Consider the following 122,252-nt stretch of genomic DNA (forward strand, 5'->3'; position numbering starts at 1 on the left):
CTGTGATTTTATCTCGGCTACCCAACAATATAAGAAACTATAAAAAATAATGTTACTTGTGAAATTAGTGATAATACCGATATTAGTGTTGTCATGGTTGCTCCCGTTCCCGTCATCTCACCAGATGTCCCTGGTGATGCAGATGCATTTATATGTCCACAATTTAGCCAAATGATGATGCCAAAATTCAAAATGGACACGGTTACAAGCCCAAAGCCAATAAAACCTTCATGAAAAATACACCTCAATGCAAGAGAATTTTTGCGAGAAATGACAATCCGGTTAAGTAAAAAATAAATTTGACTGAAGCGGATGATATAATTATTGCGGTCATTTCAAAAATAATATTGAGGCAATGTGAGAAACTGGGTGATAGACTCTGGTGCTACTAGGCACATTTGTGTAAACAAAAATGATTTTGTGTCATACACCCAAGTTGAGGAAGGAGAAGAAATTATTTATCTTGGTGACTCAAGAACAACTCAAGTTCTTGGGGAAGGAAAAGTTCTTCTCAAACTCGTATCTGGTAAAGTTCTAGCATTGAGTTATGTATTGCATGTTCCTAATATCTTAACCAATTTGATTTCTGTAGGATTAATAGGAAAAGTTTGGGTGAAGGTGTCTTTCGAAGAAAATGAGGTTGTGTTGACTAAAAATAATACTTTGGTGGGCATAGGATCTTGTAACTAAGGCATGTGCTTAATATTTGTAATGATATCAGTGAAAATGTATCCACTTCTACTTATACGGTTGAGTCTATTTCTTTGTGGCATGCTAGATTAGGACATGTTAATACCGCATATATAAAGAAAATGCGGTCACTTGGTTTAATATCTGGTTTAGACTCAAATAATTTTAACAAGTGTGAAATATGTGCTGAAGCTAAAATTACTAAAATGTCATGTTTTTTAGTAAATAGAGAAATTGAGTTATTATCTTTGATTCACACTGATTTAGGTGATTTAAAGCAGACTATGACTAGAGGTGGCAAAACAAATTATGTGACTTTCATTGAAGATTTTTCTAGATTTACTAAGTTGTAATTGCTTAGAAATAAAGATGATGCGCCATTTTACATAATCTAGAAAAAATATGTATGTTTAGTGATAAATTTCATTTTACATCATTTTACTTGATGAGCTGTATTATTTCAATTTTTCTTTTATGTTATAGGCTGAAATCCAAAAATTGGTTCAATCTGATTCGTCACTTACAAATATTGAAGTCGTAGAAAAGTGCTTTGGACCTCAACATGAAAGTTGTGTAGTTGGATTTGGTGGTGGGATAACCGCTAAAGAGTTGAAAGATGGTAACTCTTCAAAGGCTGTCTTGTTAGATAAGTTGAATGCAAGTGAAAAAGAAAATGAATCACTAAAAAGACGCATGGATGAGTTAGAGAATAAATGTGAACGCATGGATGAGCTAAAGAGTAAATATGAACGGCTTGCAAGTGCAGCAGCCTTCATCACCATCATCTTCAAATGATCAATAGATTGAATCATTTAACAGGTTAGTAGATTGAATTTTTTTTTTTCTGTGTGATGAAATTATTCCATGCTATATGAAATTATTTTCATTAGTTAGAAATTTTTAGGGAAATTTCGTTAATTGTAGCTAAATCTTCTGCTAGTTATAACTAACACTTATGTTGCCTATGCCTCAGAATGATTCCAAACCAAGCAATATAACCTTAGCCGTTAAAAACTAAAGTGAGAATACATGTGTGTATGTGTGCAAGACACACGGCTTGCAGTTACCAGTTTGGTGTAAACACTAGGTGCAAGTAAATGTATGTAGGAGTCCTGTTTATTTCAGCGAGACACATAATTTGTTCGGAAATCGTAGAAGGTCTATTGCTTTTAGGTTCAAACTCTGGTGATATTACCCCTTGTAGAGTTTTCTGAGAAAGTACACACTTGCCTCTCTGGTGAAACTGGGCAAGTTGATATCTATAGGCCCTTTATGATCACCGGATCTGCCTTGATGCAGGGGTATAATTTCTCTTAACTGTACACATTCAGTGTACTTGTAGGAGCAGGCCTTTCCTCATATCTGCTAGGCTCTTGTGTTGTATTCCTTCACTTAGGTAAAGGTCTATCATACTTCTCAACCACTGATGCCTATCACAATAGACAGGAATTAACTACTTATTATCCTTTTTTTTAACACTGTAAATATTACCATTGACTAAACAAAAAGACTGAAAACCTAAAGAGCACCTAAAATCACCCTCACTTGGTAGTGACCTTAAGCCTCCAGCAGAACCAGCAAACTAATTACACAAGTATTTTATGCATAATTCCTCTTCTATTTCTTATACAAGTAAGGTAAAGTTAATCTAACAACTATTTCCTTCTTTATCTATGTTACCACTCCCTCTGTATGTACATGTGAGCCTTGAAAAAAATTCCCATTCCGAGCCATCCAAGTATGGTAAATCATTGCCCCCCAAACAGCAGCAACAACCTCCTTCTGCATTTGCTTCCAATGCTTCCTTTTTATACTGGCAAAAACTTTGATTAACAGGTCCATGCTGCAGTTGAATGCCAACCCATTGTAACAAAGCCTACCTAATAGTCTTGAACCAAACACACTCAACAAACAAGTGTTGTGAAGTCTCCAAAGTAGAAGAATTACACAAGCAACAGTTTAAATCATCCATTGGAATGTGCAAGTTTAGCAATCTTCCTTTAACAGCCGACCACACAATAAACCTATGTTTAGGTTGTGCTCCAAATCAGTTCAGCAGCATCCAACTACTTATTATCCTGATACATGTCTTCTTGTAGAAAATACAAACTCTCATATTGACCAAAACAGAGAAATATTCTGAATAATGAAAACCACAGGCTTAGTTGGATAGATTTTTTTATTTAATAAAGTCCACTAGGCATTTTGGTGCCTAGGGATAATTTTATAAAATTTTCTCCAAACGAATCCGAAAGTCTTTACAAATGTAGCCAAAAAGGCTAATGAAAAATGCTGCTCCTTTCTTTGTGTATCTTTGTAGCTGTCCTTCTCAAAATTGCCCTGAACTCACATTTTGTGCCCTTGTGAATTCCCTTGTATAGTCTAGTTGCTGCAAATCTTGGAAAACAGCTGCTTGCAACCTTTGCTTCCTCTTGTGTTGGCAAATCATCTATTCCCATATCCTTTCCTCTAGATGTTAGATCAATGGAAAGATAACCTGCTCTAGCCTGCACCACATCATTTTCTAATTGGATAGAATCAATGGAATCAGTTGTGTTTTCAAAGTCAAAACAAGTTTGCACCACATTAGTGATACATGGTTCCTTCAAGTTTCCTGGTTTTCTGCATAATTTGCATCTCCATACAGACCTTAGCCCTGCAAAAAATAAAACATTGTTAGTGAAATTTTTTATCACCACTCTCCTCCCATAGGACTTGAGTATGATAGTAAGTTCTTAATTTCATCCCATCACCAACAGCCATCTTCAGAACCAACAGGACAAGGTTCATTCTCCTCATGACCCAACTTCTCAACCAATGCCTGCTGCAAGAAGCAGGATTTCTGCATACTCTCTATAATTCCACCTTAGAACTAGCAGATCCTATCTCCACACCAGTAGACACCAGATTGTACTGCTTCCCAGCATAATCACCAGAAATTAATTGTATATCAAATGACTATAAAAAAAAACTCTTATATCGACCTAAACAGAGAAATATTCTGAGTAATTAGAACCACATACTTGGTTGGACCGAAATTTATTTGTCAATATATCAAAAGACTATCAAAACCATATAGCTAAACATATATGAATCTATATATGCTGTTAGACCATCCTACTTGAAAGAATACTTGAAAAATAAGCAGTTATAGTTTATTAGAGTAAATGAAAGCTTTATTTACCTAATCCACTTTTTAAAGTTTAGGTGGAATACATTCGTATTTGCAATAGATGTAGCATTTCATTAAGCTTAATGTTCTTTCCAGTTCTAGCTCTTGAAAACCATGTTTTTTTTTTTTTTTTTTTTTTTTTTTATCTTTTATGAAAATAATTTGTTCACAAAGTTTGCACCTTCAGCTTCACATGGTTTACATAGTAGCGAGTCTTACAGCTTTAAAAGTTGATCAACGTTGTCTTCTAAGAATTGCATTATTTAGATATTTAGGAAATAAGTTGGTGTTTCTCTGTTCATTCTCAGGTGATAGCTTTCTTGAACGTCCAGTAGTTTAGGCAAGAAGCACCGCTCCCAAAGGTTATTTACACCTAGATGACAAAATGTCCCAATGATATGAAAAGCAGTGACATCAATATGAGCTCACTATTCTTTTTGTTTATTATCAACAATGAGTTTAACTTCTATGCATTTTTACCAATGTCTAACTTTGTTGACACATGATATAATTAAATATAACAAGGATACATATTTTTGCAACATCAGTTTTGTGGCTTACTGTTGTTTGTTGACATACTTACAGGATTTCTATTGTCTTCCATTTTGTTTTGTTGCTAACAATCTTCATAGGATTTATCAAAAGTAGTTTTCTCCCATCTTCAAAATATCTCATCACAAGAAATTTGGTTTTCTGTCTTTAGATTGTTGCTTCCATGTCACTGTTGTTGCATTTGCCTATTGAAATTCACATGTATTAATTCATATTCTCTTGAAGCTAGAATTACTAACTTGTACTAGGAGATTAAATTTTTGTTCTTTCACTTTTAGAGAAATTTAGATATTCGGAGGTCGTTCTCTTAGTTTCCATATTTTACCTATATTTACCCATATTCTTACAGGTCAAATTTGAACTAAAGCCAAATTTTACCCATTTAAAATATCACTCCCCAAGCTGTTAAAACATGAGGGGGTTGGATAAATATGGGCTCATTTTTCCGGCACTGTCTAGGACACATTTCTCTGTCTTTATTTTAGGAAAATTTTGTTGAACTATCCGGAGGAAATATAAGTTATTGTTCATGGGATTTTTTAAAAATTTAATATTTTGCATCCTTTCTGGTAAATATATTGAGGTCTTATATTTCTTCTTTGGAGTTTATCCTTTGCTATTTCATACACTGAACTTGTTTTTTTTTTTTACAGCTCAAGAATTTGAAGGATGAAGAGTCTATCGTTCAAGAAAGGAGCAAGTTGAAGTACAAGGCGACTTTTATAATATTAGGGGTGGTTCACAGACAATATCTTATGTATAAATACTTCAATTTTTATCTTTTAGGAGTTGATAAAAATGGTATCATAAAACTTGGATGGTATATCTTTTTTTAATTCTTTGTATTTCCAATAGAGTTTTATATGAATATTAATTATTTAGTATATTTTTGGATGTGTCTGTGTATTATTCAGTTATATAATTTTTTTTACAAAAGTAAATAGAAATGAGGTCTTTGCAGCTCTTTTACTATTGGTTTATAAGATGGTGAAATGGCCATTAGCGAAGGGAAATTTGGCCGTTAAAAGTATTAGTGTTGAATGTAACACACAATTAACGAAAGGAATTTCGGTCGTTTAAAGTACTTGTATTGATGGATTAGTAGTTGTTGTGAAAAACATTTAACTACCGGCTGACATATTAGCGAAGGTAAAATCTGGTTGCTAAAAAGGACATATAGCGATCGGATTTTTGGCCGTCGTTAATGTTCTTTTAATGATCGGACTGAAATCCGGTCATTAACTTTTAACGTCGAGGTTTTTAACGACCGGAGACAACCGGATAAAATCCGGTCGTTATTGACTTTTAACAACCGGATTTGGACTTCTAACAACTGCATTTCACCTCACTAAAGACCTTTTTTCTTGTAGTGAACAGGTCTTTGGAGAGCACATTCTCAATACTAGTAGTGATCAAATAGCCTGAATATCATTAATCAACTTCAGAATGCTTTTGAATTGTTTCAATTCAATGTCATTACAGGCTTTATGATGGATATAAATTATTCATGTAATTTCAGTATAAAAGTATAATATTTTAAAATAAAATATGAATAATTTATATCATATTCTCGCACTTTTCTAACAAATCTTGCAGGAAAAAGAATATATAGAAAAAGAGAAGAAGCAAGAAATAAAAGTCCACGAAGGAGGGTGTTTCCATGAAAGTTTCACCAAAGACTACACAAAGTCAAAAGATACAAAGTTGTGGCAAATTGTCACCAAGATTTCATGACAAATTATCATGTCAATTTCTCACCAAGATTGCATGATAAATTGCCATATAAAATTCTCGTCAAGGATATAATATTATATTGATATTCTCTTGCAATTTCTCACCAAAGCCTTGTAGGAATTCTCCTATAAATAGGCACATGTTTGTAGAAGAAAAGGAACCCATCTTTCATCCTATTTGCATCCAATAGTGAAGAGAACTCAAGAACTAGTCTTGGTGTCTCTCTTGGCTCTTTCTTGTAGTAAATATATTTTCTTAGTCTTTATTTCTATTTAGTTTTTCTACTCCACAATGAAGTAAGTTTCCTTGGTTGGATACTAGATGAAGCTTGATGAAGCTATTATAATAAACATCTTTATTTTATTATCTTCTTATGTTGGGATTTTCTCTTTTATCATATTTATACACCAAGGTATTTGATATTAATTATATCTCTTTACAAAAATCTTTATCTTGTTATTTTATTTCTTATTCGGGAGAAGAGAACGATTTAAACAAGTTTATTAATTTAGATGATCTTTATCTTATTTTTTTAGTCCTAATTCTCGCAGAAGGATTAACTCAAATAAGTTTATTGATTTAATTGATCTTTCTCTTATTTCTTTCAGTCCTAATTCTCACGGAAGGATTGACTCAAATAAGTTTATTGATTTAAGATCTTATTTCTTTCAGTCCTAATTCTCATGGAGGGATTGACTCAAATAAGTTTATTGATTTAGCAAAAGCTAATCGAAAGAGGCTTTTGTTCACTTGGTGCACTCAACTAAGATAATTCTTGTTTGAAGTCATTAATTTTATTGGTTAACTACACTAATCGAAAGAGGTTTTATTAATTAATTATTGTTTAATGTCACTAATTAACTGTTAATAAATTAATAGTATAAGCGAGAGTGGTGCTATTAACATATTTTTGTTATGTGGGGTGATTGTATTAAAAATAAGCAATCATTCTTTAAATAGGGAAATAAATAATAAACTTTTGATTTTATTATAACAATTTTATCTTGCCAATTCAAAATATCCCAACCTCTATCTTTTATTAGAAAAATTCAACAAAAATTCTTATTTTGTTATGTTAATTTTCAAGACTTTTGAACAGCTCTTTTTTCATCAATTTGATCTTCTCAAATAGTAACAAAAATAATACGAATCTGTAGCCTAGGTGATTCCAATCTCTGCGGGACGATATCTTAAACTTTACAATAATTTGACAGAGTACGAGCAGAAAATACCTATGCACATTGGTCTTGTCAAATTTTTGGCGCAGTTGTCGGGGATTGGTTAACATCTACTTCAGATTAGTTATTTTATACTGCTTTGAGTTTTTTTTTTTTTTTTACTATATATTCAAGTATTTTATTTCTTAGTACTTGACAAGTGTTAGGGGACTAAAACTTGAAGTCATTATTTACTATTATTATATTGATATTAATAATATTATAGTATTATTATATTATTATTTTAATAATAATATTATTATATTATATTATTATTATATTTTATATTTATATTATATTATTATTGTTATTATTGTTACTATATATATTATCATTATTTAACTATCTTGTATTTTTTTTTTCTAATACATAGCAAGTGTTGGAGCAAGACTTGAAAAAAAAAAACTTAAAATATACTCATTCCATGCACCTTCAAAATGAATCTTAATCAACCACGTAGAAATATGGTTGAAAGATATTGTCAGGTGATTATCACTTGTAATCTTTGTGGTGGGAACCATCACACATTGAATTGTCAATCAGTCATTTATGAATATGAAGATGATTGTGAACTCTTTGATGAGTTCTCATATGGTGATTCCGAGAAATCAAAAGAGATTGAAAAATTACCAATTAGAATCAACCAAAGGTCAGTTACTTGTGATTATTGTGGTGAAAATCACCCAGTCATGAATGTCAAGCAGGTAACACTTTCTCATATGGTGGTTCTCGGAGACTGAAAGACCTTGAAGAATTAATTGATAAAATAAGTCAAAGGTCAGTCGCATGTGATTTTTGTGGAGGCAACCACCAAAGCTTTAATTGCCAAACAGGTAACACAATCTCGTGCGGTAATTTTGAAAAACTAAAATACATTGAGGAATTAATCAATCAAAGGTCTGTTATTTGTGAATATTGTGGTGGATGTCACCTTAATCATGAATGCCAATTAGATAATCCTATCTTTTTTGATTCATTTTATGAACAAGCTCATTATGCTTCTAGTTCTTACATGTATAACGATTTTTATGGGTATAATGGCAATTCGGAATGCAATCAATACCTAAATTCTATGTGGAATCAAAGCAACATGAGTCAACCACCTCAAGAGGAGAACAAAAGGTTTGAAGAGACTTTGTATATCCATATGAAAAAGACAGAAGAAAAACATGTGCAGGATCAAATAGCCATGATGCACTTAACAATGCAAGTAAATCACTTGGTAAGTATTGTAAACCCCTTAAATTTTGGTGGTGAACAAATAAATGACATAACATCATGCGAGAATGAATCAACTCAAGAAGATGAGCCTTGTGAAAAAAAGGTTATCACTCAAGAAGAAAGTTTAGATCTCATGGAGATTGCTGACAATGAAGATTCAGATGAATTTAATTCAACAAATGATGAGTGTATATCCAATTTTTTTATCCACATAAATTGATTAATTTTGAAGAAAATGAGAATGCAGAGGTCACAAGCATAAATGAAATATCCTTTGATCGTTTCTTCAATTTCTTCTAAACATTATAATTTTGTGGATTTTGTTATTGGAGATTTTCAGGAAAATGCATGGAATGATCTTCGTAAAAAATGCAAAATAGAGTTAAGGAAGATCATACTCAATTATTTGACTCCACAAGACAAGGACAAAAAAGAGCGCTATGTGCGAAAAAGAAAAATATTTTATGATATTCATGGTCAAATGAACTCCACGAGGAACCAAAAAAAGCGAAAAAGAAAAATCGATTCACAATTAGGAGTGGAGTACACAAGTTCTCGGAGAAAAAAAAAAGATTTAAGGGAGATTCTTTACCCCTCTTGTTTTTAAGTATGTGTCATGAGGACATGACACAATTTAAGTGTGGGGGTAGAAGAACATATTTTTATATATGTATATTTTTCTTTCTTTTAATCTTTTTTCTAGTTATATATTTGATTTTTATGATATTTTTTTCGTGAGTTTTTTTTTTTTTTTTTTGGGTGTCTTTACAATTTTTTCCCTTCAATTTTTATTTTATCTTCCCGTAGACATTGAGGGTGAAGCAATGGAACCTTAAAAGTCCAGTAAGAAGGAGTGAACATGCACTTGATTAATTGAGTTGGTTAATATCCATATCAATGTACAACTAGAATACAAAATGATGGTCTTTGCAAAAATAATGTCACTTATACAGGAGTAACTCCATAGTGATTGTCATGTCTGAATGACTGGTTAATCAACCGCATTTTGAACAATTTCATTATTGGCAGAGGTAATTTTCTAGTTTATACTTAAGCTAGGCTCTGAAAGTTAACAAAGTTAACAAATGAACTTATTGCACACAGAAAGTGTGTGGTTGCAGTTTCTTTCAAGCTTTCTTCTGCAGTTGTATATTTGAAAGCCAAAAAGATTTTTACTTTATTTTAAAATATGAATAATTTAATATATTATATAAAAATATGCCTCTTGTAAAATGCTAATCTATCAAAATAAAATTCTTATCATCCAGTGTCAAATATATATTTTTTATATTTAACTCATAACTTCCTTGTTTGTGAGTTTATTTTTGTGAAGGCAAGAACTAATATCTTCAATACTTGGCAGGACTTTCTGGGATTGAGAAGCATTACGATCAAAAGCAAGCAGAATTTACAATATTTATTCTAGAACTTGCCCCGAATGTCTTTTGAGGCGAAATCATAGACAACACTGATTTTTAAAAAATGAATTAGGCTTTCTTTGTTTACCTCAGTCTTTTCTAAATATTGGACCAAAAACTCAAAAAAAATTATCCCTAGAACCTGTTTTGAAGCCTAAATATACTTTCTTTTTATTGACACATAAACCAACTCAAATTTAAATATGCAATTCTATGCTTATGATTTGAAAGTCCTTTTTCAGAAAACAAGTTTGGAGCTCATTTTGAAAAAGATCAAGAATTAAAGAAAAAGAAAAAAAAAAGTGATGGTGATCTCATGTACAAACATTATGAGTGCATAAAAAAAAAAAAAAAAAAGTATCAACTATCAAATATGTGAAAAGTCTGTAAAAAAAAAAATTAAAAAAAAAATCTGCTCCAAAGCTGGAAAAAGGTAAGTCACCACAAATATAATCTTTATCCTACCAGCCTGCATTACAAGCCAAAAAAGTCCTAAATGATTTTGGAAGTCAATGTTTAGTCTACATTAGTGGAGGTAGACATAAAGGGCAAACCTATGGACAAAAAGATGAAGAATACTCAATGCTGATGATCATAAGGTTATCAATTTCAGAGAGTCTAAAAAAGAAAGAAGGTGCAACTTTTGTTGAATAAAAATAAAAGCAGAAACAAGGTAAAGTTTTGATAAATATAGAAAATTTATAAAGTTCGAAAGCATGATAGATTTTTTTTTGATTAAATTTTCATTTTTCAAGAGTAGCCGAATTTCAAAAAAAAAGAAAAAAAGAAGAAGGTTTCTACTTTTCTTTCAAAATTCTTTTCCTCAAGGACGAGCAAAAATTCAAGTGTAGGGGTATTTGATGGATATAAATTATTCATGTAATTTCAGTATAAAAGTATAATATTTTAAAATAAAATATGAATAATTTATATCATATTCTCGCACTTTTCTAACAAATCTTGCAGGAAAAAGAATACATGGAAAAAGAGAAGAAGCAAGAAATAAAAGTCCAGGAAGGAGGATGTATCCATGAAAACTTCACCAAAGACTACACAAAGTCAATAGATACAAAGTTGTGGCAAATTGTCACCAAGATTTCATGACAAATTATACTGAAATTGCCATGTAAAATTTCATGTCAAGAATATAATATAATATAATATCATGTCAATTTCTCACCAAGATTGGATGATAAATTGCCATGTAAAATTCTCATCAAGAATATAATATTTTATTGATATTCTCTTGCAATTTCTCACCAAATCCTTGTAGGAATTCTTCTATAAATAGGCACATGTTTGTAAAAGAAAAGGAACCCATCTTTCATACGATTGGCATCCAATAGTGAAGAGGACACAAGAACTAGTCTTGGTGTCTCTCTTGGCTCTTTCTTGAAGTAAATATATTTTTTTAGTCTTTATTTCTATATAGTTTTTTTACTCCACAATGGAGTAAGTTTCCTTGGTTGGATACTAGATGAAGCTATTATAATAAACATCTTTATTTTATTATCTTCTTATGTTGGGATTTTCTCTTTATCATCTTTATACACCAAGGTATTTGATATTAATTATATCTCTTTACAAAAATCTTTATCTTATTATTTTATTTCTTATTCGGGAGAAGAGACCGATTTAAACAAGTTTATTGATTTAGATGATCTTTATCTTATTTATTTTAGTCCTAATTCTCGCGGAGGGATTAACTCAAATAAGTTTATTGATTTAAATGATCTTTCTCTTATTTCTTTCAGTCCTAATTCTCACGGAAGGATTGACTCAAATAAGTTTATTGATTTAAGGAATCTTTGTCTTATTTCTTTCAGTCCTAATTCTCACAGAGGGATTGACTCAAATAAGTTTATTGATTTAGCAAAAGCTAATCAAAAGAGGCTTTTGTTCACTTGGTGCACTCAACTAAGATAATTCTTATTTGAAGCCATTAATTTTATTGGTTAACTACACTAATCGAAAGAGGTGTCATTAATTAATTATTATTTAATGTCACCAATTAACTGTTAATAAATTAATAGTATAAGCGAGAGTGGTGCTATTAACATATTTTTGTTTTGTGGAGTGATTGTATTAGAAATAAGCAATCATTCTTTAAATAGGGAAATAAATAATAAAATTTTGATTTTATTATAATAATTTTATCTTGCTAATTCAAAATATCCTAACCTCTATCTTTTATTAGAAAAATTCAATAAAAATTCTGATTTTGTTATCTTAATTTTCAAGACTTTTGAACAACTCTTTTTTCATCAATTTGATCTTTTCAAATAGTAACAAAAATAATACGAATCTGTAGCTTAGGTGGTTCCAATCTCTGTGGGACGATATCTTAAACTTTATTATAATTTAACAGAGTAAGAGCAGAAAATACCTATGCACATTGGTCTCGTCACTTTATAGGATCTTAAAGGGTTGCCCTAGAGAGGCTACAGTAACCCATCCAGCTTGATAAAACTCAGAATGCATATGTTTGAAATTTCAAAGAAGCATCACCAAGTGGTTCTAAGAATCAAACATGCAAACCTTGGTGCCTCCAATTACTCATCATCTGTTCATTAATATTAATAAAACCACAACTTAGCTCTTCCTAGTTAGTACATAGCTGTAATTGTTGCAACACATGAGGTCAATCAACTTAATAGTAAATGTAAGAGGGAGCGGATAAGGCATGGCTAGATAGGAAAATGGACACAAGTTGAAGCGATTACTTCGGCCAACTCAGTTCAACAAGCAGAGCACGAGCATCATTCGAAAAGCCAACATCTATAGTGTTCTTCTAGCTAACATGTATGCAAATTAAGGCCAATCGAACAAGTTTATAATTAATGGTAGGAGCTGGGGACTCTAAAAGAATTTAATCTAGCTCGATTTATCAAAAAAATGTAACAACTAGTGCAGAAACTAAAAAGTTACTCACCTTATTTCTATGTTACCAATTGTATCTTTACTCAATTCGTTGCCTTACTTGATTTCAGCAGAAAAATATTCAGTACACTTGTTCTCTCATATTTTGATAAAATCTACTATAGAACCTCTTCCCTCTTTCTCTAACTTAGGCTCCTTTTTTCACCAATCAGTTGATCTGCAAAATAAAATAATACTTGTAAGAAACAAATCAATCAAACCCTAAAAATTATTCCCAAATTAGTTAGAACCATTTTTGGATCTATTCAAAGAAATAATCACATTTAGATTAATTTGTAAGTTAACCATCAAATTACAATAACCCTTCCTTTTTAATTCTAACTCGGAATTAACTATACTTGGCACAAATAAACAAAGGTTTTTCTCAATTTAACCGGAAGAAAAAAGTAAAAAAGAGAAAAAACAACCGTACTCCATATGGAACAATGCTGCAATTGAAGCCGAGTCTCTACCAAAAGAAAATTTTCAGTCAAGCTTGCGCACCCTCAACTAATTCATGAGTAATCTGCTATCTTCCACCATATCAAGCACGATGTGCCTTCGTGTGGCGGCTATGAATACATTCGAAAGGTAAAACGGAAAGAGTTTCATTTTGCCAAGAACCATAAAGATGGGAGTGATAAAAGCAACAAGGAGCGGACACGGGTAGGAACAACTGACCTTATTTGCAAGATTCTTTCTTAAAAATGTACATTGAATCATAAATTGGACTTACCTTTTTTTCTTTTTCTTTTTCAGTTAGGCAATTCTGTTCAACAAAAACCTGGATATAATATAAAACTTTGCTCCCGATTGAAATTGAAATTTAAGACCTCGTGATTCTCAACTCACGATCACATGACACTCTTGAATACACAATTAAAAAATACTTTTCACTTCAAAAAAATAAGACCTTTTGCTATATGGATCCCCCTCAACTTTTATTGAAAATAACAATGTTAAAATCAAAACCCACAAAACGCAACATCACAGCCTTCTGTTTTACACCTCTGCCTCATAATCACAAGAAAGAAAGAAGATAAAAGAAACCCTGTCATTCTCCCAGGCAAAAACTTCATCCTAAGTTCCTAACCAATAAAATATTCTCAACTAGGACTATTATTATAATTTAACAAGAAATAACAAAGACATTTCACATCAGATTTCTCATCTCTCCCACATTTTGTTTCTTTTAACCAATAGATCCAAGTACTAGTACAGTAGTTAGAAGTATTATTACATAGATATGTATGTATGTATTTACCAAAAATGAATGAAAATAAAAGCAGCTCTTAAAACCCTCTCTCCACACTTTCCATTTTCTTCCCTCTCATTCTTCTCTCTCTCTCTCTCTATCCATTTCTTACAATTTCTCTAATTACTTCTTACAATTTCTCATAAAAATTTAAGCTTTTTCCTTTTATGAATCTTGATTTTCATACCACATAGCAAACTAATTTTTAAAATTTGGTCAAACATGAAGAGAAAACCCTAGCTCTTTTGGCAAAACCCTAATTTCCTTCAACCCTTTTCTTGTTTTTTCAAAGACTCAATTATTTTTTTCTTTCTTTTTGTTGTGGGGTTGTTAAAAATTGCGTGAAGACAAAGATAATATGGAAAATACGGTACCTAGAACTGTAGATGAAGTATTTAACGATTTCAAAGGTCGTAGAGCTGGTTTAATCAAAGCACTTACCGCAGGTTTGTAAATTTGTTTCCTTTTTTTTTAAAAAAAAAACAAAAATTCATGCACTTTTATGGGTTTTTGAGTATAAGCGCTTTGTGGGTGTTTTTGAATTTTGTTAGTTTTGCTAATTATTTATTTGTTTTTTGAAAAATTATTGCAGATGTTGAGAAGTTTTACCAGCAGTGTGATCCTGGTGAGTTTTTGTTGCTCACTTTTTGATTGGGTTGTTGTGTTCCAACAATATTTGCAAATTTGAATCTTTTTGTGTTATTGAGCTTGTGGTGTAGTTCTGAATGTAGTATATTTCCTATAAGCTATAGCTTTTATTTTCTTGGACTGTTATTCCTGTTTTTTTTTTTTTAAATGTTCATGTTCCTACTGTATTCTGGAATTTCATGTCAATGTGGTAGAGTTAAGCTACTTGATTAGGACTTAGTGATTGTTAATATTTCAAAATTTTATAATTTGCTTCTTGTCCTGTTTTTGTGTAACCCCACTTGTGGGATTATTATACTGGGTACGTTGTTTTGTTGTTTTGTAATCTCTATGTCATTGTTGCAGGGAGTGGCCTAAAGCACATGGTTATAGCTTTCTGATTGCTAGCATCATTTTGTCATTTGATGTTCTGCTTTGGCTGTTATGCATGAATGGAAAGATCATATGTATATTAAGTAGTTAATCGTGCTTCAACTGAAAAAGTAATTCTCCCGCATTTACAACAGAATTATCATGATCTCAAACTGCATTCCAGAATATGAGTTGTAAAAACGAGATCATTACTTAAAATTTTATGTCATTTAGTGAGAGTGTCAATGTCAGAAGTGTTTTTTTATCGTAATCTTGATGGCTGCGTATCAATTTTCAAGGAACAAGAGATGTAAAACTTCCTTTAAGTAGCAGCGATCGTCATTTCTCTATCGCAGTGACACAGTGTCTCCAACCATCATTAATCTTGTTTATGATGGGTAAATAGGAATGCTCCAATGTTGCATTAAAGAAGTGTCAGACTTTTTCCTGATTGTATCAACTGGTATACTTAGAAGGGTAAAAAAGCACATGATTGGAGTTTTGAAAGCGCTTTGATGTTGTCATGGCCTTTTTGGTATAGATGCATTCGGTGTAGGCATACTTAAGCTGTCTGGAGGCAGTTTAGTTAAAGTGGGTTGAAGTTTGTGTTCGTCTGTCAACTTGTGACTAATACATGCTCGTCTTCTTTTTTTCTCTTTCTTGATAAGTTTGTTCTCTTTTTATTTTTCGTTTGGGGGGAAGGTGAGAGTTACTGTTATTTCTGTTCTGTGAAGTGTGGACACAATTTCAGATATTTGGAATTCCTTATTTGCTGGCAGTACTAGAGGTGCATTTTTGTGCCAGCATTCATGAATTGTTTTTGAAGTACTTGATATATTAGTGAAACATACCCTAGCTTTATCCCGAACATTTGACTCCTTTCTTTGATGCTGTGTCTAATTTGTTTATCTTTATTCTATAGTCTCAGTAAATAACTATATCTGAAAAACTGGTTTAAATTCTTTATTTCATTCTTATATTTATGTTGTTCCCATTTGTAGAACTGCTGATTATGACCTTTGTGACGATGTATATCAATACACTAATCCTATATCAAACAGTTGTCTTGGTCTTATGACAGTATATATCTCTCCTAAATGTTTGTAGTCCAATCACATAGTTATTTAAGGACTTTGTGGATTGTTTAATCCGACCTGGAACTTGTAAGGATAATAGATTTTTCTTTTTGTGTTATTGCATAATTCCTCTTCCCCTGACTTCACAGTTTGCCCTCTCTTTTTCCTTGTTTTGAGGCTTGTTGGGTGTTTACCCTCATTGGATGTTCAATTCTTTTTTTCTTTAGATTACTTATGCAGATCATTTATGAAGTGTTTATGACAATTTCTGAATCTAACCATATGTTTACTTCCAGAAAAGGAGAATTTGTGTCTCTACGGGCTTCCCAATGAAACATGGGAAGTAAACCTCCCTGTGGAAGAGGTTCCTCCAGAACTTCCGGAGCCAGCATTAGGTATTAATTTTGCACGTGATGGAATGCAAGAGAAAGACTGGTTATCACTTGTCGCTGTTCACAGTGATTCATGGTTGCTTTCAGTTGCTTTTTACTTTGGTGCACGGTTTGGGTTCGGCAAGAGTGAGAGGTAATATAACTCTGTTACCTTTAGATTTCAGCTTTATCTCTTTTAACTGTCTTGTGAACTTGCTCCTTTCTGTTGCATTTCATTTGAATGTGTATGTTATTCCTGTTTGTTGGAAGACATTGGAACCTTGGGGCTACCGTTTGGCAAATGTGATAAGTGTTGTGCCATGTGCCTCCCTCCTATTAAATTCTGTCTGGATTTTCTACCCTCCCTTCTAAACTGTCTTTGCAGTGTCTGTTAGGTAGTGTGTGCGTGTATCTCATTTTATCTGTTCAGGGGTGGATATACTGGCATAAGTTGAGCTACTTCTTTCTATAGTAGTTCCCTCATGCTTCTTAAAGCTCACCTCCCCAAGCATTTAGTGCATCCACAACTTGTGTGCTCCATTCATCGATTTTAGGGAGATAAGCTTCTGTGATTGCTGTTCCTTCTTCTGTTTCATAGGTGAGATATAGTTCAAAAATCACAGAAAAATTTAGTCAACAATCATATTATGAAAGTCTCTCTTTTCTGGGTCCAGCTCGTCGCACCGGGCTTGCCTAGTGCGGGTTACCTCTCCTGTGTGGTTTGCGAGCTATTGCGTAGGAGCTGGGTTTACCCTATGCGCACCCGAAGGGTAGCGACTGCGGGTTCCCATGTCATCAAAAAATAAAAATAAAAATGAAGGCCTCTTTTTTCCGGAATTGTTCTTTCTAACCCAGACAGCCGGGCCTCCCCTTTTTTCTTTTAATCTTGAAGAAATTGGTATACATATTCCTTTTTGTTGCCCTCTCGCTTACTACATAGTGTTTGACCTGCTTTCTGCCTCTCATAGAGGTATGGTTAACCCAACAGTGAATCAATCAATGAACTAGGCCTGATCCAAACAAGTTGGGTTTGATTCACCGTATCCGCTTCCCTCTCTCCAAGATTCAGTAATTAGAATGCATCTAGTTAGACAATCTTATGCTTGCCATTAATCAACCACAACCCTTCTGCTTTATCGGCATAGGAAGGCTCCCATAGAAAGTTGTGGTTGATTGATGGCGTTGAGTTTAAAACATTTTCATTATTCTAAGGTTTCACAAAAGCGCCAAGAAGGTGCAAACATATTGAGTTTAAAAGTTAAAACATTAGAACTCTACAAGTCTTACCTGTAACTAGGATTACACTAAGTTAGAACTCTAGAATGAAGCCAGTCGGATTTTTTGGCAATATAGGCGTCCATCTTCAACCTAAGTTCATTTAGTCAGTGTTTCATATTCTGTGTCATGAGAAGATGTGTTATTTCTTTGTCATGGTGAGTGTACCATTGACTTGTTGCAATGATATTCTTGGTGTGATGAGATCCTAAACATCTTCCGTTTTTTAGGTTTCTATTGTAGAATATGTTTACCAACCTTATCAAAATGAATATAGAGTTGCAATGCCCTTTGTCCTTTCACATTCAGGGGAAGGTTATTAGGTGCTACTTATTTGACAAAAGCAAATTCATGCGCTTAGTGGCATTGGTTGTGGCATCACTGGATAAGATAGTGTTTGGTTGAGTGAAGCTAAGGATGCCTCACATGTCGAGAAGTTTACCATCAGCTGGTGTGTTTTTCGATGTATCATCATTAAATAATATAGTGCTCTGTTGAGTGAACAGCAGGAGGTCTGACATCTTGAAAGGATCAGCTGTTATTATTCGCTGTAGCATCATTGAATAGGTTAGTTCTTAGTGAGTAAGCGAAGGATGTTTACCATGTCGGGTCATTCAGGATGGCACAAATGCTGTATAATACTTGGGGCAACTTATGTGTAGCAGGTTTTGTCCCTCTTTTCTACGCTTGAGTCCACTTTTGTATCTGCTGCTACTGTAGGTTAGAGAATCTTCTCGACGTGAAACTATGACTGAAATTGTTACAAGCTCGATTTATACTGGGAAACTGGTTGCATGGGTTCCATAATCATGTGTACTATGACCAGAAATTTTAACTTAAATTTGGTTTATGTTTTGTCCAGTATCTGGATAGTTTGCCTAGCTAGTCCAATCTCATAAATATGGCTTCCATTCGTTAAATGGTTATCTGAGATCAATTTAGAGAGGATAATTGTTTTATTTTGGAAATCATGTATCAGGAAGAGGCTTTTCCAAATGATAAATGATCTCCCAACAGTGTTTGAGGTTGTAACTGGAGCTGCTAAACAGGCGCGCGATGCTGCTCACAACAATAGCAGCAAAAGCAAATCTAGTGGAAAGGTTCTCATATACAGGACCTTACTTATATAATTAGAGTCTTGTTTTTTCATTTTGTTTGAACACATGTTTTCTGATATCATCTTTGATGTGCAGTCTCGACATCCAGAGTCCCAGCCCAAGGCAGCAAAGGTGTCTCCACCCAAAATGGAGGATGAAAGTGGGGAGGAGGAAGAAGAAGATGATGAACAAGGGGCAACTCTCTGTGGAGCTTGTGGTGATAATTATGGCCAAGATGAATTCTGGATTTGTTGTGATATTTGTGAAAGATGGTTCCATGGCAAATGTGTGAAGATTACTCCAGCAAAAGCTGAGCATATCAAGCAGTACAAGTGTCCTAGTTGCAGTAGCAAGAGAGCTAGAGTTTAATTTGTGGCAACTTTAAAAGAAGCATCAATCAAGTGGTGATGTTGGAAGGTCTAGGACTTTTAGTTCAGTTATCAATTGTCATCTGTGTCAAAGTTAAATGTTTGCTGATGCGATGTCCATTTCATGAACATTTGCTTTCTGTTATCTTGTTGGATTGTGTTTTAGATAAAATTTGTGCCTGTGATCATATTGTGTTTGGGGATCCATTTTTATCTTCTTTTACTTTAATGGCTTATCTAAATACTACACTGCGGTAGTATGAGAAATTCAGAAACTTTTGCGATCCTTAGTTTTTGAGTACAGGAACAACGATCTGCTTAAACTTATTAAAATGTGAAAATGAAACAAATACAGTTTCTGGTGGACAAAAAAATCTAACAATTATCACCTGTTAACTCTTTGCATTCATAGTACTAAAATCAGATCAAGCAACAGCCTTCGCTGAACCATTTCTCAATGGCGAACTGTAATATTCAAGTGTATTTATATCCACACAACATAAATATTGCTGCTGGAACAAACTAACCAGCCGAATAGAGCTGTCATTAGCAGTCTCCGAACATACTGGAGAGATCTAGCAAATTGCCATAGCCTAACATGCCTGACTATTTTTCTGTAAACCTAGTCAATATTGCTGATCTGAGAACAGAACATCATATATCAGTGTGGTTTGGTATAGTAAGGCATGACTACCAATAGTCTCCACATGAACACTGCCCTTCACTGAAGCAGTGGAACCGATTATTATCCCTTACAATGATCTCCCTCCCCTCCAACTTTGAAATGATTTTGATTGCTGTGTGGCAATCCCTACATATTCTTAGGTTCTTCACCACCCTTATGACCGAATGTGGTTCAGTAACAAGAAGTGCAAAAGCCACAGCCAACTTCTCACTATGAGTCCCTACCATCTCTTCCATCTCTTCTTCTTCAACATCTTTTAAAACACAGGTCTTATCAGCCATGTATCCAGCTAGCCTCATCTTCTTTTCTGTTTCGGCGAGCACTCTATAAACATCTGCTGATCGCTCATGTGACCTGTCACCCACTATAAACCTGTGCATCTCACCCTCGTGTTCAATCCAACTCCACCCAGTCGTCTTATTTACTCCTCCAATTGTCATCAACCCTCTCACCCTGTCTACATCTTCCCATCTTCTTGCTGACGCATATATGTTTGAAAGCAAAACATAATTACCTGAATTCTCTGGTTCTATTTCAAAGAGCTTATTAGCAGCAAACTCTCCAAGGTCTATCCTTTTGTGAACTCGACTAGCATGTAAAAGGGAACCATATACTCCTGCATGTGGATGCATTGCCATACTTCCAATCAAACATTTTGCTTCGTCTAGTTTACCATTTCTACCTAACAAATCAACCATGCACGCATAGTGATCGGAGTCTGGATCTTTGATTGAATCAAATACCCTTTGACCTTCTTCTAGCAATCCACCATGACTGCATGCTGTTAGTACCCCAATATGGGTTATTCGATCTGGTTCAATATTTTCTTTCTTCATCTTCCACAACAATTCAACAGCTTCAATGGCATTGCCATAAGCTGCCAAACCTGTAATCAATGTGTTATAAGAAATCACATCTCTGGCTTCCATCGATTGGAAAACTTTCTCAGCATCTTTCATATTACCACACTTGGAATACATGAAAATCAGAGAATTATAACCTGAAATGCTCAGTTTTATTTGATGCTTTTCCAGGAAATTCACTGCCCAATTGCCAAACTCTAAAGCCCCAAGGTGGCCACAGGCCGAGATCACACTAACCACGGTGACTTCATCTGGCAACACATCTTTTACTATCATTTCTTTGAAAAGGTCAATAGCCACTTTTGATTGTCCATTTTGAGCATAACCAGCTATAATTGAGTTCCAAGAGATGACATTCTTCTCAGGCATCTTATCAAAGAGCTCTCTCGCAGAAGCCAAATCACCAACTCTTGCATATGCGGAAATCATTGCATTCCATGTAACTAAGTTCTTATATTTACCTAATTCATCAAAGATCTTCCTAGCCATATCAAGATTCCCACACTTAGCATACATGTCAAGTAGCGCAGTCTTTGCAAAACAATTCAAGCGAACACCCTTCTCATTTATCATCTCCACAAGCCCCTCGGCAAGGCTAGCATCGCCATGCGAAGAACACGAAGAAATGACAGTAACCCATGTAGTTTCATCAGGGCAAACCCCACAACTCATCATCTCATTAAACAACCTTATCACCTCTTCAGCACACCCATTTTGAGCATACCCCGACAACATTGCGTTCCAAGACACAACACTTCTCTCCGGCATTCGATCAAAATACTTTCTAGCATTCTCCAAATCTTTCCTTCTTGAATAACCAGTAACCATTGCAGTCCAAGTAACAACATTCTTCTCATTTTCAGGCATCAAATCAAACAAACCCCTCGCTTCAACTTCACTACCCCAGTTCCAATACCCTGAAATCATAGCATTCCAATCTGCAACAGCTCTCTCAGGAATTTCATCAAACAGTTCTCGTGCAATCTCTACAGGCCCAAACTTTCCATACATATCCATAATCGCATTACGAATAAACCTATCCCAATCATAACCCATTTTAACACAATAACCATGAAACAAAACACCCCATTTTCCAGCTGCTTTGATGAGAATCGGGTACACAAACGCATCAGGTGTAATATTTCTTTTCTGCATTTTGTCAAACAGGTAAAGAACCTCAGTTTGATCACCCAAATGGGAGTGGAATTTGAGGATGTTGGTGAAAACGAAGACATTGGGTTGGTGGACTGAGTCGAAAACTCGGCGTACATATGAGGGCGGCGCGTGGAGGCGCGTGCAGAGATTGATGAGCTGCGCCACCCAGTAGTTGTCGGAGTAAAGGGAGTGTTGAAAGAGCTGTGCATGAAGCTGTTTTATGTGGTTTAGTTTGGTGGCTTTCAATGCAGCCGTGTGCAAGTGTGACATTACAAGTACGTTATTTCAGTGCTAATGTTGGTCCTTTTATTGTTAACCAACCTAACTGTTTTTTACGTCACAATTTACAACTACCCTTGTTTTTGTTTTCTACTCCCTCCGTCCCAAAAGATTATCTAAGTTTGACTTGACACATTTAAAAGAAGATTGTACACATATATGCGTTTATCTGTTGCTGTTGTTATTTATAAGGTTCTTCATAAACTCCATAATCTTCGTTTATCTGCTACTGCTACTGTTGTATTTTTAGTTTTTTAAAGGCTTGTTGCGGATTGTTAAGTCTGAACATTAATGGATGTTGATTTTTTTTTTTTTGAAATCTGGGGTTTTGCTCAACAGTTACTCTAACCCCACCTTCAACCTTTTTGCGATTTTCAGTGAATTTAAATAATGTCCGGTATCTGTTGGATTTTTGTATCTTTAATTTTTTGTTTGATTTAAAGTTTGAGTTTTTACGGTTTTTTTTTTTTTTATGGTCTTGTGGGTTTTGATGGTTTTGCTTTTCTTTTATGTGGGTAGGTTTTGATTCTTGATTTAACTGATTGAAAAAGAGCATCCAACAAAAAAAAAAAAATGGAAAAGGAGCGATCTATTGTTTCTTCTTTTACTTTTGTGGGTTTTGAGTATTATTGAATTGGAAAAAGAGCATCCTAAGGTAAGTGCTATTATTGAATTGGAAAAAGAGCATCCTAAGGTAAGTGTTATTATTGAATTATTTGTCCAGAGTCTTATTTTTGTTGTTTCATTAAAGTGTTGATCATTTTTTCGTATTTTATTGGTTTGGACAGGCTGAAAATTGTGGTTTTTGGGAGTGGCAAGATAATTTTCTAGACAATGCTTTATTGGAAATAAGTGATTTGAAGGGTAAATTGAAAGTGGCTACGGTGAAGATGGACAATTTAAGAGAGTCGTTGAATGCGGTTAAGCTCGAAAGAGACAACTTGAAGAAAAAGGTGCATAACTTGGAGGCTATAAATAACTCTCAAGTGAACAAATCAAGGGAATTGGAAGAGAAGATGTTGAAGTTGAAGATGTTATTATGATTTCATTGGCCGTATTAGTTGAATTTTTTGTCGCTAATTTGGGATGAATTATGCTTGGTCTAGTAATAGAAAGTGTCTTCAAAGTAGAAAACATTTGGAACAATTCCTAACACTAAAAAGCATTTTAATTGTATTTTCAAGTTTCTTCAACATAAAATATATTTTTGAAGGATTAGAAAAATCTATTACTCCACCGTCAAAATTTAAGTGGTTTACTTTCTTTTTTGATTCATTCTAAAAAGAATGTATCTTTCTATATTTAGTAAGTTTTCAATTTTAAAATTATAAATTACAAGTTTAAGATCACAAAAGTTTAAAATCTACACACATTTTTAATTTAAGAACATAAGATTTTAAAATTTTCTTTTATTTTTTAAATTGAAATAGGGGCAATCTTTTGGGATGGTCTTTAAATTTTTCCCCTCATATTTGCGGTCTTTAAATTTTGCCCCTCATATTTGTGGTCTTTAAGTTTTGCCCTTAACTTGGATACCTGAGGTTCTGGGTTCGAACCCCCGCTCAAGCATAAAATAAAAAAAAAAATCGCAAGGCAGGGCTGGAGGGAGTGTATGCCGGATCTGGCATAAAGTCCTTAAGGAAAAACTAAAGTTATGCCGGAGGGGGCATAACTTTTCCTCAAGGCATAGTTTTAGTTATGCCTTATGGGGCAAAACTTTTCCATAAGGAACTATGCCTTATGGGCCAGATTTTTAATTAAGGCATAACCAAAAGTATGCCTCATAAGGCAGAATTTTTCCTTAAGACAAACTTTTAGTGTTGCCTTAATGAAAAGTTCCGCCTTATGGGACATACTTTTAGTTATATTTTATGAGGCACACTTTTAGTTAAGGCATAACTAAAAGTATGCCCCATAAGGTGGAACTTTTCCTTAAGGCTTAATTAAAAGTTTCACCTTATGGGACATACTTTTAGTTATATTTTATGGGGCACACTTTTAGTTAAGGCATAACTAAAAGTATGCCCCATAAGGTGGAACTTTTCCTTAAGGCTTAATTAAAAGTTTCACCTTATGGGACATACTTTTAGTTATATTTTATGAGGCACACTTTTAGTTAAGGCATAACTAAAAGTATGCCCCATAAGATGGAACTTTTCCTTAAGGCATAATTAAAAGTTTGCCTTGAAAAGTAAAAAAAATAAAATATATGTCTCAAAGCAAAGTCTGCCCCCTCCAGCATAACTTTAGTTTTTCCTTAAGGATTGTATGCTGGATCCGGCAAACACTCCCCCAGCCCTGCCTTGCGAAATTTTTCTTTTATTTTATGCTTGAGCGGGAGTTCGAACCCAGAACCTCAGGTATCCAAGCGAAGGACAAAACTTAAAGAACACAAATATGAGGGGGGCAAAATTTAAAGACCACCCCAAAAGAAGGGCAATCCGTGCAAAAAAAATGTTGAAATAGAGGGACGCTTAAATTGAATCAGAGGGACTGCATTTTGCATTGAGTGTTCTCCAAGTGAACCCAAAACTAAACCAAACCCCAACCGAGGCCCATATATATCTCCAAAACCAAACCCCAACTGCCTTAGGCCTTCAACCCAATTGCAAAACCTAATTCCCAAAGGAATATCCAATTCAGCAGCCCAATTCCATTTCTTCACCGGCGAGTTCGCCGGCAAACCCAACCACCAATGGCAGAACAGAAACACGTAATTACAGTTGGCGGAAAAGGCTCGTCACTGTCATCATCTTCCGTCTTCCAAATATCCAACGGACTCAGTCGCCTTAACATTGACTCTTCAGCACTCTCCAAAGCATCATCTTCATCCTCCAATTCTAAAACCAACAAAACAAACACGCCTACACAATCTTCCACATTGTCAATCCTTACTAATTTAACACCCGAGCAATCTAAAGCCTCTCTCTTAGTCCTCCTAAACAAGCTCTTACTCTCTTCTTCAACTCCCCCAACTATCACTCAACTCTCTGACATCATCCTTAATGATGTGACGTCATCCTCTACTATTGATGGTGTTTCCCCAGGTGATTTAACTGTAGCACTAATAGCTTTATCTTTTGGCAAAATGATTTAACTATAATTAAATAATTTTTTATTACTCCTTCCGTCCCAATTAAAGTTTTTTAGTTTAACTGGACACAAACTTTTGAACCTTTGTGATCCTAAATTAAATTAAAGATGTGTGTAATGTATTAAATTATTCTTTGAATCTTGTGATTTTAAACTTGCCATGTAGTATGTTTGAGTTATCAATTTACTAAATATAGAAAGAAATCTCTTTTTGGGACAGACCAAAAAGGAAAGTAGGAGGGAGTAGTAGATAGGAGGTTGGGGAGGTCAAGTATTAGGGTAGATGGTTATTAGGGAGTAGTAGATCACTTATTCTTCCTTACTAGTAGTCATAGTATTTCTCCTGTAGTTCCTTGTCCTTCTATTTCTGCTATTATTTACTGTCTCTTGTTCTTTCGCTTAAAATATTGTTTTGTTGTTGTTATTGCCCATTTTTCTTATTTGACCTGCTTTATTATGAGCCGAGGGTCTACCGGAAACAACCTCCCTATCTCCCAAGGTAGGGGTAAGGTCTGCGTGCACTCTAACAAGTTGTTGGGAGAATTAGATGTTTTACCAACACTAGAAATACTTTTGGCGACAATGAAAATTTATTGTTTGCAAATTTGTTTTATATTTTGAAATTTATTATAACGCCCATAAAATATAGCTAACAACATTTAAATGTTGACGGCGTTTCCTCAGGTGATTTAACTGTAGCAGCAATATCTGGAATCTCTGCTATCTTAGACCATAGAAGTTCAGCTTTGTGTGTTATTGTTGATGCTATTGCTGCTTTGTCTTGTGAGGCATTGGGAGCCGATATTTCAGCTTTTAACTTGAATGATTCTGGTGATGGTTCCTCTGATAAGGACGTTGTTTCCGTGGCTGCTGATTTGAAGATCTTGCTTAACGGTTCGAAGTTTGTTAACCGTGAAAGTGATGAACCCGCAGTATCTGATGTTCCCGTAGCTCACGGAAAATTTAGAGAGATTTCCCGGCGTTTGCATTCCAGTACACGTGTCCAATTGAACTCTGCCATTGTATCCAATTCGGGATCTAATGGTACAGCCAGGGCAATGTGTGCCACATTGTTTTCTTTGGCTGTGGTCCTCAAGGATTTGGGTTACATCAGTTATAACCGAGCAAAACACATTGTTGATTCGCGCATTACTGGAGATGATGAATTTTGTGCAATGCTGTTAAAAGAATGTCCTCGACCTGATCAGCTAAAAGCTCTATTCGTGTCTTTGGTGTCAGCTCATTCGGAGGAGGAATATGTTAAGTTTTCACATGATGTCAGCTCTTTACTGGGGATGGTAGAGCAAATAATTTCATGGGAGGCCCTGGCTGCTTTCGTATCCCTCGAAGGAAGGGACTTCGTAGGTCAGACGCCGAGTAATACGAGTGTAGGAGAGGATAGTGCAAAGGCAGCTAAGAAAGGAGGAAAGAAAAAGAAGATTCTGGGTAAAGGTACCACAGCTCTGGTGCAGATTTTGAAGGATAGGCTGTTGAGCGAAGCATCCCAGACCGTCACGGTTTTGGGGGATTTAGTTCACCATTTCTTGTCGCTACTGGACCCGAAGGACTCGGGATTTGACACTTTACTGAGAAAGGTGAAAGACATCGTGGAAAGCAATGAAAGCCGCCGATTGCCTAAACTCCCAAAGGTAGAGAACCATACTATGTTATCTTTGTCACTCATCTTTCAATTCTTTTTGAGAGAACAGAGTAGTTTTTTTTTTTTTTTTTCCTGCTGCTTCAATATGATTCCCTTGTCACCTTATTGAATTATTAGTAGCAGTTTGATTCTGATAGTTTAGCAACTGGCTGAAGACTTGGCTGTCTACTTTATTTGCTTATGTGAAAAAGATGTGTCGGAGTATGCCTGCTGAATTTGCTTTTAATACGAGGTCATATGATATGAACACCCAATCTGAATCCTTAAGATAATGGTATGGAGTGGCGCAAGACCCTTATAAACAAGTGTACACTATTAGATCAATAGTTTGTTTATGATTTTTGCAGAACACAACCAGTAATTAGCTGGAAATAGTTAAGTTCTTCTAGTGCAACCTTGGCAATTAACCACAACTGTGGAAATAATATTTTTTAAAAGTGCAAGAACATCAGAAATTGGCAGCTGTCATATAGGATATAAATGTATTTCCTTTAGTATTTTCTACTTCTGAATAAAGTTCTGATATTTATTCTTGTAATAAAGTCTCAAGGATAACTACACTTTAAACCTGATTGTAGTTCTGAAAGGTTCTGATCAATTTACGGCGAAATACGTCTTCATTTTCTTCTGTAACATCGTCTTTTTTTGTCTTTTCTTTTTTGATCTTCAGTTGTTGGGTTTTATTTTGTGAATGAATTCTAATTTCAGATGAACTGAGAAGGGCTTTGGGTTGCAAATAGGGGAGAGCTTCTGAATTAGAGCTCTGAAATACTTGCAGGTTTTCTGTGGGGTGCCTTCCAAATCTAAAGCATTCAACAGCAAATGAAAAATGGCATCATAGTACGGATTTGTTGCAGTTCTAAGTGGGTTTTTGCTTCTGAAAGTGATTTTTTATCCTCTTTTTTGAGCCAATTTTTGCTTTTCAGAAGCTACCCACTTAAGACTCTTCCGTTCACAAATTCGTCTCCAAACGCCATTACATTTTTTATTTATTTTGACTGTTGATCTTGATAAAAAAAAGTCTCAAGTTTACCGAAGACAGAAGTAATCTAATTCTTATGCTTCCTCTCAATTACTTTTTAAACACATTAATATTCAATTTAGCAAAGACAATTGTTATGCTTTCGCTTAATGTCTGCACCTGTCGAATAGTTACTGTCCATTTAGAGTTTGGTGGAGGTTCTCCAGCAACTGGATGGAAACATTGATGATGTACGCTAGGTTTTAGGTGATGCAATAACAGTAATTGGCTGACCTAGAATCAGAGGATACAGAGGTGGAGTTTGAGTTATGAAAGCCTTTTTGCGTCTGGATAAGTGTGTGAAAGTAATGAGGCCATAACAACTATAAATCCCTTTGGACCCAAGAGAGATTGTTGTGACGAAGGTTTTTGATCGGCTTTATGGCTAATATTGCTTAAAAGGCTAAATAACTTAAGGAGCTGAGGCATTCTGCGATAAACTTGATGCTCAAGTGTATCTAATTTATTGGGAGCCTTGCATGTCGAAGTTGGAGTCTTATCTCTGAATTTTGTAGGTTTTAGCCCCTTGACAGAAAGAGCAAGTAGATTTTTAATTTGCTGTCACAATGTTTTCTATTAGGTAATTAATTTGCTGTCACAATGTTTTTGATTCTTTTGTGACAGGGAACTCGTGATTTTGCAAAGGAACAGATGGCTATAAGAGAGAGAGCTTTCTCAATTATAGTTGAGGTTTTCAAAAGGCATGGTGCTTCTGCTTTGGATACTCCTGCTTTTGAAATGCGAGAGACTCTGATGGGAAAATATGGAGAAGACTCAAAATTGATATATGACCTTGCGGATCAGGTTTACTAGTTAATTCATCTTGCTATTTGTTCATTGATCTTTGTTGGTGCATCTTATCACATGGGAGCTCCACGCGCGCGCGCACACACACACGCACACATGATTGGGTACGTGCCCTCAAGGGTGTGCCCTTCATCGATGAACCTTGGGATATATGATGGTTCAAATTCCAATAGAGGCAAAGAACGTTGGGAGAATTCTTTTCATTAGCCTGTGCTGATGTGAGGTAGCAGGTACCTCGTGGATGGGTTAGTGGAGATGCCTACAAGCTGCCTGTAACCCACCGTTGTCAAAAAATAAGCAAACATATAATTATAATTGGGACAACAGTGTGGGTAGTTGGACTTTTTTCAAAAAGAAACTGTGTGAGATTTTGTTGGATGTATTTCATATTTTCACTAAGATTTCAGTAACTGCAACTTATCCTTATCCGTCATTTAACTATAGAAATTAGAATATTGGTAATTTCACTTTTGTACATGTTTTGTTTGCATTTGATTTTCCGTGTAAAAGGCTTCACCTTTTTCCATGATTATTAGAAATTTTATCTTCCTGTAGAACTACCTGTGTTCTTCCAATCCCTACCTTTCGCAGTGCAGAATTGTATGCTTTGCTGTACTTTAAATACAAAAGTGGTATTTGGGTTGGAGAGTGAGAGGTTTTTTAGAAGTTACAAGTAAAAATGAGTCTGATTGTGTTAATATTGACATACTATTATTTAAGAGGTCACTGGGTTTTTTGTTGTTGTACTTTTATTTAAGAGGTGTTCATTATTTAGTGCATACTTCATGATCTTTTTGATACTGATTTCTCCTTTCCCCGGTACTGTTTGCAGGGGGGTGAACTTTGCTCTCTTCGTTATGACCTGACAGTTCCGTTTGCCAGATACGTAGCAATGAATGGTCTGACATCCTTCAAGCGTTATCAGATAGCTAAGGTGTACAGAAGAGATAATCCGTCTAAGGGTAGATACAGAGAATTCTACCAATGTGATCTTGATATAGCTGGTCAGTTTGAGAAGATGATGCCTGATTTTGAGGTCATAAAGATTTTGACCGAGTTGTTAGATGAGCTTGATATTGGAGAGTATGAGGTAAACTTTCTAATGGTTCTCTAGCCATGTCCAAATTCAATCTATGCTTGTTGGTTGACCTTGGACTGATATTCATCATGAAAGGACACAATTTAGATTTTTAGTTCCCATCACTTGAAAATTGTCTTTTGATTGTTGCATGCACTCATCCTCCCTATGCGTCCTCTCAAATCATCAACTTATATTACCACAGTATTTTTTGGTTATTTCACTGGAACAATTTCTATTTGTTTGGCTATGCATATCTATCAGGAGTTATACCATTTCTATAGGTATATATTTCTCTTTATGTTTCCTACAATCGAGAACATTCTGGTATTTTTTCTGATGCAATCTCAAGGAACCATCTGTCCTATTAGTGGTGTATGGCATTACTAATTATGTGAAGCTTCTATTCTTTATTCAGGTAAAGCTTAATCACAGAAAGCTGCTTGATGGTATGTTAGCTATATGCGGGGTGCCACAAGAGAAGTTCAGAACAATTTGTTCAAGCATTGACAAGCTAGATAAACAATCGTTTGAGCAGATAAAAAAAGAAATGGTGAGGCATAGTCTCCAGTAGGCATAAAGTTGTACAATTTATTAAAATGGCTATTCAATATTATATCTATTATTGGGGATTTTGCTAGTATTGACACACTATTGCTAGTTTCGGTATCTTCCATTGTAGTTTCGGTATCTTTCAATTATTCTATAATTAACACAAAAATGAAATAAAAATTGTAACAAAATGTGCCGATTCATGCAGTGTTATTGACAATCTATTAAAAACACCTAATGAATCTTATCTTCTCCCTTCCATATTTCTGATTATGTCCTTTCCAATACCAAAGATCAATTTTCTCTTGATTAGAGTACTTGAAATGGCGGGGGTTGGGGTTGGGGGCCTCTAAATTCCAGAATAGTTTGAGATGTTTTTGTTGTGATGTGAACATTATAGCCAATCATTAGGGCAAGAAGATGAGAATGTTTGATGACCCATTGATCCTGTCTGGTCTGATTTTACCATATCTCACCGGTGCTTTTATGAACTCATAGCTTGGTCTAACTGGACGGGTCTACTACTAATTCCCAGTTGAACAGTTCAGCTGACTGGTTTTGCTTTTAAAACATTGAAAAAAGGATAATATAATGAAGGGAAGAAATGTTCATGTTCTTCAATGTGAAATCGTACTTTGTTTTTTATAATTCTTTTTCATTTGTTCTTGTGGGCTTCTAGCATGTTAGAATGTAAGGACTCTCTGAAGGTTACTCCCTCTTTATGGTTTTTGTTAGTATCTTGCTGCTATATTTCATTAGTTTTTTCGAGTTAATTTGATGCTCCGTTGGGTAGTTTTTCTTCTTAAATATTTGATTCTCTAATTTTTTAAACTCATTGCTGTTTCCCGCCTCTTAAGGTTGCTCCATATTTCAGTCATTTACTCCCTCGTAATTTATTCAGGGCGATTAATCAGTTTCAGGGTGAAGTTAGACATTGTATGTAAACTAAAATTAAGGGACTTAGGAATGACTTGAAAAATACTGTGTTTCTAGACCTTTTAATCAGATCTCCCGAAACTTGTGTTAAAAATCTGTCAAATTTTATCTTTGAAACAGAGCGAGTATGCAATAAGCACTCTAATGCTACTGTCATTTTGTAACAGGTGGATGAGAAAGGCTTAAGTAATGAGATGTCAGACAGAATTGGTACATTTGTCAAATGGAGGGGACCTCCTGTGGAATTATTATCTAAGCTCAAGCAGGAACGCAGTTTTTTGGAGAACAATGAATCTTCACTTGCATTGGATGAATTAGAGATTATGTTTAAAGCTCTTGAGAAGTCCAAGTGTATTGACAGAGTGGTTTTTGACTTGAGCCTTGCAAGAGGCCTTGATTACTACACAGGAGTCATATTTGAAGCTGTCTTTAAAGGAGAGACTCAGGTAGATCTCTGGGTTAGCTAAAAAGTTCTAGTTCTAGTTACCTATGCTATGCTTTATTACTTTGGCTTGTCGATGTGGTGATAATCAATTCATATTTTGTGCATTAGGCATCTAAGAAGTATATATAGATGGTTCGAGTTCTAAACATTGATTTTTTTAGGCGTATAAGAAAAGTATATATAAATTGTTCAAGCTCTCAACATTGTCAGGAGTCGAAAGTATCTCTCTCAAGTACTTTTGATGATTTTGCTTTGACTTCCATATTTCTGAAATGTAATCTACACTGGAGTAACCAGTGTATATTATTCTAGATTTTTCTGTCTCACATACTATGTTCAGTGGTGAACACTGTCAACCTAGGTAATTGACTCTTCCCAAGGCAACAGCAGGTTTGCAAGCCTCCAAGTGCAGCCTTGTTTTATTTAAATGTCTTCTGCATCATTATACCCTGATGAATGGCCTCCGTTGTGTAGTATCAAATTTGATGGTGGAGTTCTAGTAGTTTGATTATGGCATAGACCTATATAAAACTCTCTGTGCCTACTTCTATGTTCCTCCTATTATATGTTTCTGTGCATGAAATGTTCATAAAATAAAGTTTCTCTTCACTGAGCACTATCGCTGGTCTGGAAATGCCTGCAGGTTGGTTCGATTGCTGCTGGTGGACGTTATGACAATCTAATAGGGATGTTTGGCACACGGCAGGTTCCTGCTGTTGGGATTAGTCTGGGAATAGAGAGAGTATTTGCAATCATGGAACAGCAGAAAGACAAGAATCAGGTGATAAGAGCTAAATAATCATATTTGATTTGTTTCGAAATAGACTTTGGTAGTTTTCACCTTTTCTACTTGTTGCACATCAAATCAATAAGTAAATAGAAGTGTCTCATCCCACAAGTAGGGTCTGGGGAGGGTGGTGTTTACGCAGCCTTACCCCTACCTTGTGAAGGTAGAGAGGCCGTTTCCGATAGACCCTCGGCTCAAGTAAAGCATATCAAAATCAGAAAGAAGGAAATACAGTAGTGAAGAAGCCATACTGTTAAAAAAAAAAGAAAAATACAGTAGTGAAGAAGCCATACTGTTTAAAAATAAATACAGTATTGAAGAAGCCATGTAGAAATGAACAGTAGCAACAACAAATAATACGACAACCGAAGCAAAGGAAACAATAGGTAACGAAGAATAAGATAGTAGGAGGGTAAATTAATAATACTGTTAAGGAAACTAGACAACACTCGACTACCTACAAAGCTTGTACCCTAATCCTTGACCTCTCTCTAGGATCATGTCCTCGGTAAGCTGTAGGTGTGCCATGTCCTATCTAAGCACCTCTCCCCAATACTTCTTCAGCCTAGAGGAGACAGTTCACATAATTCAATGTGATAACAAAGCGGTAGAACTGATACTACTGCAAACTTACTCAAGACTTGATAAATGTCCCTATTTCATGGTGCACATAATGCAGTTAATAAACAAGTGTACTCACACAAGAAACTGAAAATGAATGAAAATGGGGTAGGTCGAGAACAATAGAGAGACATTGTGTTCTGTTTTTCTTGTTTTTTTATTTTATATTTGTCCACTCAATGGCACGTGCAGTCTGCATGTCTGAAGATGTCCTAAATTTTTTGCATTGTACTAGATCCGTTCCGTTGCTACCTATTATCTTATAAGCTCCTCTCTCTCTGAAGTGTTAATTTGTGCACAATCTGTGTCGTTGATGGTATCATTATTTCTCCTTTAACAATTTCCAGGATATCCGTGCCACTGAAACTCAAGTTCTCGTTAGCATTCTTGGTGATGATAGTGCTTTAGCTGCTGAGCTGGTTGGTGAATTGTGGAATGCTAAAGTGAAAGCGGAATTCATGATACATAAAAAAGTGATGAAACACATTGACCGGGCCAGAGATTCGGGGATCCCTTGGATGGTAATTGTTGGTGAGCGCGAACTTAGCGAAGGAGTTGTTAAATTGAAGGACGTTAATGCAGCTATTGACTATGAGGTCCCCAAAGGTAAGCTTGTGGACGATCTATGCAAACGATTAGGCATGTAATTTCTTGAGTTCTTAGTATTGTTAGATTGAAACAAGCTTACATTTTTTTTTTTTTGGGGGGGGGGGGGGGGGGGGGGGGTTGGGGTTAGGGGGGGCATTGACCGTACTTGTCCCCATTAATCCACAAGACATTACGTTTTTCAGAACCCATTACGTGTGAAATAAACTAAAGCGAGACAATGTAAGTTCATTTTACAGTGAGAACACTCCTTCCTGTTAACACTTGGTCTAACTTTAAATAATATCAATATGTACAAAAGAACTACTGTGAATTATTTCTGTGTTGCCTGAATCTGGAGCGCGGCGATTGGGCATCTATCATCCTAGCTCGAAGCCTTGAACTTGACTCGGCAATCCCTTCTCATGAAAGAAAAATTACTGGTTCCAGTCCTCCTTGCTCAAGCTAAACAGTTAGATGTGTCATTCGTCTGGCTGAAGCAATGCTCATGTGTGCATTGTGCCACAGTAAGCATTTCTAATGTCTCTGCCTTAGCTTGAAGTTGCCATTGTGCAGTCAACCTTCCTAGGATAATGTCCCTAGCCAAGGTTAAATATGTTTCATTATACAGTCAAACCTCTCTATAACAGCATCGTTGGGTCCGAAATTTTTCAGCTGTTATAGAGAATGACTGTTATACACCTATAACAGCATTGACATTTAAATAATAGTTCGTTGTTATAGGCCAAAAAGATGCATAAAATCCAACTTTCATTTTTAATTGTCAAATTCTAAGCTTAATCACACTTTGTACCACGAAGGGAAATTGTTTAATAATGAAAACATATTTCATATGATATTTTTTGTCATAAATAGTGTATTAAATGATCAAATATTTGGTCAAAATCTATACACTTATTACTGGTAATCGTAGGTATTCTATTATTATAAAGATTAATTATTATATTACCAAAAAAAGAAAATATCTGTTATATGGGGGGTAATTTTACAAAGAGCATACTGTTATAAAATTAGTTGTTGCTGTTATAGGTGAAATGTTATTATAGAGAAGTAAAATATAACATAAAAAATCGATTCCGAAAAAACTTGGCTGTTGCTAACACCCAAATAGATAGCTTCCATTTCTGCTTCAATGTTGCTGTTGAAATATGCGTTAACAGAGGAACTCATCAACATTTGCCTTTGAGTCCCTCAAAATTCTAAGGCTTAATACCCAGATGGACCCTTAAACTTGACATGTTTTGTAAGATAGGCATATAAACTTATAAGGGGACCAGATAGACACTTAAACTTACTCAAAGTATATTTTTCAAGTTTTTCAGTTGTTTTGAAAACAAAAACTATATTTTTCAAACACTCACAATTTTCATGGCCAAACAAGCCCTAAATATATCACAAAATATTTTTTTTAAAATGCAAAAATAAGGCAAACGCATATACATGAGACTATAAATGTGCACTTAAACCAATAAATACTTGCTAATCGCAATTTTGCAGCTTTCAATTAACTCGGTTTTTTTTTTACACTTGAATAATTAAAAAACAATAACTTTAACCAATAAAAATCCTTAAAAAAAGAAATTTCTTTTTTTTAAGGATTTTCTTCTCGGCTTTACAGTTTTCTTAATTTGAAATTTCTTTTACACTTGAAATACTGAACTTAGAAATTTCTTAATTTGAAATTTCTTTTTTTAAGGATTTTTATTGGTTAAAGTTATTGTTTTTTAATTATTCAAGTGTAAAAAAAATCCTAGTTAATTGAAAGCTGCAAAATTGCAATTAGCGAGTATTTATTGGTTTAAGTGCACATTTATAGTCTCATGTATATGTGTTTGCTTATTTTTGCATTTTAAAAAAAATATTTTGTGATATATTTAGGGCTTGTTTGGCCATGAAAATTGTGAGTGTTTGAAAAATATAGTTTTTGTTTTCAAAATAACTGAAAAACTTGAAAAATACACTTTGAGTAAGTTTAAGTGTCTATCTGGTCACCTTATAAGTTTATATGCCTATCTTACAAAACATGTCAAGTTTAAGGGTCCATATAAGTTTATATGCCTATACTTGATTTACTACCGACCATCAAAATTCAACTTAAAGTCTGCCAGTAGGAAGATTTTCCATTTGACTTGAGTAACAATGATTGGATCAGTGTTTTAAAAAGCGGGGAGTTTTATATATGCTTAGGCGAGGCGTAAGCCCAGGCACGGGGTGTAGCCCAATGGATATTTATTTTTTAATATTTTATAGAATAATATAATTACAATAAATACTTTTAAATAGGTAAAATTGCAGAAAAAGAATATAAAAATGAATTGTAAATAAATGAAATATATGTGTGTGTGCGCGCGCGCGCTTGATCCTCACAAAAAAAATAATCAAAGCAATCCATTATACGCCACTTACAACTTATAATTATATATAACATAATTTTACAGGTATAAACAATACAATGAAATAAAAGCTATTATAAAATGCAAATCAACTTTAACATCTTTAACTTTCAAACAATGAAAAAATCACAATTTCTTAAAACAGTATTACTATCATACTATTCATTTGATCTCTCTTTAAGCAAATAATCAATAAGCCTTATCAGTATTATAATTAAAACGTAACTCCTTCATTAATAAAAATAAAATTACTTTCAAATGGCAAAATAATAAAATATGATAATTTTGATACATAGGACAAAAGACCAATAACAAAGTGAAAATTTTCAATTCGGCTATGTATTTTTAAAAGAAATATAAAGTGCTATTCACCCCATGATGTTCTCAAATGTATGCAATACTACGACTTGTTATTTGAGTTACAACCAATCTTCTTATTTCTATAGATGATTTTTTTTTTTTAAGTACCATTCATTTGTTTAAGATCTCTCACGTTCAAAAGATGAAAGTTGCCGAGATGAGAATGTTGAGATGGATGTGTGGGCACACTAGGAGCGACAGGATTAGAAATGAGGCTATTCGGGATAAGGTGGGAGTGGCCTCGGTGGAAGACAAGATGCGGGAAATGCGACTGAGATGGTTTGGGCATGTGAAGAGGAGAGACATAGATGCCCCAGTGCGGAGGTGTGAGAGGTTAGCCATGGATGGTTTCAGAAGAGGTAGGGGTAGGCCAAAGAAATATTGGGGAGAGGTGATTAGACAGGACATGACGCAGTTACAGCTTACCGAGGACATGTCCTTAGATAGGAAGGTGTGGAGGACCCACATTAGGGTAGAAGGCTAGTATATAAGTCTCGTTATCTTTCCTTATTAGTAGGCGCATTAGCGCATTATAATTTCTTGTGCTTTGATTTATGTTATTATTTGCTACTTTCTGTACTTTGATTACTCTATTTTATCTGTGCCGCTTTCGTGATTTGCATTTCCATATCGCTTTGAATTCCTTGATTATCCTGTTTTACTGTGTCGCTTGCATTATTTCATTGCAATATCGTTTTAAATCTTTTAACCTTATCTGACCCCCTTTTTATGCTTCTATTGAGCCGAGGGTCTCTCGGAAACAGCCATCCTACCTTGGTAGGAGTAAGGTCTGCGTACATTATACCCTCCCCAGACCCCAAGATGTGGGATTTCACTGGGCTGTTGTTGTTGTTGTTGTTGTACCATTCATTTGTTAAAGAATTATAAGGGCCAACGATTTTAATTAAGGTATTTAACATATAATTTGTGTAAGAACTGTTAGGCGAGCCCCGAACGTTGGATGTACAGTCGGGCGCTTAGGGCATAAGCCTCACAGGAACTAAGTCCTGCACATGAGCCCCGGGATGAGTCCTGAAGCTGCCTTTTAAAACACTGGATATAGGATAGCTCAAGTTCTCGGCCATCTCCACCACAGCTTCCCATCCTTTGGCAATATCAGATGTTGGAAACTCCAGTTTCATTAATTGTCTTACCGAATGAGTTATCTGATTAGACAATCATTAAGTTGACGCTTTCTGGTGAGTACTTTGCACATTGCATTACACCTGGTTTTCCATAATTCCCTGCACAGTTGGTAGGATCTTCAAAAGTAGACCGTGCTTTTTGTTCTTTGGTTTCTCATTTCAACGTCTCCCATAAGAAAAAAGAAACTTGACTGAGGTACTCTTGTGCCAAATCAACATAGAGATCAGTGAAGGTCTCGATTGTCTCAACACTTTCCGAGCTGCTGAACAAGAATACATACAATTACATGGGATTATATGATGAAATTATCTCCATTAGAAATGAATAACTATTTAGCAGATATTCTGTATTTTTATCTTGTGTTTAAAGGCAGGCACTTAGAGCCAAAATAGCATGTAATAAACAGTATTTTTATTACCATTCAAATACTCCTTCCACTTTGAAGAAATTGCACGGTTTGTCCTTTAAATGGACTGGCCTTTAATTTTTGTCCTTCAAATGGGCTGGTCATTAATTTGTCCTTTAACAATCGAACTTATGCTTAACGACATAAGTTCTTTAAGGACAAAGCGCATAACTTGTGGAAACAATATATCTGATCCTATAAATATTGGATGTATATAACTTGTTCGATGTATGTTACTAATGAACTCGAGTAACAATGTGTAGTAACCTTACTATACCTCCGTTGAATGTATTTCTGCAAATTTTGAAAACAGTATATCTGATCCTATAAATATTGGAGGCAAATTGACAGCAAAGGCGCAAATTAAAATTATAGATCTTAAATGTGGACGATTGTTATCATTACGAAACTCAAGGATACACGAGTTAGTAGCCAACAACCTTTCTCGAGGCCTTGGACGGACAACCACAGCATCCGCCCCCCCCCCCCCTCTCCCCCTCCCCCCCCCCCCCCCCACCCAAACCCCCCACATACACCTAACACACACAAACACTAGATTCTTTTATTAAAATAAAAAACAAGTAAGAAAATACAAAAATAAATTTGCACATAATACAAGCAAAACTTAACTTAATTATGACCTCTTGATCATGGGACCGCTACTTATAAAAGCTTCAGTGTCTTGTTTTATATTTGTGCGGCTCGATTGAGACTCGTTCAACAAACAAACATGTCATGATCCTATGAACATTTCTTCAACTATCTCAATCGAACTTTATATCATTACCCAGAATACAAATGAAATGATGCTCCTTAGATAAATTCAAAACAAAAACCTAATCTAAAAAGGTTGTATTGTCTATGTTGGTACTTACTTCTGGGATCATATGTATAGTAGTAGCACGCTACTTTCATTTCATGATGTCCCAAACAAGCCTCACGTTCATTGAATATGTTTCAGTCCCTTAGGAGCGGCACATAATCAAGTCCTTTTCTTTTGTTTCACAGTCTCCTCATCATCAAATCATCATGGCGGCCCCTTTTAGCAAATATTAGAACACGTATATGCACGGTACACCACTTATCTATAACCCTGTTACAACCATGTACTTTAATTTATTAATCAATATTTCACTCTCAATGTATATAACCTGCTTGACTTGCTTTCTGACTGCGCATGGATGTATACATGAATTTAACACATTCTTGATAAACAAGTAAACAATATCGCGTGTACAAATTTTCACCACATCCTTCTTTAATGTGTAGAAATATATACAAATCGAGTGCATGCACCGAAATAAAGGGGAGACATAGTTGTATTCTCTTTTAAAAAGATGACTATCAAAATCTTAGAATAGTATTTTGTGACGTTGAAATACCTAACATATTGAAAAGTATGTGATCTGATTTGATAGACTGACCGCAAAAAGGGAAGAGTTTATGAACAATAATACAATTTCTTGTATGTAGCGTGTGGCTATGTCTTCAAATTTTTTGTCCTCTCGACGAGATTAAATTTTAAACTCACTCTTAAAGCAGTCTATTACTATCAGATAATGTTGGAAATAAAGCTACTAGTAATGCAAAGGATAAAGAAATTCTCTTTGCTCTTTATTCCCGTGGGTTCTTTTTCCTCTATTCATTCTTGTCTTATGTGAAATACACTTTTTTCCACGTTGGTGGTGGAAAGAACTTTCTTCCTCTTCATATTGAATTATGTATTATTGGGCTAGTAAAGAACTAGAAAAAGGGAGTGACATCACGCACATGAGAATTGGGCTTGCAAGGCAAAATGAGTCGATTATCCAGATATATCCTTACCTTAATATGTCCAGATTCGTTCCATGAAATTGATTGTGCAGATTCGTAACCTATGGAATGAAATGAGTCATTGTTCAAATTTGTAACCTATAGAATTAAGCGAGCCATTATTTGGTCATTACGGTCATCTTCTGGGTGCAAGTGTTTAGGAGTGTTGTGGAACCTTGGGGAGTGACCAGACTAAACGATTTGCACAATAGCCGGTCTCAAATCACTTTCAAGACAATGACTTGTCATGATGCAGCGTTGATTTGATAAGTTGTTTTCTTGTTTTACTTGTTGTTGATCAATATTGTTTAATTTTTACTAACAGATAAATCATTAAATGCTTGAATAGAGTAAAAAGGATTCAAATTCAATATGTACTAATCACAAATGTAACTATATGTCAAATTTAGGTTTTGTAACTTTAAGGAATGCACATTAATAAGTCTAGAGAGTTCGAGGTATTGATTTTGTTAAATTCACCTCATTAATTCAAATAAGGTTTTCCTTTCTTAGCTTATTGGATCATGCTAGAGATATCTTTATTTTTTACATAAAGGAGATCTAAAATGAAAACACATAAAACATCTTTGCAAAGTCATTTTCTTCTATTCAAATTGTAAAGAGTTATGTTCACTCATCTTCTCGTTCCAAACCATCAATATTTGTTTCTTGACTTATACACAGGGGCGGAGCCAGCACTTCGGGTGTGGGTTCGGCCGAACTCAGTAGCTTTTGTCCGAACCATATATTTGTATTAAAATTTTTGCAAATATGTACAAATTATTAATTAAGAACCCAGTAACTTTAAAGTATTAGAATCCTGAACCCACAAGCTTCGAATCCTGGCTTCGCCTTTGCTTATACAATGGTGCAATACCAAGAGATTTACACTTAACTATGAACTCTAGATGGGATTCTTGAAATATCACTAAATTAAGTGAGATCGATCGATCGAAGAGCTTATCCATATGCTAAGAACATGTTGGTGAAATGATTAACGAATAGGACATCAAAACAGTGCATGTGGCAAGTGTTTGCAGGTAATTAACGTCTTCTTAAAGAAAGCGATAGTAATTATCTCTTGTACATGTCTTAGAGCCTGTTTGGATGAGCTTATGCCTATCAGCTTATAAACTAAAAAAATAAGTTGGGGTAGTCTAACTTATTTTTTTTGGCTTATAAGTTGTTTTAAGCACAAAATGACTTTAAGCTAGCCAGCCAAACACTCAAAAAAGCTGAAAACAGCTTATAAGCAACTTATAAGCCAATTCAAACGGGCTCTTAAGACAGATCTTTGTAACCAACATTTGACTAATGGATCCATCATGTGCTTAATTAGCAAAACCATATTGTCATTACTTTTCCAATCTGATCCCGTCAAATCAACAAATTTAATTTTCAGATAAATGAGGACATTTAGAAAAGGGACGTGGTTAGAAGAGAGTGTCTAATTAAATGAGGACCAAAAAACATGTTCCTTTCATAAGGCGGGTCGGTGGCGAATTTAGAATTTAGAATCAGTGATTTTTTTATTTTTTTTACATATGTATCAAATTTCATGCACAAATATATGTACATACAAAAGAAAAGGGCGATAAACATAATATCGAACCCGTTATGTCTAATCTAGATCCGCTAGTGGGAGGGGTTGTTTAATTGTGGGTACAAGCACATGCTTTTGCAATAGAAAAATAAAAAATTATTAGTAAGGGTTCGATGCTAAGCCACGAGCATATGTGCTACTTTAACATTTTAATATTATTTGCATATATTTGACCAAGCAGTATAGTTTGAAGATTTGGATCTTGACAAATGGAAGAAAAAAAAAACTGTAGTGATGGATGAGGACTTGGTGTTTAATTTGATCATGTCTTTCAAAATCAATAAAGAGGCCCCTCACAAAATAAATACAAACACGCCTAGCCCACTTTTAATTGTTAGTTTTGTGAAAGGTTTTATCTCATTTCTGTTCCTTTAATCGTTAAAAAGATAGAAATATTACATGTCCTGGAAGTTGAGTTTGTTCATATGTTGCAATTTATTGAAGAAACAAAACACAGAAGTATAGTTATTTAACATTTTCTAGAGTTGGAATTGTATGGACAAATTGTACAAAATGCATTGTTTAGTTTACCTAGGTGAATTGTACATTTCTATACTACCATCACAACAACTTTTGGTCTCTCATTGTTTTAAAATCTCTAACCATAAAATTACTTAGAGATATTTCTTTTGGGCGGACGAAAAAAGAAAAATTTTGTTAGTCTTTTGCTTGAATTATATATATATATATATATATAGGTCTTTCTATCTATTAAACCTCTTCTATCTGGGGTAATTCCAAGGATCAATGATCAACTTTTACTTTATTGCATTAAAATTACTAAGTTATTTTTTAAATGAAAAAGTCACAATTAGTATTTTGAGCTAAGTATCAGAAAATGTTGATAAACAAATGATTTGTAACAAAAAAGCCAGTTAACTTCAATAATTGTAAAAATTTCCCTTTTTTCTTCTTCTCCCCTAGTGACTTTTTGTATATATATATACTTAAACAAAGTTGAGTAATTTTTTTATTATAAAAAATAATATAATGACTTACGTGATACTTTGGTAAATTGGGTAACTTTTTCGTTTTAAAATAATCGCTTAATGACTTTGGTAAGTTAAAACATAAATATATATGATCATCCATGAAACTTGTCCACTTTTTTCTCTTTATATCTTGCATGTTCTTTCGTTGTTTAGTTGATATTTCATTTTAGAGTATTGCTAAGTTTTCTTCAAAATTTTATAAAGTTTACTTATATCCACCAACTTTGTATGAAATGTTTGAATTTGACCTAAAATCCATAATGCCTTGTCATTTAAATTTGTAACTACATGTTCCTCAATGATTTCTTTCCATTAGAAAAGTGCACACTTTTATAATAAATGCTATCATGAATTTACTGCCTTATTTGGTTTACAACTCATAGTAATTGAATCCACCTTTCTTTCTTTTTATTTATATCTCCACACGGTTTTCTTCTTATCATTTTGGTTCATCATCAACTCCACCAATCATGCACTGTGAATTTATTTACTTCTACTAACTTAATTCTGCCAATGATGTGGAAAAAGCCAAATTCCTAGCCGTGATTCTTGATTGATTACAGCAATCACAAAATATGCAAATTAAATGAATATACATTTATGATTCAAAACAAAAAAAATTAAATTAAATGATAGTTTGCTTCCTTTACAATAAAAAGGAAACTAAATCAGGAAATAAGTGAAAGTATATTCACGAGAAATGCGGTGTATTCATTATTTTTGGAGTGGGTAATAAATAACTTGTCTCGTTCGTTGCCTTTAATTCTTGTTATTTGAATGGATAACGTTTGAAAATGGGTGTCAAAATAGTACACCTAATAATGATAATAATTTATTTTCTTTATTTATACGCTTCTATTTTGTGGTCCAAGAATTAATTTAGTACGTGCGTATATAATTGAATAATTCGTTTTCTATGTATGGACTTTCCATATTTTAATTATAATAGCTACTATTCCTATTTGGCTGAAAAAGCAAGGTGATTTAATTTGGGTTAAAACCAGAAGATACATCCATTGCCAAAAGAAAAAAGAAAAAAAATAAGAGAAATGTCGAAATACACGATCTATCACATCAAATAATAAGATATATTTTTATTCATGAAATAAAAAGAAGAAAAAAAATGAAAATATATTGAAGTCTGGATCTATTTTTATTTGGACCTACATTTACGCTCCTCTTTCAGTAGTCTGAATACTGAACAAGCATTTGACTCTATTACACATATCATTCAAATGGACCAATTCATCAATAATTCCACTACCTTACAAACATCAAATGGGAGGGAAAATATAAGGAGACAGAAGAAAAAAGAATCACACAAAAAAAAAAAATAGAGTAATATCCTTCCGCTTCATTTAGTGTCTTTATGTTTGATTAAACACGAAATTTCATTTTCTAAATTTTAATTTGTTTGAATACGTAGGTTCAAAAATGTAAGGAAAACTTTTGAACTTTTAGTGTTAAAATAAAGATGGTCTGTAACATATTAAAAATATTCTTTAAATTTTGTTGATTCCACGTGCCATTTCATTCTATAAGGAGAGTCTTTAAAGATAAAATATGAATATTGGAGTTAGAAATTTACTAAATATATTAAAAGAAAACATTCTTTTTAAGACGGAAAGAAAAGTACACTTCAATTTGGGATTAGTTTTACTTGGAGTCCTCTAGTTTTCTCATGAACAGAGAGCAATTTTCCCTGTATTTTAAAATTTATAAAACATCTATCTATGTAATGTCGAAGTCATGTTCACCCTAATCAAGTTAAACTTAGTCATGTGCGCTCTAATCAAGTTAAACTTGATTTTGCACATAAGTTAGAAGAAAAAGAATTATCCTTATTTCAATTATCCTTTTATTCATTTCTAAAACTGCAATATGTTCTTATGTTCTTAATTACAATCGTATTTCTTTCCATAAGAGATATATCCAAAATATTTTATACAATTTGAATTAGATGCTATTTATACAATTTTCAAAATTTTTAAACTTAATGAACTATCCAACGTTTGAATCCATTTGATAGTTTACTTATCAAACTAAATCTATTGATAATTATCTTTATATTCTTATTCCACTGTGGTTAATACAATACGAGAGTTACACTACCATTAATATCCATGTCAATCAAATATTATCGTAATAAATTGGGATGGAAGAAATAAATTAAAAGAGACAAACATCTTCTAAGATATTTACTGTTTTTGTCATCTAAATTAAAAGAAACAAATTAATAATTATGACAACCAAGAATAACAAGGGTTTCAAACTCTTTTAGCAATAAAACTCCATAATTGGGATGTTTAATAACTAATCACCATTTTAAGGATATAAATGCATTTATTAAAAATCAAGACCACAAATTAAAGTTAACTTTAGGTACTTTACTAGCATTAGAAAAACACAGTACACTAACAACAATAAGACACTAAAACAAGAGTCAAGACCACTAATTTAGACAGTAACAAAAAGGACAATAGCAAAAAGCAGACAGACAAAGACCAAGATAGGAAAATAAATCCCAGACAAGAAACCCACAAAAAACAATGAGAATCTTTTACTAATACAAATTGATTCTTCAAAAAATCTCCAAATTACATTAGGCGGTTTTGGAGGGAATTTTTTTGTTTCACTTTGTTTTCTTGATTTCTACGATTTTTTTTACTACTTCTTGTTTCTGCTACTTCTGCCATTACCATAACCTTAATAACCGGTTTAACCTTAACCCTAGTGTCCATACCACAATAACTCACTTGTTTGTACATTTTTTCTTCATTTTAGCTTCATTTTTACCATACCTATCTCCTCTTTCAAAGTCCAAATTCATTGCTGTCACCCCCCTTATAAAGAAAAAAAGGAAGCTAATTTTGTCAGATCTAACCATACTTTTTTCTTAGTATGGTCCCTTTCTCTCCACATTTCTGAATGTTATGTGGTGTTATAAATGAACCCTTTTTATAGAACTTTATATTTTCTTGAAAACTACTCACTTTGAAAGAGAAAAAAAATACTATGTCATTGGAAATGCGCAACCGTGGTGGTGGTGGCAATGGTGGGGTTGTTGGTAATGGCTTTGATCCAAGCAATCTTCATTTAAAGAAAGAATTGACACAAATCAAGAAAGCTGCTAAAGTGTTAAGAGATCCAGGGACTAGTTCTTCTTGGCGTTCACCACTTAACTCTGCTAGATCTGTAGCTGCATTAGAAGCAAGAAAGCACCATTATTATCATCATCACAAGGGTAGTAGTAGTACTCTCACTAACCATCAAATCAATGGAAACTCCCTTGATGCTAAAGGAACTATCTTTGAGCAAGTTGACAGAAATGGTGCTACTAAAGAAAGGGGAGAGAAAAAAGTGTTTCTTTATAATTGGAGGTCACAAAAGTCTGAGAGTGAAAGGAGTAGAAAACTAGGTGATGAGGAAGACAATATTGGAAATGGAAATGATAATGGGGGGTCTTCTTCAACTCCAGAGGAGAGTGTGGAAGATAGTTTGAGCGATGCGAGGCACGGTGGCAATGATTCCAAGAGTGATACTCATGTAAGTGATAGGTACGCTTCGATGATTTTAAAGTGTAAAGATACTAACTTTATGCCATCTATTAGACGAAACATGAAGAAAAAATCAAGTAGAAGTAATTATTCTAATTCTAATGCCATTTTAAAGCAGCAAATTGTTCCTAGTAGGATATCTAGAAGAGCGTCGGAGGGTTTAGGTATAGCGAGGGATGATTCCACGAGTTTGGTTGATCAATCTGATGATACTGAGGATTATTGTAATTCTGAGGATATAAGGATGATTTCTGCAGCTTCACCATTACTTGCTAAGCTTAGGAATAGGAATCGGGGTTATTGGTCATCTAAGTTGAGAAATAGTGGGAGGGAGGATTCGTCTTATACGTATAGCACCCCTGCATTGTCTACAAGTTCTTTCAACAGATATGCTATTAGAAATCCAAGTACCATTGGGTCATGGGATGCCACAACGGCTTCTCCCAATGATGGGGATGATGAGGTGGATGATCAGCTTGATTTGCCTGGTCGACAGGGATGTGGGATTCCTTGTTGGTCCAGGAGGTCAACACCAAAATATAGGGGCGGGGGTGGAAGTTGTTATTCACCATCCTTTTCTGATACTTTGAGGAGGAAAGGAAGTAGCATTCTTTGTGGAAGTCAAACTAATCAAAGAAGACGCCGTGGATCATCTTTAGGGTACACGAAGAGGAGACATAGTTCGAGGAATGCTGCTCAAGGCCTTATTCCATTGTTGACCAATGGTGATGGACAAGGATTATCCTCAATAGGAACTGGACGAAGTGATGATGATGAGCTGTCCACAAACTTTGGGGAACTTGATCTGGAGGCATTGAGTAGGTTGGACGGAAAAAGGTGGTCTACAAGCTGCAGAAGTCAAGATGGACTAGAGCTGGTGGCACTGAATGGAGAAGATGGAGAGGAGGGCTCCCCAGAAAATATCAGAAGCCTAAGCCAGAAGTACAGGCCAATGTTTTTCAAGGAATTAATTGGGCAGAGTATTGTTGTTCAGTCCCTAGTGAATGCAATCTCCAGGGGACGAATTGCCCCCGTTTATCTTTTCCAGGGCCCACGAGGAACTGGAAAGACATCAACAGCAAGAATTTTTGCTGCTGCTTTAAATTGCCTTGCCACTGAAGAAACTAAACCCTGTGGGGTCTGCAGAGAATGTGCAGATTTCATGTCCGGGAAATGTAAGAATCTTAGAGAAGTTGACGGGACGAACAAAAAAGGAATCGATAAAGTTAAGTATCTGCTAAAGAATCTGGCAGCAAGTCAGCAATCATCTTCAGGATTCAAGGTTTTTGTTGTTGATGAATGTCACTTGCTCCCTTCGAAGACATGGCTAGCATTTTTGAAATTCCTTGAAGAACCACCAGCACGAGTTGTCTTCATATTTATAACTACTGATCTTGACAATGTGCCACGTGCTGTATTGTCCCGGTGTCAGAAGTACCTCTTCAATAAAATTAGGGATGGTGATATTGTGCTCAGATTAAAGAAGATTTCTTCCGATGAGGATTTGGATGTGGAATCAGAAGCATTAGATTTGATTGCTTTGAATGCAGATGGATCACTTCGAGATGCAGAAACTATGTTAGATCAGTTGAGTTTGTTGGGAAAACGAATCACTACTTCTTTGGTAAATGATCTGGTGAGTTTGATGTGCATGTTTACATCTTTCCATACTAATTTCTTCCTTTTCTTTTTCCATTCATGGCATGAAACCAAGCATTCTTTGCCTGATTTTTTTTCCTTCCCTAGGTTGGTGTGGTTTCAGATGAGAAGCTACTGGAACTGTTGGAGCTAGCCATGTCATCAGATACTGCAGAAACAGTAAAAAGAGCCAGGGAATTGTTGGATTCAGGTGTTGATCCAATAGTTTTGATGTCCCAATTGGCTACTCTCATCATGGATATAATTGCTGGAACTCATCCAATTGTTGATGCCAAGCAAACTGATACATCTGGCGGTAAAAGCTGTAAGTAGCAGATGTTCACCCTTATTAGAACCATTGTCCTTTCTGTTGATCTTTTGTTCATAAGCTTTGACTTATATTCTGCAAAAGACACTACATTTATGCTTCTGATTGTAATTTCAGTATCTCAAAATCTATCAACTTTTGCCTGAACTTAGCCGACCGTGTGAGAGCTTTCATTGGCTTCTCTAATTAACAGGGTAGTGCAAACAGGGTAACTTTTAATTTTTTTTTTGCGGAAGCAGAGTGGCCGCTTTGTCCATTTTCCTAATTTACTTTTTCCATGTTTGTTTAATTTATTCAGTATCTTCTTGACTATGCTACCCCCTCCATTTCAGTCACGGAACAATTTGAAAGGGCAGAGATTACTTCGATTTACGATGTAGTATTAGCAGAAAAAAAAACTGAAGCAATTGCTCAAATTAGCCTATGAAGTTGGTTGAGAGGAAAAGAAAGATTACATCATAGACTGTCTAATTTAGAACTTGTCAGACGTGTAGAATATTGTTATCTTACAATCTTGTAGAGCAGACAATCATTTTCTGTGACCCTCTTTGAGTTCCCTTCCATTTTCCACCCACTACATTTTCATTTTAATCTTACTTTATTTTGTAGTACTTTGCTTTCTTTTAAGAACACGTTATCATTCATGAAATTCTGTGTTGGAAGTTTTAAAAGGTAGTGGTGAGTAGTGACCGGCACAAAAATAGAAGGGGAAAACAGAATAATTTGAGAAATTGGATCTACCATATAATTTTTTTACATTAATGGATGGTCACCTATAAAAACTAAAAATAAAAAGGATAAAGAAAACAAAAGAATGCCAATCAGGTCAAATTGGTCCATCTATTAAAGAAACATAATTTTTAATACTCTGTACATTTCAATGTGTACTTTATATTTTCTGGATGTTTCAATGTTTCTCAAACTTTAACAAGAGCAAAAGTAATAGTCAGTTTTTACAAGTTCCAAGATTTGAGTTCTTTAAGCCATTCAAATTTGATTTGTGGTTTTTTTCTTATCACATAACTTAGTTCAGCTCTGTAAGTAGTCTAATACAGTTTATATCTGCACTTTGTACCTTAAACTATATTGGCTATGTGTCATGTACATTTCTACATGTTTATGACTTATATTCATGAAGTGATTAACTCATTCTGCCTCAATGAATTGATAAAATGAAGTAAAACTCAAAATTTTCTCCTGGTTGTATCACTTCCAATAGTTCTGTGTCTAATGTCTATATCTTTGTTATGTTGTTTCCAATTTTTGATCTGATACTGTAGACTTTAAAATGGAAAATTTTTAGAAGCTTTTTTTTTTTTTAATCAAATTTTCGCTTGTGACTTCTTTTTCAAATACTTTCTAAAATTGCTTGGATTCACCTGTCAGTGACCGAGACAGAACTGGATAGATTGAAGCATGCACTAAAGCTTCTTTCTGAAGCAGAGAAACAACTTAGGGTTTCAAGTGAACGTTCGACTTGGTTTACAGCAACCCTGCTGCAGTTGGGTTCTGCTACTTCACTAGATCGAACTCATTCAGGAAGCAGTCACAGACAGAGTTCTAAGACAACAGAGGAAGACCCTTCTAGTACATCTAGAGAAGCTATATCCCTTAGGCATAGAACTGATACTCACCATGCACCACGTAAGTCAGGTTCTCCCTCATCTTTTGCAAAAGCCAACCGCCGAAACTCAGCTAGTAGAGAATTGACAGTCTCATCAATGAATGGGGAGGCATTGGGTGGTCCAAATAATGACATTAAGGACAGCAAGGCAGCATCTAGGTGCCCCAGCACAAACGTGTTGGACGATATCTGGATCAGATGCATTGACAAATGCCACTCCAACACTTTGAAGCAACTGCTTCATACTTGTGGAACACTTTTGTCGATCTCTGAAGTTGAAGGTAAATTTCTCTTGTTTATACTCACTAGTATGGACTGAATGTTAGGTCTTTTAGTTCTCTTTTGGTCTTCAGCTCTCCCAGTTGTTAACAGTTGAATTAATAAGGAAAACATAACACTTTGAGCTGCATTATGTTAACTTGAAGCTGAGCGACACTATTCAGAATTTAGTTACAGGTAGAGGGGACTTGGGATTAGAAGGGCAGTGGTCACTTTATTTTACTTGTTTTCTGCTTGCTGCAAAAAATGTCATGTAGCATGTTAATCCAACTGTTAAAGTATAAAGCTACTGAAGGCAAAAAAGAACTTTTGAACTCATGTTAGTAGTGTTTGAGATTTACAGCTGGTAAATCTAGTCAAAATTGAATTTTTTGATGTCGAACTAATTGAAATTGGATTACAAAGACCAAGATATCTTTGTCTCTAATAGGTAGCTTATCACTAATCTGCTAGGTCAAAATAGAGTGCCTCTAATTTCAAGGAATAAGAGAAAGAACATTGCTAGCTTTTTCTATTTCTGTGACTATTAAAAATGAGTAAATCTACTTGTGGTACTCATTTCATCAAATTACATAATAATGTGCAGAACTGCTCCATGTGACTTATCAGCTGTTTTGACCTACTGTCTGCAGGTGGTTTTGTTGCTCATATTGCTTTTCGTGATAGCAAGGTTAAATTGAGAGCAGAGAGGTTTCTTAGCAGTATCACAAATTCATTTGAAAATATTTTACGGAGCAATGTAGATGTTAGACTTGTTCTGCTACCGGATGGGGAGACGTCTAATGACTGTGAAAAGCCAATTACACTGATCAATTCTGGAGGTCTGAAACAGATGGGTTTGCCAAACATGGTGAAAAGGGAAACTGCAGTTTCCTCCAATCAGGATCCGCTGCAGGCATCAAGAGGAAGTTTTAATGATTGTGAAAGCAAGTTGGTTGAAACTTTTGAGTCAGTAAGTGGAAATGCTGGAACGAGTAGTTCTAAAGAGAGGATCTCAGAAATTCCAGTACAGAGAATAGAATCCATCATACGTGAGCAGAGGTTAGAAACAGCATGGCTACAAGCAATGGAGAAAGGCACTCCTGGATCAATGAGTCGCTTGAAACCTGAGAGGAACCAAGTCCTGCCACAAGATGGTCTTTATCATAATAACCAACTAGAACCGATTAATTCGAGGGAACTGTCCTCCCAGCATTGGCATGATGATCTAAATGAGGAAATTAGAAGTCTGAAGATGATTGATGGAAAGGCAGTTCAGAAGGATCAGACCAGTAAAAAGGGTGACAGTTATCCCATTTCACCGAGTTTGTTGCATAATGGCATTTATGCCAGTAATTTCAGCAAAGAGAGCATGTAAGTTATTGTGCTTATCTCTTCATAATTTATCTCAGTATACACTTAACACATGTCAATACTTGCATAATGCAGTAAATTTCTCCTGATGCAACTATATTTTTTTGTGGCCTGCTTTAGATATAGATGAGCTCTTGCTAAATGTTGATTCTACTTTTTTTTTTAGTTGTTTGTTCAATCAATAAGTTTAAATTGTGGAGATAAATCTTTAAGGATTTGGCAACACAATCTTATGTTCGGCTGTTCTAATTTGTCAAGAGGTTGTAACAATCTGGGACAAAGTGTAATGTTTGCTGGAGACTCATTATTTGTCCCTAATTTCGAAAACCAGGAAAGATAGACACTGCTTAGTGGTTAAGCATCTTGTTCTTATTTATGAGTATCTAACAACTGTTAGTTATTGGTTTTATTTCAATTGCTTGATCCTGGTTATACACGATAATATCTCAATGCTATACCCACCCCATCTTCCCCTTCAAATGAATAACGATGTCATGTGTTGTATACTATCAATGCATCCATTATATTCCTTCCAGTTCCTTCCCTGCTTATAAGTTATATTGACAGTTTTCTCTTCTATAGAGATGTTAACATAAGACGGTCTCTCTATGTGGACCTTCTGTCGGCACTTCTTTGTTGCATCTTTAACTCTTTGTTTGGCTTGTATACAGGGGATATGAATCAGGATCTGGAGCTGGAGGTTGTTTTTGTTGGAACAACACCAGACCCCAAAGAAGGGGCAAGGTATGTTTTCCGAATAATCTATAACTAAGTTTTTTCTATGATCAGACAACTAAAACATATGCGATATTAAATATAAACAGGTTAAACAAGGGACCCCTGTGCGACCACCTAAAGGAGGGCGGTTCTTATGGTTCGGGGAGTGTGCTAAAACAAGGAGAACGGAAAGTAGATTGAGAAGATAGCAATGAAGCTCCAGATTTGAGAATGCTCATTTTCTTTTAGTTGGTCTTTCTGTATTTATTCCATCTGCTCGGGCCATTCTATTCTTTCATGGATTTCAAGCTCACTAAAGGATTATGTAAAGTTATTGATCTCCCTCTAGTCCAGCCAGTTCTGTGAAATTAATAAAAAAGTCGAATCGGGAACATTTCTCTCTCCCCCTCTTGCCATTAAGTACATTTTTATTACGTCAGGAGTCTGGAAGTATGCACTATAGGTCTCAAATTCAAATTCTAGCGAAGCCAAACACACTCCATCTAAACCAGCCTTGTTGCAATAATAATCCAAGATGTTTATACCAAATTATTTGTTCTTATAGGGTAAACTAAAGCCCCAGGAGTGAAATATAGCTGTAGTTTTAGCATTTCTGCTGGTAACAAATAGAAAACCATTCTTTTCCATTCACCATTTTCTACTTTAAAAATATTTCTCCAAGCTTGCAACTTTATAACAAGCAAATTTTGCATCATATCCACATTTTTGTCAAGTTCTCATTCATTAGCTGGAGACCTGGGGAAAAAATTCTTTGCTACAAAGTTTACAAGACTCAAAATTTTCTGAGAACTCTGTGAAAGGCATACTTCAGCAATTCTTTTTTTTTTTTTTTTTGGGTACTTCACCTGTTCAGATTACAAATTTCCGGGGAAAGTATAATGGTTGAAAAAAGAAAGCCTAGGAAAATTAAAAACTCTAAGATTCTTCAATGTGCAATATTCTCTCTGCGAGTAGCATATCATCAGGCGTTGTGACCTGCAAACCACAACACATCGGCATATATTTCACATCCACAAGAAGCTCAAAGTGCAGTAGGAGAGGATACTATGAGCCAACAAGACAATAAGTTTTTTTGGCTACCTTTATATTAGTGTAAGAGCCTTCAGTAATATATACAGGATGTTTAAGGTGCTCCACTATTGATACATCATCTGTTACTTCAAGTCCTCCCCTAAAAGACCACATGAAACACAAAATAAGCAATCAAAATAAGAAGGGCTAATATTTGTTTATATCCTCCATTTTTCTTTTTCCTTTTATTTCCTTTTTAGTTTGCCCCATTTAATTCATCTTTCTTCCATTTAATGGAGATAAAGACGCGCAGATGGATGAGCTGCCACTTTTTTCTTTTTCAAGTTTCCTAATCTTTTACTTTCTCTTTGGAAGTTTTAGTGAAGCACGAGCTCATTGAATATTTTTTTTTTTTTGATTAAGCACCGGGTGTCCGGGTCTCTTAGAGCCCCGACTAATCCCGGGGGTGCACAGGCCCTCGGCAAGGAGTTTCCCGCAAGTGCACCACGGTTAATTCAGGTTTTACCCAGTCCGATGGCCCTCAAAAATTGTTTGCACCCAGTGGGTTTCGAACTTGAGACCTTGAAAGGGAGCACCCCAAGGCTCAAGTCAAGTCATTGAATATTGAATGTCAAAAAATGCTAAAAACTTGAATTTAAGATTACCTATTGACAAGCTCGAAACCCTTCTTAAGCAACTCAGGCTTGATTACCTGTGCCAGACAAATTTGTTTAACGGTCTCTGCAAGTGCAGAAGAAACTCAAAAAAGAGAAAGGCTTACTACCTGAGGTGTCTGCATTTCCCAAAGTGTTTTCCTGTCAAGAGTTTTCACAACAAAAGACTCACTGTTTGCCTGCACCAGAATTGGCAAGAAAATTATTAGATCTATCAACCAGGTAAAATTGAGATAATATTATGAGGAAGACCCTGAGTACAATGTCAATGCACTTAAACAAGATGCTTTATCGACATTCCTGGGTCCTGGGTGTGGTCTTACATTTCATATTAGATTACTAAATAAATATGCAATTTATTTCTCTGAAAAAGTTTAGTAGAACTATAACACCTAAGTTAAGTTCTGTTAACAATAGAAATTAAGGGGAAAATAAAATTAGATGGCAACTTCAGGACAACTGGTCAATAACAAAGGTGAAAAAGACCAAATTGAGACTGAGTACCATGCTGCAACTTAAGAAGCACTTGAAGTATTTTTAGGAGATTATGCAAATTAATATAGATGAAATAAAACACAGTTAACATGTCATCCTAATAGTTCCACAGAAAAAGCCTAGAGCAATTAGTCTCTAACAGGCAACTATCAGCTTGAATGTCTGCTTACAGAAAAGCTACATAAAACTCGGAACATGCTTCAATTTGCTATCATTTCATTTTGTCATTGGAGAGGTAAGACACCTGAAGCTTCATTTTAATATAAACCAGATATAATGAGGCTACTAACAATAATTAAATGGCACCTCTTTGATTGTTGCTTTGGCAGGAACACCAAGAACTGCTGCTCCAACCAGCCAACCATCCTTCAAGACCTGCAAAGAAGATTCTTGGAAAAAAGTAAAGGAATATTTGTCCTTCAAAATCTTAGACATAGATATGACCTATATAAATGTCAAAAATCTGCAAATTATGTGATGAAGAAGAAAAAGAAGATGGATATCTGTAGAATTCATGTTATATTCGACAGGAGTACTTCCCAGAATACCAGAAAGCTCTTGCCCAAGCTGAAAGAAAATATAAAGGAGGAAGAAGGGCTTATGTAATGATCAAACCTTTTCTACATCTTCGGTTAGTACAAGAGGTCTTGCCGAGTCATGGATGCATGCAAGTTTGGAGTTTGAATCAACTTCCTGACATGCAAAGCATCATCACTTTCTAAATATCACAATAACTACTGAGAAATATCATGGCAATAACATTGGCTTACTGCATAACATAATAACATAAATCTCAACAATATGTGCTACCAGATAAGATGAAGATATTTCACAAGTTCAGCTTTAAATACGGAGTGAATGCAAAAGCTTTTTTAGACAGAGAAATTAACTGAACCAACATGACTCAAGATCCCATGTTGATATCCAAACCACCAAAGAAAGATGAAATGCAATGGAAAAGGTAACTCTTGAAGTCAAGCTTTTAGCCCCTTGTTGTTCTCCCTAGAAAGTCAAACATTTCAATAGCATTTGGAATGAGATCAACATATCACTCCTGCTCGTATTAGAAAAAAGACAAAAGAATCTACGGCCAAAAACTGAGCAGTGAGGCCTGATCACTTAAGATCCTAATTCTTTTAGCACCTCTGATGAAACCAAATGTAACAGGAACTACTAGATAACTAGCTAATAATGTTTGCTATATGAACTATTCTGTACGAAATCAACTACAGAACCCAAGTTTACAGGACACGAGTCCAATATTATGACTGAATATTCGGCTAATTACATAATGAGGAGAATGAAAGCTGAAAAAGGACCCCTGGTAAAAGATATAAAAATTAAGTTATCGAACATAACCAACTTTGTTTTTGGAAGTTGGAAGTGTGAGTCTTATACCATTTGAGATAGCATATAACACGCACCTGAAGTCCGCTGTATACAGAATCTTGTCTTTCCTTCCCAGGCAATGCAAATTTTAAGTCGACTTGGATATTCTCTTTGGCATCTATAAAATAAATGAAGAATTCTTATATAATTACCTTAGTGTCTGCACAAATTCCTAGAGATATTGTAATCTGAATAAGAAAGGTAAATGCATGTTCATTGCTTTCTTGGACATATTTCTGTTGGCTGCATACGCGCACACACACTATAAGAAATTTGAAGTCCATACCTTCAAAAATGTCTTTATAAGAAGGGTCACATACAACAATGATTTCCTTCACCTGAGGCATCCGGGAGAAAGTGTAGAAACTGCAACATCCCAATAGATGGTCATCACAAATGCAAACATGTGATTGAACTGGTTGAGTAATACAGAAAATTTCTCTCCAAATTGTGGTCTCAACACTGTTAAATTTATACAGTAAATGCATTTAGTTTCGTAGAGTCCAACGATAGCGTAAAATAAACATGGGGTACTTGATTTGGTCATCTAACAGTTCGGAAAACTTTCTGTGAATTGATAGAAAGATACCCAATAGTACCAGCATTCAAGACTTGCACTAGTCCAGTTAAGTTGGTATAAACTGGCCATCTTTCTTCTGATTTAACCATCTTGACTTGCACTAGTTAACACACAGGTTATGTCAAATATCAAACCAACTCGATTCAAGAAAAGCGGTCATGCCTATGACTACCAATTTTGTGGTGTCACTAGCTAGAACTAGCTAGACCAGGCTGTTATGTTTGTAACAAGCAATAAAAATTCATCTATTGCCAATGTGAATTCGTGCCAACTTTACTATTGTTCGCCACAGCATAAGTTACAGAAACTCTCAAGATTTAACCTATGTCTAGTACTAGAAAAATTGTTTTAGACAGGCTTATCATAATTGAATCAAGTTGACCAGTTTTGCTTGTACCTGTACAATGCAATTGGCTGGCCTAGAAGTGGAAGATACTGCTTTGGCATGCTTGCCTATCCCAACAAAATATAATAAAAACATCATCTGGCAGAAGAATGATTAACACTGTAGATATTGAAGATATGGGAATAAAAGATGCAAAAACCCGAAAAGAGAACAGTTTTAGCAACATGTTGAACTCTAAACAGAACAAACAATGAAGATAGAATTACAAATAATAGGAAACAACAATTTAAGTTATTTCAATCTTCAACTCATAAATATAAAACTGCATAATACTTACACCCATTCTTTTCCCCTTCCCTCCAGCAAGGAGAATCACAGAAACACTTTTCTGCTCCACCACTACTACATCTGACACCTGAAGATTTAAAAAATGCCAATTTTCAAGACCCAATTTTTCACTCTAAAGTACAAGAATTTATTTTAATTACATCACATGACACATAACCTTGTTTAGATTTGCTGAAGTGGCAGAACAAGTAATCTTGAAAAGACCCATTCTTGTGTCACCATGACTATAGGTTCTTCTACAAGTAGAATTAGCAAAGTAGAAAGGACTCTTTAAAAAGCTGGTTTTTGAAGTGGGAAAAAGTGAGAGTGAGGGTAAGCCATTTTTGGGTATATGAGAATTACTGGGCAAGAACATTGGAGATGAAGAAGAAATGGTCATACCCAAGTGAAGAGTAGACATATTGTTGTGTTTCACTCCCTCAGCTCAGCCAATGAAGAGGGAGTAAAATAGACTGTGATTCTTCAAATTGAATCAAGACAAAAAAGTACTGTACATATGAAGTTGGGAATTGGGATGCCTTCTTACCGAACATTCTGGTCCAAAGAGCCCGTTTGTATTGACTCATAAGTTCCTTATAAACTGTTTTAGTGTTTGACTGATCAGTTTAAAGTCATTTTATGCTTAAAATAAATTTAAAAAAATAATTGAACTCATTTGACTTAGCTTATCTAATGCAGCTTATAAGCTGAAAACAGTTTATAAGCCAACAAAAATAAGTTAAATTAATCCAATTTATTTTTTTTAGCTTATAAGCTATTTGCAACTTATAGGCATAAGCCCGTTCAAACAGGCTCAAAGACTACCCTTTATTTTCATCTCTCCACCCTCCTATAACCAAACAACAATAAAAACGTTTTTCAATTTTTACTGTAGTTGAAAAAAGTATTTGTTTGAAATTCTTTTTAGAAATTTGAGAAAAGAACTTCAAAATTTTACTATTAACACTTGGAAAACAAACTCTAAGGCCTCATTTGTTTTCATTAAGATTAAACGTGTGAATCTGAATGCACATCTGAATGATTAGAATGTTGTCTCTAGGTCTGAACACTGAATGATTAAGACTGTTTGTTTTTCAATATCTGAATGTGCATAATGTATTTATTTAAACATAATAAATATACAATTTAAATTAAAAAGTAACTAAATAGTAGAAGATAAATACAAATTTAATAAAACAAAATATTATTTGATAAAAAAAATGAAACATTTATGTTCACTAGTAATGGTGGAGATGTTTTGTAATCGTGGTGGGTAGTGAGTGGGGGTGGAGGGGTGAGCGGGTGGTAGGCGGTTGGGGTGGGGTTGTTGGGGAGTGGGGACAGGGTTAGTGGTGGGAGGTAGGGGTAGTAGGGGTGGGTGGTGTGGGGTAGGGGTTGGGGCTGGGTGGTGTGGGATGGGATTAGGGTTGTTGGTGGGGTGGGGGTGGTGGGAAGTGGGGCGGGAGGGGGGGTTGAAGTGGTGGGTGGGGTGGGTGGTGGGTGGGGTTGGAGTGGAGAGTGGGTGTGGGTAGGGTTGAGGTGGAGGGTTTGGGGTTGGGGTTGGAGCCGGTGATAAAAAAGTTTCATAAAAAAATATCTCTTAATGATATTAAGACTTGGTTCAAGATCTTAATGATTAAGACGTATTCAGACCCAATAAGTGCTTAGATCTTAATGCAAACAAATGCACTTAATGGCTTAACGTCTGAATCATTCAGATTCAGACCTCCAATAAGTGCAAACAAATGAGGCCTAAGGATCTGTTGGAAACTACGATATAATTTAATTAACGAATTTAATCATTTCAATTACTTATGTGAATGTAACATCAAGTTCATATTTTAATATACTTCTAAACTTTTTTTTTTTTAAAAAAAGAGGATAGATATAAGTTTAGAAAGTATTTTCTTTAATAAATGAAATTATAAAGGAAAATTACCTAATTATTCAGTTCCATCAAGCAATTAAATAAAATGTGAACGTTATCTGTCAGTCTAACTTTAATGTGACAAAATTGTTGTTTTGTACTCACCATAGTTTCATATGTCAACCGGGTGCATTAGAGCTCCAAATATCAATTGGTACACTAAATTAAAAGAAAAGAAAGTTCAAACAATTTGGATTTATAAAAATATGATAGTGTCCAAATAATCAATTGCTCATTTTACTACTCAAAATCCTTCATCTATTCCCACACCAAATGATGGTAATTATTGGTAACTTTTTTTAAAAAAGATATTTTTCTCGAGAGATAAGGACTTTTAATTTTTTAGAAGTTTGACCATAGAATCAACTAATAAAGGGAAAATTACAGGCAAATACTATTCGACCATATAAGTTATAAAATATGTACATAGTGTATAGTTTCTATTAAATACACATTTAATATACATACATATATAACCGAAGTGTATAGATAGTGTATACTTTGACCATGTTTGACAAACTAGATGCCTTAAGGATACATTTCCGCAAGTTAACAAAAGAAGTTCAAATTGGGCTTATAAAAATATGACGGTGTCATTTGCACGATTATCCTTCAAAGGCACTGGTATTTAATTTTTGTCCTTCGCCTAATACCATGGGATTTGGGGTTCGAATCTCGGTTTAGTAAAAAAAAAAAATCTCAAGACAGAGTTTCGTAGCAAAGTTAGGCCTTTTCGGGCCAAAGTTAAGCCTCAGGCAGAGTTTTAAACCTCTGCCTTGCGATTTTTTTTTTTTACTGAGCTGAGATTCGAATCCAGAACGTCGGGATATTAGGAGAAGGTCAAAAATTAAAAGTCACCAATTTGAGGGACACCAGCGCCTCTGAAGGCCGATCCGCACAAAAAAAAAAAGAAAGGGACAATTTGGTCTTTATATAAAAATATAACAGTGTCCATATAATGGCCCAAGCCCAAGGAAGCCAATCTTGAAGTCCTGAAAGGGAATCAATCAATTTGGGTGAAATCAGGAAGAGAGATCGAAAATGGGGAAACCATTGGGAGCTACCGGAGAGTTTTTCAGGCGAAGGGACGAGTGGAGGAAACATCCTATGTTGACCAATCAGTTCCGCCACGCTTTCCCTGGCCTTGGCATCGCTGTTGTAGCATTCACCATCTACTGTGTAGGCGAATATGCTTACAACAACATGTCTCAACCTTCTCACTCCACCACCTCTGCTTCTCATTCTCACTGAACATGGTACGACGTTGTTCTCGTTTTTTTGATATATTTTATGAAATCTCAACCAACTGTTTTGAAGTTTGTGTTTTGTGATTTTTTTTTTTTAGTTTTAGGAAATGGGTCTCATTAATATGCTACTGATCCACATATTTTGATGAATTAGGTCTTATTGATGCGAAACAGTTAAAAGTGTTTAAATACGTTCCTGTTATAATGGATTGGAGATTGTATGATCCTATGCTAAGAAATGTCTTTGGTCATGCTCAATGGATGCTTGATTTGCGTCCACTATACTGCTTTCAGACACCCTAGTTATGCAATTATGCGTATAGATTCCAGTACAATGATCGAATCTAGTGCCTTTTTCAATATGTTAGTATCAACTGTGAGTTCTCTTGGGTCTCCACTTGTTTCGTTTTAGTCTCTCTTATATTATTCTTCAAAGGGTCCAATGCATACCTTAAGATAATAAGACTAGGACGACCAATCTTAGTACGGGGTTGTTTGGTTGGTGGGATAAGGGATAACAATCTCGGATAAAATGCGGGATTATTTTATCCCCAATTGGTTATGGGTATTAATTAGTCCCGGGGACTAAAACGGTGGGATTAGCTATCCCATATAGAAGATGGAATAAGCTAATCCCATGGGATATCCTTGTCTATCTCATCCGGTAAACAAACGACCCCTAATCATACAAACTATCTCAAATCCGCAATTGTCTCATTAGGTACACCAGTTTTCACTTGGCCTTTATCTCACCCAACTGTTGGATGTTTACTTCTTGTGCAATCAGAGTTGATATGCTCAAGTGAGTTAGATGTGTTCCTGTCGTAAAGATTGAGGATGTCTTCTCTTATGCAAAGTAATGTCTTTGCCTGTGTCTTTCATTTGATTGGTGTATGTGCCAAAGGTGGTGGCCAGTGTCTGCTATTACTTCCTTCGACCTTTCTATGTTTTGGTTTCCTGCTGTTCTCTATGCACAACACTTAAAATAATTGCTTTTTCAACTATTAAGCATCAATTGTTGAGTCCTTTCTTTCCTTGTTTTGTTATATATTTTATTACCATGTCCTGAAGGAGTCTGGATACATACCTAAAGAGACAAGATAAGGAAAATGTCATTGTTGTATAAATAATACTCCCTCCGGTCCAAAATAATTGAGGTTTTAAGCTTGGGCGCATGGATTAAGGAACTCACTAACTCCTAAAAGTGAAGACTTAAGAGGGCTTTTGACTAAGATACCCATAATTATGATTTTTTTTCTTTTTATGTTGACATAATTATCATGGGGATATGGAATGTGTTAAGGGCAAATTTGGAAGTGAGAACTAAATACCTTCTTGATGGGCTAAAACCTCAATTATTTTGGACCCACTTTTTAGAGGCTAAATCCTCAATTATTTTGGACCGGAGGGAGTAGAAATTATCCAACTCCCCAATTGAAATTTTAATTCGTCGTGCCTTTGATTAAGGCTTTAAATTCTTTCTCAATATTACGGCTTAGATTAACAATCAAAATAGCGGATACAATATATTTTTAGGCGGGGGGGCTTTTGGCCTTCTCAGTTATTCATCTGTCGTTACGATTTTACATCTTGAGTAGTTATAAGACAGTGAGGTACCATTTTCAAACATGCATCATGAATGCCTGCTCCTTTTCTCCTACTCGTAGTTCTTCGGGAATAAAGTAATTGTTAGTTATGGACTACGAAGTGACTTGAGAAAATTTAACTAAAGGGACCTCTCAAGTCTTGATTTAGAAAAAGGGTGACTTTGACTAAGTCAAATATAATTAAGGGAATTGGGGTGTGATTATACTTATTATAAGTTTGAGGGTAAGATTAAAATGCAAATTCTTATAAAAATAACTAATCACCACTTTTATTTCAAATTTGAATTTCACCCCTCTTCTCTTATTCTTCCTCTTCTTCTTCCTTCTCCTCTTTCTTCTTCCTTCTCCCTCCTCTCAGCTATTTTTTTCCTTCCCTTTAACTAGATTCTTCTTAAATTTGGGATTTTTTTGAGCCTATGAAGGAGATTCTGCTGAAAATCCAACAAATTGAGAAGTTGTTGCAACAATTCTTGAATTTTATTGCATCAACTTAGATAGTTATGCAACAACTACAAAATTTGTTGCAACAACTTCAATAGTTGTTGCAACAACTCAATATTTGTTGAGTTGTTGCTATAACTATGATAGTTGTTGCAATACTATCGAAATTGTTGCAACAATTTACTAAAGTTGTTATCAACAACTTAATTTGATAACTAGCACTAGTTAAGGAAGTCACTTGGATCCTTTAATTAAGGCTGGCTTTTGAGTCTTTTATTTGAGGAAAGGTGAACCTAGTCTTTCTAATTGGGTATTTGTGACTTCTTCGAAATTAGTGTCATTGACACTAATTTTAGAAAGCTCAAGTTTTCTTATTTACACAAAGCCCCTACCTCCCCTCCTCACCCTCCTCCTCCTCCCCTTCATTCGCTGCCACCACCACCTCCCCCGCCTCGGTTTTCACCATCCACCATCTCTATTAAAATCCAACAACTTCAGTAAATTGGTGCAACAACAACAAATACTGAGTTTGTTCCAGCGAAATTCGGTACAGTGACTTTTTTGAAATTGGTGTTAATGACACAAATTCTCAAAAGCTCACTTTTTTGCGGGGGTTGATTTGACTTCAACTATTGCGGGAATAACACTATGAGGATCGCGTTTCGGTCCTAAGTTCATTCAATGATGGATTTGGAATAATCCATACCATCCGAAGCTTGTTTTCCCCTTCCTCTTTTCTTCTCCGGGGTTTGCGTGAATGCATGTAAATTAAAGTTTGGAACTGGCCGTAATTTCGCGCTTGTTGAACCCCCAAATCTAGGACTTTTACGGGGAGGAGAATTGATGGAAGTTTTTTTTACTCATTTTCTCACAAATAAAGGAACCCAAACACAACGATGTATGTTTGAAAAACTGATACTAGAAAAAAAAAACTTAGATTAACGGTACAAAATGGTGATAATGGGGTTGAAGAAGATGTAATTGATTGGAGAAGAAGATGAGATCGTGATGAAGATGACCAATTTGAGGAGAAAACCGAAGCCGCTTCGTACTGCAGAGAGAAATATTCAAAAAATGAAGAAGTTCGTGTTCCTTAACTGACCGCGATTTGGGCCAAGAGAAATCGGATTTTTCCTTTTATCTTCCTTAAATTAAGTCTAAAAATGTGGGTTATGAGTCGATCATCTGTCTGAGTTGTATGATCTTGTTCCGGTTGGCTGGTACATGACGGGTAAATGCAGGGCAAAGAGAGCTCAGTGCTCTCAAAAACCCTCTTGTCCTCCTATAACACTCCTCTCAATTGTCTACATCAAAGTGCGTTTTGCACTTCCCCTTAGTGTTTTGTCCTGCACTCTTTGTTAGGGTTAATTGGACACACAGTTTATATGTGCTTTGTGCCCTTTGTTTTTAATTTCATGTTGTGGTCGTAATTTGCTGTGCTATGTTCCAATAGGACATCTCTCTAATGGTATGACCTTTGAAAACTGAAATTCTCACATTCTCAGCTCATAACATTTTCTAATTGCACCTTGTTTACTCAGGTTATGTGGTGTGCTTCTCTAAAAATTCTTGTGTTTGATTTGCTGGGTTGCAATCTCAGTTGCAGTCATTTTTTATTTCCCTTTTCCTCCATTGGAGAATGGCAAGTGCATGCCTTTGTCAATTTTGCAATTTTTTTTATGAACTGCAGAGAGAAGGGAAGAGAAATTTACAGTATTTATTTGTCTCTAGATAGTCCCCCACTGGTTTGGCTAGGTAGTGAGCTTCTTTTGAGGCCGGAGATGTGGAGGGAGAAAAAGCCTGGCTCTTGAAGCAATATCTAAGTATTCACATGAGCGTTTAATTTTCGACAAAAAAGATTTAGCAAAGATGAAATTCCCACTCTGCTAATTGGAATAATATGTATCTCATCGTACTTGTCCAGGAGTGTTGTTCTATTTGGTAAGTTGGCAGCCGATTTTGCAAATTGAAAACTGAATTACGAGCTTCTTGTTGTGCAGGTGAAGTGATAGTTGCAAGAATGGGGATGACAATACAGTTCAGTTGTGTTTTTTCTGAGTCATCAATAAGATATGTTAACAGACATGGACTTGTTGCCTCAAATTTTTTGAGACTTGTGTTGTAACAAGATTAATGAGCAGTTTGCTTTACAATGTGTTACCCTCGCTTTTGTGGTTTTCTTTCTCGATTCCATGGGCTCCCTCCCTTCTTTCTTTGCAGTTTGTACAATTCACTTTCTCCCTTGCATTCATGTCCAGTAGGGAAAACATTAGGCAAGTAGTTTATAGTATATGGAAGTACTTAAGTCAAATTATGATTAGAAATCTAGTTGAACTGACCACATAAGCTCGCCATTTCTGCTGTTAATTAGGTTCTGCATACAACGCTTAATGCAGTAGGAGGCTGCCTACTGTTAATCAAATCCTGCTAGTAAGAGCCTGTTTGGATGGGCTTAAAAAATAAATAAGTTGGGCTACTTTAGATAAGCTAAGCCAAATGGGTCTAATTATTTTTTTAGACTTATTTTAAGCACAAAATGACTTTAAGTTAGTCAGCTAAACATTTAAAAAAGTTGAAAACAGCTTATAAGCAACTTATAAGCCAATCCAAACAGGCTCTAATTAAGCATGTATGACAACCATTAAATCTCTATCTACAATGTTTATTACACCTTTAGCGAATCCAAAAGTATCAATCTTACGATCCATGAATCTTACCTCGCACAAATACTATGTTTGGTAGCTAGTTATGAGGTTATTTATTTATGTATGAAATTAGTACGGTGTTTGGTTTGCAATTTAGAAATTCACATAATTAATGCATGTATAAGTTATAAGAGAATTTATGTATTATTTTATGCAGGATAAAAAAGTGGAATAACTAATATATGAATAATAACTAAATTCCGTATAACTAATATTTGTATAAAACAATACACAGATTTCCTAATAACTACTCCCTCCATTTTATATTAAGTGACTTTCTAGGCTTTTTATTTTGTTTCAAAATAAGTGACGTTTTAGAATTTCAAGAATATTTTGGATAGATTCTTTCAAAATTGCCCTTGAATAATATAGATTCATTAATTACTACTCAATACCCAATATTAACTTAAATTATAATTAGGGGTAAGTTGGTAAAAATACTCCTAATTTTCTAGGAGTGAGTAATTTCGTAATGGGTGTGCATAAGCTAAAAGAGTCACTTATGAAATGGAGAGTAATACACTTTACTGATGATTTCAGCTACATATTACTGTGCGGAAGAGAGTCCAAATAAGCTATATTCGTTTCAGAAATTTTGAGAACTTCAAAAAACAGTTGCTTTTTCGTCAAAAAAGGGGGAAAAAAAACAAACACATACTTGTCGAAAACATTTGCAAACTACTTGTACAAATTGTTAAAGGGAACATAGGTTTTAACTCAAATGCTACTCTCTTGCAAATTAATAAATAAATAAATAAGGAACTACAGTAAATGTTGCAATTTATAAATTCTAAGAGGTAAATATTACTACTAACTATGTTTCCTGTTGTTTAAAAGGAACCTTCCAATTGAGAAAAACTCTGATGTATGTGTGGTGACGTATGCCTTGTACAGTTGGCGTTTACTAACGAGTATTTTTAAGGGGAAAATGAAGTTGGACAGCTATTTCACCGTTTAGAAACTAGGGCTGGCCAGTGGGACGGGATGGGACGGGACGGGACGGGATTAAGGGGACGGGGATTTGGGGGGATGGTGGAGTGGGTCGGGATCGAGATTAGGGGGACGGAGGGGGACGGGATTAGGGGGATGGGAAGTGGTCCCATCCCGTCCCACATCCCACTATCGGGGGGGACGGGATTTGGGGGGACGGGATGGGACGGGAAGGGGGATTTGGGGGGATTTTTTTTCAACTTTTTCTTGGACATTTAATTTTTTTTTTCGAACACTTAAATAATTGAACAAGACAGTGAAAAAACATCCCAAAGGCTAATAGCCTTTTTCTATTATTTATCAGAAATATGTTTTTTTTTTCTAATACAATTTCAAAATTGCAACTTTGTTTTGTAGTTCAAAAGTTGCAAATCACAAAGTAGAATTGGCATTAAAAGAAATTACATATGCAACCACACTTTTTCTAATTTTCTGACAATCTCTTGAGGATCTTCAGTCGGAATTGGGATTTTTTGGTTAAAGTCCTCAACGTCACTTCCTACTCCCTCAAATAAGATTGCGTTGTAATTGTAGTCATCTTCTTCATTGATCTCTGGTTGACCGCACCTTCTACGCTCCGCTCTAATTCAATCTCTAAATAAAACTGCAATCTCCAAACTGTCTCCCGCCAATGAGTGTCTATGCTCTCCTATTTGAAATCTTCCAGCACTAAAAGCGCTTTCAGAAGCTGTAGATGACGCTTGAATATTCAACACATCTCGGGCCATCTTTGATAGAGTCGGAAATGTCTTTTGATTCTCCCTCCAGTATTTCAGCAAGTCTTCACGTCCATTTTCATCAGTAATTGATTCGAACGGCACAACACCCTGCAAAACATAAACATCAAACTCGCTAATTTGTGAAGCACTTGAACCGCTATACATTCTATTTCGAAGGCCTTGAATACTTGAAGTAGAAATAGCATGTTTTTTATAAGGTTGAACTTCAGAAGAAGAAGGTACAGAAGCAGGTTGATTATTTGCACTTTCCTCTTGGTAATACATATACATAGCTTTGCATTGTGGTTGTATGCCAGCGATAACATATTCCTTAGTTGGTAATTCTGTTTCAGGTATTTCTCGGCATTCATAAATTGTTTCAACAAGGGCACTACAACCATCTACTTTAATAGTAGGATTTAATACAGCACCAATAAAATAAATAGTGGGAATAGGAAAAAAATATTTTTAAAATTTTTCAATCATTTTTGTAACAGCTTGGATGTAAATTGGTTTTTTCTTATATTCATTAAATAACAAAGATATTAGAGCTATATAAAATAACATAGAGGAAATCGTAGGATAATAAACACCAGAAAATTCCTTAGTAGCTAGAAAAAATTTCTCTAAGAATACAATAAGTTCCCAAATTTGCTCCCAATCATCATCTACAAGCATATCAGAAGGATTTTGATTATGGGCGTTAAATACTAAAGTTAAAGGCCTTCTATACTCGTGAGCAACAACTAATTGTTCATACAAAGAATTCCACCTAGTTGCAACTTCTTCTGGAATTCTCCTAAAAGGTAATTCACAATCCACACATGTTTTTTTAAACTCTTTACGTCTTTGTATTTTATTACCTTTAAAAACAAAGTTGATAGCAAATTGTACTTTATCAAGAATACAACTAAAAAGTTTTAAGCCATCTTTTACAACTAAGTTATAAATATGACATGCACATCTAACATGAAAAATATGGGGAAAAGATGGAGTCCATCGAGTTTTTAAAGTGTCTATAACTTTAGAATTACTAGAAGCATTATCTAATGAAATAGTCATAATTTTATCATTAAATGCATAATATTCACTAACTTCATGAATATTTCTTGAAATAAAATTTCCAGTGTGCCTTTCATCAATATATCTATATGCTATAACACGTTTTTGCATAAACCAATTTTGATCAATCCAATGACATGTAACGGTTAAATAATCGTTACCATTAGTACTACGACCTATGTCAGAGGTGATAGCCACTTTACCCTCTAAATGATACAATGCATAACATAAATATTGTTGATATTCATGCGCAAATTTAAAAACATCTCTTCTAACAGTTGATCTAGGAAAACCATTAAAAGCAGGGTTATATGTTTCTCGAATATAATGAATAAAACCAGGAGAGGAAGGAAACGAAAAAGGCAAACCCTCCACAACAACTAATTTTGCTAAATTTTCCCGATCTTTGTGTTTATCATATTTCGTACCTATAATTCCCCCTGTCATTGGGTTAATTCGACCCTGTACTTGGTTATGAACACTATGTGAACTCTGTCCCGACTCAGAAGGCACACCCGAAATTTTAGCCATGTATTGGTTATACCTGTCTTTATGTTCTCTTTCCACGTGTCTCATTAAACCCCCTGTCCCACCTTGACCTTTTCCACTTTTAAACTTATAAGGTTCGCCGCAAATTTTACAAATAGCTACCTGATTAGGAATGTCCCTTTCAAAAAAATCCCATGCAGGTGATTTTAATTTTCGTTGTGTTGGGCCTCCTCATACTAGGGGGAATAAGAGAGGTTCCAGTTCCAACTTGAGACTGTGTCTGAGCCTGAGGTGGAGCTGTACTAGTGGGTGTGTCATCTAAATTATCTTCTAATTCATTTTCTAAATCATCATCAAGTTCAGTAGTTGGAAAAGCTGCAGATAAAACCTCGTGATTTAATGATTGCACATTTGCATTAACATCAATATTATAAAGATCAGTTTCATCTACGTGAGTGAAATCATCATAATTAAGAATAGGATTACTAGAACATATACCCTTACCCCTACTACCCCTACCAGTAAAACGCCCACCTCGTTCCATTATAATTATGTAAATAAAGGGTTCAACTTGAGAAAATTAAGTACGTAAACAAAATTAAAAGATGAAACGAGTGTACCAAACGCCGACGTATCGTCGAGGTGTAATTGAAGTTGAAAATTGAAACGTTACTCGATGATCCTCAATCTAGTTGCTAACTTCACTCCCAATTTTCGATATTTGAAAGCAATGAACAAATAAAAAATAATATTTAGTTTGCAATTTAGAATTATAGAGAGAGAGAGAGAGAGAGAGAGAGAGAGAGAGAGAGAGAGAGAGAGAGATTGGAGAGATGGTAGGAAATTTTGTGAAAAAAAAATGAGAAGAAGAGAAGGTATTTATAGTTGGAAATTGGGTTAAAATGTAAATATACTAACTTAGGGGTTAAAATTAAATATTAAGGGGGTAGGGGGATTTTGGGGAGTGGTTGGGGGGCCAAGGTGACGGATTATAGCCGTTGCCAACGGCTATAATTGCAAATGGCTGTTTGTGCAACGGCTATTTTGTAACAGAATTTAAAAAAAAAAAAACTTGTGTTAACTACTTTATTATTGTATGTAGTTTGCTTAGCAAAAGGCATTGTAGCCTAGTTGGTTAAAGTGCGGGTGGGGGGTTTAAGGTCATGTGTTCAAACCTTTCTCACCCATAATTAATTTTACCCTTTAAAAATGTAATGGGCCGGGGCGGGATGGGCCGGGGTCGGGGCGGGTCGAGACTGGAGCGGGCCTAGCGGGGTCTGGTCACACGGGACAAGCTCTAGGCCCATCTCGAGTTCGAGCCCGCCAAGCTCCAATCCCCATCCCCTCTTTCCCCAACGAAATGGGGTGGGCTGGGTCGGGATTCGGGATGGGCCGGGGCGGGATCGGGCTGCTGGCCAGCCTTATTAGAAACTACCGACCACATTCGCAACACGCAATTGCCTTAAAGAAACAAACATTATTCGGCAAATAGAAATAGAAAAAACAAGAAACGAAAAACAAACAGTATAATACCTCCCCATCTCACCATTTTCCCTTCACACGGCATTTGTATTGACTTCGAGTCCTCAAAAAACTCTCGAAACTTTACTCATCTGTGAATTTTTACTGCCCTCCCCAGTTTTCATTCTTGCAAGTCTAAGTCATCAAAATCTTAATTGGACCATCATCCTCTTTGACCCTTCACAAATTATCACTTTCAATAACATCTCTAAGTTGGGTCATCATTTTCTTGAACTACTTCCAATGTCAACTTCACAAACCCCACAATCCCGTTATTCTTTCCATGTTTTCTTGAGTTTTAGAGGTGAAGACACCCGAAAAAACTTCACTGATCATCTCTACACAGCTCTCATCAACGCTGGAATTCGAACTTTTCGAGATGATGATGAAATCCGTAGAGGAGAAAACATAGAATCTGAACTGCAAAAGGGTATTCGTGAATCCAAGATTTCTCTAATAGTTTTCTCTAATGATTATGCTTCATCAAGATGGTGTCTTGATGAGCTCGTTAACATTCTTGATAGAAGAAAGAAAGAGGGTCATACTGTTTTCCCTGTTTTTTACACTGTGAGTCCTGAGGATGTTGAGAATCAATCAGGGAGTTTTGCTGAGGCTTTTGTGAATCATGAAAAGACAGGAAATGCCGAGACTGGAGAGAAAAGGAAGGTATGGATGGAGAAGATGGAGAAGTGGAGAGTAGCTTTGAAAGAAGTTGCTGTATTGGAAGGGGGAATGTGCTTAGCCAAAGAAGTAGATGGGTGAGTTTCTTTAATTATCCAACGCCTTAGTATTTTCATCTTCTTTAGCATTTAAAGTTATCCAACCGCCCCCCCCACCCAACTAATTAGTCATGAGAGCTAATGTTAGTTCTAATTGTTTCTGGTGAAAGATAAAAAAAAATTACTTTATAAGAAATTGCAAAATTGGTGGGTAATAATCCTTTGATGATGTTAGTGAAGCAGCATAGATAATGGCCTAGAAGTATGTTTCTTCAGTTGAAAGTTCTGATGTATGTTTGCCATTCACTCAGTACTAGTTGTCCTATAATTTTGGGCTGTGACAATTGCAATAACATAGTGTCAGTTTGAACATAAATAAGTAAACAAGTAAATTGTAAACATTGTTTTCGGAGAATAGTTAGTGAAAAGTATGATTGTAACTTATAATATCTATACATCTGATTATCATATATGTCGATGTGCTTGCAAAGTCCAACTGACTAGCCCAATATATTGAGCTCTAAGCAAATTTGAGCAAATAAGTATAACAAAGTTGGCATAAGTCTAACTCGAAAGGTTAACCAGTTTAAAGACACAGAGTTCAAAGCTAAAGATGATAAAAAGCTACCTCAGGTTAGATTCTACTCGAGTGTGAAAACTCACGTGTGAGTGCTCCAAATGGGAAATGCTATGCATATACCCTTAACGATTGAACCTCGTGGGGGTTTCCCTACAAGATAGCGATTCCTAGCTTTCATATATATTCCTTTTCTCTGAATTTATTGCTGGTCATCCACTCCAGAGACAAACCAGGGTTGTCTCCGGGGCTTCTTTTGTTGCTATGAAGTGTCACTCATGTCATGTGGATCCCATTAGAGAAGTCTCATTACTGATCCTTTTTCACTATTTACAACCTCAAGCCACTGAAAATAGAGGATCTTTTCCCTATTAGATTTATGTTGATTTTAAAAGGAGTCCTCATAGACAACATAGTGACTTCCTCTGTCTGCCTAGTGGAACTGAAAAACTTGGTCAACTAGGGACTCTTGGATTTAAACCTTGCTCTCAAGTTATTCTGATTAAGATAGATGGGCTCAATAATTTCTTGCTTTCGACGTAATCTTCTTTCATGTCTGTGAATGCTCTTGGCTTGTATGTGCTTTTAGCTTTATCAGTCGGCAATTCTTCAAGACATTGTGTCCTCATTTATTTGTTAACTTATCAGCGTCAAAATGATCTGTTTAAAGAGTGAAGGATATATAAAGGGAGGATAAAAAAATAGCTGAATACACAAATCAGAAGGTGCAAAAATACGAAATGTTGTCATGATACACTCCATTCTCTTAGCATGGATACACTTTGTATCAGTTTCTTTTGGAAATTTATGTATGACATACTCCATTCAGTTATGATGGAGCTAGACGTGTCCTTGTTTTGATCATTTTCCTAACTGTAAATGATTCACCGTAATATCTCTTGGTTTTCTATTTATTGTACTACTACTCTCTTTATTTTGCTGTCCGTTTCCCTCTTTGTTGTTCGCAATAGTGTCAAATTTCTTCACAGCACACAAGTAAAAGTAAATATTGCTCATTCTGTCTCCTGTAGCACTAGTAAGCCACATATATTTTCATCCTTGATCCTTTTCTAGGAAATGTAAAAGTTTTATTGATTTAGCATTAAGAAAGTGCTTTAAAGGTATACTTCCACCTTCGCTCTTAGTGTGCCTAGGAAACTAACCAGGTATTTTCAGTTTACTGGTGCTTAATATGACTGATCATCCCGGTAGTGTTATGCTTGCTCTAAATGAAGTATTACTATATTAGTGAACTCTTTTTATTTGTTCTCCACTACTTGCTAGTTACAATTTATTAAATTTTCATCTTGTTTCATCTCTTACATTTGCACGTTACTCAGGCACGAGGCAAAATTCATCGAAAAGATCATCAAGGAGATACTCAAAAGATTGAATCGCACTGTACTTCGTGTACCTTCATACACAGTTGGATTAGAGTCTCGAGTGAAGGAGGTTAACTCATGGTTACAGGATGAATCCAGTGAAGTTGGCATAGGGGTGATCTGTGGACTTGGTGGCGTAGGAAAGTCTACTGTTGCTAAAGTAGCTTACAACTCTAACTATGACAGATTTGATGGCAATTGTTTTCTTGCAAATGTCAGAGATATCTCAGAGAAACATCATAATGGTCCGGCTTATTTGCAAAAACAAATTTTTGAAAGTATATTGAAAGGCAGAAAGGAAAAAATATACAATGCTGATGAAGGAATTGTCAAAATGAAAGATGCTATTGGCAACAAAAAGGTGTTTATAGTATTTGATGATGTGGATCAGCTGGATGTCTTGGATTCACTTATTGGGACAAGGGATTGGTTTTGTCGGGGGAGTAAAATTCTCATAACGACAAGGTGTGAGAAATTGTTAAAGGCCCATGAGAGGCACATGCTATTCAAGATTAAGGAACTTGGAGATGATGAGTCCCTAAAGCTCTTCAGTTGGTATGCTTTCGGACAAGACCACCCTTTAGAAGAGTTCAAGGTGCGTTCAACAGAGGCAATACGGCATTGCGGTGGGCTTCCGTTAGCCCTTTATCATTTGGGTTCCTTTCTTTCAGGGAGAGGTATGGAAATATGGAGAAGTAAATTGCAGAAATTGGAAGCAATCCCTCATAGCGAAGTTCAAAAGAATCTTGAGATAAGCTACAAGTCTCTAGATGATCATGACCAGAGGCTGTTCCTCCTTATTGCTTTGTCTTTTGTTGGGAAGGACAAGGATGATGTTATCAAAACCTTAGAGAAGTGTGATTTGCACCCAACAGTTGGAATTCAGAACCTCATTGACAGATCCTTCATCAGCATTGATGGCGAAAATAAGGTGATGATGCCTCCAGTTATTCAGGAGATGGGGAAAGAAATTATTCGTAGAGAATCACCGGATGATCTATCGAATTACTTGACAGAGAACAATGTAAGAATCTTAACTTTATATTCATGTTAGCTTGTCTTAGTAGATTCTGAAAGTGTTGTTGTTTCTCACACAATCTTTCTGGAACAGGCAACTGATGCAGATGAAGGAGACGTTCCAAGTGGACATGTGTCGGAAGATGGTCTTGTCCCAGCAGTTGGTCCTAATGGTGCAAAAAGACCATATTATCAAGATTTGCCAGAAATAGCTATTCTTCCATACCTAGGTAATTCGTTGAAAAGGCGCTTTGTAGGGCTTCTTTCGACGTTCCCCATATCTGGGGGCCTCAAAAGATTCTTCCCATGATGAGATAAGTGCCTGTGAAGAAGCCTACTCTCTTCCCAGTAAACCGACATGTTAAAACCGCTTAATCATGTGGAGCCAGAAGATATACACGAGTTTTGTGAGTCAGGTTCCAATCAGAATCATTACCTGATAATATCTGACATACTCTGTTAGTTGCAGAATTTTGTAAGTTATAGAGGTACATTCAGTCCTGTTCTTTTTTATCAGCTTGGGGTGGGCGATAATGTAAATTAAGTTTCATTAACTCATTGTACAGTCAGAAGGTCGTTTCTGCAAGCTTCATAGTTTGCTTTAGCAATAATTCACTGGAAGGAACTAAAATTGTAACCTGTAACCATTCCTTTTTTTAGTCTCCAAAAATGTTGTTTTTCCTCTTTCATATTTCTAATTAGACAGCAGGGCTCAAATATGAAATAAGTATGCTAGTTTTGACGTATGTATGTAACTAAGTTCAATTGCTGAATTACAGGTAATTCTAGTATCTAAAAGCAGTACCTTTTCATTTACTCTCAAGGGTATTTTTCGTTGCTTTTTGAGCTTCATAACCATATCCAAATTTTACATGGCAAAGTATGCTAGTTTTGACGTATGTATGTAACTAAGTTCAATTGCTGAATTACAGGTGATTCTAGTATCTAAAAGCAGTACCTTGTCATTTACTCTCAAGGGTATTTTTCGTTGCTTTTTGAGCTTCATAACCATATCCAACTTTTACATGGCTTAATTGATCATAGTGAAATATATAACGTGTTTGGTTACTGCTCTGTGTCAATCAAGTAGGAGGCATAAAAGCACGATCTTTACCTTTTAATGGGAAATAATGAGGGCTAAAACTTAAATCCTCTCTGCTATTTCTTTTCCTTCTTCTTCTTCTTCTTCTTCTTCCTTCTCTTTTGACTGCTTTCTTCTTTATCATTCATCTTCGTCTTCTTCTTCTTTTTCTTATTCTACAGACTGTTTTTGCTTTGGTCGTGTGGAGAAAGTTTGGGAAACTTTTTTTCAAGCTATTGAAGAAATTCTGCCGAAAATCCAACAATTTCAGAAGTTGTTGCAGCAATTACAGTATTTGTTGGAACAACAAGTATTTGCCCCACTCTTTGTTAGGGTTAATTGCAGACGCATTTATATGTGCTCTGTGCCCTTTTTTCTTAATTTAGTGTCGAGCTCGTAATGTGCTGTGCTTTTTCCAATAGGATGTTTCCCTAATGCTATGACCTTTTAAAACTGAAGTACTCGCATTTTCAGCTCATAACCTTTTCTAGTTGCACCTTGTTTACTCGGTTATGTGGTCTGCTTCTACAAAAATTCATCGTATGAAAGATTTGAAAGATATGATTTGCTGGTTTGCAATCTCAGTTGCATATTGTTTTAGACAGTTGCTGCAAGGTTTCCATGAATCAAATGGCACGTAAACATTGTTTCATTCAGTTGTCATAAATTTATAGAAAAGGGGCACAATGGCAAGTCATTTTTACTTCCCTTTTCCTCCATTGGAGAATGGCAAGTGCATGCCTTTGTCAATTTTACAACTTTTTTATGAACTACAGAGAGAAGGTAAGAGAGATTTGCAGTGTGTATTTGTCTCCAGATAGGCCCCCACTAGTTCGGCTAGGTAGTGAGCTTCCTCTTGAAGCAATATCTAATTATTCACATGAGCGTTTAATTTTTGACAAACAAGATTTAGCAAAGATGAAATTACCACGCTGCTAATTTGGAATATTGTGTATCTCATCGTACTTGTCCAGGAGTGTTGTTCTATTTGGTAAGTTGGCAGCTGAATTTGCAAAATGAAACTTCTTGTTGTGCAGGTGAAGTGGTAGTTGCAAGAATGGGGACGACAATATAGTTCAGTTGTGTTTTTTCTGAGTCATCAATAAGATATTTAACAAACATGGACTTGTTGCCTCAAACTTTTGGAGACTTGTGTTGTAACAAGATTAATCAGCATTTTGCTTTACATGTGTTACCCTCGCTTTTGTGGTTTTCTTTCTACTATTCTACGGGCTCTCTCCCTTCTTTCTTTGCAGTTTGCACATTTCACTTTGTCCATAGCATTCATTTCCAATAAAGAAAACATTATGCAAGTATTTTATAGCGTATGGAAGTATTTCAGTCGAATTATGGGTAGAAATCTAGTTGAACTGACCACATAAGCTCGCCAATTCTGCTGTTAATTAGGTTCTGCATCCAACGCTTTAGGAGACTGCCTACTGTTAATCAATTCCTACTTATAAAGCCTAAGGCATTGCAATCTAGTACACTTCAATGTGATTTCAGCTTCAGATTCCTGTGCAGAAGAGAGTCCAAGTAAGCTTATTCCTTTCAGAAATTTTGAGAACTTCAAAAAAGAGTTGCTTTTTCGTCAAAAAAGAAAAAAAATCAAAAACGTGCTTCTTCAAAAACTTGAAGAGCATTTGCAAACCACGTGTACTAATTGTCAAAGGGAACATAGGTGTTAAATACTGCTCTCTTGCAAATAAATAAAGAACTAGTATATCGTAAAAAGTAAAGTGATATATATTGCAAGTTACAAATTCTAAAAGGTAATATCCTTTGTTTGCTTTTGTTTAAAATGAAACTTCCAATTGAGAAAAAGAAACTCTGATGTACGTCTTCTGACGTATGTCTTTGCAGTTGGCGTTTACCGACGAATATTTATAAGGGAAAATGAAGGGGTGTACAAACGAAATGGATAAACAAAACTAAATTGATAATTCGAACCAAATTGAGAAAAAAAATCACTAGTGATTTGATTTGGCTTAGTTTGGTTATGAAAAGAAAAATCCGATCACCATTGATTTGATTTGGTTTTAATTAAAAAAAGTTAAACAGAACCAAACTAATCCGACATTACATGTAAAAAAATTCAAAAATATTTTATACATAAAAATATGTATTAATAATGTAATTCATAAATATTTCTTTTACTTTTTCATAGTTTTTTATCTTTTAGTATATTATTTCAAGCTTGGATTTAGAATTTTGAATGGTCCAATAAGTTTTATAGCCCATAGATGTTAGTAACTCAAATAAACCTCAACAAAAATCAAATTAATAATAATGCTAGCAAAAGAAATTCAATTCTAACACTAGAAATGATAATAATATTGGATATCTATTCTTTAGTTTTATATTGATTTAGACAGCAAAAATACATAACTTAAATTTATTTTTTTCTTTAATATTTAGTCATATAACTTATTTATTAGCTGTTTATTTTAGCATGACTTAGTACTTTTAGATTATGATGATCATTTTCTATATGCCTTATAAATTAGTCATCTTTATTATAGCATGACTTAGTATTTTTACATTATGATCATTTTATTTTATGTGATTTGGTTACTTTTTATGTTGAATATTTTAGTAGAATGTCATCTCTCATCTCACATTTTGTGTTATTTTTTTTAAAGAATATCTTAATTAGATAGTCTTAACTTATCAGGACTAAATAAATATTTGAAGTAAAAGTTTATGTTTTATATGAAGAGTTTACCGGGAAAATTCCGAGGTTGAAAAATTCAATTTTTGTTAGTTTAATTTGATTAATAAATTTAAAAACTCGATGTAATTGATTTGATATTTAAAAAAATGAAATCAGCCCTATCCATGTACACCTTTTGTTGGAAACTACCGACGACAATGGCAACACGCAAACCTTAACAAGCAAACATTATTTGGACCAAAAAAGAAAAAGAAAAAGAAAAAACAGACAAACAGTATAATATCTCGCCATCTCACCATTTTCCCTTCACACGGCATTTCCATTGACTTCGACTCCTTAAATCTCTCAAAACTTTACTCTTATGTGAATTTCTCACAGCCCTCTCTCGTTTTCATTCTTACAAGCACAAACAAATCATCATCAACATCTCAATAGGGTCTTCATCATATTTGACTCTTCACAAACTATCACTTTCGATAAGATCTCTTACTTGAGTTATCATTTTCTTGAACTACTTCCAATGTCAACTTCGCAAACCCCACAATCCCGTTATTCTTTCCATGTTTTCTTGAGTTTTAGAGGTGAAGACACACGTAAAAACTTTACTGATCATCTCTACACAGCTCTCATCAACGCTGGAATTCGAACTTTTCGAGATGATGATGAAATCCGTAGAGGAGAAAACATTGAATCTGAACTGCAAAAGGGTATTCGTGAATCCAGGATTTCTCTAATAGTTTTCTCTAATGATTATGCTTCATCAAGATGGTGTCTTGATGAGCTTGTTAACATTCTTGAGAGGAGGAGGAAAGAGGGTCATACTGTTTTGCCTGTTTTTTATACTGTCAGCCGTGAAGATGTTGAGAACCAGACAGGGAGTTTTGCTGGAGCTTTTGTGAATCATGAAAAGAGAGGAAATGCTGAGACTGGAGAGAACAGGAAGGTATGGATGGAGAAGATGGAGAAGTGGAGAGTAGCTTTGAAAGAAGTTGCTGAATTGGAAGGAATGTGCTTAGCCAAAGAAGTAGATGGGTAAGTTTCATAAATTATCCAAAGCCTTGGTATTTTCATCTACTTTAGCATTTAAAGTTATCCACCCCCCTCACTAATCATGAGAGCTAACTTTAGTTCTAATTGTTTCTGGTGAAAGAAAAAAAGTTTACTTTATAAGAAATTGCAAAATTGGTGGTGTAAAACTACTTTGATGATGTTAGTGAAGCAGCATAGATAATAACGTAGAAGTATGTTTTCTTCAGTTGAAAGTTCTGATGTATGTTTGCCATTCACTCAGTACTAGTTGTCCTATATTTTTGGGCTGTGACAATTGCAATAACATAGTGTCAGTTTGAACATAAATGAGTAAATTGTAAACATTGTTTTCGGAGAATAGTTAGTGAAAAGTATGATTGTAACTTATAGTATCTATACATCTGACTATCATATATGTCGATGTGCTTGCAAAGTCCAACTGACTGATATGCCCTGCAAAATCATCTATTGTAAAAGGTTATTTCAGGAAAAGATACTTTGGAAGTGCTAAATGGGCAAAATTTGATATAAGGATTGAGGAAACTTCCACCATGGACATGAAAAATTAAATCTGAGCAGCCCAATATTTTGAGCTATAAGCAAATTTGAGAAAATAAGTATAACGAAGTTGGCATAAGGCTAATTCGAAAGACTAATCAGATTAAAGACACAAAGTTCAGAGCTAAAGACGATAAAAAGCTACCTCAGGTTAGATTCTACTCAAGTGTGAAAACTCACGTGCGAGTGCTCCAAATGGTAAATGCTATGCATAAACCCTTAACGATTGAACCTCGTGGGGTTTCCCTAAAAGATAGCGATTCGTAGCTTTCATGTATATCCCTTTTCTCTGAATTTATTGCTGGTCATCCACTCCAGAGACAACCCAGGGTTGTCGCCAGGGCTTCTTTTGTTGCTATGAAGTGTCACTCATGTGGATCCCATTAGAGAAGTCTCATTACTGATCCTTTTTCAATATTTACAACCTCAAACCACTGAAAAGAGAGAATATTTTCCCTATTAGATTCATGTTGATTTTGAAAGGAGTCCTCATAGACAACATAGCGACTTCCTCTCTCTACCTAGTTGAACTGAAAAACTCGGTCAACTAGGGACTCTTGGATTTAAACCTTGCTCTCAAGTTATTCTGCTTAAGATAGATGGACGCAATAATTTCTTGCTTTCGACGTAATCTTCCTTCATGTCTGTGAATGCTCTTGACTTGTGTGTGCTTTTAGCTTTACCTGTCAGCAGTTCTTCAAGATATCGTGTCCTCATTTATTTGTTAACTTATCAGTGTCAAAATGATCTGCTTAAAGAGTGAAGGATATATAAAGAGATGATACAAAATAGCTGAATAGACAAACCAGAATGTACAAAAATACGAAATGCGTTCATGATACACTCCATCATCTAAGCATACATACACTTTGTATCAGTATCTTTTGGAAATTTATGCATGATGTACTCCATTCAGTTATGATGAGGCTACACATGTCCTTGTCTTGATCATTTTCCTAACTGGAAATGGTTCACTGTAATTTTTTTTTTTTTCGATAAGGGATTCACTGCAATATTTCTTGGTTTTTCTATTTATTGTACTACTACTCTCTTTATTTTGCTGTCCGTTTCCCTCTTTGTTGCTCCAATATTGTCAAATTTCTTCACAGCACACAAGTAAAAGTAAATATCGCTCATTCTTTCTCCTGTAGCACTAGTAAGCCACATATATTTTCATCCTTGTTCCTTTTATGGGAAATGTGAAGTTTTATTGATTTAGCATTGAGAAAGTGCTTTAAACGTATACGTCCATCTTTGTTCCTAATTGTTCCTAGGCAACCAACCAGGTTATTCAGTTTACTGATGCTTAATATGACTGATCATCCTGGCAGTGTTATGCTTGCTCTAAATGTGAAGTATAACTATATTAGTGTACTCTTTTTGTTTGTTCTCCAGTACTTGGCTAGTTGCAGTGGTTTATTAATTTTTCATCTTGTTTCATCTTTTACATTTGCACGTTATTCAGGCACGAGGCAAAATTCATCGAAAAGATCACCAAGGAGATACTCAAAAGATTGAATCGCACAGTACTTAGTGTACCTTCATACACAGTTGGATTAGAGTCCCGAGTGATGGGCATTAACTCATGGTTACAGGATGAGTCAAATGAAGTTGGCATTGGGGTGATCTATGGACTTGGTGGCGTAGGAAAGACTACTGTTGCTAAAGTAGCTTACAACTCTAACTATGACAGATTTGATGGCAGTTGCTTTCTCGCAAATGTCAGAGAAATCTCAGAGAAACATCCAAATGGTCAGGTTTATTTGCAAAAACAAATTTTTGAAAGTATTTTGAAAGGCAGAAAGGAAAAAATATACACTGCTGATGAAGGAATTGTCAAAATGAAAGATGCTATTAGCAACAAAAAGGTTTTTATTGTATTTGATGATGTGGATCAGCTGGATGTCTTGGATTCACTTATTGGGACAAGGGATTGGTTTTATCCAGGGAGTAAAATTCTCATAACAACAAGGTGCGAGAAATTGTTGAAGGCCCATGAGAGGCACATGTTATTCAAGATTAAGGAACTTGGAGACGATGAGTCCCTAAAGCTATTTAGCTGGTATGCTTTTACACAAGACCACCCTTTAGAAGAGTTCGGGGTGCTTTCAACAGAGGCAATACGGCATTGCGGTGGGCTTCCATTAGCCATTTGTGATTTGGGTCATTTTCTTTCAGATAGAGGTATGGATATATGGAGAAGTAAACTGCAGAAATTGGAAGCAATCCCTCATAGCAAAGTTCAAAAGAATCTTGAGATAAGCTACAAGTCTCTAGATGATCATGACCAGAGGTTGTTCCTCCTTATTGCTTCTTCTTTTGTTGGGAAGGACAAAGATTATGTTATCAAAATATTAGAGAACTGTGATTTGCACCCAACAGTTGGAATTCAGAACCTCATTGATGGATCCCTCATCAGCATTGATGACGAAAATAAGGTGGTGATGCCTCCACTTATTCAGGACATGGCGAAAGAAATTATTCGTCGGGAATCACCTGATGATCCCGAGAGATTGTGTAAATTGTTGAACCAATGGGGTCTATCAAATTACGTGACGGAGAACAATGTAAGATATTAACTTTTCTATTCACGTTAGCTTGTCTTAGTATATTATGAAGTGTTCTTGTTTCTCACATAATCTTTCTGGAACAGGAAACTGATGCAGATGAAGGAGACATTCCAAGTGGACATGTGTCGGAAGATGGTCTTGTCCCAGCAGTTGGTCCTAATGGTGCAAAAACACCATATTATCAAGATTTGCCAGAAATAGCTATTCTGCCATACCTTGGTAATTCGTTGAAAAGGCGTTTTGTAGGACTTCTTTCGACGTTCCCCTTATCTGGTGGCCTCAAAAGATTCTTCCCAGGATGAGAGAAGTACTTGTGAAGATGCCGCCTTCTTTTTCCAGACAAATCAACATTTTACCGCTTAATGAGTGGAGCTAGAAGATACACACGAGTGCTGTGAGAATAAGGTTTCAATCAGAATCATTATCTGATAATATCTGACCATCTTTATGCTTGGCATACCGTGTTAGTTGCACAATTTTGTAAGTTATGGAGGTACATTCAGTCCAGCTCTTTTTTATCAGCTTCGGGTGGGCGATGGTGTAAATTATGTTTCATTAACTCGTTGTACAGTCATAAGATCGTTTCTGGTAGCTGCATAGTTTGCTTTAGCAAATAGTTCACAGGAATGAACTAAAAATATAACCTTTAACCATTCCTTTTTAGTCTCCAAAAATGCCGTTTTCGTCTTTCATATTTCTAACTAGAATAATAACACAGTTATGCTAAATGAATACGTGGAACCACAAGAAGGAAAGGTTGGGAATGAGAAGAAAGGAAATGAAAGATAAATAATATAAAAAGAAGAATATATTTTAAAAATAAAAATAATTAAAAATTAAAAATATAAAGAAATTAAAATAATAGAAATAAAAATAAAAATAAATTAAAAAAGAAAATAAAGAAATTAAAAAATAACCATGTAATTACACTCAATTCTCAACTCAACGCTCTCTTGAGAATTGGAGAGTGCAATTACACCCTCTCAATTATATCCGATTCCCACCTAACCAAGTAATAATTTAGTCAAACAAACAGGTCAAACTGTGTAATTACACCCAATTCCAATTACCTGGGTGGCTTTCCAGATAGGCCCTTAATATTCTATATTCATTTGTGGCTTGAAAATTACATTACAGGCTTTAATACCGTAGAATAAGTTACTGATCAGGAGTAATAGTTTTGCTAAAATTGTTGCCATTTGGGCTTTGCTCAGGAAAAGCAAGCGGGCAGCTTCAATTAATTTTATTTAATGTGGAAAGTTGTGGGATTTAAATACAGTGAATGGATGGAAAGAATGAAACAGAAAAGCAAAAAAGATTTAAAAAAGATCAAATGGCGTTGGGCCAAAGAATTTTAAAAGACCATACGTGAAGTTCATATGAAAAGACGATGCATTCATTTTAGTACCGGTGGAAAGCTAAAAGAAGAGGAAGGCCGGCTAATATTAATTAGCAGAAGATGAAGATCCCCTTCTCATTAAGTAGTATGCACATTAATTAGTTCAAATTAATCATTTAAATTGGAGGTGATTTTATTTATATTTAATGGAGTAGCATGAATATTAAATTATAATGTATGTTCACACTTTTGTACAAAAATATTATAGGAGTAATGATTGGTTGAAGGTAAAAGTTCGTTCAATATTTTATGGCATTTTGATAATCCAACTTTTAATTTAGAGACTTTCCACTTTTATAATATACTAGTTTCTATTTTGAACTTGAATAACCATTGAAACAAAGAAAAGGATCTTCATGCTTTTTTACTTTCTTGGGTCCAATTTGAGAGTATTGAGACCTACGACAAAGAGTATCCTGCTTTGACTTCTCTTTGTTGCCATATTTTGACGGGAAAGGCTGGTTGGGTGGGCCGCTGGGTTTACAAATTAGGGTTTTTTTCTTTTCAATTAATAAATTCCACGTGGTTGCATTTAATTGGACATGTTCCCATATGGACCAGAATGGGATTGTATTGGGGTGTTATTTAATTAATTAGGTCGGGTTAAAATTGCGTAATTTAAGTAAAATTGGGTAATTTTATCAATTTGGGGAATTCGTTCAATTGAGGGACAAATGTGTGAAGTTTGTTGACGGAGGACAAAGTTAGCTAATAAAAAAAAAAAAAAATGGTATATTTGACCCTTTTCACTTTTGTCCGTTTTTTCATTTTCTGCTTGTTAATTTCGCTTCCATCAGTTTGTCCTTTTCTTTTTAATTTACTACTACTATTTTCTACTTCTTTTAAGCTTCCAAAAGTTATAATACTTTTCAAATCTTTTTACTTTTGTATAAATTCCACAGGCCACTTTAAATCAGTAGCTTTAGCCTTTGGTCCATTATCAGATTATTAGTATATGTTTTTGTCTTTAAAATACTCAATGTTTGGTGTATTCTCAACCCTTTTCCCAACAAAGGTATGCTGTTTTAATGTTAGTTTCTTCACTTAGCTTTCCTTTAATTTAGCACATATAACCAGCACTTTTAAAGCTGCTTAGCCCTTCGTTTTGCTCATAATTTTCGTTCTCTTTTGGTCTTTGTTGTTGATTGTTTGTGTTTTCAATCTTCAGATTTTGTTCTATATTATTTTGCCCGGTTATCTTTTGAAATTGTCGCATCCGCTCGATTTCTTCATTCATTTTCCTTTCTTTTAGTGTTTGTGTAGTTTGCGTTAATTAGTTTGGTTGGCTCAGTACATAACAATTCTATATATAAATATAGTTGATGTATGATAAAAATATTGTATACACTATATAATTTATTGTACTGAATTACAATTATTAGTATATCTTTCGCTACATTTATGAATTAAGACGAATACGATAACGAGAGGAAATTTCTTTTAGATGGAGTCAACAAATTAAAGGGAGTGAAGGATAAAAAATAAATGGACTAAAATATTGGTGGACGGACATAGTAGAGAAGATGAAGTTGAGAATAAAACCCAAAATTTTAGGGCATTTGGTGATTCTAATTGATAGGAATGAGATGCTTAAATTTTTGGGGATTCTATTTGAATCTCGATCGACAATTTAGCAAGATAGTTATGAAAAGTATCCTTTTTAATAGCTCAAAATACTAACCGGTACGGTTAACCATATTTAATAATCCATTGCTCTATAGTTTATCAAAGACGTTTTACGTTGATGGCACAATATATTCATATATATTGTCAATTTTAAAGTTTCCTCATTTATTTCCATCGTATGACTAATTCAATTTAAAATTTTGTTCTTTATACCTAGAACTAATACAATCAAGCCTGAAAAGAAAAAGAACGATCTCGTTGGTAAAACTTTTAAAATCTATCCCGTCAAATTTTAAGATTTCGTTATAAAGAAACGTAATGATCACAAAAAGTTTGGCTTGATCTAAAATTTGAATTTATTTTGTCTGATTTGGTGTTGTATGCTGGCACAAACACGTCTTCCCTTTCAAAATTTGTGCAATTCACCATGCACTTATTATAATGTTATTTCAACTATATTAAGAAATTTGTATTACTTAGCATGGAATACACGTCCGTTTCAAAAACTAGTTTGTTAAAAAGCTCTGCTACAATAAGAAATACATAGGGCAGACATTTTTTTGTATTGGAAATTCAATAAATATTTTATTGTAATGGAAAAAGTTCTGTGTTGATACGATGAACAGTACATAATGCTATACATTCTTACATAATAATAATTACAAATTAATGTTTAAAGTTAACGAAAAACGAAGACAATACTCGTCTAGGTGATACCAACTAGATGGATTGCACCTTAATTATTAGTTGTGTACTTGTGTTGGAGTTTTTAAGCTAAACTACAACTCTTGAAACAAAAATAAAGGCAAGAAGAGAAGTAATATTTGCTGCTGGAAAGATCTCTTTTCATTGAACTGAAATGGTGTTTAAATACAGAAAAATTCAACAACTTGAGCCTAGATTTAAGCAACTACTTTTTACATGATTCCATGATCAACAAACTCCTAAAAATCCCAACAAACTCTTAAAAATCAGCAACTAAGTTAATACTACTGAAAATGGCTAAAAAACAGGAAAGAATCCAGCAACTTCTTTTGAACTTTTACTGCAGTAACAGAGACAGCTAATCAACAAGTTGTCATTGCTCATATTTACCTCTTGCTGTTTGTAAAGAGTCTTTTTAATCTATAAATGTCAAAATAAGGATAAGTATGGAATTTAGCAAAACTCCAATATTAGTGAACGCTTAATTTGTCTTAAGAGACAAATCTGTTTTATGTTGGAACAAAATTTAGCTCAAATAGAGATACATGTTGGTTCTTTAATTCTTAATCCCTGAAAGAAGAAAATAAACAAATACGATATATTTTTCCAATTTAAGTATTCTAGAATATGGTTAATATCATTGAAAAGTAAATGTTATTCTACTTTCATATTGCTAATTTAACCCTTTGTTTTTCATAAGGTTGACATTGAAAGTTTGCACATAGGAGCTAGGAACTCTCACTCTAGAACCTGTACTATTATAGAGATGTGCTGAAGTGGCATTTTCTTACCTTGTCTTTTCCAAATCTATCTGCAATAAATAAGAGACAAACTATATAGTAATAACTACATATATGTGTTGCAAATTTGTTGTCATTTACTAGGTTAGTTAATGATATGTAGACCTTAGGTTATGTAAACTTTAGAATATATATATTTCCTGTTGATTTTGACATGCAAAAACAATATATGTACCTTCTTACATTGCCTCCTGATGCAAAATCACCTCTTCATATCTTCAAGGCATCTAAACATTTGCTTCTCACAGAACAATCTTTTATCAGTGGTTGATCAAAACAAATATAAAAAATGTCTCAATTTGCTTATCATGCATTTCTGAGTTTGGCAACAAAACTAGGCAAGTCCTTTGGAAATCATCTTCATTCAGCCTTATCAAATGCTGGTATTCGAGCATTCAGCGTTGATGAACCTGAGATAGATGAAAAAGAGTGCAAAGAATTGCAGAAAACAATTCAAGGATCAAGAATTCTCATTGTTGTCTTCTCAAAAGACTATGCCTCTTCAGAGAGGTGCCTTGATGAACTTGTGTTTATACTTGAGAGCAAGAAAGCTTTTGGACGTTTCGTTCTACCTGTGTTTTATGATATGTATCCATCAGAAGTCAGGAAACAAAAAGGTTGTTTTGAACAATCTTTTTTAATGTATGAAGAGAGATATAAGTCTGGGACCGATAAAGTGAAGGAATGGAAGGCTGCTCTATCAGAAGTTGCTGATTTGGGAGGAATGGTATTACAGAATCAATCTGATGGGTAAGCTCTTACTAGCTTTTTATGTTTATGTAGATATTCAAATTGTTTCATCCCATTTTCTAAGATGATCTTTCATGTGACTGGAAATGGAACTCATTTTATTTTTATGTTTATGTAGATATCCTCTCTTTTAGAGAGTTGCATATCAAATATATAGCCTGTTATCCTTACTGGTGCATGGAAACCTTTATATTTACTTCCCTCTTTTAATATAGTTTCAGTAATTGATGAAAACTAAAGAAAATTTATGAATTATAAGTTACCTTTGGCTCAGTATGTGATTTATTCATGACTTTAGATGGTATTGGATATTATCTAATTTTCAGGTGTGAGTCGAGGTTTATTCAAGAGATTGTGAAGGTGGTGGCAAGAAAACTAAATCGCGCAGTTTTAAGTGTTGCTGTCCACCCAGTTGGAATAGATTCTCGAGTTAGAGACATAAATCTCTGGTTGCAGGATGGATCAACAAGTGTTGATATTATGGCTATATATGGTATGGGGGGAATAGGTAAATCTACACTTGCGAAGACTGCTTACAATCTTAACGTTGACAAATTTGATGGCAGTAGCTTTCTTGCTGATGTGAATAAAACTTCAGAAAGACATAATGGTCTGGTAAGTCTACAAAGACAACTTCTTTCAAATGTTCTAGGGAAGAAGGTGGAAAAGATACACAATGTCGATGAAGGAGTCATCAAGATTCAAGAGGCCATCCGTTGCAGAAGAATTCTTCTTGTTCTCGATGATGTGGATGATAGAGATCAGTTAAATGCTGTTCTTGGGATGCGAGAATGGTTTTATCCTGGCAGTAAAATTATCATAACAACCAGAAATCAGCACCTGTTTAATGCTAGTGAGGTCTGCAGATGTAAGATATATAAGGTCACGCCATTGAATGCTCAAGAATCGATTCGACTCTTCAGCTGGCATGCTTTTCTAAAAGAAAAATCTTCAGAAGATTATGAGGACCTTTCAGAAAATGTGATACTTCATTGTAAAGGGATTCCTTTAGCTCTCAAAGTTTTAGGTTCTTCTCTTTGTGACAGAAGTATAGAGGTGTGGGAGAGTGCATTGAGGAAGCTAAAGGAAATCCCTGACAATAAGATCCTGGAAAAACTCAGAATCAGCTACGATTTGCTGCCAGATGATGATGTACAGAATCTATTCCTCGATATCGTCTGTTTCCTTGTTGGGAAGGATAAAGACTATGCAGTTACTATACTCGATGGATGTGGTTTTTTCTCAGTAGTAGGAATTCAGATTCTTTCAGATAGATGTCTGATCGAAATCGACAAGGATAAGCTGAAAGTGCATTCATTGATTCAAGATATGGGAAGAGAAATTATCCGCCTAGAATCCCCTTGGGAGCCTCAGAAAAGAAGCAGAGTTTGGCGATACAGAGATTCCTTCGATATCTTGAGTTCAAAAACTGTAAGAATCTTATCCTCTATTGTGTATGCACTATAATCGCTATCATGACTAAACAATTGTTCTTCTATCAGGGAACTGCAGAAATTGAAGGCCTAGTTCTTGACAAGGGAATGCCCACAAAATTGTCCAAAGTAGTTAAGTCTGTCAGATCATATTACTTCAGTGAAGATACTGGTCTGGTAGGTCCTAGAAAACGCTGTAAGATCATGGAGCATTTTGATGATGCCAGCGCAGAAGTTTCAAACAGTATAGAATTTGAAGCTGATGCATTTTCCAGAATGCAGAGGCTGAGGATATTCCAGCTTAGTTATGTAAGATTCACGGGATTCTATAGTATGTTTCCGAAAAGTCTAAGATTACTGTGTTGGTCTGGATTTCATATGAAGACCATTCCTGAGGATCTCCCTCTAGAGAGCCTGGTTGCCCTTGAAATGAAAAAAAGTTGTTTGGAAAAACCCTGGAAGGGAATTAAGGTATGTTATAAATGTGTTTCCTTTTCATCTACTGGAAGAAAATGACTTTTGAATCAGACTTAACTTCACCTCTTATTTCATGTTTCAGATTCTCAGATCATTAAAGATCCTCAACTTTAGTCATTCCCATTTCCTAAAAAGAACTCCTGATTTTTCTGGACTTCCCCATCTGAAAACTTTGATCCTGAAAGACTGCATTAAGTTGGTCAAGATTCATGAATCAATTGGATGCCTTGACGGACTCGTCTATCTGAACTTGAGAGACTGCAAGAATTTAAGGAAGCTCCCTGGAAGCTTTTGTAAGCTCAAATCTTTAGAAAAACTTAATATCTCTGGCTGTTCTAAACTAGTTACATCAGCAATAGAGTTAGGCAAGTTAGAATCTTTGACAACCCTACAGGCTGATGGAATGAATTTTGGTAATGCGAATTCATGGAGGGCCCGCTGGCAAACTTGGTCATCAAAGTTGAGAAGATCCCCAGATTATAACCAGTTTTCATTCTCTTCTTTATCAAGTTCGCTCGTTAGATTAAGTCTTGCTAAATGCAACTTAACAGATGACGCTTTATCATTTGGCCTCAACAACCTCCCCTCATTATGCTTCTTGAATCTAAGCGAAAACCAGATTTACAACCTGCCTCTGAGTATCAAAACTCTTGGTATGCTCCAAGACCTTTGGTTAGATGGATGTCCGAGCCTCCGTTCTCTGCCAGAGCTTCCTCCAAGCCTAGTTAAGCTGAAGGCAGTTAGATGCTCATCACTGGAAACAGTTACAAATCTACCAAACCTAATGTCAAATCTCTTTTTAGATGTCATGGAAAGTGAGAATTTAAGTGAGATTTCAGGAATTTTCAAGCTAAATCCCATTGATAATTTTGAAGTGGAAATATTGAATACTCTAGGCCTGCTTCTCAAGATGGATAACACAGCAGATACAGTGGTGGAAATATTTAATAGGTTCACTAACACAAAAAGGATATATTCAATTCAACAGGTAAGTTTTTTTCTTACTGTAAACTTTCTCCTCAACCTGTTGAGCAGATCCAATGTAAAATACCTTTTTTTTTCTTGTTTGGCATCAGGGACTCTATGAATTTGGCATCTTCAGTACTTATTTTCCAGGAAATGAGGTTCCAAGCTGGTTCAACAACAAAAGTGAACAGAGCATGTTGACCCTGAAAGTAGATTCACTTCCTTATATCAACATAACAGGCCTGATCATTTGTGTTGTCTTTGCACGTTCTAGTCCTCGCAAATTTCGCTATTTTGGTGACGGGCATACATTTTATATCAAAGTCCAAAACATTACAAAGGGCCTTAAGTGGATTTATGCCCCATCATTCATTGGCATTCCAGGAGAGAACAACAGGTTGATATTTTTATGCCACTGGAAGTTTGGGAAGTATTTACAAACTGGTGATCAGATTAATGTTTCATTGCCTTGTTGGAGTAATACTTTTAAGATGAAAGAGTTTGGAGTTACACTTGCATATAACAAGCCAGAATTAGACCAGTTCTCAGCATCTACTAGTGAAGCAAGAGTGCTTGCAACGCAACGTACTCCAATTAGTGATTATCAATCCGAAGAAAGTGTCATGGCAGGCTTTATGCCTTCATATCAGTTGGCGGTTCATCGTTACTACCTTTCTCACCCTGACTACTTTGTGATCCGCGACAATGCAGATTCAGTTGTGAGGTCAATTTTGAATGACAAATTGTTTGAGGATGATTATGTGCAGACTGCAGGTTCAGGTCTGTGCTTCATATCTTGCGTATCAAATTTTTTATCTTGACAGTTACTCATTTATGTACTATTGGATGATCATGTTTAATGTAGGGTCTAGTGATGGAGCAGGACCAGAAGAAGTAGATGATGATGATAGCATCTTTGATTTCGATGAGGATGAAGATGATGAGGCTAACCTAGCAGAGTTAGAGGAGATGTTGCAAAGATCTTGGTGAAAGAAATGAAACAATGGTGCAGCTAGCAGCGTAACACATTGACTGACCAACTCAAAATAATGAATTTGTTATACTTGGCGTGAAAGATTATAAACATATTGGCTATGTATCAAATAGTGTAAAATCATTACTACTTTTTCACCCAGAAATGTTTTTGCTTAAAGGCCGAAAAGGGATAGGCAGCTGCAAAGTTGATGTTATACAGATATGTTTTAACCTTAAACCACAATAATCTACATTTGTTTGTTTATGTAACTACTAGTTTATGATTAGGTGCGTTGCACGTATACGTCAAACATCATATTGAAGGCAACAAAATTTGTCTGGCTTGTAAAGTATCCTCCTTGGTTATGCTAAGCTTACTTTCAACATTGCATCGCATGTACCAAAGACATCCAGGCTTTGGTGCTGGTGATTTTAATGTTGAGGAAGACAGTTGTCGTGATTATCATCAAGTTTTTTCGTCGCTCATGCAATATTATCTTCATAAGTTGAGTTATGAAATCGAGCTAATAATCAGAACTTACTTCAAAAATGTCCTGTGCACCTTGCAGTTCAAAGGGGTAACGGTTCCAGAACTGAAATGCAAATATCTTACGCTAGAGTTTCATATATATATTACTACTATATAGAAGCATGGGTCTCAACCCATGCTTCGTCGTCCGTTGGGCATTTTAAAAAAAAAAAAAAAGTGTGGTCCCCATATTTAACACCAACCAATATTAAAAAAAAAAAACACCAATCAATATTAAAAAAAAAAAAGAAGTAAAAAAAGTGGAACCCACCATCTCCAAGCTCACGAAAAAAAAAGTGGACCCCATATTAACAAAATCAAGCAATATAAAAAAAAGTGAATCCCATATTAAAAAAATAAACAATGTAAAAAAAAAAACGCAGACTTTGTATTCGTAGCAAACACTAATATAATAAAGTTTTAGATACGGAGCACAAACTACAATATTGTATAAGTGAAGACTTTGTATTCGTAGCAAACACTAATATAATAAAGTTTTAGATACGGGGCACAAACTACAATATTATATTAATCGTGTTTTGAATATAGTATCCCATATTGACAAAATCAAGCAATATTAAAAAAAAAGTGAATCCCATATTAAAAAAATAAACAATGTTAAAAAAAAAAAGTGTAGACTTTGTATTCGTAGCAAACACTAATATAATAAAGTTTTAGATACGGAGCACAAACTAAAATGTTATATTAATCGTGTTTTGAACATAGTATATATATATATATATATATATATATATATATATATATATATATATATATATATATATATATATTGTATTCGTAGCAAACACTAATATAATAAAGTTTTAGATACGGAGCACAAACTACAATATTATATTAATCGTGTTTTGAATATAGTATCCCATATTGACAAAATCAAGCAATATTAAAAAAAAAAGTGAATCACATATTAAAAAAACAAACAATGTTAAAAAAAAAAGTGCAGACTTTGTATTCGTAGCAAACATTAATATAATAAAGTTTTAGGTACGGAGCACAAATTACAATGTTACATTAATCGTGTTTTGAACATAGTATATATATATATATATATATATATATATATTATGTGCATAAAAATAGTGCAAACTAATAATGTCCAAAAGAGTGGCCCCATACTAAACAACACCAAGCAATATAAAAAATAAAAATAAAAAAGAAGAAGAAACTATATAAAGCATGAGTTAGACCCATGCTTCGTCGTCCGTTGTCCCTTAAAAAAAAGGGTGGGCCCCATACTAAATAACACCGAGCAATAAAAAAAGAAAGAAAAAAAAAGTGAAACTCACCATCTCCAAACTCATGAATCAAGCAATATAAAAAAAAAAAGTGAACCCCATATTAAAAAAAATATAATGTTAAAAAAAAAAGTGCAGACTTTGTATTCGTAGCAAACACTAATATAATAAAGTTTTAGATACGGAGCACAAACTACAATATTATGTTAATTCTTTTTAACATAGTATATGTATATATATTATATGCATAAAAATAGTGCAAACTAATAATGTCCAAAAAAAAAAAAGTGCACCCCATAAAGGGCGGACCCCATACTAAACAACATCAAGCAATATAAAAAAATAAAAAAAGTGGAACCCACCATCTCCAAACTCACGGTAAAAAAAAGTGGACCCCATATTGACAAAATCAAGAAATATATATAAAAAAAAAAAAAAAGTGAACCCCATATTAAAAAAAAAATAATGTAAAAAAAAAGTGTAGACTTTGTATTCGTAGTAAACACTAATATAATAAAGTTTTAGATACGGAGTACAAACTACAATGTTATATTAATCGTGTTTTGAACATAGTATATATATATATATATATATGCATAAAAATAGTGCAAACTAATAATGTCCAAAAGGGTGGACCCCATACTAAACAACACCAAGCAATATAAAAAATAAAAATATTTAAAAGAAGAAACTATATAAAACATGGGTTTAGACCCATGCTTCGTTGTCCCTTAAAAAAAATGTGGGCCCCATACTAAATAACACCGAGCAATAAAAAAAAAGGAAGGAAAAAAAGTGAAACTCACCATCTCCAAACTCATGAGAAAAAAATAAAAGTGGACCCCATATTAACAAAATCAAGCAATATAAAAAAAAAAAAAAAAAAAAGTGAACCCCATATTAAAAAAAAATATAATGTTAAAAAAAAAAAAGTGCAGACTTTGTATTCGTAGCAAACACTAATATAATAAAGTTTTAGATACGGAGCACAAATTACAATGTTATATTAATCGTGTTTTGAACATAGTATATGTATTTATGTTATATGCATAAAAATAGTGCAAACTAATAATGTAAAAAAAAAGTGCACCCCATACTAAACAACATCAAGCAATATTAAAAAAAAAAAAAGGTGGAACCCACCATCTCCAAACTCACGGTAAAAAAAAGTGGACCCCATATTAACAAAATCAAGCATATCAAAAACAAAAAAAAAAGTGCAGACTTTGTATTCGTAGTAAACACTAATATAATAAAGTTTTAGTTACGGAGTGCAAACTATAATGTTATATTAATCATGTTTTGAACAGAGTATATATATATATATGCATAAAAATAGTGCAAATAAATAATGTCCGAAAAAAAAGTACACCCCATATTAAAAAATCAAACAATTCATGTAATTTCCAAAGTATCTCATTAAGTCAATAATGATGGATTCATTGCCACGTGCGTATCAATCCATTAGTCGGACCAAATGAAAATGTTTTTCTTCAAAAGGTTAAGTAGTCAAACCATACAATTTTTTTTTTATATTACCATGAGATCTAATCTAGATATTAAACTGTTGTATTTACTATTCCGCCATGTCATTTATTTGTTATGTTTACTAACATAAATATACTTAAAATATTAATATTTTAAAATAAGATAGAATTTAATTACTTTTTTATTTTTATTCTTACTCTAATAAATGTGAAAAGAGATTAATGTCGTAAAAAACAAAAATCAAATGGAGATCAAATAATGAATAAGGTAAATTAGTCAAATTATAATTCTAATCGACGTTTTCTTAAAAAACCATGCAAAAGACAACATGACAAGTACAATGAGCTAAACCGAGAATATTTATCAAAAATTTTAAAAATAGTATTTCTTCGTTTAAATAGAAAATCAATTTCTACTTTATTTCGTTTTAAACATGTAAAATTAATTTATTAATTTGAATTAGAATTATCTAAATCAAAATTTGATAAAAAATAATAAGTATTTTACACCTTTAAATTAATCGAATTAAAATTGAAAGTATCAACTGATGCTTAAATATTGCTATTGTTTTATCTCAAAGAGAGGAAAATAGTTTCCTTTTAAACAAGTCTTCTCTTTTAAAAAATATTAATAAATTTGCCAATTTTGTATTCGTAGCAAACATTAATATAATAAAGTTTTAGATACGGAGCACAAACTACAATGTTATATTAATCGTGTTTTGAACACAATATATATATATATATATATATATATATATATAATCAATATTCAAAGACAACTACATACACATAAATGTATTATAATCTAAAGTGTTGGGCCCGTGCGCAGCACGGGCATAGGCCGTCTAGTATATATATATATATATATATATGAAGGTTTTATTTGTATGGAGTAGCTGGCCTTTTGCGAGCATCACCTCATGCTGAGACGCTCAACATAGACATCGCGACTACACCTCATGATAATTCCCGCTGCCACTTTGAGTTAAGATATTTGGCCAAAGGAGATAATACTGATTTGCAGAGTTGGATTTCAAGCTTCTATTTTCCAGACATCCGATAAGCAGATACAGGACAATATACTATCCAAATTTTCAAAATCATTAGAGAAGCATCATATTTCCTTCAAAAGTTAAATACGCTATATTTAATTCCATTAACCAATCTTTGTTCAATACATCAACCCCAAAACGTGAATGAAAATCAGTCCAAAAGACTAATATTCAATCTTATTGACATATAATACTATATCTTCATAACATGTAAGAACATCATCAAATGGTATGTTTCAAGAAACAACCACGAGTAAATGTTTCAAGAAACAACCACGAGTCCACGAGTAATTGGTTTATACTTTTAGTTATTATCCCACCAAAACTGTTCTTGAAGATGATCAATTGTTTTCTTGCCAACTTGGAATGCTTTAGCAAGGACAACATCATTAATTGGCGGATCTGAGCCAAATACTGTGTTTACAATAGTGATAGCTCCTGGATTTTGGCTGCTGAGACCAGCAAATGCAATAGCATTAGTCTTTCCCACATTAAGTTGAAAATGGATAAGACCCTGAGGAAAAACAAAGACATCGCCAGGATTCAAAATCTTGGTGAGTAACTTGTTCTTCATATTTGGGCCAGGGTTAGAAAGGACGAAACCAACATAGAGTCTTCCCTTAAGAACAACAAGAACCTCAGTTCCTCTAGGATGTGTATGAGGCGGATTAAGACCACGTCGTGCAAAATCAACACGAGCTAAAGAAATGCCAAGAGTGTTTAGTCCAGGCAAATTGTTCACGTTCACAGCTGTTACAACTGATCCAAATTGATTTGATGTATTTCCAGGAACGTTTAAGCCTGGTCTGAAGAAGTCATCAGCAGTGACAAGTTTCGGATCCTTGCAAATTTTTCCATTGACGAAAACTGTAATATTGCGGTATAATTGTTACACCCCGTACTTCGAAGAAACACTGTTAAATTTGAATGTAAGAATGTCGAGTTACGACTAGTTAAAACAACTTTGGAGTATGAGGAATGAGGCATTATTAAGTATATTGTTTAAATAATGGATGATTATGATCTTGTAAGTCGTCATCGGGAAAGAGTATTTTAAAACACAAGAATATGGTCATTATCATGTATAATAAGTGATAAATATCATGTATGGAGGGTTTCGGAATATTTCGAGATCGAGCAAGTTGAAGAAAATAAGTTCGACGAAAATTTGAGAAATGCTGGACAAATTTTTAGTCAACTTTGGAGGGGTATATCTCTATGCATATTTGGAGTTTTAAGGCGTTTCAAAAGCCTAAAATGAAGTTCGTCAAGTCTAGTTTATGATTCAACAAACCACTCATCGATAGGACGTCGGAGTAGAGAATTATAGACGCTACAAACTGAACTGTCGCGCAGAAACAGCACTGCTACAGCACGCTACAGTACGCTACAGTACTGTAGCTACAGTGACGCCGTTTCAGCCCTTATAAAAAGGGGCAAAACCCCATTTTTATCATCTAAAAACTTCTCAAATTTTCCAGAAAATTCAGCAACAAAAAGGGGCCTAAATCTCACATAAAAGTGAGGATTGTGAGTGAAATTTCAAGCTACGAAGTACTAATCGAAGTCCGGGCAACGCATAATCACGAATATAATTTTGTTTGGAGTTAGAGGAGCATGGGAACAATAAGATGTTGAAGGATTTGCTACTTTCATAAAAACAAGGTAAGAATCAATTCTTTTTTCTTATGTTATGAAGGTTTGTTTGTGTTGTAGTATGTAGAAATGAGTAGAATTTATGGAAATATGAAAGTTTGCAAAGTGGGTATGTATATATATTATATATGTAGCCATGGGTGTATATATGTTGTATACATATATGAGTTGAATTTTAAGTTGTATACTAGTTGTGGTTATTGTGGAATTTGTATTGGAAATGGAAGTTGAATGAAAATTGGATGAAATTGGAAAGAAGCCATGTTGGCCGTGTGGTAGATTGTTGTTGGAGATGAATTAGTAAGTAGAAAATGTGTTGGAATGGTTTTGTTGCATATATAAGAATTTTGGATTGAATATGGAAGTTGATGGAATTGTTGAATATTGAATATATAGCTTGGAATACTTTTGGTTTATGTTTGAATGGTCTTATATTAGTATGTGAATATGAAAATATTGATATCGGGTTGTAAGTGCAAAGTTGGATTTGGAATTGTCGCATTATTTGGAAAATAAGACTATTTACGCTAGAATGCGTTCCTAGTCGATTATTGATGTTGTATATATTGTTGTTGGTATGGTTGTTGTTGTTTTAGCCGAGTTTTAACCTCGGGGATGATATATATATAGGGGAGATGCTGCTCAAATTTTTATAGACAAGAATTGGTTAAGGTTGAAATTTTAAGTCTTATGAATAGTAAATTGGTAAATGTGACCATTTGTAGGTTTTGGACGAAACGGGATTTGAGTTTTGGCAAGCGTAAAGGGCAAGAAAGGTATGTAAAGCTATCCCGATTCTTCTCTTGGCATGTCCTAGATGTACTAGGCTTGGATTTACGCCTCGGGGAATATTCTGTCCATCGGAATCCGCGTTTGAAATCGTCTTTTTTTCATTCAATAGAATTGAATTCCTTAAGTATGCTTTGATGAAAAATTATGAAATTTTTTCCCAAATTGCTTAGGAAGTTATGGAATGTCCTAGAACCTTTGTAGGTGACCCCATAAGCTTAAAAATACGTAATTTGAGCCCACCGCTTCATTGGTTCCGAGGTGGGCCCACTATTTCCAATTTTACCCTTTATGTGTCTATGACTTGTCTTCGAGCGTTTTCGTTAGAGATACTCTAACTACTCCTTTATCTACTAAATAAAAACTATTTTAAATATTTCATTAAGTCTTATAAATTGTTTTGAATCTTGAAAACGATCTCGGATAGATTATGCCTCCGTAACCCGTTATGACATCTAAATTTACTTACTATGTTTCCGTCCGATTTCATTGATTTGATTTGACATTCGATATGCCTCATTGAGTCTCTGGAAATATATTTATGGTATTTTTAGTGCATTTAGTTTCTCACTACTCCGTTCGTGGATGCCTCAATGTTTCCCCCACTGAGCCCGGGCCAGGATATGTTGTCAAGCGTGATCCTTTGCATTGTTCGCCGTGCCTCGATGTGAGGGGGCAGGTATACGCGTACATGGGTTTGTGGAGTATGCTGTGCCATGTACGCTTGTTCTGATATGATCTGATATGGCCATCTGATATGATATGCTATGTTACGGGGTTATTCCCCTTTTCTGATCCTTATGTGTTGTGGCACCAGTGTCGGGGGGTGACCACGTTCTGTCTGCCGAGTCCCTTGGCCGGGGCCGGATATGATATGGCATATGTTTTTGTACATACTCTTCATGTTTTGAAAATATGCATTTGATACTCTGGACATCTCACTCACATTTCTGTACGTTCTGTTCCGGTTATGATTTTGTTCCGTAATGGGACCAGGTATGACATACGTTTCCTGTAAGTACTATTTATGCTTTATGATCAGCATTTTGCTAATCTGGATATTCCGTTCATTTTTCTGTACCTCCTGTTCCGATTATGACTTTGTTTACTACGTTCCATGCTTTACATACTCAGTACATATTTCGTACTGACCCCCTTTCTTCGGGGGCTGCGTTTTCATGCCGCGCAGGTACAGACTACAGATTTGCTGACCCACCTGCCTAGGACACCTATTCTGCTATTCTGGAGCGCTCTTTTGTCCAGAGCCTATACTCTGGTACAGTCTGCTGCTGTTGGATATATGTACGCTATTCATGGGTACGACGGGGCCCTGTCCTGTCTTATGTTTCTGTTATGTTCTGTAGAGGTCTGTAGACATACATGTGGGTTCTGTATATGTTTTGGGTTGCTATGATTTGTGATAGCCTTATCGGCTTCCATGTGTTATATATGTTCCTCTATGACACTAGTAATGTCGACTGACTTTTATATTTATATAATCTGCTAGTCTGTTGGTTTGGATTATTGGGTACGTTTGGGTGTCCAGCACGGACACTAGTCACGGCCTACGGGGTTGGGTCGTGACAATAATATCTTTATATTATTTGATATTATTTAGTAGCATATTTGTAGGGAGATAATTACCATATATTAGTTAGTTTCCTTGTTTCACTAATTACCATATATTAGTTAGTTTCCTTGTTTCACTAGGATCTTAGTTTCCTTATTTCACTAGGGTTCAAGATTGTATCCTATATATATTCTCTCTTGGTGAATGAATGGAATAAGTCAAGATTGTATAGTTTCTACATGGTATCAGGCCAAACGTTTTTTTTCTTCTCTTCATCGTAAATTTCCATGGCCGGTGACGCCGTACCTCCTCCACCACCACCCAAAATTGAGTCTAATTCTCCCTATTTTCTCGATCCTCAAGACCGACCCGGGGACTATATCACGCCTACTCATTTCAAGGGCGCATCAAATAACGCTGCCGTCGATCAGCACTTTACTTCCGATCAATGGAAGGCTATTATGGGATTTTTTGGTAATGCTACAATTCCCGAAAATCGCTTGAATGGTAAGTTTGATGTTTTTTCTTGGATTATTGACACTAGTGCTACTCATCAAGTTACCGGTGAGAAATCTTGGTTGTTTGATGTCTATACTGTTGATTGTCCTATTGGTTTGCCTAATGGTGAAAAGGTGCTTGCTTCGTTGGAAGGTTCTGTTCGACTGTCAGATAAAATCACCTTACATCATGTCCTTTATGTGCCTTATTTACGTTGCAACTTACTCTCCGTCCCCCAACTTACTGATAATTTACATACTATTGTCTCTTTTAATTCTTATATGTGTGCTATTCATGACCCACTGAATGAGCTGATTGGAACGGGAGTTAAGAGGGACGGATTATACTATTTTAGCAAACCGGACAGACTATACTATTTTAGCAAACTGGACGTGGTGCAACATGTGTCTACTGTCGTGGCAACGTCCGCATTGGAATTGTGGATCGACGATTGGGGCATCCTTCCGAGAGAGTAGTTAAGTTGCTTCCTCATGTCAGTAGTGATAAGAGTAGTTTAGCAAAGGATTGTGAAGTGTGTTTTCGTGCTAAGCATCCTAGAGACAAATTTCCTTTAAGTGATAATAATGCATCTAGAATATTTGAGAAAATACATTGTGATTTGTGGGGCCCATATCGCCATGTTTCGTCGTGTGGAGCTCGTTATTTTTTAACAATTGTTGATGATTTTTCCCGAGCTGTTTGGATTTACTTGTTGGTTGATAAAACAGAAGTGTTTCCGATGTTTATGGCTTTTGTTGCTATGGTTGATCGACAATTTAATCAAACAATTAAAGTTGTACAAAGTGATAATGGTATAGAATTTAATTGTTTGATCGATTATTTTTCCGCTACTGGTATTTTGTTTCGAACCTCTTGTGTGGGTACTCCGCAACAGAATGGGAGGGTAGAGAGGAAGCATAAACATGTGTTGAATGTTGCGAGGGCTCTCAGATTTCAGGCCAAGTTGCCTATTTTTTTCTGGGGTGAATGTGTTCTTGCTGCATCTCATCTCATAAATCGTACCCCCACACCCAAATTGGAAAATAAAACACTTTTTGAAATTTTATTCAATAAACCTCCTTCTTTTGATGCTATTCGTACTTTTGGGTGTTTGTGCTTTGCTCATAATCAAAAAACTCAGGGTGACAAATTTGCTAGTCGGAGCAGAAAGTGTTTGTTTGTGGGATATCCATTTGGTAAGAAGGGGTGGCGGTTGTTTGATCTTGATACGAAGGAATTTTTTGTCTCTCGTGATGTAAAGTTTGTGGAGGATGTGTTTCCTTTTGCTTGTCCGGAAGATGTTAATATTTCGTTTAGTTTTTTTGATGAGGGTGCTGAAATTGATCGTGATTTTATGGTGTACGGGGATGAATTAGGGGGTGAAGTTGATAGTTCGGAGGCTGCTGAGCAGCAGCTGCAAACCACTGCCCAACCAGCGCCTGCTGGCAGCCAGGCCGAGCTGCAGCCAACGGCCACTGTCTAGTCCGCTGGGAACCCAGCGCCAGCTGGCAGCGAGGCTGAGCAGCTGCCAACAGCCACTGCACAGCCCGCTAGGAACCCAGCGCCCGCTGGCAGCGAGGGGGGGGGGGGTGCAGCAACACCATACCCCAGTCACGAATGTGGAAGGTGGCTTGGGGCGTGGTTTTCGGGAGAAATTTCCCTCTGTTGTACTTCGTGATTATGTGACACACTCAGTTTTTGCTAATAGTCCGTCCCCTAAAACTCCTGTTAACAATCAATCCTCGGGTACTCCCTATCCTTTGGCACACTATATTAATTGTGACAATTTTTCTGTAAATTATCATAAGTTTCTTGCAGCTATTATTTCGGGTAAGGATCCTAAGACCTTCAAAGAATCCATGAAGCACGAAGGTTGGAGACATTCAATGAAAGAAGAGATACGTGCATTGGAAGACAATGGGACATGGACTTTGGAACATCTTCCTTCGGGTAAGAAAGCACTTGGTAATCAGTGGGTGTACAAGACCAAGTTTTTGTCAAATGGAGATGTGTAACGGCTCAAATTGCGCTTGGTTGTGTTGGGAAATCATCAACAAGCGGGGATTGACTACAATGAAACTTTTGCTCCGGTCGCCAAGATGCCTACTGTTCGAGCCTTCCTAGCCATTGCAGCATCCAAAAATTGGGAACTTCACCAAATGGATGTTCATAATGCCTTTTTACATGGTGACCTTGATGAGGAGGTGTATATGAAGCTCCCTCCCGAGTTTGAATGTCCAGATCCTACGTTGGTGTGTCGTTTGCGCAAATCGCTGTATGGGTTGAAACAGGCCCCTAGATGTTGGTTTGCAAAATTGGTGACTGCTTTGAAAGGGTACGGTTTCCTTCAATATTATTCTGATTATTCTCTTTTTACATTTACTAGAGGTAATATTCAGATTAATATCTTGGTTTATGTTGATGATCTTATTATTTCTGGGAATGATTTTGCTGCACTTGCAACTTTCAAAGCCCATTTGAGTGATTGTTTCAAAATGAAAGACCTTGGGTCTCTCAAATATTTTTTGGGTATTGAAGTAGCTCGTAGTTCATCAGGGTTGTTTTTGTGTCAACGCAAGTATACTCTTGATATTATCTCTAAAGCAGCATTGTTAGGTGCAAAGCCAAGTGGGTTCCCTATTGAGCAAAATCATAAACTTGGCCTTGCAAATGGAGATTTGTTGTCGGATCCGGAGGTCTACCGTAGATTAGTCGGGCGTTTGATTTATTTGGGGGTCACTCGACCGGACTTGGCATATTCTGTTCATATTTTGTCTCAATTCATGCAAGAACCCCGGATTGAACATTGGGAAGCGGCCTTACGAGTGGTCCGTTATTTGAAAGGCACACCAAGACAGGGTATTTTGTTACGTGCCGACAGTGAGTTGACTTTGCAGGGATGGTGTGATTTTGATTGGGCGGCTTGTCCGCTTACTCGTCGTTCGTTGACAGGTTGGCTAGTATTTCTAGGTCAATCTCCCATCTCTTGGAAGACAAAGAAGCAGCACACAATTTCTAGATCTTCTGCAGAAGCTGAATATAGGTCCATGGCTGCGGTCACTTGTGAGTTGAAGTGGCTGAGAGGTCTGTTGTTGAGTTTAGGTATACAACATCCCAAGGCGATCAAATTGTTTTGTGATAGTCAATCCGCTTTGCACATCGCAAAAAATTCAGTTTTCCATGAACGAACAAAGCACATTGAGGTAGATTGTCACTTTGTTCGTGATGCAATTAATGAAGGTTTGATTTCTCCGTCACACGTTTCAACATCTTCGCAATTGGCAGACATTTTTACCAAAGCTCTCGGCAAAACTCAGTTTGACTTCTTGCTTTCCAAGTTGGGCATTTTTGATTCCCATGCTCCAACTTGAGGGGGGGGGGGGGGGGGGGGTATTGCGGTATAATATCTTTATATTATTTGATATTATTTGGTAGCATATTTGTAGGGAGATAATTACCATATATTAGTTAGTTTCCTTGTTTCACTAATTACCATTTATTAATTAGTTTCCTTGTTTCAGTAGGATCTTAGTTTCCTTGTTTCACTAGGGTTCAAGATTGTATCCTATATATATTCTCTCTTGGTGAATGAATGAAATAAGTCAAGATTGTATAGTTTTTACATGTAACAATAGTTAGAAATCAAAAAAGAAAAAAAAAACAAGTAGAGAACAAACAAAACAAAACATTATATATATATATATATATATATATAATGTTTTGAAAATCATGAGATAAATACGTTATATATAGGCACTTAAAGCGAATAAAAATTGAGTAGTTATTAATCTCATTTACCAGTTGCTTTAGAGTCATTAACAGCAACACAAAAATCCTGCAAGGGACTAGGATCGGAGGCAGTGCTAGGTGAAGATGCCAAAGGCATTATGGCAATATTTATAACAAAGAACTTCAGGGCCAAAGCCATAGTTTGACAATTATAATCTTCTAATTAGATCGATGCTGCTTTAATTATATTTCTGGTAAGCTTGAATTAAGGTGATAGACTTTGCATGGGAATGGTGGCTATTTATGGATGAAATTTCTTGAATGAGTCCTCAAATTAAACAATGAAATAAGCTAGCCTCTTAATTACCAAGTCATCAATGATTAGTTTATAATAAACCAAAATCCTGAACCTTTCTTCAACAACTACAGAGACTAATTAATCCCTCGGGACATTGGAAATGGTCAATATTAGGAAAAAAGAAGAGTAGCAAAGAAAAACGAAAAACCTTAACTACAATCATCCCTCTATTTCATCCACTCTGCCAAATAAACAAATATAAATGATTCAACAAATCGAAGTAACAAAGTCAAAATTGGAAAATTAGAAAAGGTAAAAGGACTATACAGCTTCAAAATTTTCAATAGTTTATATGCTTAGAGATGGGAAACGTATGATCTAAGTTTAAAGGAAGGGAAATATTATGCCAATTCAATAAATTCACATTTATTTACCAATTCAAACTTCCCTTTATTTAACCAATTTCTTATTACTGCTAATATATTGTGTCACAATGTACTTATGTCCCCCATGTATTGACCCAACTTGCCAGTGTTTCTCTTAATTCTATTACTATTATAAAATGATTATATGGAAGTAAAGTTTAGCTTCTAGATGATAGTATATGGTAGCAGGCTCTGGATCACCTCCTTAAATCAATTAAATCATATTATGTTGATATGATCAAGTGTAAACACGGCGGCATGTAAATTTTTATGCTGAATTTTCCGTAATTCTCAATGAGCTCTTGATTTGAAGTGGAGACAAAGTAAGAAAGAAAACCACAGAATTTCAGATGGACACAAGTGTGAGGAAAGAGTAAAATTGCGACACAAATTTTCGTCCCATCAATTTAACAAATTTTATTTTAAGAATTCAAGTAATTGATCCGGTTATTGAATTGATAAATCTCAAACTTACCAAAATAAATATTAGCTCTGGATGTTAATTCGGAGTTAGAGACAGTGAGTTCATGTTCAGATATTCCGATCCTGTTTTGGCGGCTTATATATTTTTAATAACTTCTATATGTTTTAGGGATTCAATTGTCTTATTATTTCTATAATATTCTCAAGAAATGTGATTTAGTCATTTATAGTAGGGAAGTCGTTGTTAACTGTTTTTATGTTCACAAAAAAATTATAGTAAGATTTAGTCATTATAGTGGTTGACGGAACATCACGACATATTTGTTTAAATATACACCATTGAAGACTTGGTAATGCAGAAGCCAAATCCACACTTTGTTTAGTGGACGTTTGGATACAATTTTGATCAAATTGTTATCTATAAATAGGTACACCTCTCTATTCATTACTCACACAGAATAAACAGAGTACATCAATTAAATTGTCTCAATATATATACGCCGAGTTTCTAGTTTGTGATGGCTCTCAAATACTTTGTATTAACCATTGCCTTGTTGGCTGCGGTGACTTCAATAAGTCATGCATCTGATCCTAGTCCTTTGCAAGATTTTTGTGTTGCTGTTAATGACTCCATGGCTGCTGGTAAACCCACAGAATTTGATACTTATTTTCAATCATGGCTTCCCACTTCATGCCTATCTTGTTTGTTATTTTACTTCTATAGTATTTATTGTTATTTTTACTTTCTGATTGTGATTTCTATACAGTTTTCGTGAATGGAAAGTTTTGCAAGGATCCAAAGGATGTCGCTGCTAATGACTTCTTCAAGTCAGGCTTAAACGAACCTGGAAATACTTCCAATCAAGTTGGATCTGCTGTAACTGCTGTAAACGTCAACAACTTACCTGGACTCAACACTCTGGGCATTTCTTTGGCTCGTATTGATTACGCACCATACGGTCTCAACCCACCTCATACACACCCCCGAGCAACTGAGTTTCTTGTTGTCCTCGAGGGCACGCTCTATGTTGGCTTCGTCCTTTCAAACCCCGGTCCAAATATGAAGAATAAACTATTTACCAAGATTCTACATGCTGGAGATGTGTTCGTTTTCCCGATAGGTCTCATTCATTTTCAATTTAATGTGGGAAAGACTAAGGCTGTTGCATTAGCTGGACTCAGTAGTCAAAATCCAGGAGTCATCACTATTGCAAATGCAATATTTGGCTCAGACCCACCAAACCGTGACGATGTTCTTGCAAAAGCATTCCAAGTTGACAAGAAAGTTGTCGATTATCTCCAATCACAATTTTGGTGGGACAACAACTAGATTAGTATAAGCTAAATAATAACTATGGTGCTATTATTTGTGCTTATGTTTGGAATTTAAAAAATCAGAAATAAATCTCATGATCTAGTCTTGTGGACTGGTTTCATTGATCTTTGTATTGGATGTATTAAATGGGGAATTCTTATGGTTTGTGTTTAGCAAAGTTATGTTTATCAGTTTATCATTTCCCGTGGTCATGTTCATGTTCTCAAAACTATAAACAAGCGTCAAATTAAAACACGTTATAGTATTTGTGATATTTTGCTCTAAACTATTATTGGCATGTTTATGATAACCAGATGAGGCATTGCTCTTTGCCATTTTTACTTAAAGAGAGTTGCAAAGTGCATTAGTCCACCCATTATTGGAAAAAGAAACAGTAAAGAACTGTTATTTAGTCCTTAATTTTTTTTCTTATTAATTCAAGAAGGAAGGAGGGAAGGAATTAATGAAGCCAGCCACCACGTAACTCCATAAAAGATTAATTAAGTCGTTGACTCAATTGTCAAACATAGTTGACTACTTTCAAAATACAAACTCAAACCAAATCAAGCAATAGCAACTAGCAACTAGGCCCGGGCATAAATACTGAAAATTGAAAAATCGGACCGAACTGAATTAATTCGATTTTTTCGGTGTTCAGTTTTTCGGATTTTCGGTTCGGTTTCGGTTTCGGTTTTCAGAAATTTCGGTGTTCGGGTTTAGAGTTCGGTTTTTCGGGTTTTCGGTTTAAACCGAAATTTTATATATTAGCCAAATAATATTAAATGGCTACTGGTTTATGTAATTTTTGGCTACTGGTTTGGTGCTACCAAACATAAAAATGGCTTCTGGTTTACCATTGAATTTTTGTTTTTGATTCAATGTTCATAGGAAAGGGCAAAACATACAATTGGTTTTTTTGCATGTTCATCCACTGGACTAAGCTAAGACCGGGCAGACCTTGAAGATCCGTCATGCATATCAAAAAAACCGAGTTGAAAAAATCGAAACCGAACCGAACCAAATTTCAAAAAACTGAAACCGAAAGAACCGAACCGAACTAGTTTGGTTCAGTGTCCCTGCACCTTCAAAACACCGAAACCGAAAATAGCCGAACCGAAGTTTGAAAAAACCGAACCGAAGAACCGAACGCCCACCCCTAATAGCAACTAGTCGATACTTGATAGCAACATTATCTATATCTATATCTATCTATCTATATCTATACTATTCTAAAAGTGGAATTAAAAAGTTACAAAAGTTGAATTACCAGAATGTCCATTAAATATTGAATGACCATTTTGCCCATCAGTCAAACACTGCTGTAATAACACCTTTTGTACAGAAATGTAAAGATACGTGCGTTCTAATGTACTCCCTCCATTCCATAATAAGTAGTGTTTTTTGCTTATGCACACCCCTTAAGAAATTGCTTACTTCTATAAAATTATGAGTGTTTTTACTTACCCCTAATTAATGCCTAAAAAAAGAAAAGCTATCTAATGATTCTTGATTATAAATAATAGTAAGTTTGGAAGAATAAGATCAATTTCTTCTTGAAATCCTAAAACATCACTTATTTTAAAACAAAATGAAAAGCCTAAAACACCACTTATAATGGAATGGAGGGAGTTTTCCTCTTGAAATCCTAAAACACTACTTATTTTGAAACAAAATGAAAATCCTAAAACACCACTTATTATGGAATGGAGGGAGTAGATAAGAAAAACAAAACGTGGAACCCATTTAATATGGTTCGCTATTAATAAGGCCTTTGATGCTTTGGGAAGGTGTACAGAATGCAAAACGGTTAAATAAATGGCAAACTTACAAATATAACTACCTTGTATGAGGATCTTACCATTTTTCAAATCACAATTCGTAGCTTACTTTTAAGCAAAAGCTGTGTATTTCGCGTGTATTTGGGCGAGACTCTCCCCTTGCCCGCACAAGTTTCGAACCCAGCCAACAACATTACTTATACATGTGACATCAAATATATTTAGATACAAGGAGAAGAAGTTAAGAAAAATATGTAAGAAAAGAGATGTTGTTGGCCGTGTTCAAACCTGGGCGGGTAGGGTGAGAGCCTCACCCAATAACCACTTCAACCACTCCAACTTATGTATTTTGGTATAGCTATGAATGAAAATTTATAAAATCACTGTAGCTATTAAATATAAATAAATTAAAAGACAGTTATTATCAATAATTACCTCTTAGAAGAAGCTACACCAAGTAAAAATTCCTAAATAAATCCTTTGAGAAATAGATAAATCGTATTCCTATTAACTCGAAGGATGATGATGTTTAAAATTCTAAAGAAAACTTATATAGTATGGTATCTTTATCTTTTTTTCTCTAGATCATTTTTATTTAAAATATGTTAAAAAGCCTAAAAATTCTCTTTCAGTTTTTTTTTTCTCATTTATGTGATTATATTAAAAATTCGAAAGTGGCTCATTAATTTCCGTAATAACTTTTCATCTTCCCTTTCTCGATTCAGCAATTTAGCTTATTTGCCAGCATTTTTTGCATTTACTCTCATTAAAAACACCATTCATTATCATTAATCTTTATTAGCAGTAATATGTATATGCATGCCATTTATTCTAAAGGCCACAAAGGAATACAACATGCAAGACCTACTACGAGGAAGCCAAATTAGCCATCATTTCCTCTACGAAGGCACAAGTTTGATCATATTGACGACACCCTCTGGCAGAAGAAAGTTTTTGTAGAGAATATGCACCTAAAGGTTATCGAGAGTATGTTGATATAATTCACGGAAAGTTTAGCTTATTTATCAGTAGCTCTTGCAAGTCGCTTCATGAATTTTAGTCTATAGTACTTTCGGAACTTTATTTTTTGTGTTGGTTAGCTTTTTTTTCTTCTTTTCGGCTTCATGATTTGTGCCTAATTTAACTTTCAGAAGACGCACGATAGATGTGCTAATTACTTGAACAACTTTTTTTCCATGTCCTTTACCACAAGCAAACGGAGACCTAACCGAGGATTGGTAAGTCTCACAAGTCAATATACCACCAAATGACCGAGATCCATTCTATACTTGGCAATTTTTTTTCAACAAAAAAAAAAAAAAACTATTTTGGATTACAGTTTGATATGTATAGTAATGTCGTTTGTTCCAAAGAAGTTTGTCGACTTCGTCGCCGCAGTAGACTTGTTGGAACAACGGAGAGCTTTGCATTTAGATGTGGACAAATTTGGTTTCTCCTTTTTCTTTATTCCCCTTTAGAATTTTGTTATCAAATTGGTCATTATCAATTATCGACAAATCATTTTTCTATTTGATGCTTGAACCGCTAACTTAACCTTCCAAAACTGTCAAGAGATATATATAACAATATAGATTGGTGATCGGTTGAGGCAAGCATTAAAATTATAAAAAAAAATCTTTATGAAACTCTTAAAAAAAAAAAATTGTTGTTGTTTTTCTCAAGAAGAGGTATCATGGATCTTTTGCACCAAATTGTTGCGCATTGTTTTCAAATTTCAGTGTGTGTGTGAATGTATACTGAAACCATAACCAGTGTTGCTCATAAATATAAATGTAAATTGTGTTTGTTGAAATATTACAAAAAATGTCAAGTTGAATATATTATGTTTTAGAACAAGTGCAATTTGAAATTCTTCGAACATTAAATCATAAAAATAACATTAACAATATTATAATTAAAACAACGCATACTGGTAAATCAAAAATCGAATATTTTAAGCAAGTGAAAAAAAGTTGATATCAATTGTCTGTGTAGAATTACACACAATAATGGTGATTGAAGTAGAAAAAAATACTATTGAAGAAATATTTCTTTCTCCCAAGATTAACTTTTACGAACCTAAAAATGAAGAATATATATCCTTTCACATTCATTCGGAAGCAATTTACATTGTGCTTTGCAATGATAATAAATATCAGTGAAATGTTTGTACTGATTAGCATTGGATACACGTGCAACGCACGTGTCCAGATACTAGTCAAAGAAAAAATGAACATATGACAAAGGTATAATTCTTCACGCACTATAAAAAATACTATAAAAGTTTGCCTAGAAGCAATCACCTTTAAAAGAGTGCGTGATAGCTCAATGAAGGGGCTAAGGGATCTGCCGAAGCTAAGAAATGTAAAAATATATCAGTAGGGGCAGGGAGCGTTCGGGGTGCACCCTAAGTCTCAACTTACACCTTGTAAAAACAAATAATCAATTTTAAGTCCACAACCCAGATCAAGGGACATACATTTTCCACTTAAAAGAAAAAAAGAGTTGAAACTTTTTTTGTGGTTTTTTCTGGAATTTATTAGCTAAGTATGGAGGAGAGGCATATTTATGTCACTTCATGTTCGAAATTCTTCTTTATTTATTGAATTTGATCAAGTCTTTAGCCATTACTTTCTGATCCAAGCATATAGGAACATAACAGTATTATCTTAAATGGTTCTATTGTATACAGTTGAATGGAAACTAGAAGTCTTTAATACAGTGTGACTGAAGAGTAGTATTCTTTAATTCTCCCTAGTTCGTAACTTCCTAGGATGTAGCATAACGATGCAGATGACAACTGCAGTTTTCTAATTTCTTGCTTGTCCTTCTGTTCGTGCATTTTGATTTTTGCATTGGAAAAATCGTTGTTTTCCTGTCTGACTACTTTAATGTTGTAGAGTACATGAAAACCATCTACCAACATAGATTAAAGTTAGACAGTTGGAGTCAAGAAACCAGAAAACAAGAAGATAAACAAGAACCAATATTTCTAAGGTCTAACCACATGAGAGAAATAAGTCTAAACAAGAACAGAGATCATTCTTTCAAGTTTTAAGCCACTTGATTGCATTCTGCCAAGGGTCAAATCCTTATTACTGAAAAGCTGCCAAATTTGTATTACTATTTTGACCAATGGCATATGAGGCTTTTGTTGATGTGGGTCTTCGTACTTTTAAGGATGACAATGAGGTTGAAAGTGGAGAGAACATTAACTCTGAACTGGATAAAGCTATCCATCAGTCAAAGGGATCAGTCATTGTTTTGAAAAACTATGCATCTTCCAGCTAGTGCCTTGATGAGCTTGTGATGATCCTGGAGAACAAGAAGAACAGAGGACATGTCATTCTTCCTGTTTTTTACAATGTTAATCCGTCTGATGTTGGCAAATAAATTGGGGAGATATGCTGTAGCATTTGCTCGACATGAAAAGCGATTACTGGAAAATTCTGAAGATAATCAAGCATAGGCTAAGCGGATCGAAGGGTGGAGGAAAGCACTCAAAGAAGTTGCTAGTCTTGGGGGGAGGACTTTACAGGGCCAAAATGAAAGGTGACCAGCATTATTTCCTCATGTATGAAATGTGAAGAGCTTATGTATTGTTTCTTCCTGACGAATTATCATATTTCTTTTTTGATACTTTTTGGCAAGATACATAGAAAGACATTCAAACTTAGCTTCAACTGTCATTTTGACACGTAAACTTAGCCTGTGATCATCAAGACACCTTAACATAACACATGTGTCTCGTGGACACCCTGGTCCAGCACACCTCAAGCGTAAACTTCTATCGTTGGTGAAGTGTCAAATGGACAAATTAGCAAATGACACGTGTACTTTAAAAAAAAAAAGTTCTTTGTTAAAAGAATAATATTGTTTCAATTTAAAATAGAAAAACCCTCCCCTCCACCCCCGATTTTTCTCCTTCCCCAATCTGCTCCTACAATCTCTCTTGTGATGGAATTGCAAATTACGTAGAGAAAGGAATTGGTTTATTAGTTCAATATCATATAATTAACGGAAAAGGGTCATATTTGCCCCTCTACTATCGAAAATAAGTGATACTTTCCCTTTGTTATACTTTTTCAACAAATATATCCCTACAATTATACTTTAGAGCTATATTTACTCCTCGCACGTTAAAACTTAATTTTCAGCTTTAAAAGGCTACGTGTCATGTTCTTACTGAACGGAAAAATCAGCCCCATTTTAACCCTAAACGGCCCGACCCACTTTTTTTCCCACATCCAAATCGCTCTCATTTCTCTCTCTATATGTCGTTGAGCCTGCAAAATCAATTGTTGGTCCAAAGCTCCATAATCTTTCTTCTCACTCAATTCCTTCGTCTTTTTCTTATGCAACAAAACCAAGTTTTATTAAATATAATTTACTAAATAAATACAAGGTATAATTTATTAAATTATTCTTATTTATTAGATAATTTTTTAGAATTGAGCAGTATTAAGGACTACTTCTTTAATATTAAGAGTATGGTTGAAAACAATTTACAACTTTAATCTTGAATTCCTAAAGTGACAATTATTTTGAGCCAAAGCAATAGCTGAAATGGATTGAGTACTTATATTTGTTCAGAGGCAGGTGTATATATATGTTGAGCTTTATATTTTTTGAAATTAAATCTCACGTAATTTTCAATTGTACCATTTAATTACCACTTTGGCGGGATTTAAAAAAAAATGTAGTGAAGTGCCTTACTTTTAGTTCTGGATTGTCCAAAAATTGTGCTATTGTCCCAAAAAGAAAATTAATTTATGGTAACAATTCATTCTGTTTTCAACGTTCTATTATAAAAGTGAACTATTTATACTTTAGAGTGAGGGGTAAATAAAGCATGTTTTTTATAGTGAACTCTATAAAAATAGGATTGTTTTTTTCGTTCAATATGAGCATAACACGTGGCTTTTTAAAGCTGAAAATGATGTTTAAAAGGGTGACGGGTAAATATAGCTCCAAAGCATGACTGTAGTGGTATATTTGTTGAAAAAGTATAACGCAGGGCAACCATAGCTTATTTTTGATAGTAGAGGGGCGAATATGACTTTTTTCTGTATAATCAATGTCTATGATTCTTGCGTTCTTTCGAGTTCTTCAAAAATGGGAGAATTAAGCCTATATTAAGGGTGGGTTATTTGCAAAAAGATTTTGTCATGGTGGTGTAGAGAAAAAAGAATAAAAATGGAGAAGGATGAGAGAGGAGCATTAGGAATGAAATAAAGGTGGATTATAAGGGTAAAAATGAAATTTTACTGAACTCTTTAAGCTGAAAATGGGCTTAAATAACGTATCACACGCTCAAATGTGAGGATAACACACGTACTGTGCCATGACAGATCCAAGTGACCACGAGTTCACACCTGTGTTAGGTTAAGGTGTCTAGACAGTCACTTGGTGAGTTTAAGTGTCAAACTGACAGTTGGGGAGGTTTGAGTGTTTGTCAATCTATTTTGCCATCCTCTAAACTTCTAGTGTCAATAGACTTTTTGGATGATATTCCAGAACAGTTTTTGAGTCTCACATCAATCAGACATTAATGTGATGGGCTTCTTGTTTCTGTTCTGGATGAGAAGTTTGAGACTCTACCTGCTAATGTCCGGTCCTAGTGTTATGATCTGCTGATCCTGTAGGAAAGAGTCAACATGTATTGAGAAAGTCATCAGATTAATTGAAGAGAAAATAAATCGTTCAGTTATCGGCATTGCACCCTATCTCACTAGAATAGATTCTCGGGCTAAAGACCTTAATCTGTGGTTGAATAATAGGACTGATAAAGTTAGCGTAGCTGGAGTTTGTGGTATGGGCGGAATAGGAAAAACTACAATTGCCAAGTATGTCTTCAACATAAACTGCGGATTTTAAAGGAAACAGCTTTCTTGAGAACATAAGACAATATTCTGAATATGCAGATGGACTAATACATTTACAAAAACAATTTCTTGCTAATATTCTGAATAGACAAAAGAAGGAAATTCAGAGCGTTCATGAAGGGATCTATCATATCAAAGTAGCTATGTATGGCAAAAGAATTTTGGTCATTCTAGATGACATTGATAGACTAGAGCAATTGAATGTTGTCCTAGGGATGCGAGATTGTTTTCACCCTGGGAGTAGAATAATCATAACTACTAGGCATTGGGAGTTGTTAAGAGCTTACGAAATTGACAGGGTCCACTTTGTAGAGAAGTTGAGCAAAGAAGAATCATTTCAGCAATTCAGTTGGCATGCCTTTTGAGAAAACCTGCAAACTGAAAATTACAAACAACTTTCAGAAAGAGTGATAAAACATTGTGAAGGACTTCCTCTAGCTCTTCAACTCTCGGGGTCTTCTCTGTCTGGGAAATCAGAAAGGGTATGGGAAAGTGCACTTAATAAATTGGAAGCAATCCCTAATAGTCAAGTGGCTTTAAAGCTAAAATAAGCTATGATTCATTGCAAGATGACCATGACAGAAACGTATTCCTAGATATTGCTTGTTTCTTTGTTGGAAAGAATGTAAACATTGTGGCTACAATTCTTGAAGGTTGTGGTTATTATGAAATAGTTGGTATCCAGAATCTGATCGACAGGTTTCTCCTAACCGTTAATCAAAATGAGAAAGTGGTGATGCACCAGTCTGTCATAGATATGGGGAGAGAAATTGTGAGGCAAGAATCAACGAGGAATGCTGGAAAACGTTCTAGACTGTGGCACTACAAGGATTGCATCAAGTCTTGGAATAAAAGACTGTAAAGGTCAATGCTTCGCCTGTCTTAAATTCCTCACTATCTCTCTTTCCCTGCTCCTATGCTATATGCTTTTTTTTCCTTGAACAGGCCACAGATACTATACAAGGATTAAGCCCCTCTGTTTCTATGAAGAAAGATAAACCACCTGTGATAATTCTGGCAAGAATATTGCAACAGAGTACCTTTTGGAGTATGCTGATATTATTCAAAAAGCAAAGTCGCCGTCTGAAGCAAATTCAATAAAGAAGCAGAGCCATAGCAGTTTCTTCCCTTGGCCTCCCCAAAGCTCTGTAGGATCAACTCAAATAGTGCTGCAACCAAAAAGACGAGTTTGTTATGGATGCATTTTCAAGAATGCATGGACTAAGATTGCTGCAACTTCATAGTACATTGCTCAGGGGAAGTTAAAAGGAATTCCCCAGAAAGCTAAGATGGCTATTGTTATACCCCATTTTTAACCGGGTTAAAGTAGAGTACAACATATTGGTGATTCCTATTTTTTTGTGTATTTTAAGGAGTCGCCACCTAATTATTTATGGTGAATTAGGACACCTAAAGTTTATTAAAGTTATTTTAAAGTTAACTCTGTTTTAAAAGTTCTGCGAAACCAAATGATTCTAGGTAAGGGTTCAATTAGTCTAAAGGGAAGGTATTAGGCATCCTTTAAGACCCATTAACAATGGTTTTTTTTTTGGTAAAGTAATAAAATTCATTAGTAAAACATCAAGAAGATGCAAGGTTACAGATGGGAAAAGCTGGCAGGCTTGGCAAAACCTGTAGAACAATCTAAAGATATCCTATCTCTACTGAACTAGAGAAAAAGAGCTGATAAAATCTAGAAAGTTACCCACATTGTTTACAGGGGCAAAAAAATGCCAACTAAAAAGACTAACTAAACACCTAGACTTTAGAGAGCAAATAGGAGTTGAGATTCCTTCAAAGCATCTGTTGTTTCTCTCGTTCCATAGGGTCCAAAAAATTACTGCTGGGATCATTCTCCAAATTCTTTTAATGGATTTGTCAACTCTCCAGAGTATCCAACTAGCATATGCATCTTTGATGTTGAAGGGCATTACCCATTGTAGACCAAGCATAGAGTAGAAGAAAAACCAGAGGCTAGCTGCTGCAGGGCAGTGCAAAAATAGATGGTTGACACTTTCATTGGTCTGCTTGCACATGGTACACATGTTAACAACTATTACACCTCTCCTTCTAAGATTGTCTTGTGTTAGGCATGCTTCCTTCAGTGCAGTCCAAGTGAAGCAAGTAACTCTGAGAGGCTGTCTGGTTCTCCATACAAGCTTCTAAGGCCAAACCTCTAAAAGGCTATTTTGAGAGCACCAGTTGTTGTAACATTCCTTCACAGTGAAAATCTTTTCCTTAGAATTGCCCCAGAGTATTCTGTCCTGAAAATCTGCCACCAAAGTACTTTGTCCCAAACTTTCTAATAGAGAAAGAAAATCATCAACTTCCCAATCCTGTAAGTTTCTCCTTAAAATTGGTGTCCAACAGTTGTTAACTCTATATTGAGATAATGTTGCTTCTTTGTATAGAAGCTATCATAAATAGTGAGGGAAATAAATCTTTTACTAAAGTGTCCCCAAGCCATTTGTCCTGCCAAAATCTGATCTTGAGCCCATTTCCAGCCTTGAATGAGACAGCCTGGAAGAATTCCTCTTGGAGACTACTGATGTGTTTCCATACTCCAACACCATGTGGTTCATTGCTTTTCTTTGCAGTCCAGTGGTCTTGAATACCATATTTAGCTTTGATGATTTCCTTCCAGTACCCTGCCTCATTTTGACCATATCTCCAAAGCCACTTCATGAGTAGGCTGTTGTTATGAAACTTAAGATTTCTAATCCCCAGCCCCCCTTGGCCTTTGGGTTGAATAACTGATTGCCATTTGACCAGAGAGAATTTATGAGTAACACTGTTACCTTCCCATAAGAATTTCCTTCTAAGCCTGTCAATTTGCTTTAGAACTGAGGTTGGCATAGGGAAGAGTGACATAAAGTAAGTGGGAATGCTGTCTAGGACACTTTTGATGAGGGTGAGCCTGCCACCCAATGAGAGATATTGCATCTTCCAAGTGGCTAGTCTTTTCTCCATTCTTTCAATGACCCCACTCCATATCCCAGATGATTTGAATTTAGCACCCAAAGGAAGTCCCAAATAGGTGGTGGGAAAGGAGCCTGTTTTGCAGCTAAGAATATCAGCAAGAGCTTCTAGGTTGGTCACTTCATTCACTAGATATATAGTGCTCTTACGCATGTTGATATAAAGTCCAGAGATGGCCTCAAAGATCATGAGGGTAGTGTTGAGATTAGAGACCTGCTGACAATCAGCTCCACAAAATATAAGGGTGTCATCTGCATAGAGTAGATGAGAGACTGAGACTGAGGTGGAAGGATTTCTGCCCACTTGGAACCCTTGAATCCACTGAAGTTCTTTGGCCTTTGTTAACAGCTGAGATAATCCTTCCATCGCAATGATAAAGAGGAAAGGGGACAATGGATCCCCCTGCCTGAGTCCCTTTTGAGAAGAGAAAAACCCAACTGGACTTCTGTTCACCAGAATTGAAAACTTCACTGTCGAAATACAGAAATAAATCCACCTTATCCACCTTTCCCCGAAACCCATTTGCTTCAAAATGTTGACTAAATAAGCCCAGTTAAGCTGATCAAAAGCTTTCTCAATATCTAATTTGCATAGGATCCCAGTCTCACCACTTTTAATTTTCCAGTCTAGCACTTCATTGGCAATCATAGATGCATCAGTGATCTGTCTATTCTTCAGAAAAGCACTCTGCTGTCCAGAAACTAAGGAATCCACCACTTTTCCGAGCCTCTTAGCTAAAATTTTGGCCAGCAATTTGTAGACACTGCCTATAAGACTTATAGGCCTATAATCTCTAAGCTCTGCGGCCCCTTTCTTCTTTGGGATAAGAGCAATGAAAGAGGCATTGCATGATCTCACCATTTGGCAGTTCTGATGAAAGAAATTAAAAGCTGCTAGCAGGTCTGCTTTGATGAAGTTCCATGATTTTTGAAAGAAAGCCATAGTGAAACCATCAGGGCCTGGAGCTTTTTCAGGGGCACAAGTCATGAGAGCTTCTAAAATCTCCATTTCGGTGAAAGGAAGTTCAAGGTCCTCTTTATCCACTGTGTTGAGACTTGACAGACCTTCAAAGACAGCTGAGGGTCTCCAATATTCAGTTTCTTTGTAAATTTGTTGATAGTACTCCAGAATACCATCCTTGATCCTTCCTTTGTCTTCAATTACTTCATCCCCTATTTTGAGTCTGTCAATGTATTGCCCTTTCTATGAGAGTTGGCCATTCTTTGGAAAAACTTTGTATTCTTATCCCCCTCTTTCAACCATAAACATCTTGATTTTTGTCTCCATGAGATCTCTTCAGCGGTTGCTATTTGCTGAATTTCAAGTTTGAGATTCAATGTCTGACCTTTCTCTTCTGTAGAGAGAGCTCTGAGCTTAGCTAACTGGTCCAGCTTCCAAAGTTCTTTGAGTGCCTTGTTCCTTTGAGTCTCGATTGTTCCATAGACCTCCCTATTCCATTTAGTAATGTCTTTCTTGAGATTCCTTAGTTTCTGCATTAGCACAAAGTCTGGGGTGCCTAATACAGTGTAAGAAATCCACCATCCTTCTATCATGTCCATGAAACCCTCAGCTTGAAGCCACATGTTTTCAAATTTGAAATAAGAAGGTGTGGTCTCCCAATCTCCACTTTCCAGGATAATTGGTTTATGATCAGAAAAAACTCTAGGCAAGGGGTACTGTTTGATAGTATTGAACATCTCGCTCCATTCTGTTGAGATAAGGAACCTGTCAATTCTAGAGGCTTGGAGAGACTCCTCCCCTCTTGACCAGGTAAATTGTGCTCCCTGAAGTGGAGGGTCAATCAAATCCAGGTCTAGAATAGTGTTGGAGAAGCCCAGCATCGCCCTTGATCTTCTAACGCAGTTCAATCTTTCCCCCACAAATCTGCACACATTGAAATCCCCTCCTATGACCCATAGGTCAGACCACAATCCCCTGATAGATGCTAACTCGAGCCAAAGATCCTCCCTTTCTGGATTGGTATGAGGGCCATAAACACTAGTAAAAACCCATTTGAAATCCTCAGCAAGACTTTCGAATCTACATGATAAAGAAAAGGCTCCTGCTTCAAAATCAACACATTTCCAAGCTCTTTTGTCCCACATTATTAATATCCCACCTTTGGTACCAATTGCTTTGACTTCTGCCCAAGAGATCCATCTGTTTCCCCAAATTTGCCTGATTAGAGATGGATTCCATGTCTCTATTTTGGTTTCCTGCAGGCAAATAATATCAACTCCCCACTTGTGAATAAGAGATTTCAAAGTGCTTCTCTTGTCTTTATTGTTGAGACCCTGCACATTCCAGCTGAGTGTTTTAACTCTCATCTGGAATGAGCCTTTTGAGACCTGCCCCTCTCTTTCTTCCCACTCCCGTCCTGGAGACCCCAATCCAATCTTTTAAGTTCAGTAACTGCTTTGATTTTCCCTTTCTTTAATTCTACTGTTTTATTTTTTTGCTCAAGAATCTGCACTTTCCTTTTTTCCTCCATTCTCAGAATAATTCCCAGAAGTTCGTGTTCAAACCCAGCAACATTTACCCCCAACACTTTGCAAGCCTTCATCATTGTCAACTTCGTCCATTTTGAGGTTTCCACCACATCAGGGATATCAACAGTTTGAATTTGTGGATCATGCCAAGGCAAAGGAAGAAAACTGTTGTAGGACTGAGATGAGATACCAGAGTCAGATTCATTTGAAACTGACAGTGCTGAGAATATCGGTTTGGGTATATGTGGGTCCATCGAGTGCCCTGCGTGAACCGCTTCATCATCTGCTTCAGGCTCGGACAGTGTCCCCTCCATGAGTTCTAAATCCCTGAGACTAGAAACTTGAATTTCTAGTTCAAAAGGATCAAAAGAGAATGAAGCATTCAAGGAAGATGAAGCTCTGAAGCAGCATGGGTCCAGCTTTGGTACAGATGATCTCCACACTTGCTTCTTTTTGTGTTGCTTGAAGTGTTTGCTTGTAAGTGGGCCTTTAGTGTAGTAACCGTTGTTCAAAGCTAATGAAGTTCTCCCTTTGTAGTGTTTCTTACTACCCTGACTATTAGAAGAGAATAAGGCCGGCCCATTTGTGTTTAAATCCTTCGAATTCCTTCTTTTCTCCACAGGTTCTTCCACACGTGTGTCACGTGAATCATTAATGGTATTAGCACGTGGAGCTGAGAGAGAATTTGATCCCATCTTATTACCAACCTCGGGCAAACCAGTTGAAGGACCAGCATGTAAAGAAAAAGACCGGATTTCCTTAATTATTGGCAATTCGAAGATCCTATCATCAAATTCAAAATTCAAACTTGCCGGAAACTTCATAGCTGATTTTTTGACGCAGATGCGAGCCCAGATCAGGTGGGTTCTGTTCTTCGTATCTTCATCAACACCGACATAACCCCCGCAACGAGCCCCTATATGTTCAAAAGTATCCAAGCATTTAGAGGGATTCCAAAAACTTTCAACCATATGTTTTCCGAGCAGTTACCAGATTGCAATGAGAAAATGTCATGCGACCACCAAGATAAAGAAAGATGTCTTCCATTCCAGAACCAATTCCCTGCCTTTACCCTTATTGCCTCTTGCCTGGAAGGAAGCTCAAAGAGGAACTGATTGTGGTCTAAAGGTATGACTTTGATGCCAGCAGTAACTCTCCATCTACTAATGAACCATTTCTGAATAGTTTCGGGATTGGGACTGTGATGAAATGGATCATTGAAGGTGCCAACCAAGCTTCTGTGCAAAGGATGTTTTCCATTCAATTCTCCTTTGTTGGTTCCTTGACTTATATCTGGCCATCTGTCAATGCTAGCAGCTGCACGATAAGATTTTGTCAATGGGGGAGGAGGAAGCAGTGGCTCTGCTTCGCTGAATTCTTTCAGAAATTGAAGGATTTTCTTCGCAATATCTGACCATCCACTGTTGAGGCTGATCTCAGGGATTATCACTGCTGCTTTAGATAAACCATGCCAAACCTCTATGCGAACAAATCTACCATAAACATTGAAATTTTGGTAAACTCTGAAAAGATTGTGTTGTTGTTTTCTACCCCACCTTCTATATAGTCGACCAGTGCCTTTTGATGCTTGAATAAGCGCTTCGCACACCCATCTCAGGTTCTGAATATCCATATTGATCTTGCTTGTATATCTCTTGCCCCTTTCTATTAATGAAAACCAGTTATAATATTTATCCCCTGTATTCCTGAGTTCAAAGGATTTATCCCCACTGATGAAAAAAAGGTGTGAGCCCTGCATGTTTCTAATGAAAGTCACTGAAACTGAAGGAGTTTTATGTTGATTGATGTGGTCGCCGTCACTGTCAGATGTCACCGGTGATTCTGCCGGCAGCAACTCAGGTCGCTGGAGTTTTTTTTTTTTTTTTTTTTTTTTTTCTCCGGCACTGACAGGTCGCCGGAAAATTTATCCGGCACTGTCAGAGGTCGCTGATGTCGACAGAGGGTAGATCTGAAAAGATTTGGAGGAGAGAGAAAGCAAAAGAACTAGAAAAAGCTGTAGATGGAGGCTATGGAGGAGAGAGAGAAAAAGCTATAGATGGAGGCTATGGAGGAGAGAGAGAGCTGGAGTCATGCTGGAGTGAGGGCTGTGATGGTGGTCTGAGGAGAGAGAATCAGATCTGGATCTATTTTGCTTACCTGGGAATCTGTGTCTGGGAGCATTTTTTTAGAAAGAGAATTTTCTAGCCTCCAACCATAGTTTTTTTCCATTAACAATGGTTAACCAACCAGACTAAAATTTAATTAGGTTAAGTGTAAATGAAAAGGCTTAAAGTACGTTCAAAATCAGACAATGGAAGGGAATGCTCAACAAAGCTAATTTCTGGAAAGAATTAATTTGTATTCTATAGATTGATTGAAATAGCGGACACCTTAATAACTTACTCTTTAATAACTAACTGCTCTGAAAAGTGGGAAGAGGCTTCGGATTTAAGTGGGTCTCCGAATACATTTTTTGTGTATGAACAATTAGTATTAAAAATGAACTAAAGCTAAAAACAAAAACGCTGTTTGAAATTAAGAGAATCTGCTATAATCATTGTTATCATTTAGAAGAAACTAAGTACTATTTGTTTTAGCTTGACACCAAATTACCCTAAAAAACCGTAGGTCTTGTAAATGTTCAATATTCTAAAGTCACTGAGTTGTTAATTCTAAAGATAACGTTGCAAGGCAAGGACTTTAAATAGTTCTTAAGGTCTAGTCATCAATTAATTGCAATAATTCTTCCTTAAACAACTGATACATAACTGAAACTAAAATCATTCACCATTATAAGCAAGCAAAGCAAACAGATAAAAGTAGGACGATTAAGTGGCCCGTTCGACTTTAATGGGAGGACAAAATCCCCTCTATAAATCGAAATTTGAGAGGCAAGAAGGATCTGTGCAGATATGCGGACTCCATAAGCGGCGGCGTTGAGTCTCAAAATGAAACTCTTCGGCTCCGGTGTTCATGCAAAGGAAAAAGAAAAGAAAATACATTAGGAAAGGGACATCGAAATGCGGTAGATAAATAAAAGAAGAGTAGAACATCACATAAGACTTGCGCTATCTGGACATGCTCAGGATCCCACAAGAAAGGCTAGCACATTTAGGGATATACAATCTGTTATACTAAGTATGCCACAATGTCTATGCATAGGTCGAATTTAATGGAAATCACTGGTAGCGCAAACTGGTGCCTAGCTTAGACAGAAGATATTAACGTTCTATAGGAGCATACCGATTTAATCAACAGAAAGGGACCAAAAACTCATGCTTTTTCTACTAACTAATGCCTAAAGAAATTCCAAGTCTAAGCATAATGACATGAAATGCAGGGAGAGTAATAACTAAAGGACTGATTTTACTTAATCTGGAAATAATAATAGAGGTAAACTAAATACTAAATGGCGCATGGTTCACAAGAAGGAAAATAAGGAAGAAATCCCTGTAAATGGACCATCATCAGCATTCACATGCATATCTTAAATAACACAAAACTTAATCTAACGTAAACTTCAACTAAACAAAGGACACGTGAAGAACAAACATCATACTTTGGCACAAACAATAAAGGGAAGTTGATTTAGCTAGATAACCCGAACAACATAAGCTAATCTATAAAAAAAATAAGGAACTG

At 35.3% G+C, this 122,252-nt stretch overlaps 12 protein-coding genes, 1 long non-coding RNA gene and 1 pseudogene across 16 annotated transcripts in view; 11 read left to right on the forward strand and 3 right to left on the reverse strand.

The window, feature by feature from the left end:
* Positions 1-5,359, forward strand: part of LOC132600112 (uncharacterized) — a 5,699-nt gene extending 340 nt beyond the window's left edge. Inside the window, exons 1-3 of the mRNA XM_060313224.1 lie at positions 1-526; positions 1,174-1,509; positions 5,068-5,359. The exon at positions 1-526 is cut by the window's left edge and continues 340 nt beyond it. Coding sequence (XP_060169207.1) covers positions 413-526; positions 1,174-1,485 — 426 coding nt within the window. The 5' untranslated portion in view covers positions 1-412 and the 3' untranslated portion in view covers positions 1,486-1,509; positions 5,068-5,359. The remainder of the gene's footprint in view (positions 527-1,173; positions 1,510-5,067) is intronic.
* An 8,814-nt stretch (positions 5,360-14,173) lies between these two features.
* Positions 14,174-19,552, forward strand: LOC132598571 (PHD finger protein ALFIN-LIKE 7-like). Its single transcript, XM_060311525.1, has 5 exons — positions 14,174-14,624; positions 14,771-14,803; positions 16,550-16,778; positions 18,879-18,999; positions 19,093-19,552. The coding sequence occupies exons 1-5, from the start codon at positions 14,537-14,539 to the stop codon at positions 19,363-19,365; spliced, it is 744 nt and encodes a 247-aa protein (XP_060167508.1). The 5' UTR covers positions 14,174-14,536; the 3' UTR covers positions 19,366-19,552.
* Positions 19,553-19,789: 237 nt separating this feature from the next.
* Positions 19,790-22,463, reverse strand: LOC132598570 (pentatricopeptide repeat-containing protein At1g14470). Of its 2 annotated transcripts, XM_060311524.1 has the most exons (2): positions 21,050-22,463; positions 19,790-20,935 (listed from the first exon to the last, which is right to left on the reverse strand). In XM_060311524.1, exons 1-2 carry the CDS (start codon positions 22,335-22,337, stop codon positions 20,055-20,057), a joined length of 2,169 nt encoding a protein of 722 aa, XP_060167507.1. In that variant the 5' UTR covers positions 22,338-22,463; the 3' UTR covers positions 19,790-20,054. The 2 variants fall into 2 exon arrangements, with proteins under 2 accessions (XP_060167507.1, XP_060167506.1); XM_060311523.1 differs by having other exon boundaries at positions 19,790-22,459.
* Positions 22,464-24,858: 2,395 nt separating this feature from the next.
* On the forward strand, positions 24,859-34,268 carry LOC132598572 (histidine--tRNA ligase, cytoplasmic-like). Its single transcript, XM_060311526.1, has 8 exons — positions 24,859-25,393; positions 26,124-27,088; positions 28,745-28,924; positions 29,760-30,017; positions 30,424-30,558; positions 31,661-31,939; positions 32,582-32,719; positions 33,694-34,268. Exons 1-8 carry the CDS (start codon positions 25,042-25,044, stop codon positions 33,991-33,993), a joined length of 2,607 nt encoding a protein of 868 aa, XP_060167509.1. The 5' UTR covers positions 24,859-25,041; the 3' UTR covers positions 33,994-34,268.
* Positions 34,269-45,149: 10,881 nt separating this feature from the next.
* Positions 45,150-52,562, forward strand: LOC132598574 (protein STICHEL). The gene is made up of 6 exons (XM_060311527.1): positions 45,150-47,857; positions 47,968-48,184; positions 49,574-50,092; positions 50,723-51,443; positions 52,115-52,187; positions 52,268-52,562. The coding sequence occupies exons 1-6, from the start codon at positions 45,680-45,682 to the stop codon at positions 52,367-52,369; spliced, it is 3,810 nt and encodes a 1,269-aa protein (XP_060167510.1). The 5' UTR covers positions 45,150-45,679; the 3' UTR covers positions 52,370-52,562.
* Positions 52,563-52,883: 321 nt separating this feature from the next.
* Positions 52,884-57,554, reverse strand: LOC132598575 (2-C-methyl-D-erythritol 4-phosphate cytidylyltransferase, chloroplastic-like). The gene is made up of 11 exons (XM_060311528.1): positions 57,182-57,554; positions 57,014-57,091; positions 56,728-56,783; positions 56,037-56,116; positions 55,786-55,868; positions 54,977-55,054; positions 54,668-54,736; positions 53,977-54,045; positions 53,858-53,904; positions 53,262-53,352; positions 52,884-53,156 (listed from the first exon to the last, which is right to left on the reverse strand). Exons 1-11 carry the CDS (start codon positions 57,422-57,424, stop codon positions 53,097-53,099), a joined length of 954 nt encoding a protein of 317 aa, XP_060167511.1. The 5' UTR covers positions 57,425-57,554; the 3' UTR covers positions 52,884-53,096.
* A 2,341-nt stretch (positions 57,555-59,895) lies between these two features.
* Positions 59,896-75,708, forward strand: LOC132598577 (NADH dehydrogenase [ubiquinone] 1 beta subcomplex subunit 3-B-like). Of its 3 annotated transcripts, XR_009566602.1 has the most exons (3): positions 59,898-60,186; positions 64,226-64,277; positions 75,568-75,708. XR_009566602.1 is itself a non-coding variant. In XM_060311532.1 (2 exons), exon 1 carries the CDS (start codon positions 59,972-59,974, stop codon positions 60,179-60,181), a length of 210 nt encoding a protein of 69 aa, XP_060167515.1. In that variant the 5' UTR covers positions 59,896-59,971; the 3' UTR covers positions 60,182-60,186; positions 75,525-75,708. The 3 variants fall into 3 exon arrangements, 2 of the variants coding, with proteins under 2 accessions (XP_060167515.1, XP_060167514.1); XM_060311532.1 differs by lacking the exon at positions 64,226-64,277 and having other exon boundaries at positions 59,896-60,186; positions 75,525-75,708; XM_060311531.1 differs by lacking the exon at positions 75,568-75,708 and having other exon boundaries at positions 59,900-60,186; positions 64,226-64,413.
* On the forward strand, positions 69,692-74,152 carry LOC132598576 (disease resistance protein RUN1-like). Its single transcript, XM_060311529.1, has 3 exons — positions 69,692-70,469; positions 72,348-73,413; positions 73,501-74,152. Exons 1-3 carry the CDS (start codon positions 69,955-69,957, stop codon positions 73,714-73,716), a joined length of 1,797 nt encoding a protein of 598 aa, XP_060167512.1. The 5' UTR covers positions 69,692-69,954; the 3' UTR covers positions 73,717-74,152.
* A 1,712-nt stretch (positions 75,709-77,420) lies between the features above and the next one.
* LOC132598579 (disease resistance protein RUN1-like) lies at positions 77,421-81,974 on the forward strand. The gene is made up of 3 exons (XM_060311534.1): positions 77,421-78,193; positions 80,214-81,315; positions 81,402-81,974. The coding sequence occupies exons 1-3, from the start codon at positions 77,682-77,684 to the stop codon at positions 81,618-81,620; spliced, it is 1,833 nt and encodes a 610-aa protein (XP_060167517.1). The 5' UTR covers positions 77,421-77,681; the 3' UTR covers positions 81,621-81,974.
* A 1,419-nt stretch (positions 81,975-83,393) lies between these two features.
* LOC132598578 (disease resistance protein RPV1-like) lies at positions 83,394-91,538 on the forward strand. The gene is made up of 7 exons (XM_060311533.1): positions 83,394-83,732; positions 86,097-86,598; positions 86,925-88,029; positions 88,101-88,502; positions 88,591-89,496; positions 89,585-90,254; positions 90,340-91,538. The coding sequence occupies exons 2-7, from the start codon at positions 86,138-86,140 to the stop codon at positions 90,462-90,464; spliced, it is 3,669 nt and encodes a 1,222-aa protein (XP_060167516.1). The 5' UTR covers positions 83,394-83,732; positions 86,097-86,137; the 3' UTR covers positions 90,465-91,538.
* Positions 91,539-95,080: 3,542 nt separating this feature from the next.
* LOC132644579 (germin-like protein subfamily 1 member 7) lies at positions 95,081-103,217 on the reverse strand. Its single transcript, XM_060361168.1, has 3 exons — positions 103,088-103,217; positions 95,414-95,643; positions 95,081-95,290 (listed from the first exon to the last, which is right to left on the reverse strand). Exons 1-3 carry the CDS (start codon positions 103,215-103,217, stop codon positions 95,081-95,083), a joined length of 570 nt encoding a protein of 189 aa, XP_060217151.1.
* Positions 96,191-98,720, forward strand: LOC132600113 (uncharacterized). The gene is made up of 3 exons (XR_009567126.1): positions 96,191-96,441; positions 97,158-97,208; positions 98,411-98,720. It is a non-coding gene; the product is annotated as an uncharacterized LOC132600113 (long non-coding RNA).
* Positions 103,218-104,601: 1,384 nt separating the features above from the next.
* Positions 104,602-105,657, forward strand: LOC132600114 (putative germin-like protein 2-1). The gene is made up of 2 exons (XM_060313225.1): positions 104,602-104,806; positions 104,932-105,657. Exons 1-2 carry the CDS (start codon positions 104,683-104,685, stop codon positions 105,492-105,494), a joined length of 687 nt encoding a protein of 228 aa, XP_060169208.1. The 5' UTR covers positions 104,602-104,682; the 3' UTR covers positions 105,495-105,657.
* Positions 105,658-110,392: 4,735 nt separating this feature from the next.
* LOC132644580 (disease resistance protein RPV1-like) lies at positions 110,393-114,112 on the forward strand (annotated as a pseudogene).
* The last annotated feature ends 8,140 nt before the right edge of the window (positions 114,113-122,252 follow it).

Source organism: Lycium barbarum, chromosome 6 (genome assembly GCF_019175385.1).
Source record: "Lycium barbarum isolate Lr01 chromosome 6, ASM1917538v2, whole genome shotgun sequence".
NCBI classification, from domain to species: domain Eukaryota; kingdom Viridiplantae; phylum Streptophyta; class Magnoliopsida; order Solanales; family Solanaceae; genus Lycium; species Lycium barbarum.

Bases quoted from the DNA above. Each gene is read 5' to 3' on its own strand.
- LOC132598576 (XM_060311529.1), top strand. From the start codon at position 69,955: ATGTCAACTTCACAAACCCCACAATCCCGTTATTCTTTCCATGTTTTC. The intron at 70,470-72,347 runs GTGAGTTTCTTT...CACGTTACTCAG, and splicing joins TTAGCCAAAGAAGTAGATGG to GCACGAGGCAAAATTCATCG. The intron at 73,414-73,500 runs GTAAGAATCTTA...TTTCTGGAACAG, and splicing joins ATTACTTGACAGAGAACAAT to GCAACTGATGCAGATGAAGG.
- LOC132598578 (XM_060311533.1), top strand. From the start codon at position 86,138: ATGTCTCAATTTGCTTATCATGCATTTCTGAGTTTGGCAACAAAACTA. The intron at 88,030-88,100 runs GTAAGAATCTTA...TTCTTCTATCAG, and splicing joins ATATCTTGAGTTCAAAAACT to GGAACTGCAGAAATTGAAGG. The intron at 90,255-90,339 runs GTCTGTGCTTCA...TGTTTAATGTAG, and splicing joins TGTGCAGACTGCAGGTTCAG to GGTCTAGTGATGGAGCAGGA.
- LOC132598575 (XM_060311528.1), bottom strand. From the start codon at position 57,424: ATGTCTACTCTTCACTTGGGTATGACCATTTCTTCTTCATCTCCAATG. The intron at 57,092-57,181 runs GTTATGTGTCAT...TTAAATCTTCAG, and splicing joins CTTCAGCAAATCTAAACAAG to GTGTCAGATGTAGTAGTGGT. The intron at 56,117-56,727 runs GTACAAGCAAAA...GGGATGTTGCAG, and splicing joins CAGCCAATTGCATTGTACAG to TTTCTACACTTTCTCCCGGA.
- LOC132598572 (XM_060311526.1), top strand. From the start codon at position 25,042: ATGGCAGAACAGAAACACGTAATTACAGTTGGCGGAAAAGGCTCGTCA. The intron at 25,394-26,123 runs GTGATTTAACTG...GCGTTTCCTCAG, and splicing joins TATTGATGGTGTTTCCCCAG to GTGATTTAACTGTAGCAGCA. The intron at 27,089-28,744 runs GTAGAGAACCAT...CTTTTGTGACAG, and splicing joins GATTGCCTAAACTCCCAAAG to GGAACTCGTGATTTTGCAAA.
- LOC132600114 (XM_060313225.1), top strand. From the start codon at position 104,683: ATGGCTCTCAAATACTTTGTATTAACCATTGCCTTGTTGGCTGCGGTG. The intron at 104,807-104,931 runs GTAAACCCACAG...ATTTCTATACAG, and splicing joins TAATGACTCCATGGCTGCTG to TTTTCGTGAATGGAAAGTTT.
- LOC132598571 (XM_060311525.1), top strand. From the start codon at position 14,537: ATGGAAAATACGGTACCTAGAACTGTAGATGAAGTATTTAACGATTTC. The intron at 14,804-16,549 runs GTGAGTTTTTGT...GTTTACTTCCAG, and splicing joins TTACCAGCAGTGTGATCCTG to AAAAGGAGAATTTGTGTCTC. The intron at 16,779-18,878 runs GTAATATAACTC...ATCATGTATCAG, and splicing joins GGGTTCGGCAAGAGTGAGAG to GAAGAGGCTTTTCCAAATGA.
- LOC132598570 (XM_060311523.1), bottom strand. From the start codon at position 22,337: ATGTCACACTTGCACACGGCTGCATTGAAAGCCACCAAACTAAACCAC.
- LOC132644579 (XM_060361168.1), bottom strand. From the start codon at position 103,217: ATGGCTTTGGCCCTGAAGTTCTTTGTTATAAATATTGCCATAATGCCT. The intron at 95,644-103,087 runs GTAAATGAGATT...GCAATATTACAG, and splicing joins TAATGACTCTAAAGCAACTG to TTTTCGTCAATGGAAAAATT. The intron at 95,291-95,413 runs GTTCTTGTTGTT...GTTTTTCCTCAG, and splicing joins CACATCCTAGAGGAACTGAG to GGTCTTATCCATTTTCAACT.
- LOC132598574 (XM_060311527.1), top strand. From the start codon at position 45,680: ATGTCATTGGAAATGCGCAACCGTGGTGGTGGTGGCAATGGTGGGGTT. The intron at 48,185-49,573 runs GTAAGTAGCAGA...TTCACCTGTCAG, and splicing joins TACATCTGGCGGTAAAAGCT to TGACCGAGACAGAACTGGAT. The intron at 50,093-50,722 runs GTAAATTTCTCT...TACTGTCTGCAG, and splicing joins GTCGATCTCTGAAGTTGAAG to GTGGTTTTGTTGCTCATATT.
- LOC132598579 (XM_060311534.1), top strand. From the start codon at position 77,682: ATGTCAACTTCGCAAACCCCACAATCCCGTTATTCTTTCCATGTTTTC. The intron at 78,194-80,213 runs GTAAGTTTCATA...CACGTTATTCAG, and splicing joins TTAGCCAAAGAAGTAGATGG to GCACGAGGCAAAATTCATCG. The intron at 81,316-81,401 runs GTAAGATATTAA...TTTCTGGAACAG, and splicing joins ATTACGTGACGGAGAACAAT to GAAACTGATGCAGATGAAGG.
- LOC132598577 (XM_060311532.1), top strand. From the start codon at position 59,972: ATGGGGAAACCATTGGGAGCTACCGGAGAGTTTTTCAGGCGAAGGGAC.